Raw genomic sequence first — 144,179 nt, 5'->3', positions numbered from 1 at the left:
GAATGATGGACGACAAAGACCTCATCAAGAAAATGAAGAGGAATCTTCGGAGAGGTCTGGAAAGAAAGGAAGTCATTAATCCTCTTTTTATTGTTGCGAACAGAATCGCCTTTTACTTAGAAGGTAGCGCTATGAATAAACATCTTCCATCCAACATTTTTCTTCCAACGGAAGCACAGTCCAAACACGCCGAACATCTTCTTTTGTTTCTTTGGCTCTCTTTCTGCCTGTCGGCCTCCCTCTCTTTTTAGCCATCCTACATCACTCGCACGCTGATCAATACTATCGATTGGTAACGTTTTACCGGGCCACTCTACCATCCTCTTTCAAGGGGAAGATGACGGCAGACAGGCTGTTTTATTTTGAGCTATTGGCAAGAAAACAGATTGCATTGAACGTTTTGGGAAAAGACAATCCAGAACAAGTTGCACAAATATCCAAGACCGCACTCATCTTGCTCAACAGTAGGAGTGAAAATTGCAGAGTAACTTAGATTGCGCTGTTATTGTGATCTTTCAAATACGCACATTTTACAGTGGTCAATATACAGTACATTTACTTACTAACGTGAATTCTTCTTGCACATTGGACACTCTTACTTTTGCACTGTTTTAAAATGTTCATGTGAGCAGATTTTCACAATTCAAAACAGAGATTTTCGCTGAAAATCAAATCCGCAGTATATTCTCCTCAGGTAGTATTATTGACAAATGTAATCGATGGTCAATCTGATGATCCGGTGGATGTGTTATTACTTGAACTCATTCTAAATGGGATCTTGATTGACACTTGTACAGCACTAAACAATTTCACGCACTCACCATTATCCAACCTTTTTTGCTTGGTCCGAGTGTTGTGCCAGTGTAGTAAAATATGCATGACTTGGCCCTGCAACTTGAATTGACATGCGGCTGTTCTGTTTTTGGTTCCTCAAATGCATTAAAAAGTGTCTCCACTTACTTCCTGCAACGCGCTCATAGACTTGTCTCTGCTATTTGGTGCAATGAATGAGTATTTCTATATTTGTGATGTCCTACTATGTGAGTAGTTATTGAATGCACCTCTGATCATCTACTAACCCAAGTGACTACAGTACAGTCATTTTTATTTTTATTTTTTCGGGTCATTCATGCAGCTATTGACTGTTGAGTGCAGGCACTGTTTTAACAGGAATGTGCTTATAAAACTGAAAATCACTTGGCACAACATACCTCTCGCATTGGAAATGTTCCGCCAGAAACGCTCGGGACTCCGGGCACAATGTCGCAGTTTAAAAAAAAAAAAAATGTCTGGTGACCCTACATATTCATTATCCAAGGGTGTCAACACTTAGTTAGACAAAGAAACAGAAAAAGAATGGCAAGGCAAGAAGCGATTAAACAGCTCTTCATTTGCTGTTTAGGTGAGAAGTGTTGACAGTAAGTAGAAGGGAGACAATATAAAGATTATATTAAAATCGTAACTTGTCATCTAGGCTAATGCTTGTATGTTCCCATTGTAGTGTGTAAAATAAGACTTAAACCCTTTAACCAGTTACCGTTTGTTCAGTTCTCGACAGCAAAGCCATAGACTCCAACCAGCCAATGAACGCCCTGATGCGGTTGAACCAGATCCGTCCAGGGCTCCAGTACCGCCTCCTGTCCCAGTCGGGTCCTGTTCACGCCCCTGTCTTCACTATGTCCGTGGACCTGGATGGAACCATTTATGAAGCCTCGGGGTCCTCCAAGAAGACCGCCAAGCTCCATGTTGCTGTTAAGGTAATGTTTTTTTTTTTTTTTGACCGAAAGAGATTTGTAGCACTTAGTAGTCAAAAATACCTTTGATGTTTTCATGTACCTATGCAGATTCTGAATGTGTGTGTGGAGGTGGGCAAATCCATGTAATCCTAAAGTGGTCGTGAACAAAAAGGCTCTCCAGAGCAGAGAGCAGGGATAATCCGCTATTTGCTTCATTCCCATAAAAGGCTTTCTCCCCATCGCCCTGTTTTCTGTTCTCGCCCTCTCTCTCTTTCTTTCCATCATGTTAGACCGCATGATCCCTCCATCAGTAAACACAAACATGTTTGGGTCAGTAAAAAGTCTCATTTGCTTTTTTTTCTCTGCTAAAAGCATGCTGATATGAATGCTTTTTGCCAACTTACACTCTGCTTCAACTGAACCATTTCAAAAAAGAAAATGTAATCACGGTTCCCTCGTCTATGTTTCATTTTCCACCGCCAACACTATCATTTTTCTTAACATTTGCCAAAAACAAAAAAACTCTCGTTACCTCTCCGTTTTTCTTGGATAGCTCTTTAAGCTCCAGTTTGTCTTCCAACCTTCTGCAGGTTCTCCAGGCCATGGGCTACCCTACCGGTTTTGACTCAGACCTGGACCCCATGAGCTCAGACGAAAAGTCTGACGGCGAAGGCAAGAGTGACACGTCCTCGCACACAAGCAATAACGCAACGCACTCCTCAGACAGCTCCAACACGCTGGAGGTGGGCCTCCAAATCGACTAATATTTTTATTTGCAAACGTAACCCAGACAATAGCCAAAGCCCGATTATCTGTGCTTAACCTCCTCAGGTGCGGACTCAGGGCCCCATATTGACAGCGAGTGGGAAGAACCCCGTCATGGAGCTGAACGAGAAAAGACGAGGCCTCAAGTATGAGCTCATCTCGGAAAGCGGAGGCAGCCACGATAAACGCTTTGTCATGGAGGTGGGTGTTTAACGCACTCTAATCAAAGTTCAAAGGCAAAATATGGGGGGTTTGGCTAATTATGAATTGTGGTGCTGCAGATGAAAGTATATAGAGCCAAGATGCGCACCCCACGGAAATTTCATCCATGTGTATGTGGGTACTTGAAATTTTTTAAATGTGAAAAGTATTTATATTTAAAAGATTAAGACAAATACGACTGCAGTACACATATTCTTAAAATTAAAATGATTAAACCTTATACAGTAACTTTGCATCCTTTGAACTTTCACGGAGAGCCGCGGTTCTACAGCATTAGTGGCGCCCGGAAGTCCAGTTGGGGCAGGAGTAGATAACTCCTGGCCTGCCCTTCTGCCATCGACCAATGAGGGTGTGCTCATGAGCAGTGCTCACCAAAGTCACACACACAGCTGACAGAGACGCGAATGGAGCCGCAACTGTGAAGGGCTTTGATCGAGATTTATTAGTAATAAATTGGAATTTCAAGGATAAGATCTAATTGTTATCATGTTTGGTCAGCTTAAAGGCGTCACTCTAATTAGACTTCCAGGCGCCGCTAATATAACCACGGATCTCTGCGAGACTTCAAAGGATGGAAAAGTGTAATTGTACAGTTATTGTATAAGGTTTAATAATCTATAGTTAACTCGTCTGTCTGTCATGCAGGAAACCTTCACTGTATAAGGCACATTGAAAAGTCTATAAATGTTGTTATGGGACTGTTGAGCGCTCCGGGTACTTTTTGGCGACACGCTGCTTATATAGAGGAACAGCGAACGTGACTGCGGATGTTATAGGGAGAAGATTGAACGCTTTAGGTAGAGTCTTCTTTTTAAAGAAAAATTGGGGTGACATTAAAAAAACATAAAAATAAATTAATAACAATAATCATGTCCCGTCCTGCTGACCCCCATTCCATCCTCTTCCCATATCACTATCGTTTTATGTGTTATTTTGGCTGCTCCCATCAACTTTATATGCAGTACTGACCCAATTCTGTGACTAAAGGTAAAAATAACTCCCATTCTAGTGAATTCTTCTGATTTCCTCCCAAAATGTCAACCTCTACTTCAGCTCAGTGCTTCTTAACTTTTTTTCCAGTGAAGTGCCCCCTTTGATTTATTTATTTATTTATTTATTTCCCCCCACACTAAAATTCCCTAAACACACCACAAAGCATTTTTGGTGAGGAAGTGTTGTGCCATTGTTGTCTGATGTATTAAATATTGGAACTCCATTTATAGCAAAGTCTCTCCAACTCATTCGAAATAAAATAAAATGATAAAGTAATTCAATTCAAGATTTATACACATAAAAATGATCAACATAAAGTATCCTCCTTTAGATCATACCAAAGCATTTATCAAAAAAGAAGTGACTAAAAGGGGGCATGGACCAGTACTTGACAGTTTGGGGCTGAACCAAGTATAGGAGACAATATTTGGGGGTTAGTGAAATTTACTAGCGCACTAAATATATAAAATTCTGTTTATTAACTTAATTTATTTTTATATTATATGTGCATTATTTTTTTTTTTTAAAAGATGTTTAAATATAGTTAAACCTTGCCTACCCCCCCGGAATGCCTTTACAGACACCCATTTGCGAACCACTGCTTTAGTTCATTTTTTCAGATGTGATATTCAAAGAGGCAATGCAAGCCATTGTAATTAATTACAGATTTGATTGACATTGTTTGTGATATTTGACACCATATCTTGCTCATACACTCCTCTTGGAATGCACAAAATAAAATGATTTTTCTATATTTCTTTCATTTTGCACACAATCCTGCATGGATCTGGTCATATGAGCACTCAAATATGCAAATTTTAATGAACCAGGCATATCCTATAACCACTTGAGGACTTTATAAAACAAATGGCCTGAGATGGGGGAAGAAGTCAAAGACCAGTGTCAAAGACTCACTTGTACTCAGGCTGGATTGGCTAATGAAGTGCTATGACACACACACGCACACACACACACACACAGTCAGCACAACCAACTGTTCTCCAGTGCGGTCAATCAGTCAAGTTTGTTCATGGAGTGAGCCTGCTGTCGGTGAGGCGTGCTGTTTTCTGCCATGCCTGGACGCTCCGTTGCTCTGCTGATTGATTAGCAAGCCTGTTCTGACAGCAGGGCATCACTAAGCGAGCAAACCCATTTTAACGGACTTTGCTTGGGCTGTTGATTGCTGCTAAACAGGTGGTTTTTAGACAGCATTGTTGAATGATAATTGGTTTGGACCAAAAAAAAAATTGTGACACCACTAATGATATTCTGTGCATGTGGCAGGTGGAAGTGGATGGACAGAAGTTCCGTGGGGCGGGCCCCAACAAAAAGGTAGCAAAAGCCAGCGCTGCTTTGGCCGCACTAGAAAAACTTTTCTCCGGTCCCAATGCTGCTGCAAACAAGAAAAAGAAGCTGCTGCCTCAGGTCAGTCAGTAATACACATCACAACATCGCGCCAGCCAAATTGGTTTATGAAAATATAACATATAATAATCCAATTAGAGACATGCCTATTCCTTTTTTTTTTTTTTTAGGTGACAGCCAAACATTTGTGATCTTGCCCAAGTAGAACTTATTGATGTTAACACTTGAAACTTATTGATGTTAACACTTGAAATGTTTTTGTTTCAATAAAATAGTTTCCAAAAACCAAGCATTGTTTATATATAACACTTTTTATTAGGAATGATCGATACCAATTTCTTTTGTCAGACAGATACCAGTACAGAACTCACCAATACCGATACCAAGTACCGATTGGGGTGGTTATTTGTGATACTTCAAATTTCCCCAAAACCATGACAGATAATTTTAAAGAATGATCTATACATTCCATTATAGCATTTTCCACAGGAGGGATGATACTAGGCTCAAATACCGATACCTTGAAATAAAACCTGCTGTTTTTCACCCATTCCTACTTTTTATAATATAATTTGCCATTATTGATATTTTAAAGGGGTACTTTTTTTCCGCAATAACTGTCTTTATTTTCACAAAATGATGACGGTTTATGTACAATTAACACTTTTAAACACACATTTTGTTGAAGGCTTGGATCACAGCTAACTTGTAAATGTCACATGACTAACAGGTGAGTTGTGATTAGTCAGTACTACTATTTTAATCTTTTTTCCATAACTGAATTGTTCATGCACAATGACTATCCTATTTGCTGTTGATGTCATGTGCACAAGTCTTTGGTGATGATCAATCATGGCACACCTGCTTAGGTCATGTGTTCAAGCCTCAGGTAACGACCAATCACGGCGCACCTGCTTTCCGGGTTTGCTCATGTGACGTTCCCCAAGATGAGCAGTGGCGGCATTTTAATTTGACAGCAATTAGCAAAGTGTGTTTTTAAAGGCATTAATTGCACGTTAAAAAATAATTCTGTTATCAAAGAAACTATGGACATTAGTAGTATAGTCAACACATTTAGCCCAGTTTGAGCCATGCCCTTAACTGGCAATTTCTGGTGGCACACACGCATTAGATGTGCACAGTTGTGCCGCTTTCAGCCGCCGCGCTGTCTAATTAGCAAACACACAGCGCCCTTTGTTTATGTGAAAGCTAATTCTCCATGAAATCTTCATTGTGCGCTGCCATTCAGACAAAAGGAGCTTTGGCCGCGGCGGCTGCAGCCTCAGCAGTGGCAGCTCAGGTAGCCCGAGGAAGAGGGCGAGCCACGCTCGCGCGGGGAGCCTTCGTCAGCGCCGCCGCGCCGGGATACGTCACGCCAGGTGAGCGCTCTTTGTCATTTATTACTATCAGTTTGGGAGTTGCACCAAATGTGCAATTTGATGCTTTTCATGGCCTCGTCAACAGGCTTCGGAACGCCATACGCCTACAGCCCCGCCGCCGCCGCAGCTGCTCCTGCTTACGGTAGGTGCCACGTGCTGTTTTCCGGCGCCCACTTCCTGTCTGTCGTCCGCCCGCCGCTTTTTATCCCGTTCCGTTTTTAAACATGCAGTTAGGGATGGGACAAGATCTCGCAAGATAAGAACGCCACGAGATGTCTCGATCTATTTGAGAATGAATGTGCCTGTTAATGCAAAGTAAAACACCTCCAAACGTGGTGAGGAAAAATAGCTTCCGCCTTCCAGTTGTCCATTCCGTTGCAAGAGAATTTTTTACCTTTCAGAGACATTTTAATTGACTCAAATTACTCGCGTTTCTGGGATATTTGCCGTTAGTACTGATCATTTTTGAACAAACCAGGCTGACTCCAATGCGTTCTGTGCTCATCACTGTTTCATTGACCGTTAGCTATAGCAATGTTTTATAAACTATAGATTTCCCTTTTTTTTCCTACATTTTTGAAAACATAATGTGCCGTTGTCAGCTTCGGGAGCAGTGTGTTGCAGAGTAATCATGTAATAAATACTCTTCACCAATAGGCGGCAGCACATTACTTAGAGATCAGTTCTCAAGGGGTGTTAAATAGTTTTTATTTGATTCCTGTTGATGAAACTTTGATTAGAGTGTCTTTGTATTGTCAATTTAGGCTACAGTGTTTTACGTTTTAAACATACCAGATGGTTATGTGCCTCGAGATTATTCCAAATAAGACAGTGCTCATAACAGGTTCACAAACATATGGTGAAAAACTTCTCAGTGTAGATAAACATTAAATACATCTTGATTGTCAAAAATGTATTTAAAAATGCACAAGTGTAAATATTTTCTTTTATTTATATCCAATAGCCAAATACTCAATAGCTGCCGCTTTACAGGAAAAAATACTCTGATTATTTTCAAATTATCTGTGTGGTTTTGCAGTTGAAGAAAAGGATGTCAAAATTTTGATAGCAGATAGAACAAAGACACTTTAGTTTCTATGTTTGCATTTGAGCGCTAGATAATGTTTACATTTGCACGCTAGCTTATTAATTTTCTTGGCTCGATTAAACCGGAACATTTATATTAGGAATTATTTCACAGAATAATACATATTTTGCAAAAATTCCGTCTCGTCTCGTACTCAAGAACTCTATCTCGTGAGACATCTTGTCTCATGGAATTTGTGTCTTGTCCCATCCCTACATGCGGTCCTTTCTCAGGAGCGATCGCAATCATCCTAATAGTTCAAAGGCTTTCTCTTCTGGCTTTGCCTCTAACATCTCATCTTTCCTTGAAGTTTTTCAACTTTGACCAATTGATTAAATGCTGATCAGGGCTGGGGGCTTTCTGTCCAATGCGTGTGTATTTGGTGTGTGAGCTTCAAAGAAATGTGCTCTTTGGCTAAGTGTCTGCTCGCCACTTGATATTCAGCCAAGCGCTCCTGTCGGACTTTTCCGGTCCCAAGCTAAGATCAAATGAGATGGTATTAATCCCAAAGGGAAATTAGAGTGCTGCAGCAGTTTACAGGACAAGCCACAAGAAAAGGTATAAGAAGTACTGTAGGGATGGTCGTGATCATTTATTAAATCGGTGGAATCAAATGTATGGCCCGCGGGCCAAAATCCAGCCCGCGTGTGGTTTAATTTTGTGAAGCAATTTAAAAAAAATAAATACAGTAAATAATAGGACTGCTTGCATTAGTCCACTGTCCATAAACAATATATGAAAATTCTCACTTTTCCAAGCAATGAGCATTGCAACTAAACAGTTGCCAAGCTTGCGCGAAAAAGCTTGCTGATTGCCTCAGTGACAGAAAGTGTCAGATGACACCAGAGTTCTTGTTAGCATTAGCATTTTTCTTTGTTGTGCTACTGCTCAGTGTAGGTAAATTTCCTTCAATCCCCTCAGAGAGATTGACAATGTGCGGGGGTCGCCATCTGGCCCATTACAAGACGTTCGCCTTTGGTCCCGGTTGTTTCATAATCAAGCAGTCTTGTATGTCATTTGAAGTTTACTTTATTTACAGCTCAGCCGTTAACCCACAGCGCTTCTGTATTCATTGAAAATCATGACGTCTTTATGAATTTTCTTCTGCCATTTACCATTACACATGGGTGTTACCCAGTTTCCACTATTCTAATTGTCCTTGCACTTCACTGTACTCCCTGAAAAGTTGGACAATCACATAATTTTCTTCAACTGGATTTTTGCGTTTGATTGTATTTATGTAGCGACACAGTGACAGTGAGTGGTTAACACATCCGCCTCATAGTTCAGAGTCCCGAGTTTAAGTCCAGCTTGCCTCCGGCCTTCCTTTGTGGAGTTTTGTATGTATCCATTCATTTTGGACTTAATTTGATTTCTTAAAATTGATGGCCTAGATGTGTAATACTTAACTAACATAGTCACTTGAGTGTGAGGGTATATTTGTGTAAAAAAAAAAAAGAACATTTAATACACCTAGATGCAGCATTATGCCTTCGGTATATATCAGACAAGTGGGAGAAGTAAACGACATCACAAAGCGAGCAAAGCGAGTTTGCAGCTATTTGGGGTCTTGTAATTAAGTGCAGAATTGCAGTCTGTACTGCTGTCATCCATTTAAATTAGTAGAGTGTGAGCCGCTCACTTTAGCCACTGCATTACACAGGCCATCACGTTAGAGCTGCTAATTATTTCCATGGCCCCCACTGCTAAGCGTGGTTTGTTTCACTCAAACACAGAAATGTTATGCTTGTAGGACAACATGCCGTATTTTGGACCACCTTCTTCCTGATCTGATGCATTACAATGTTAAATAAATGCTTTTAAAAAATGATTGAAATATCTGCACAGGTCCTCCTAATATATTTCATTTTTTTTATTTTTAAATAAAATTTCTCAGGGCACACTGTGACACATAGTATCAACACACACCAGTGCAAAGTGCTCTCTTGCATAAAAACTGGTGGTTTTACAACTTAACGCTATAGTTCAGAGGTCCCCAACTGCCGGTCCGCGGCCCTGTACCGGCCCTTGCATCAATTGGTACCAGGTCACATTTCCCTTGAATATACTGAAGGCTATTTTATTTTGATAAACTTTTTATTTTGAAAACTGGCCGAATTCTCTTGGATTCGTTTCGGTCGCTTTATATTTGCCTTTCGACCCCTGTCGACATTTGGATTTTGTAAAAAAAACAAAGTGATCACCAGAGACTTAATATTTATTAATTTATTGTTTTTTAACTCAAGGGAGCAGTCAAGTCGGGCATACATACATCAGCCGCCAGTCGCCTGCCAGTGACTGGGATTGTAAAACCCAAACTGACTTTCCATTGATATGGAATTGAGTTAGCCTTTTTTTCCAGTGAAGTTGTCACACCCAAGAATGAATTTGGTAGAGTCCTGCCAACTTAAATCTAATGTCACCCTCCGTGTAGTAGTAACCTGTAAAGTAACCTGCCGCCTGTTGCTCCAAAGTTACCCTGAGTCAGGGGTGGCAAACTTATTTTTATTGTGGGCCACATTGTAGTTATAGTTTCTGTCAGACTTTGAAGTCAATTTTTTTTTTAACTGTGTTCGTCACACACTTCCCTAGTTTTGAAATCAGAGAGCAGGACACACTGTTCAAACAGTTTTAAACAGAGAGGTTAATGTTAGAATAATTGTATATTTCATCCCATATTTGTTTCTCCAACATATATATTTTTTTGGTAGAGTTGTTTGTTAAAAGTGTGAGGAGATGGCATGTTTGCTGCAGCTGTAATAAATCACAGGCATGATGACCTAATGACCAAATCACAGGCACAATGACCAGGATGGAACAGGATGGAACGAGGTCTGTCGGCATGTTCCAGATAACAGTAATTGCATGAAATTTTAGTATATGGCCTACCATCTACATCCCCCACTATCAGAAACTTATTGGTACCTTCCTGCCATAATGTCTCCCCTAACCTTTCAGGGCAGCAGCAAGTGCTTTGATAACTAGGGCCAACCCTCATGAATAAAAGAGGGGCGAACGAAAGCTGTAAGGATACACACCTCTGTCCGCCCTCCTCGCGAGTAAAATGCCATTGTCTTCCTTCTTGTTTGTTGTTTATTGTATGTTTAGGTTGACAATTGGGAATAAAAAACAATGATTATTTTATTCCCCCAATTTTTTTAAGTTGAATACATCTGCCACGTTTGGTATTTTAGCCAGAAACTTGAAGTCAAATCAACATTCTCGGGGCACATAAAATGATGTGGCGGGCCGGATCTGGCCCTCGGGCCTTGCGTTTGACACCCGTGCTCTCAGTGGTTGAAGTTGGGGCAGAGGTAAAATTCCTAGCTTGTGGGTTTTATGAAGGCCATTCATTGCTAGTTTTCTCACAAATACAGAAGATCTTTTTTCACAGTATGACATAGCAGCCCGACCTTGGTAGATATATTTGCTCAGACTTCTTCACTTGTTTCGTTTTGGATGTCCAGAAATATATTTAGGAGCTTGCACCGAATTGCCATATGCATTTTGAGCCTTGTGGGCCCTATTGGATGACCATCAGAGCTTGGGTTGAGAGCTCCCACTAGCTGGACGATGGTCAATTCACTACATGCTGTTTGAGAAAATTTGACTGAGGTGAAAATTAGGATGGTAGTCCCAGTCCTTCGCCACATGCTAGTCGGTCAGCTGCTGCGTTTCACAATTCTTGCTCCGGAGGATTGATTGTGAGGCGCGAAGGACCACTTTGATCTTTCTGATTCCCGACTTAAATCCCCGTCCTGCTTTCTAACCGCGCACTAGCTCCTTCTGCTGCATAAGGTCGACTTAACAACTAACCCCTGCCGCCGCCGGCAACGCCCACTCATCAAACCTCCTGACGAGTGTTCTGGACATCGTTTACAAACGCTCGTTGGCCTCGGCACTCACTCACGTAGAGCTGTGCTCTTCTCGTGTCTCCCCTCTAGGTTTGCCCAAGAGAATGCTTCTGTTGCCTGTCATGAAAGTACCCGCCTACCCCGTCCCCCACTACCACTTCTTTTAGAACGACAGAAATGTAAACCAAACTCTTTCCGCAAGGGACTTTTTTTTTCGTCTTTTTTCGCTACACTCTCAGTGATTGGAACAGGGTTACAGACTTAAGTTTTTCAATATGCAGAAGTGCTTTTTTTTTTTTTTTTTAAGTCCACCAAACCACGAAAGGGTGGAGCTGCCAATGTTGACTCAACATTTTTGATCAACGTCGTTCAAACATATTTACAAGTATGCTTGAACATTTTGAAATACTTTCATGCATTCATAAGTGGGTTTTAATGTACTTGCAAATACGTTGGAACTTATTTGCGAAACACGTTTTTGCAAATGCGTATGAACGTACTTGTAAGCTAAATGCTAAATACTGTACAGCTTTTTTTTTTTTCCTCATAGATTGTGACATGCTTGTGAACACATTGGCCTTATGGGAACAAAAAGCTACTTATTAATCATTTAACTTAAAAATATGTTTGAGTGTGGAAATATGTTCAAACATATGAAAATACACTTGCATGTACTTGTAAATGTATTTGAACATTTTTGAACAAAATGTTCAGGTATTTGAACATATATTCAAACATAATTGCAAGATAAATGCTAAAAACCTGTATTTTTTCCCCATAACGCTAATTTATGAGTATGATCATCGATAAGTATGTTGGAACGTATTTGAAAATATGTTCAACTATTCTTGAAATCACATACTTCCAAATATATTAAATTGTATTTCCAAATGTGTATGAAAATGCTTCTAAGCTAAATGCTAAAACCAGCTTTTTTTTCAATAATAATGCTAGCTGGGTATGTTGTGGCATCATGACTACGAAGGCTACGTTTTGGGCATTTAGCCTACAAGTATGTTTGAGCACATTTGAATACATCTATGTGCATTCAAACGTATTTGCAAATGCTCATAAGATATATGCTAAAATATAGCATTTTTCCACTAATGCTAACAAGGTAAGCTGGTCAAAAAAGTGTGGCATAGTAGGAAAAATGCTACGTTTGTAGCATTTAGCCTACAAGTCTGTTGAGTGTATTTAAAAATATGATCAAACATTTGAAAATACGCTCAAACGTACTTTGTAAATACATATTAACACGTTAGAATTCCTCCACGTTGGCTGCTCCACGCTTCCATACAAAACATACTGCAGGTCGTAAACTTGAAGGATTTGTACTGTGAATTTTTACTTTATTCCTCCATCCTAAATTATTTTTGTTGTTACTTTTTGTTCTTTGCTTGAAAGCGGGGTACTTTTGCAAGACGCCACACACATTCTGTGTAAAATATGAAACTAATATGAGTTGTGTGAAGGGATGTATAGGAATAAATTAATCATGTTGAATAAAGTTTATTTCCTAAAAAAAGTGGTGTAATTGATTTCTTCAAAAGCTTGTCTTTGCTCAGCTTCCAATGCTAAGAAATCTTCAACTCTTCTTTTTGCCAAGGAGGTCTAAATGAAGATGCACTTAATGAGCCAACAATTAATTGCTAATCATTGCTACTCCAGCCTCGCGTATGCGCACGGGATTTCAATCTTTTCTGTTAATCCCGTGTCATCCCTTATGGGGAGCCGAAAGCAAGAAGAGTCTTTGTAAAGCTTTTAGTCAGATCCCGCCTTCTGCATTCAACTGCACGATCCCATTACCTCCCGCCGATTAATACTTGCCAGGTGTCCCGCAGCACATCACTGACGGCGCGAGCTAGCATCAGGATGAGTTTTTTTTTTTTTTTTTTTTTTTTTCTGAGCAGCAGCAGCAGCAGGGGCTCAAAATCTTGTGTCAGATGTATTCGGTAGCAGAAAAACAATGAGAAATGACAGACGGAACAGAATATTTGATTGATTGTTTTTCTTTCATTATTTTACATAACAAAAATCCCTACTTGGTAAACTGATCCATATTTTGATCCACTTGACTCTCCGTTGTATTGGTGTTATGAAGAGTTTGGAAACTTTAGTAGTTTTCCATGATTTCGATATTTACTGAATTGTAGTCAAATACTTAACATTATAAAACTATATTGATGGGATTTTTTTAGTAAACAAAAAAAAAACTTATTTTTTTCAACTCTACGATGACAACAACCTGTAATGAGCTACACTTCACAGCTGTGCATTTTTTAAGAGTTAATAGCTGGAGTTTCTTGACCTTTTAATACGTTTGAGACCATTTCTATTTCAAGGTGATTCCAAACTTTTTACCACATAACAGCTTTGTACATCTTGCTATTTTCTCAGTCACTTTTATGGTGTGGATGATGCTTTACAAGCTAGAATTACTTCAAAGAAGTAGTCTGCCATTAGCAACGGTGAAACGTTAATTCATTTGATGACATCGAGTTGATGTTTTTAACCTTTCTAATTGTAAAATGATTTACCTTAATTCCCCAAATATAATAGGCAACCTTAATTTTGGGGTCAAATTTTGGTATTTGCTATGTTACGCACCAACACTTTGGCAACAATGTAAAAACTATAGCAAATTGGAATAAATCCCATCTTCCTAAACTCTTCATATTTTCTTGTGGTCACATCTGTAAATTATGTATTTGTTGTTTCAAATTTCCCACATTGTGAGCGGTCAGTGAATGCCTCACCAACTTAACTTTTATGTGCTCATCTCGGTTTTAGTAATATTCCTGTGTGAACGAGGATGGACTCAGACGGTGGTTCGGTCAGCTCGCTTCTTTTATTGAAAATAATGCCGTAACTACCTCAGCTAACATTGTTAGCTGCATAAGGCAATTGCAGCTAACAGCCAACTGACATCCGCCCTCTAGCTCTTCCCATTACGGTAAATATTGTATGTAAGATACGGCTGATATAAAACTGTACATCTGTACGTCAAAGCTTATGTGGCTTACAGGTCAATCTTCCATGAATGGTGTTGAACAATAAAAAATGTAAGTTACCGTCAATAAGATGCACCCATATTTTTGGCCTTCATTTTTTGGGGGGAAAAAGTGTCTTATATTTGGGGTATTATAGTAGTTACCAAATTAATCAGACAAAATCTGAACTTTTTACTGCTCAAAATAATAAGTGGGCTATCCCTTTCACTTCAGTTGTGCATTGTCAAGCATTAGGATGGGGAATTTATGAATTTGTTTTTACTTTTTGTGTACCTTCAGATGGAATCTTCAAGTCGCACGCCACATGCAGCAGACAGCTCCCAATGATCATTTAACCGAGGAATGAACTACAATGTCTTTCTTTGTGACTATGAAATATCAGAGGAATTGTTTGAGACTACAACCCAATCGTCACACTTGATTGAATGTATTTTAAATGACAACTTCCAATCGAGCGTTTTTCAAAATGTCACACGAGCCCTTAATAATCCGTGACTCTATGAATCTTCCGTCCATATGTCAACGTAATTTAAATGTCCTAAATGCCACCCTGCCAATAACCTCATTTGTTTGGTGGATCGGTTCCAAAAACGGTTCCGGTCCTTGAAGTGCAAATGCCACCTTAACCTTCCCCAGTGCTTAGAGTCGACATTAGCATGCAAGACGTGTCACTATGGTGTCTTTATGTGTGTCGTTCCAGGGGGTCTTTTCATAGACAATCCCTTCTACCAGCCGCGGACCCTCGCGCCCTTCATCATCCACCTGGGCCCCCAGGATCTCTTCTCCGACTTCTAGAGGAGGGGACAGGTTTTGGGACCTCCCCCCACCTCGTCACACGTTACACTTCCTGCCTGTTTTTTTTTTTTTTTTGCCTTTCTATTCTTGCTGCTGCACTCAGATTTCAAAACAGGCAGCAAAACGTGACGGAACTCTTCTTCGCTATGAAGCAGACACATCACGGTGGAAGGACGGTGGTCGGGGCGGGGGCTTTTTCACCCTAAAGCAATACTCGTATTTCACGAGAATAGTGTGAACGGGCTGGTCTTTATAGCAATAGCAATACACATGAACTCCTTTCTTCAAGAAGAATGTCCGGCGACTTAACGTGGCGTTGCAATAGCTCGTCTTGATTGTATATCCAAATTATGTGTGTAACTGCGTGCACATGTATGTGTGTGTGTACTCATATATGTATATGTGTGTATATATATATATATATATATATATATATACATATATATATATATATATATATATATATATATATATATATATATATATATATATATATATATGTTCACATGCGCGCACACAATATGTGTCAACTATAATATTATGATGTATGTATGTAAATACATTTTAAAGGATAACTTATTGTTATAAATTATTTTAGAATGATGCAGTGAAATGTACCTGTAATAACACACTATAGCTTTCTTCCAGTTTTCTATACACAAGCTAATAGTAGAAGAACCAATATTATCTTTGCTATTACTCCTATTAATCGTCGCTCTTAGAATATAATGACGCGCCCTTCCTTCCTTGATGTCGTTCTGAGCCTAAAGCCAAGAGGTGCTCGCTTCTTCGTATCAGCTAATCACACACACGTTCTGTGAGAAAGCACATGTAAAGCCTCGCTGCTGGCAGGGAATGCTCTGTGTGTTTGTTTGTGGTGCATACACGTGTGCGTTGGGAGTGTGTGCTCATCTATGAAAGATGTCCGGTCAGCTCTGAGGGGAATTTGCTCGTTCACCTGAAGCAAAAGCACACACGGTAGATGCGAAACGGCTTGATGTTGGACAATAACGTGGACTTAGCGGCTAACTTATTGCACATTTTTACGATTCAGAGGAACTAATTATGAGTTTGCGTTGCATCATTAGGGTGCAAACTGGCCTCTCAACATGGAAATGTTATCCCGATGGACGGCGGGAGTGGAAACGCTTCATTTTCAGTGGCTGCACTTTGACACCTTTGCTATATTTTTACTTCTTCTCGTCTGCCGTTGCACACATTGAATTGGAATTGGATTTTTAATGCCTGCAGTACTTCTTATGTTGGTTCTTTTGCTGCACTTTCACGTGTATTGGGGAATCTTAGTGAAAGACAGTTGTGCCGATTTCAATTTTAAAGCTAACTTTTAAATGGCTTTACTAGACTTATTTCTGTTTAACAACTTAAAAATGACTCAGGTCTTTGGAAGTGTAATGCTGCCATATATCACAAAATTTACATTAGTACAGAATCCTCCCAGGATCCTAATTTGGACTAAAGTATTATTGAAGTTACTATTAAAGTAGTACATATTGTTTATTTGTTTGTTTATTTGTGGCACACGTCCAGCCTTGATTTTTTTTTTTGTCTTCAAATCAATGAGCAGGTTCAGGTTTCTGTCATCTGCATGAAGAAGCTGAGCTTGAGGACAATTTGCAACATTATTGAGTGGAACCTGACCTTCTCTCCCATTTGAGACTTTCCCCTCCTGCCTGCTCTCTGTGCATGCCCCCCTGCCCTCTCTCCAGATGGCCCACATTAATGAGGCAGACACTGAGCAACCTCCTCATTTCCCTCCAGGCTCCACTGCCACATGCTAGAACACACACACACCACACACATATATATATATATATATATATATATATATATATATATATATATATGTGTGTGTGTATATATATGTATATATATGTGTATGTATATGTATATATATATATATATATATATATTTATATATATATATATATATATGTATATGTATATGTATGTATAAAATCACTTCCATAATCCCTGCTTCAAAAAACTGTAAAATACTGTCTACTTGACGGCAGTCTTCTCGTATGTGCAAATGCAGCCACTGAGTGAAAAGCGACGCGCGGGCTTGGCGTTTTGCGAGCGTATTCCGACTCCCGCAGAAATAGATCACAAATAGATCGGGCATCACGTTTCACCTGCACACTTGACCAGAATAACTGCGGATCCGATGGTTTTTCCCGCGTGTCGGCGGGGGATGGGCCGAGTATCCACACACTCATGTAGCCACACATTTGCACACGTCAAGCATGTTGTTGCATACAGTACATACATACCTGCTGGTCAAGGATGGAACATTTAGTTTGGGAATGTACACAATGTTGTTCTCGTGATTGTAGAGTAGAATGTATTTACTCTTAGAGTAAACAAACATATTTATACGGTCTATATATGGACACATGCATATAAACGCTGTATATGGATATACATTTTCAAGATGAAATGTTTTCGGCGCATCGCTCCTCTTCTTTGAATCATTATTTCAAATATTTTTGACAAATAGTGTCTTATCATCTTGTAAATATTTTTTTTTAACCTTTTGACAAAAATAACCATTTTCTGATGCTGCCTATGAAACTACAAAGTGATGTTTATTCCTCACAGTCTGCTTAATTCAATGAAGTGTAAGGAAAGAGGAAAAACGACAAACAAAACGGAGATGATGGGAATGTGCTGCGTTCACTGTTTGGTAGCAAAATGTTCACGGCAGTGCTGCTTTGCACTTCTTCACTTCATTTATGCTTGTGGGAGTGAATAATTAAAGAGAGAAAGTGCTGAATCGTTATGTGGCGGCTGGTGTATTAATCGTGCACTGAGTGGATTCAAAAAGGTTGCTTTTATCTCGCCCAGAAAAACGAACGAGCCGGTTCGTACTTCCGATCGCTCAATCGCATTGAAGGCGGGCGGCCGAACCAAGCGGGGCTTTGGAGCGTGTCTGTTCCAAAAATATCACATGATCGATGTCCGAGGAACCCTTTGGTTGTGTCAGAGGTAATTGCTTCATTTTAGTGTCATTACTTTATAAAAACGCTCTCGACCATAAACGTTTATGTATTCATTTGGCATGGTTAATAGAGCGGTGCTCTCTTAATTAGTCGCTCCCTGCAAGATAATTGACAATTCTAAACTCTTCCTTACTTAGACGCCAAAATATTATACTTTATTTCTTACTTAACTCATTCAAAGCCAGTGACATACACATATATATATATATATATATATATATATATATATATATATATATATATATATATATATATATATATATAAATAAACTATGTCCTATAGTATTTCACAATAATAATGTCAATTTGTCAAGAAAATATGTCACTTTGTCAACAAAATATTATTTATCTGTCTTATGAATGAGCAGTTTGTTCAAAATGTAGAACAACTTGTTTATCCAGTAGGGTCAAGGCTTAATGCCAACGGGTTTGTGGCTTGCAAAAAAAAAAAAAAAAAATCTCATTGAAGTTTGAGCTACAGGTAACCACCTACAAACATTTTGTTTTGACAAATCAGCACGGGTTGTAAAACCTAGGTTGAAAAGAAAAATTCCAACCGTTAAAAAGGGCAATGAAATGTCTCTGGTGGTAAAGAGGGCCATCTTTACGAAACACAATGATCTTTATGAAATTATTTCACTCACATCTAATGGCAGTTTGCTGCTGTTTTTGTTAGCAACAGAATCAAAACACGCTCTATCAAATTAGTGTTATTTTTGCATCTGCTGATATATTAGGAAGCCACCATGGAAACTCACAACAGCTTGCCAGCTATTAGCTACATATAGAACAAATACATCGCATACTATAAATGTGTTTTTAGCATCACGTGTCAAATATCATTTGACAAACTTGATGAGCTTCAAAAGGAAAACGATATGATGTGTGAGTGGAGAGATGTTTTATGATGATTTGCTCTCATCACAGAGCTAAAGTTGTAGCGCATAACTGGCACGCGTGGCCATAATAGCGTACAAGGGTACAGCTGTCAATCATCTGCAACCTTCCTGTTGCACCCACCGAGTGGGACTCTGTAACATGAACACCACCGCACTGCTCATCTTGCCGAGATTAGTCTCAATCTTGCTTTCATGGGGAAAGTTTCGTCTTAAACTTATTCACAAAATGATATCCATAATTTTCATGTGTTTTTCAGACACAAATATATTTGTGCAAAGTGAAAAAACCGCAAAGGAGCGTCAGCCCCCTCTGGAATTTTCATCCACGTGTATGTGGGTACCTGAATACTTTAATTGTGAAAAGTATTTATACTTTACATATTTAAGACAAATATTACTGCAGTACATGTATTAAGGCTTTGACAACTGTTTTTTTTTTTTTTTTTTGAAAAATAAAATTTATGGCATATATTTTTTTATAGGTCTAGAACAGTTAGAAATTAGTTAAAAAAAAATCTCACTTCCATAGTGCAGGTAGTTTGGGATTTTTTTTTGTATTTTATAATAGTATAAACGTGCCAGGGAAGTGAAACTGATCACTAATTGCCTATAATACGTAGTAATCAGTGCTTTTAAAAGCGCATCATCCTTCTCAGTATGTAATAGCAACAGCGGCCAGAGGCGGCGCCAAAAACAAGCCAAAAAAAGCACTAATGAATCAACTGTTGAACTAAATCGGTTCCAAAACATTATTTCGGGTGCGGCCCACGCGAAGCGGTGGTTGGGGACCACTGATTTATTGTAACACACATATTAGCAACTTATTTCCGCAGTACTAGATGGTTAATTGACGAAATATTGTGCAATGCAACCTACCTTCTTGACAGTATAGGCCCCAGCATTGGCTTGTTGTGTATGAGAAAGTTGCTGAATGGCACTAGAATCTGTAGATAGGTGTGTAATGAAGCAAAGGATGCCATTTCATTTTATTGCTACCATTCCAATTCCCACTGCAATTTTTGGAAAAACTGTGGAACACATTGCCCAACAGGCGTGAAACCTCTGGAAATTCTCACATTACGCTGAAATTTATCGAATGTATTCATTTTTGCGTTTCAATCTAAAAATTCTATCATTGTGCACGCACGCATACATTACACGCACTTGTACGGCTATACGTGTGAGGACACCCATTGATAAAATGCATTTCCTAGCCCCTAACCCAATTCAAAACTTGAAATTCTCGAAGTTCTCACAAGTATCGCTGTACACACACACACAAAGACTGCAACAAAGACAAAGCGGTGTGTTCATATCTTTATATTGAAGTTTGTAAAGTGACCACAATGCGTCCTACACTATTACAATTTCCACACATGGTTAGCAATGTTTGTTGTTGAACGCTAAAACTATGTTTTGGCATTGTCGTCATGTCAATAAAACAGCAGTCAAAACACAAAAGTGGATTATTCAACGGCAGCAGGTAGGCAACGTTAGGTCCACTTACAAAGTAGAAAACCAGAAGGAAAAACATCATTTATATTTATATATATTTATAGTATGCACAAGCTAGTGTCAGCCCGCTGAAAGGCTGCTTTTGTCTTCTGTCTCCAAATGCAAACGGACCTTCAGCATTCTCTTCACCTTCTACTCAAGATGCAATTGACACTTGCAATGCAGTCAACATTAAAAGACAAGAACCTTCTTTTGGACCTTTTGGTATCTCCCACACACACACATTTTTCAATGACACTTGTAAAGACCACCTGTTGTACAGTTAGCACACTTGTTTTCATGTTTCATGAGCCCATTTTTGCAACGATACCGTTCTTCAGCATACAGTTTTTGAATGACACTTGCGTTGCGGGGACTAACACACACAAAGAGTTTATCTTGACACTTATGGACCACCCTGTTTAAAGAAGACTTTGTCTACACATAGAAGGACTGTAGAAGTCATTACCGTGTGCAGGTTTTCATGCCTCATGAAGATGAACTTCTGAATGACATCAATGAGGAGCATCTTGCATAAACATTACATTTAAACTTGTTTTCAAGATGCGTGAGGACTTCCCGTTCAAAATATGACACGCATGTCTCATTAAAGAGGGGAAACCTACTGAATGACACTTGTGGGACCACCTTTTATAAAGGTAAACACACACACACACAAACATGTTTCCATGATGCTTGGGGATGACCCTTTCGAAAGGACACTGGGAAGACATACGTTCAACAAATATAAGCCTGTTTTCACAAACATGTTTTGTTCATACATTTCATGCACCTTTCAGATGTTTCTCATGCTAACACCCTGATTTAAATGATCAGGAGCATTATCAACCTCTTTCAGAGTTTGCTGATGAAATGATCATTTGGATCGAGTGTGTTGGAGTTTGAACCATCTAAAACTTGCAGGATACCGACCCTTGAGGACCGCACTTTTACACCTGTGCTCCTAGGCTGCGTAGAAGTAATTAACCTTCGGGTTTTTCAAGACTGATAAGGACTAAGCTTATGAAAGCCATTTGTGAGGCTCGTCCTATGTAAACATTCCATATAAACTTGTTTTCATGATGAGTGGGGACCACAAATGACAATGGTTGGAACCAGCATTTCAGAAGGTAAGACACACACTCAGTTTTTAGGCATAAGGCCAAAATATTTAAATGCAATAAGAGAGTACTGGCAACAGCAGAGAAAAACGAGAAGACAACAACGGAGCAAAAAGGAGCTTATTGCGGGATGAAAAAAAAAAAGGTGGGACATGCATTGCTGTCCTTGCCTGTCAAGTGCCATAAAAAATAATCCAATACTATGTTTGAATATTAAGAGTGTCGGACTAATTTTTTTTCAAATGCAATAATCACTTAAGAAGATTAAATTGAACCTGGAATGGATGAGTTCTATTCTATGAGAAAAATAAAACATTTAACCGTGCAGTGCTCTCTGTGAGACTGAGCCCTGCAAAATATGCGAAAATCTAATAATCTTGCATGTATGTTAGCGCATGCCATGGTTTAATCAGACAACCCCGTTCAGAAAGTGTCGCATTCCTGCATGTTTTTAATGCCTCTCGCCAACATCACACCTGATTCAAATAGTCGGCTCGTCAGCAAACTCTGCCGAAGCCTGATAACAATCCAAATCATTTCAATAAGGTGTATTAGAGAACGTGAAACATGGAATACATGCAGGATAGCGGCTCTCTAGGACTGGAGTTGCCTAGCCCTGGTTTAATCACTAACCTACTCCAGCAAAGTAGTCATAATTACAGCAAATTTGCATGAAAAGAACACGTTCAGCCCATAAATATAATAAAAAAAACAACAAAGAAAAAACAGTAAGCAAGCACGGTGATAATTGAGCATCCCGTCTGGTGACGCTTGACCACGTATTTGCCACTGTGCAAACTAGTTCATTGTCCACCTTTTGGAACCTCGAAGGCTATTACATCAGTATCGTCATAGACTGAGGACTCCCTGTATTTTTACTAGTAATATTTTGCTCCATTTCTAAACCTCATAGCATTTGTAATGTGTTGCTGTGTGCTACCAACAAGCATTTTCCCTGTTTGAATGTGTGCAGCCCCCACTGTGTGTGTGTGTGTCGCTGTCAAGAAAGCAAAGAGTCAGCACACCCGTATGGACTTCAAAGTATCTGCTAAGATCAAGGGTCAAAGAGCGGGTGAAGCTAGGAAGGAAAAGGGACTTCAAAAAGCACATGCACACAGAGGAGGAATTCAGAGCCCACAAGGACCCAAAACAAACATTCACCAATTTTCACTTTCATGAAGGTTAGATGCATGACATTTGCAGTGATCCTTGGAAATGTTCTGCTAAAAAAAGGTTACGAGTAGAGGGGCATTCAATATACATATTTAATATTTATTTTATAATTGTCTTTCTAAATATACAATTTGTCAAAAGAGAAAGCAAGTACAGTGGTACCTCTTCCTACGAACGCCTTGTTACGAAAAAGTCAGCTTACGCCTCGACGGGAAAACATCGTCTCCAATAACGAGAGAAAATTCAAGATACGAAAGACGACGTTGTCATATGAGACGAGACACCAGCGCTGGAATGTAATACGTTATCATAACCCGTGACATCTACTGTATTTGTTAGTTTGCGATGCATTTTTATAGTTTATCCATACGCCGACTTGCCCACAAACGTGACTATAGTTTGTTTTTTTTTCCACCGATGTTTACTGTGGTCTTCCGCTTTTCATCTTTACTTATTTTACCAACACTTTTCCCAATTTACACCGTAGGACTAACAAACATAAAATTGACATTAGCTATGGCTAACATTGTACATACTCACATAAAATTGTACATACTCCCATAAAAACACATATGTAACATACTACTTTGGGCTGCCGCGTCTGACGTTAGCGTTGTTAGCACATTATTAGCACTTTAGCAATGACCTCACACAGGAAGCACTTCGCATGACCGCAAACAAAACTTAAGTAAACATACATGCTCAATATAATTCAAAAAATAAATGTTATTGCTCCGATTCATGGATCACTGAAGATAAAATGCAAAGAAAAACGTAAACAATTAAACGTCCTAAAAGCTGTCGCTCTCTGCGCTCATCACCAACACACCAGCACTATCTCAAGGCAAACAAGTGAATTGCATTCATATTGTTGACTGCTACAATTAATATGATTAATTTAACGGGTTTAGGAACATTTTTTTACATACATATTTTGATTATTATGCAGCAATGTAATTCTAATATGCATTTGTTACCATTTTTGATGCATTTTTATAATTTAAAATATTATTTCAAAGGGTTAAGATTTTGTAGGGCTTGGAACGGATTACTCTATTTACAGTACATATAAAAAGCGTCTCTACTTAAGATTCATGTTGCGAAATTACTTCCGGAGTGAATTCATTTCGTAAGTCGAAGTACCACTGTACAAGTTAAAAGGAGCAGAGATTCAGGATCATATTCTTATAATATTGTGTCCCTGTAAATGGAATTCATTCATGAAACAATCTGGCCAAAGAAACCGAAGAATCCGCATCAGATAGATGATGCATTTAAACAAACAATAAAAGCTGGTATGTTGAAGAAGCAAAAAAAAAAGCTGGTTATCATACCTTTTGACCTTTGCTGTTGTTGTTTTTTGCTTCAACATAAAATATGACTTTTCTTCTTACTACTTACTACTTACTTACTACTACGAAATAAACTTCCGGCGCCGTCGCGAGTGGTAGCCTTTCCAGCAGCTCCGTGTTACTTTGTGTTACTTTTCGTTCTTTTTCTATGGATATGGACTTTAATTCTATGGATATGGACTTTAACGCACAGAAACGCGTTTACACGAGAAAGCAACTCCTTGCCCTGAAAAAGTCCCGTGCCGGTGAGATCCCACATTTACCTGACGAGGTAAGGAGACCTTATCGTGGCTGCAGAGCTGGAGCCAAGCTAAAGGCTAAGCGGCTAGCGGCGAAGTGGCGATACAAGCCTTCTGTCCCGTCTGTGATCATGGGAAATGTGAACTCACTACCAAACAAGACCGACGAACTGGCTGCGCTGGTGAAAAATATCAGAGCCTACAGGGAGTGCAGTTTGCTGTGCTTTACTGAAACGTGGCTCACGGCTAGCATCCCGGACGCCAACGTGGAGCTACCCGGCTTCAGCACAGTTAGGGCAGACAGAGACACAAAAGCCTGCGGGAAACGGAAAGGAGGCGGACTCGCTATGTACGTGAATACAAGATGGTGTAATCCCGGACATATAAATACAAAGATTTCCACCTGCTGCAGGGACATCGAACTTTTGGCCGTAAGTTTGCGTCCCTATTACTTGCCTAGAGAGTTCGGAACCGCCATTGTGGTCATTGTTTACATCCCACCGCGCGCCAACGCGGACGTAGCGTGTGACGTCATCCATTCCGCTGTGGCCAAACTACAAACACAGCACCCCGAGGCCATTCTGTTAATCACTGGGGACTTCAATCATGTGACTCTGGACAAAACATTACCTGCTTTCTTCCAGTATGTGGACTGTAACACCAGGGGAAATAGGACCATTGACCTGCTGTATGCAAACATTAAGGATGCATACAGTGCTACTCCACTGCCTGCACTGGGGAAAGCAGACCATAACCTCATTCTGCTTCAGCCCCACTACAAACCAAAAGTGAGGAGGCTACCAGCAACCACACGCTCATTCAGGAAGTGGTCTACTGAGGCAGAGCAGGCTCTGAGAGACTGCTTTGAATCTACAGACTGGGATGTACTGCAGGGGTCACATGGGGGAGACATTGAGGAGGTGGCAAACTGCACTACAGACTACATCAACTTCTGCATGGACACTGTTGTTCCTGTAAGAACTGTTCGCTGCTATGCTAACAATAAGCCCTGGATCACTAGCGACATCAAAGGCCTTCTGAACCAGAAGAAGAGGGCCTTTAAAGACGGTGATCAGCAGGAGCTAAAGCGGGTGCAGAGGGAGCTCAGAGTCCAGCTCCGGGAGGCGAAGGAGCAGTACAGGAGGAAATTGGAGCGGAAGCTGCAGAACAACAGCATAAAGGAGGTGTGGGATGGAATGAAGACTATCACCGGCTGCAGCACAAAGCGGGGTGCTGCCATGGAAGGAGATAGGGGGAGAGTCAACCAGCTGAATAACTTTTTCAACAGGTTTGACCACCCCCACTCGTTCCCACCCCGGAGTACTGCAGCTTCCCTCCTAGCTCACCCTCCCCCCCTAGACACCAGCACAGAGGAGGACATCTCCCCCCCACCCAAGATCACTGCAGCCCAGGTGTGTGGAGAGCTGAGGAGGCTGCGACCCAACAAGGCAGCAGGTCCAGATGGAGTATCCCCGCGACTGCTGAAGGCTTGTGCGTTGGAGCTGGGAGACCCTCTACAGCGCATCTTCAACCTGAGCCTGCAACGGGGGAGGGTCCCCCAGCTGTGGAAGACATCCTGCATTATCCCAGTCCCAAAGAAACCACGACCGGAGGAGCTCAACGACTTCAGGCCGGTCGCCCTGACATCACACGTGATGAAGACCATGGAGCGGTTGCTGCTACACCACCTGAGGCCACAGGTCCGCCATGCCACTGACCCCCTGCAGTTTGCCTACCAGGAGAAGGTAGGAGTGGAGGACGCTATAATCTATATGCTACACCGATCCCTCTCTCACCTGGACAGTGGCAGTGGTGCAGTGAGGATTACTTTTTTGGACTTCTCCAGCGCCTTCAACACCATACAGCCTCTGCTGCTCAGTGGTAAACTGACAGAGATGGGAGTAGGCTCACACCTTGTGGCATGGATTACGGACTACCTGACAGGCAGACCCCAGTACGTGAGACTGGGGGGCTGTACGTCCGACACTGTTGTCAGCAGCACAGGAGCGCCACAGGGGACCGTGCTGTCTCCTGTCCTGTTCACCCTGTATACGTCAGACTTCCAGTACAACTCTGAGTCCTGCCACGTGCAGAAGTTTGCAGACGACACTGCTATCGTGGGATGTATCAGGAGTGGGCAGGAGGGGGAGTACAGGAAACTGATCCAGGACTTTGTCTCATGGAGCGACGCTAACCATCTGCACCTGAACACCACCAAGACCAGGGAGATGGTGGTGGACTTCAGGAGGCCTAAACCCCATCCGGAACCAGTAACCATCAAAGGAGAATGTGTAGAGTTTGTCCAGACCTACAAATACCTGGGTGTGCAGCTGGACAATAAACTGGATTGGACTACCAACACAGAAGCTCTGTGCAGGAAAGGACAGAGCCGACTGTACTTCCTCAGAAGGCTGGCGTCCTTCAACATCTGCAAAAAGCTCCTGCAGATGTTCTACCAGACTGTTGTGGCGAGCGCCCTCCTCTATGCAGTAGTGTGCTGGGGAGGCAGCACCAAGAAGAAGGACGCCTCGCGTCTGGATAAACTGGTGAGGAAGGCGGGCTCGGTTGTGGGCACAGAGCTGGACAGTCTGACAACTGTGGCTGAGCGACGAGCGCTAAACAAGCTGCTATCAATCATGGACAATCCAACACATCCACTACACAGCATCATCCACAGACAGAGGAGCTGCTTCAGTGACAGATTGCTGTCACTGTCCTGCTCCACGGACAGGCTGAGGAGATCATTCCTCCCCCATGCCATGAGGCTCTTCAACTCCACCCGGGGCAGTAAAAGCTCACATTAAACTCAAAACCTCATACTCTGCACTGCACTATTCACTTTATACAAGCACCTTAATTATACTTGCACTAGACTCCAACGATTCACACTATTCTGTTTACACTGTTAACAAGCACCTTAAGTATACTTCTGTACTGGACTTATGTGTAACTTGTGTATTTTATTTCTCATATTTTATATCTCGACTTGAGGATACTGCTGGAAATGTGAATTTCCCTACGGGGATGAATAAAGTATCTATCTATCTATCTATCTATCTATCTACTTCATTTCTGACTTGGCCTACACTTGTATTTGCTTTTTATTTTTTTCTAATAACTTATTGAACTAAAGAAATCAATGAAATGAAAATAACTAATTTTTGCCTATACATGGAAGATTCATTGATTCACTGACTATTAGGTCATTAATAGAACAGATTATGAAGTCCGTTAGCACCGAAACATTCAGTGCCAAGTCTGAGATATGTGGTTTTATATGTTTCTTTCATTTGGAGGGAGTGCTTTGCGCATTGATACTTTGGCCCTTTAAACGGCAAGCAGTCTGGTAATGAGCCAAACTATAAGCAGAGGGAAGCGGTGCGACATTTTAGATTAAAACACCTGTTTTGGAAAAGGGGGAGGGAGCAGTAAACAGACTTTTAATTCCAAACAATCTGAAGAATACATTCTAACAGGGAACATATTTACGTATGTATAGTTCAGTATGTGCTATGATGTTAGAATTATGTGTGCCATAAACGGAAAAAAGTAGAACAATCTTTGAATTATGACAAGGATGATGAGGTTGTCATGTGAACAGCCAGGAACGGTTGACAGTGGCGTCCAGGTGAGTCGGCCTCACTCCAGTGCTTGTATTTCACTGAATTCATTATATGAATAAATAAATTATTTTGCAATCAAAAGCCATTCCTAAATGTGGAATTGACATTAGATCCGTCACTTAAGCAAAAACAAAAGTCATGTTTGATTACATTAAACGCCTTTTTTTTTTTTTTTTTTTACTATTTTGGGCTAAGCGAGCTAATTTCCTAAAGCCTAACTATAGAACGGGGGAAAAAAGCTAGGAAATAACTCTTGCGTTATCATTGGTAGAGGTGGGGAAAATGAAGCTTCATGAAGCACTTGAATTATTTTATTGAATGCCTTAGAGAAGCTCTTGGTTGAATGATAAACACTAGTACATGTGGAAATGTATTACATTTCCTCTACATCTCTGAACTTAGTGCCATCTAAAGAACTAAAAAAAATATCACAAGTGCTTCATGAAGCTTCATTAGTCCATCACTAGTTATTAGAGCAAAAGGCTGGCAATTTAGCTAACGTCAGACATTTTGAAAAATGCTCAATAGGAGGCTCACAGAAGTTGAGTCATATATTAAAAAAATATAGTACGGTAAATAAAATATGACAATGGGTTTGCAGTCTTCACTCACCCATTCATTTTTCATGCATCTTGTCATTATTGCGATGGCGGGTGAGCTGGAGCCTATCCCAGCTGACTTTAAACGAGAGGCCTGGGTCAGCAGTCAATAGCAGGGCCCAGATGGTCAAACAAGCATTCACGTCACCATAGTAACCAGATGTGAGCAAATGAAAGTGGGTGCAATACGTTTGTGTGAATCAATGGCGTACGCTATATTTTCATCTTCCATCTTCACGGCAAAAAATCGGCGGTTTCTCTGCGGCGGCATTCACACGTATATGTTAGAACATTAAACATTGAATATGTCTTATCATCCATGCATGCATTAGTGCTTTTTCCTCTCTGTATTTCCAACACAACATACTTTGAGTCAGTCCATTATTTAAACATTCGCGCACACACACACACACTTATATAAGCACATTCATGAACAGACATAGAAAAAGGAAATCGTATGTTACAAAACGAAAATGTCTCGTACCGAAAAACTTACCCTCTTTTAGGTTGTGCCAGTATTTTTTTTTCTCAATGGAGAGGGGGAGGAAGGAGGGAGTGTGTGCATCTGTCACGTTACCATGTTTACAGATAGAGTCTACCTTCCTCCTCTTCTTAGTTGGTATCAGCAGTAACAAGGACACAGACCAAACAGTGCATGTAAGTGAGACCACTGCATGGAAGAGTGGCGACAAAGTTATTTTGAAATCCCCTCGCCTCAGTGCACTTGGCCGTAGTCATGTTGGGGGAGAAAAAAGGGGAGACCTGGCCTAAAGCGGTCCGTAGTGGTCGCTCACCCTGGGATGGAAGCGAGAAGTGTTCAAGTTCTGGGTGATGTAAATGAGAACCGAGCAGGTTAAGTGGTCTCTTTGCCCTGGGTGCCGGTGACCGTTTTGATGGAGCTAAGTGTTCGGTTGAACCAGGTCTTCTTAGCTGCCTGGACCTCGTTGAGGGCCAGGCCCAGATGGTGCTCCAGGTCCTGAGGAATGACAGGGAAGTCTTACTTACAGAACATTTAAGGATGTCCACGAGTTCATATTTTACTAAGGCTGTTGACCAAGTCGGGTCAGTCAACTAATGACAGCAAGAGAGAAAGACTCCCCCCTGAAAAAAAAAAAAAAACTGAGGATGTGAGAAGATTGGGATTATTTTCAATTGAAAAAAATAAAGATTTTTTCTGAAGTCAAACTGCACTTAGCCTACATGTATGCAACGACAGTCTTGAACTGTCTTGTGTCTGTGCACCACCTAGTGGCCGAATGGCTAATATGATCTTATCTTATGAAAGATTGATTCCTATTCCTTACTTTGACTTGCATGTAGGTAATATCTGTGTGATAACATCCAATGGTCACAGTTATCACTACAGTGTTCAATTGGGTTATGGCTTACGTAAGCATTAATCAAGGGTGTCAGCTACCCTCCATAAATTATATATATATATATATATATATATATATATATATATTATATATATATATATGCCCTAAAGCCTCTGATATTGTTATTTCAATGAGTGTAAACTAAGTGTGCTGCAATTCTTTTTTGCATAAATAAGGAATAGTAAACAGAGCGCAGGGAAATCTTTAAACTTGTCAAGATGCATAATGCAAAGCAAAAAAAAAGGAGAAAAAAATCGCCTCAATAGCACACAAGTTTAATGACCCACTGTATATATTTTGAAGTGCCTAAAGGGAGCGTTTGGGTACCTGGATCTTGCACTCGGCCTCCACCAGCTGCAGTTTTGTCTGCGCCAGTTCCAGCTCCATCTCTCTCAGCTGGTTCTTCAAAGCCTCCTTTTCCTCATCAGTCTCCTCGCTGCCTCCGGGCGGCGGTGGAGCCACGGGTCCCCGAACACGACCTTCCTTGTTGAAAAGGCTGCTGCATTTGTCACAGCCTTCCACTTTGGACTGGAATTGAGAGGGAACCGTCATATAACCAAAAGTCCTTGAGTGAACAAAAAGCTGCAGTATGAATGAAGGAACTTGAAATCTTTTCTTCCTCATATGTTTAAAAAAGGAGGAAATTGTAAGTAAAATAACAATGCATCCTTCTATCTTTGCAAAAAAGTATCTTTGCATGAGAGAAGTACCTTTTTTCCTCATAAGGCTCACCAAAGGCATTGATTAACCCCATCTGCCTGAGAACTCGGTATCAAAAAGGAATAACTTAACATGCAATGCGGGAGCAGACTGGAGTGCCCAGAGAGGACCCACACAAGCATGGGGAGAACATGCAAACTTCACACAAGAAGGCCGGGGCAAGCTGGAATTGAACCCGGGACCTCAAGATTTACATTCGGATAGCTCTTTTCTAATTGAGCAAAATGCAACAGTTACTCAAAGAGATCTGATCAAAATCTGAAAATGAACAAAATCCCTTCAATAAATGTATTTCTAATGGAAGGACAGAGCTGCCAATGTGGAGTAAATATTTTCGACTGGCAAACTTGTTCAACTTTTCTTTGCACGTATCTTCAAATGTTCGGATGTACTAATACTAAAAACAGAACTTTTGTTCCCCACAATGCCAAAGTGCTTTGACTTGCACATGCCCAATTAAAGCCTGAATATTTACTCCACTTCCATTAGATATGCAGTTATTGAAAGGATTTTCTTCCTTTTCAAATTTTCATCAGAACTATTTGAGGAACCGTTGAATTTTGCTCAATCAGAAAAGAGCTTCTGAATGCTTTCAAATGAGCACTTTATCCGAATGTGAATCTTTCTGAAACCTCATACATAGAACCCCAAAATTTCATCAACCATCAACGTTTTCAAGTACCTACAAAACTCGTCTGTGATCATCTCTGTCACTATTAGTGGTGTCTTAATGATCCACTGAGCCATAACGTGATTCAACTATTTCTCATTTACACTATTGTAACTTTCCATTACGCATAATTCACTGCATGTGCCATTATTCTCCTGAATTGGTTATAATGGCTGACAGCTTAACTGCTTTTGCCGTAGGACACGCGTATACCAAAAAGCAGATGGCGTGTCCTTGTTGTAATAACTAGTGTTTGCCCTTGTGCAGCCATGAAAGAAGCTTTGCTAAAATGACATTTTCTTCAAAACAAACTCGCCAAAAGTGTGTGTACCACTCAGATCCGCACGCTCAGTATGCAAGGACTTGGTTTGAGAACTGCAAAGTGACCCTGTTAAACCCACCACGGAACGTACACATACTAAAGAAATATTACAAAAAATATATATCTATTGTGGGTTGAGCAGCACAATAGACCTTTTCGCTAAAATTGGCCATATGATGATTCATACAGAATGTGTACATTGACGTTACACAAAAGAGCTTTTGCTCTGTTTACTTCTCGTGGCTGAGGTATTCCACAGGGCACGATGCAGGGTTCATGTAATTTTCAAAGGTCACGTTCAAGAGTGTGCGTCTGTGTGCATGTCTGAAGGGAAACTCACTCTGATCTTCTCCAGCTCTCCTCGATTGGCCGCTTGCTGCTTCTCCAGCCGCTCACTCAGCTGGGAGCAGATCTGGAAGAGCAGGAGTTGTACTCAGGAAATGTTCATGTTCAGTGAAGGTAAACAGTAAACGTAATGCGTTTGCAAAAATATAAAACCATATTTATAATTTCATATGTACTGTGATAAAAAATATATATAAGAAGAGGTGAGAAGGGGCTCCTGAGTAGTAGCAGTGGAGACGCAATGTCTTGGGTGTAGAGTAGCATGATGCAGTCGTGGAAACATGTCTAAATGTGCTGTTTTAGAAGACATCTCTGACACCAAAATGTATGGGAGAGAATTGCATAAAATCTACTCTGAGCTTTCAAGGACAGTTTGAGTAAAACTAAATTGTTTGTCATCAAAAATGTATAAAAGTTGATCATTCATAATTCAGTAGAAATGTTTGTTAGTTTTCACCAAGCAAAGTACGCATATTATAGGTTTTATTTTTGTCCGACTGTGCAACATTTGATTCAAACTTTCTGTAGGATGTCCGAAAACCGAAAATGATATTTGCAGCCCTAATTCAAATAAACGGGAGACTGTCCCGCATTTTAAAATATACCCAATTTTTTTGTTTTTATTCTTACCCTAAATCCTTTTTCTGCAGCAACTGGTGTCACTTGACTAACACCAACTCTTTAAGGATTAATAAACAGTAATACAGTACAAAATATTGTATGTGGAGCTCACATTCAAATGGTAAACATCAAAGATTACACTAACTGGAATTAGAATCTCTATTGTTATCATTTCAACTCAATAAACAAGGCTCAAGTACAAAGGGTGAGTGGGAAAAAAAAAAAAACAGCTGCTAGGGTTTGGGTTTATTTGACCACAACATCCCCTATGAGATAGGAGTCGACAATGGTGCCTAAGATCAAGGGATTTTTGATCAACAACATTCCTTTGTAGTCTGCACTCGAATCTCATGCTGGAAGCATGACAACAGAAACAACACAGTACAAATACAGAGCTCAACGGAACACGAGATATCCCAACACATGAGGTTTTTCAGCCTCTGGTCGACAGCATTCTTCTCCTTCGCAGCATCTCTTCTGATCCTCCCCACAGTAGATAGCCATCATGGTCCTCCTACAGGCTTTTTATCTCTTCCTGTTGTCATCTCTTTCCTTTCAGCTGCCTGTACACTTGCCATCGACCTCCCACATCACTACAGGCTTTTCCTCCCCTCCTTCCAGCTGCCCACTTCCCTTTTCATGTATCTAAACATTTATATTTAGGTTTGTAAACATTCTACCTGAGCTGCTAGAGAATAACAAGCCACATTACACACAGGCGATTATGTGATGTAAAGGCATCCAAATGAAAATAAACTGGCACAAGTTGAAAGCAATATCTGGGAACGCATGCTTAATATGCAAAACTTAAAATCATTTGGATGCTTCACTGGTTTGTAATAATGACATACGTAATTTGGCAGTCACCATGGCAACCCTGGAACGCCTGCCTGCTCTATATCAGTGGGCAAGCCAGGACACCTCAGACTTTTCTGTTAGCATGAGCAGTAGAACGACATGAATGTGCACTGTACTGGACTTACAAAGTTTGCAGAATATTACAATTCCGTGCATTATTTCAAAACACATTTTCCATCTATCGTTAGTATTTAAAAACTAGTGTAATGCATGTTTACTACTATTTGTTTTCATTGCAGTTAGCTGGAAGTAAATTGCACTTAGCTCTACAACAACGACAACAAAGGCTACAATAAGGCTAAGTGAAACGCAGAAAGCCAACAGAGATGAACTTCAAGAAATAAATATATTATAAATAATATGGATATCCCAATCTGGATCAGGTGATCGGAAATGGGGGGCTGATCACTTCACTTTGGAATATAGAGCAAATGATTGGATGTTAACATTTTTCAAATCTTATCCATGTATTTTATTTTTAAGGGCTACATGGCAACAAAATTATGAGAAACTTTGAGTCTAGTCCATTTCACACTGTGACTCAAATGGCAGCACAATACTGTGTAAGTACTTTGCCTCACTACTAACCAGCAATAAAATCATATGAAAATAGGATCACTGCTATTTAACTTGTTCATTGCCACATGTACAGTATACACTCTAATCCGTTTACCTAATATGGAAGCTGGGTAATGTACTGCATACTATACTTGTTGTGTGGTCAATGGTGTGAAATATTCTTTTGACTTTTTATATTGCCGTCGTTTAGTTTCACATCCTCTGCTCCAGTTGACCGGACAAACAATTAGCGCATCTGAAAGATTTGAGGTCCAAGAGAAAAAGCCAGCTTTTTAACCGGCTCTGGAGTTTAAAAGAAAAGGAGTGAGTGAATCCTAGTGAAGCTATCATGGTTGGAAAACTGCTGCACAAACAGCTTTTGAGCCTGCCAGAGGAATCAAAGGATAGAACCCAATTTTCCTCTCTCAATTCTCGCCATAGCACTCTCTCTTCCCATCTCTGGCTGCCATCTTCCCTATCACAAAAAAAAAAAAGAGACATTTCCACTTTCACTTCAGCGCATGTAATGAAGTCTGCTTTCAGTTATCCATAAAACACAAACAGCAGGACCAAAAATACTGTGGTATGCCATTGTATCTGCAGTTACAAATACTAAGGGTATATTTGCCATTAATTAAGGGTCCCATTTACCAACAATTTTTTTTGGATAACATACCCACAAAAATTTGCAATCAAAGGTTTTTTATCTGTAATATTTTAAATTGTTGAACAAATTCAAGCACTGTTTAGCTTATTATATAGATGCAAAAAATTCCTAATTCTGAAAAATTCCAAATTCTAACCACAAAAATTCACAAGTTAAGATTTTACCTGTTTTTCTTTTATAATTTCTACATATGTTGACCCATTCAAGCCATTCCAACTTTAAAATGTTAACCGTATTTCTACCAATTAAAAAAAAATCCCACTTAACAATTCTAGTTTTATTAAAAATAAATCAAAAGTGGAATAAAAATAATTCTTAAATCGTAGTACTGTATCTTTCTGTTTTCGTTCTTTCATTTTCACAGTTTTTGACGACTCTAAATCGTTCCAACTTTAATCTGTTTGGCCAACGCCTATTTCGTGAACAGATATTATTCCAAACATTTCCTCACATCAAAAATGAAAAAAATCTTTGAACACACCCCAAATCCTACACTAGTCAACAATTTTCCCTCATCGTTTAATATTCAATTGATTCAAATGCCAAATATTCTTTTTTTTTTAATTACATTTTCACATTGTCCCAATTTTTTTTTTTTTTTTACCTCTTGAAACCATTCCAACTACAAGAAGTCAAATTATATTCAAAGTGATTCCCAATCACTCTCCACCTTTGAATTCAGCCTATACAACAGAGGTCCCCAAGCATCGGTCCGCAGCCCGGTACCAGTAGGGTACCAGGCTGCACAGACCTCACCTGAAATAATGAAAAAGAAATTGCATTTAAGCTAAAACTGCACTTATATTGTAAAATGAGCTGAAGTTTGCTTCTAAATATGTCCTCCTTTTGCTATTTTTGTCTGCGCTCACACGAAGAGTGACAGACGTGTTGCATAACACCTCTGCAATGATAATAAGAGAGCAAAAGGGATCCGTGAAGGGTTTGCATTTCAACATCAAGTGACAGGATGACATCTAAAAAGGATGAAACAGCGTTAGAGTCAGAATCTGTTCACAGTCAGAGTTCAGTTGAAGGACAAGGCGTCTTGATGTAGATATTTTTGCAGCACACACATATGCACAAGTCCGCATTTGAGCCACTTTAAAACGTTGCTCCACATTAGTGTTGAATTGAGTTCATCTTCAATGTTAACAGCTATATTTTCCTTTTTTTTTTTCTCTGCACTTTTTCTGCACAGTCCTCGGTTTAAAAACCCGACAAAAAAATCTTGCGGCGTTAGGAATGTTTCTTGGCTGGGGTAAAGTGACTTTGAGATTGAGTTGGCAAAGTCACAGTGACATGTACTATACTAAAAAAAAAAAAAATTAAATATGCATGTTTGTACAGCTTTGATTAACAAGCTGCTGGTTGTGTCACTACCTGCTCTGCATATGCTTCCATCGTGGCTAAGCAAAGGCATGCTGTGTTCAGTGTGCTGATTAATGAGCGCCACACCGGTACGCCTCAACTCATTTCCAGCTCAGTTACTAATCACATCAAAGCCACAGGGTACAGAGCGGCATCAAATAAATGTGGCATTTTTGTAATGATTATGTCATGTTGGCAAAGCCTCAAGTTGGGCGCGAGATTGATTTGAGTATTTATTGATTATCTTTAAATGACCTGGCTGGTTGCAATATTTAACACCTCAGAGCTCCTCGGGAGACTAGCAATACACTTCATATCTAAAAATCAAGGTCTTTAGAAAAAGTATCACACAAAATTGGGATTAGTTAAATGTGTTCGACCCTCTACAGTCCCTGGTTTAGTGTGTTTGTTAGTTACTCCGAGCTTTCGAGGACATAACAAAGAGGATACAGTTAGAGGTGGGAAGTCCGTTGTCACAGAGGCATGAGGACTGACACAAGCCGACCGTCACTTTACACACATTTTCTAAATTAAAACACAACTCCTACCAGTTAAGAAGAATGCAAGACGATCCAGGCACATAAGGATCAACAACACACACAGGGGGCTGTCCGCAAAACAAGGAAGCCACAGGGTAAGGTGAACTGTTGTATCACTGTTGTATCAACTGTTGTCTTTGTTGGCGTTTTCTTGGGTGGGTAAACTCAAATTCGTAGTATAACTAGTCATCCTAATTCCCAAACCCATTGTTGCGCACCGTCGTGAAACTTGTGCTGCGTGGAGCGGAGCGTAAAATAAACCCATGCAACCTTCTATTTCCAGTTTTTTCGTTTTTATTTGTGATTGGCATACAACCCAGAAACTTTCTCGGCTCCACACAAGACAATACTGACATCCAAAACATGATTTGAATTATGTTGGCGAAAGATTTCCTCTTTCGTTTTCCGTAGCTTCAGAATGTAGTATGTTGTATAAATACCGATTACTAGACCTACAATTTTATTTAAACAAAAAATGTTGATAGGACAGAAGACATTTACCAACACCTTATTGAAATTTATAGTGGGCTTTCAAAATAAATGTCTAAATATTATACATTGTCACTTTATGGGATAGAAATTCTAACACTTTAAAAAAAATAGAATTAATTCAACAAAATAATTGAATGATTATTGAAAAAATAATTGAATGCAGCCCTAATATACAAGACTATTTAGGTCCCAAAATTGCAGTGGTACTAAATAATTTCACATGCAGTCTTTTAAACCTTCGCCCACAACAACAAAATTATGCCAAAGGAGTGTGCCGTATGTAACTACACATGGCAAATCAAGTAATAAATCAAGTAAAGTGTAGATTACAACTATAATGAAAAAAAGAAAATAAAAACTGTGGTTTCACTACCTCACCCTTATCCAAATGTTTATGTATCGAGATTATGTGGCTTGCACGTGACTTGACTGTCTATAAATAATCATCACACTTGCTAAAGTGGAGAAAAGTATGATTATACCAGTTTATAGAAAAAACAAATAAGAACCAGCTGCCAATACATGATGCTGGTGCAGCGACAGCTGATAGCAATGCCTCATAAATAAAATAAATGACATCATTTCATCTGTCTTCAGTTCAAACACAGAAATCGAATGATGAAATCCAACCAAACAAAAACACACAAACAAATTCATCCTCTTAACATGTGACAAATTTAGCAAGAGGGGGTTCCTTTTTGATTTTTAACCTTTTGAGGTAAAAAAGATCAAACAAGTTAGATCCTCACCTAAGGGTCTCATGAGATGGAAACTCACAAAATTACACTGCACGGAGTGCAGCAGGCTTTTGTTACAGGGATGATGTGTCTTCCTTGCCTGAACCTTTCGCTTCACTCCCAATGAGTCAAATCACAGCCTTTGGATTCACAATTCAGGGCTGCAGGTATCGGGCACTTTTTGTATTCGAATAAAATTACAAAAATTATATAGATTTTTTACTTGTTGAAAAACAGTTACAAATAACTATTTTCCACTTATGAATGACCATGTTTTATGAATATTTGATGCTCAACATTGTTTATAACTTAAATTTAAACTTTGTTAAAATGTGATCAGTAGGAAGGGCAACATTCATTACCCCAGACTACACGGACTACTCAAGTACTGCTAGCTACCGGCTAATTTATACTCAACCCAGCTTTAACGGCACCCGAGCTACTGATAAACAGTGACAACAGGTGCCAAACTTCAATGTTAACTTTAGCATAAAAAAGTGTTTAATAGCGGCCTGAAGTGGCGGTTCAACGCGATTTCAGAGCAATGTTGTGTTCTTTGTAACGGGAGTCAGAATGAACAACCGCACGAGTAAAGACGGGTCACGTTTTTATACAATGTTGCCAAAAGAAAAGTGTACTGAGGCTTTCATGTGGATACATTAAAGTAAACAGGTGTATTCTGGAGTTGGCCTACTCACCACGTTTCTAGCATGTTTTAATGACATACAGAGGATTAACATTTGTTGCTGCCCGTGGCTTTACGTTTTTTTCGAGCAGGAATTCTTGGCAAGAAAAAAAAAATGCCTCAGGCATTTGCTTGAACTGAGGTACCCCGATTACTTGAGGACTCATTTCAACTGCATTCATCATTTAGTCCAGGTTTCTGCTACAGAAATTGAACTAATCAATTCCCATTTATCGCTCATAAGAGTCCCGTTGTTCAATCATTCAATCCAGCTCTTTTTAGAACCTTTAACCAAAAATGTCGGGGAAAAAAAAAAAGTCAGGGGACTCTGGGCTCTTAAAATCTGGACTCTTAAAAAAAAATTAAATAAAAAAATGTGTGTTTGGGACTGAATAAGTGTAAAAGCGTGAGAAAGTTAATGATGGTTGGAAAAAGAACAGTTAAGTGTTAGAAAGATTGGCCAAAAATGTTTCCTCAATGTTTTATATGTCATGACAATAGTTGCCTAATAGTTTCAATGTCATTCAAAAGCCAAAATATTAGCTTTCTTTTAGCTAACTTAAAAAAAAAGATTAAAAAAAAAAAAAACTGTCAGTGAGTGAGGACGTGCTGTGTTGCCATTCAAGTGTTTTCATCCAGTGTGGCCATACCTGCTTGTATTCCCCAATAATGGAGCCGTTCTTCTTTATCTCCGATTCAGACTTGTCGAGCTCTCGCCTGCACATTTCTTTCAACTGCGGACACACATGCCAGGCTGTCAGAGGTCAGTGACAAAGGACAGATGCGGTTGTCCTGGCCTCCAGAGGCTGCGTTTCTTTGTTACCGCCATGACATGTAAAGGGGACAGAAAACTATTGGCAGGCTTGACGCTGAGGGCAAAGTCACATCCTCTATGCGAACGCATTAATCTTTCTCTTCTGCAAGCGCCCCCCTTGAGAACGGAAATGAGGAAACACAATGCCAGCGACAAGCGGCTGTCTTTTGACACTGAAGGCTTGACTGCAGCAGAGGGCGCGTGGCTACAACAACGCACAGCTGAGAAGCTGTGATTATTTTTGACAGGTTCATTCTATCATCCATCACCCAACTGTGTTTCTAAACTGTAACTGCCGTGCACTCTGACCTGCGCCGACTCCTCCTCCAGTCGTCTTTTCTCGTCCTCGGAGTCGACTAGTTTCTGTTTGGTCAGCAGCAGCTCCTTGTTTAGGGCGTCGGCCTTCTCCTCAGCCTGACACATAAAGGTGATTCAAGGGTGACAAGGGTGTGATGTTAATGTCACAGGAGACGCAAATTTTCATGGATGCCAGGATTACTTTATTGGCGGCAGAGAGACTTCACAAAATGACTGGAAGGTTAGATTGATTTTCACATTCTGCACCATAAAACTCGATAAATGGATCAACCGTTAGTCCAGTCTTGTTATAAATAAAAATGAAAATGTGAGACATATTAGTAAATAATAAAAAAAAAGCAGAAAATGTCAGCTTTTCTGTCCAACTTACATTGTCAAGGTCTTTACGCAGAGCGATCTTGCTGCTGACCAACTCGTGTGCCAGGTCGTCGTTCTCCTGCTCCAAGCGCATGTTGGCCTCCTGCAAACGACGGTTCTCCCTCTGCGGGTCAGCGTACAGACAAAAATTAAAACAAGGAAGTTCAGGGGAGGAAAACAGGGGTGTGGCAATGTACCCTGTATATGGAGAAGTGAAAGTTACAAATGAAAAGAATAACCTGAAGGGGGGAAAAATGAGCTTCTACACTCAGAGAGCGAAAAATCTGAGGTGAGAGCGTGTAATGTTTAACGGGACATGAACTTTGTGTGCATGGCACAAATAACACAAAGCCAACTAGGAGAATAGAGTTGGACAAGAAATGTTTAACTGATGTGCCAAAAGAATTTATGGGGGAAAAAAAGCACAGTACATTTGTCAAGCTGACTCCATCTGATATTCTACAGTATATATAATGTATGGGCTGTAATTATGCATCCCATCTTACTTTTAGTATCACCTTAATCACAACTGGTGGCAAATTAAAGATTAAAGTATCAGCCGGCAGCAGCAGATGACAAATACGAACAAATTACTTACCTAAACATTAGTTTTATATTCTAATTTGATGGACTATATTTTAAAACTGTACATTTTGATCATCCTCCGTGGAATGTAACTTATATTTTAATTAAAGTGTGACTTTTTTTTTTCCTGTGAATAATTCCAGAAGATGAACTGTCAACTTGAAACTATTAAAAGAGTAGCATATAGTAACCTCATATCTCTCAATGGGTGCTTCCTGCTGCTCTTGCTGCTCTCGAATGGTGTGGTACTCCTTCTCAAACTTCTTCAGCTTCTTCTGGCTGATCTAAAATATGACAGCAACAGTTATGTTTTTTTTTTTTACCATATTTTATTTATTAATATCACATGTATGAAAAAACACACAAATTATTCAGATTTAGGCTGGATTTAGCCTCACTCACTCATTCAAACAACAAAATGAATGTGAGATGAATTAAGCAGCAAAATCCACCCATTTCATACACCGCAGTATCATCATCTCAGTATCACAAAAATTTACCTTGACTTAAAGATATTATATACCCAAATAAAACAATTACCAGGGACTGACTGATTAACTGACTGGCTAACTAAATCAGTATCGTTAAAAAATAACTGGCTAAATGCCTAATATAGTGCTCCCTCACCAATTCGCACTTTACATTTTGCAGGTTCAGTGCTTTGTGTTTTTTTTTCTTTTTTCAAAATTTTATGTCGGCCATCATATATTGATAATACATCACTGTTTTACAGAAGTAGTACCGAGGTACAGTAATAACATTCCCACGCTCTAACATGGAGTCTGAACCAGGCTAACAGCCTGTTAGTATTCAGCTCACAATATAGGTAGTTTTGCTAAATAACTAAACCACTGATCTACATTCTACATGGAGGAGTCATACCATTATATATAGGCATTTTGACCCCAAAGAACCAAGACACCCCCCCCCCCCACACACACACACACACACACACACACACAAAAAGGGGGAAGGGCATGCAAGAGACGCGCGGACGGAGTATAAAGAGAAGTAAGTGGTGTGCGTATGTGGAAGCGGGGCATAAAATAAAACAAAATGAATTGCAATAAAACAACCGCTGCAGAAGGAAGTCTACCTCCTCGTCATTGCGGGTTCCAGTTTGGTCAAAATGTGACAGCCGCTATCCTAACGGCAACTTCACTTAAGCCAGGGGACGGCAACAGGAATGAACAGCAGGGGCTAGGCCTGGCCCTTTATGATTTAGAGCAGTTGTAAACATGTAACAATGCTGCAATTATTTGTTACACAACACTATACTATAACTTTGTATGTATAATAATAGATCAGGAGGTTTGTTAACTAGGTCATTCTGCGGACCTGTAATTCAAAATAAAGCAAATTTGATTTTTTAGAAGCTCTTACTAGGTGGACAATACTAGGGAGTTGTGCTCGGAATAGACTTAGATATCCCTACTTTACACACTGTGGTCAGTTTAATTTAAATTTAGTGCAACTTAAATGATGTATACATGTGTTAAACATAACAGCAATTCAACTACTGGTAACACATAAGTAAATGACATGAATGAATTTCCTTATAACTTCATTAATTGCACTACACAGTGCATTCTACAAAACGAAATTAAAGTATTTTTAAACAATATAGTTACTGTTGACAGGGAATCGGTTCTAGATCGATCCGTGAATAGAGAAAATATGCATTTAACTGAAACCAATTGAAATGCATTGGAAGACAACAAATATTTCACTCATTATAATTTTTCAAATTGTGGTTTATAGTGACGTTTATTTTTTTCTGCCAAAAATCGGCATTGGCCAATAAATGAAAAAAAAAAAAAATCCCATATCGGGGCAACCCTAATTTTACAGCCAGCCGCTTGGAATTTGTCAATATGATGACAAGTGCTTCATTAAGACCTTTTTCACCTTACAAAGTCCTCAAAGCACTTTACGTATGGTTACTCATTCTGATGCAGCATCAGGAGTAACTAGGAGATCAATGGTAGCTCAAGGAGACTGGTTACATGGTCACAATGGCCGGGGATCAAACCCACCACCCATCACTTGACCACACCATGCATTGCATACATCTTCACAAAAGTCTTTTCAAAGTCAACACGCCCCTTAACTGACATGGTTGAACATATACCAGATAAAGTTACCTTGAACGTCTTAAACTGGGCCATGTTGTCCAAAATATATTCAAACCTGGGTTTGCTGTGTTCATGTGTCAGTTGTGGTCAACTACTGTACATCTAAAGTAGCACAACGGTGACCCCTTGTGGTATTGAAGCAGCAGTGCAAGTTTTCGGAGTGAAATGTATTTATGAAGGGAAAAAAAAACAAGACATCGCTTGTTCCCATTAATTGACAAGTTTAAATAAGTTTAAGTGAGCTGCTGTGCTTCCTCCTACACAAACTTACACAAAACGTTCATTAAAAAAAAAGAATCCCACCTGTCTTTTTTAATTTTTTAAATTGCAATTCATGAAAAAAAAAAAAAAACTTCCATCTTAAACGTCAGCACATAAGCAACAGACCTGTTCTAAAAATACTTTACGTGTTAGAACATTGTGATTTTCTAGGAATTTTACTAACAATCGTGCAAATATGACATATATGATATGATATTACTTGATTTACATATTTACTACAGCGGTTTCTTCATTATTGTGAGAAATCAATAACATGAGCATAAACTAGTAGCCCTTCATATTACTCAGTATCAAAGAAGCAGCTCTCGGTTTCAAAAATGTTGGTGATTGGTGACCCCTGCAGTTACAGACCTTAACGGTTTATAATTAGCCTTTTGCTTGCTACTTTTGTGTATTTATTTATTCTATGAAGAGTTTTACATGTCGTATGTTGTGAGGTGTATTGGTATTGTGTACCATTGCGATATAGCACTTAGCATAAATTTATTGGCTGACTAAATTATATGAGTACAGCATTTCAGTGTAGTTGGTTTGGACTTTATCTTGACACTTGTGAAAAAACAAACAGTTTAACCTCTGCTGAACTCTCTGTGTCACTATCTTTTGGTCCGTCTGGGTAAAATGTCACTTATTATCCTCAACAAGGCACAGGGTATGACACTCACCTTCATGCTACAAGCCAGCTCCATCAGTTTCTTGGCATTTTCCTCTGAGCGGTACCTTTTAGGAACTGGAACGCGAAAAAATTTGAGGGCGCCCTCAAAGTCTGTTTGGATCAGATCATCTTTTGATGTCTAAGAAAAAGAATAAAAAATGAATGTTTCATTTTCATTTTCTAGGAAGACCAGCACCAACTACTTAGCAGTCTTGTGTGATTAGCAAATTAATGCAAATATATATAAAGACTGAATAAGACAATAAAAAAGCATTTCACATACAAAGTTTAAAAAAGACATTGATATAGCAATTTAAAAATAAATATGCTACAAGCATTACCTTGAGAAGTGCCAGAGCCACATTGAAGATCACACTGATACCCTGAGGAAGAGATTGGATTAAATACACAATAACGCTAAAACAATAAAATATGTAATTACAACCAGTTTTTTTTGCGGGAGTCACCAAACCTAATTTGAGAGTATCATCTTTTTGTGTGAAATACAGTCATACTTCAGAGTACTTCTGCCTTGGTGACATGTTGGACAAGTTCTGAACCAAAATACCCTTCTTGCATCTGAGTTCGCCTGTTTGTGGCAGGAATCGATACGCGGAATCCTCAGGAAAGGAAACAAATTACTCCTAGAAAATAGATTACTTGCAATCGGCTCTCAAAAAAAGATTCCCATCCATACTATTAATGCTCAGGGTAGAGGGCGTTATTATTTGGTTTATTAATATTTGGGCATGGGCCAATAGAATGAGACCGCAATTTTCATTTGTACTTCTTTTTGTTTGCTGTACATAGACAAACAATGTGCTGAATCCAACGGTTAAAATTTCATTTAGTTTTTTTTCTCCACACATTTTTTTATCTCTACAGCTACGACAACCCCCCATTTGAATAAAAATGCAAAAGAAACAAAAATAATTCTGCATTTCACACTTCAAAACACAGAATTTCATGAAAAAAAGATAGAAAAATGAACCGACATCTTTTTTGGTGGGTCCTCTTGGCCGTGACCTTCTCTCGCTCCCCTGTAAAATTTGCATTTTCACCAAGTGATCCCCTCCTATTGGCCCGTTCCCATATAAGATTAAATACTACAATTTATTATATAATTGTATGAATTTGTATTTCATTGATGTTGTGTATTTTCATCTTTGCAATACTGATTTTAATTATGAATTTTAATTATTTTTGGTAGACCGAGAAATTTCAATCACAGACAGAATGTTTTTCACGTGTTTCATTGTTCACGTATACACTTGTCCACCAAATGTTTCAGACCCTTGTGAATTTTAAGTTGTTTTGTGTGTGTCTGTGACAAACTGATTTTTTTTTGGTTTCTTTGTGAGTCATATCTGACCAACAAACAAATGAATGAAAACAATACATTATTCAAGAGATTTTTAATTTCAATGTGATAATATATGTGATATATTTCCATAAAGTGTTATGTTCAAAATTATTATCTTAACAAAAATGTCACAAATACGTACATTTTGATGCTACATGCTATTTCAAGATGTCACCAGGTGAATAAACGCATGTTTTAAAACAAATGTTGAAAAAAAAGAACAAATAATTTTTTAGAGGAGTATAAATGAAAAGCCTCAGTGGGTGTGGCTAGAATTGTAAGGTGTCACTCATACCATCCAGGACAGTATGCTGAGAAGTTAACATCAACCCTCAGACCCCAACTATCAGTCTAATAGAAACACTTGTGCAGGCAGGGACAATTGTCTCAAGGTCTAGTATTGAGTGGCCTAGGAAGACAACCCTGCTCAAGAAAAACCACGATGAGGCTTGCCTGGCTTTTGCCAGAGGTCACCTGCAGCACGACTCTAGATTTTGGTCAGCCATCTTGTCTGATGAAGCAAAGTTATTAGAGTTATTAAAGCCTATGAATGCTTAGTAAGTCGGGAGGAAAAAAAAAGGAGACGCTTATGATTCAAAGACGTTTATGATTCATCCCTACTACCAGGCATGGTAATGACAACATACTGTAGTTTTATGGGAACGCTTCTCCTCCAGTGGCACAGGGAACCTTGTCAAGGTTGAGGAAATTATAAGGAAGTAGGATTACATCGGAATCCTTCACAAAAACCTGAAGGAGTCTGCTCAGAAACGCCAGCTCAGTCACAACTGGGTGGCAAGAATTAAGTGCCAATACAACTAAGTTCAGCATGAATTATCGTTTTAGAATGAAGATATGTGGTGTAGACAGATGATTTTTGAAAAGTAACACGTTTTGTGTCCTTACCTCACACAGAAGCAAGTCAATGATATGGAAGACCATGTAGAGAGGGAATTTGGCTGTAAAGAGGGTGAGGAACCACTGGGAGGCGTACATGTGAGCTTCTAGGCCTACGTTCAGGAAATGGTTGTACAAATCGGGAATATATTCCTGATAAAGACACAGGGTCAACAGGTAAAGACAAACATTTTTAGTGCCTTAATTATGTCAGAATCCGGGATACAGATTAAGTTGGGTTTGTGATTTTAAGTTACCCAAAAGAACCAAACCTGCATAAGTCTCTCAAGCTGGAAGAACTTGCAATGCAGATCTTCAAAGTTTTGCTTGAACAGGTCCCTGAGGCCATAGTCAAACATTATCTTGACAAGCACACTGAAGGCTTGCTCCTCCGGCATCTGGGACACATTTTAAGGACACATCTTGTTTATACTTTGACTGTATCTTACAAGCACACTGAAGGCATGCTCCTCCGGCATCTGGGACATATTTTAAGGACAAATCTTGTTTATACTTTATTTGACTGCATCTTATAAAAAAATAATGAAAGTGCCTCACCAATCGATTGTTCAACATTGTGCAACCCTTCACCATGTGGTGTAGAAAACGCTCAAGAAGTCAACTACAGTACTTTTTATCATTTCACTTGACAGTCATGAAGATCACCTCTAGGTGGGAGTGTTGGTCAGGAAAACGTTCCATTCTGGCGTTGCATTGGAATGTTCAATAAAGCCTCGCCGCCGAAAAGACATGCATTAATTTCTTGAGACGTTCCTATTCAGATATGGATTTTGCCCCACTTTGTAGCATCTCAAGGGATCAGCATAAAAAACTCATAGATGTAGTTTTTAACCTACCACAGATGATGCCTTTTAAAATAATGGTGAATTCACAACTAGTTTAGATTTACCTCTAACACAAAGGGTATTTGTTATTAGTATGCATTCATTAATCCGCCATTTTGTACAACTAAATACTGTAATTTAATGTATCTCCCCAAGTTAGCCCCTTTTAAATGCGCTTAAAATTTAGACTGTGATTGCTTCATAAAACATGATCATTTCATCTTGTTACAATAAAAACAATCGGAGGTAGTACGTTGTAGAGGTACTACAGTATTGCTAATGCAACATTTGAAAAAAAAAAAAAATCCCCATTACAATTCAATGATGTAACAGTCAATGGAAACAAAACAAAACAAAAAAATGCACAAAAGGCTGGTTGCACAAGTGGAAACACCCTAAAGTTAATACATTGATGCTTCTTTGGAAGGAAAAGAGGCAAAATATTTCCTCCAAGGCAAGATGGCACAGCTGATAGACTTCTATGGACAAATAACTTTTTTCACTGTAATTGTATGTTATACAACAGATGAAAGCAAACTTTTAAAAACTTTGTGATGTATATCACCAGTAAATGTAACAAAATAAATCCCTTTAAACAGTTTCAGATGTGTGCATCTTGGTTTAAATTCCTACCATCAAAATAGCAAACTTTTTTTTTTAATCCTTGTCATCAATTTGACCTCAGCAACTAATTATTTTATACTGCAGGTCTTTTTCTTTTTTTTTTTTAAACTAACCTGCAGGAGGTCACATTGAATCATGAAAGCGGGCCAAAAATGGTTGACTAGAACTATTACCCATGTTTGTAGCACCGGATTGTTTATCAATTACAAAAATGCAACCCTAAACCCTATATGCAACCCTATACAGTATGTCCTATATGTTTTATACAGTTACAGCCTGTAGTCAAATATACACCAAATGGTACACTGTACATCCATAACGAACAAGGCGCTGAAAATATACAGTACCATGTTAATGATACGAGAAAATAAAATCAATCTGGATAAAATTGTGACAAATGTTTGCGTCCTCTTATTTATACATAAAATGACTGTACCGCACAGACCACCCTGCAGTAAATTTTACCAGGAGTTAATATGTTTCACCAAAATATCATGAGAGTCGATATCTGAAACTGATGTCCAAGAAGAACACTAAACAGTTGTTCTCTGGGCTTAAAATTGTTGGACAGGATGACCAAACATTTTTTTTTTTTTCATTTTACTGGAACCAAGCTGATAAGAGTACTTCAGGCAGGTAATAATAAAAACAGTACAGGACAAAAAACAGAACCCCTCGGCACTTGAGTTTGTTTGATTGGAAAAAAATGTGTCTTTGCTGTACTGCTATGTAAACTCACGTGCAACAGTAGCACAGCAGCCAAGAAGGATTGTCCCTGGCAGTAGCCAATCTCCTCATCATACACAGAGTATGCCTAGAAGGAGGAGACAAACACGTGTACAGAAGGTCATTAAATAGAATTGACAGTTTGTGCATATGTTGAAAAATGAAATGAGCAATTAACAGCAAAAAAAAAAAAAAAGAAAAACAACTCATGAGCGGAGTTGGTCTGGTGACTGTGCTGAAAAAAAAATGGGGCTTAGTCTCTTGCCCATAGGCTGTACATAAGACTGTGTACCAGCAGGTGATCTTAACAATTCTGACATCACCCTAAGAAAACAACTATTCTATGAATTAGAGTGATCCTTCCATCGATTGTCCAACACAAGTATGTAACTGCACAAATGCGCTTCTGGAAGAAGGGTCAAAATGTCCATAAACACATTCCTGAAATTTGTAAAAACCTGAGTTGAAGATGTTATGGATACAAAGGGTAATCATCGTCATATAATGAAACCTTATGCATTATAGATTAAAGGGGGAATGCTCCACAATTTTTGAGTCCCTTAGGCATGTGGGAGTGGCCGAAAGGGTGGACCCGGTCTGTCACTGACCAAGACCTGCTTTGCCGACAGACCGGCAAGTGACGGGAACCCTATAAAGAAAAGTAGAACAAGAATGTCAGAATGGATGTGTTTTGCCCGTTGTTGTAATCACCCACTTTTACCAATGGAAATACAAAAGCCAACTGGTTTGCCTCTTTGTGGTGTTGCTTGCTTCCATTGACGCTAATATGGACTCGCTAAACAGCGAACTGTGCAGTTAAATGTTTGACAAATCGCATGTCAGTACCTTTGCATTAAGAAGCCCGCCGGTCTCCTGTGGCTTAAAATTCAATCAATACACTAACACAACTGAATGCAGTGCAAGTTGCTAATTAGAACAAGCCAAGGGATTTATGTTACCTCCCTCTTCAATTCTCCATACACGGCGTCATAAACACCATTATGAAACTGAAATGAGGATATTTGAATAATGCCAAGCATTTTAATGCAACTCATCTTTCCAGCCTCCTAAATTTCCAAAATGTCAATAGCCATCAATAATGGTCCAATTACATCTAAAATGTCCAGTAAAGTATTCCAGTAAAAAAGTTAATCCACAGCAAGCATTATATCCATATAGCCACTTCCTTTGCTGCTGAAAACCTTTTTGAAAATTCAGATAGGTGTTTATGTGTATATGTGTGTATGTGTACATTTTTCATTGTTGTTCGGGAGCATGCAAGAATTAGGCGACTTGAATACTATTTAGCATGGGCCCTTTAAGGACACAGAAGAAGGAGGAGGAGAAGAAGAAGATGGACATACTACGTTTATTACTTCGTTTGCGCAAGCACAGTCATGAAGTCTGAAATCAGAGAAACTGTGTTTTTCATTTATACAATACAATGTGGACTTTGGTGGAGTATCAATAGATTATTTGCAGATTTTCTGGGTGTGTAAGCAGTGTTTTCAGTCTAAAATATGGTTTGCTATTTTAAATAATCATTTTTATACAGTTTAGATGTGTTTTTACTGTGTTTTCACCATCGTTTTTGTATGGTTGTATGTTGCTTTCTACTGTAACTGCTGGCCCCATTACAAACAGTACTGTGTTGTTCTAAAATCACGTTCAAACACCAATTTAGGGTGCTAGCAAGAGACTTAATTACACGGCAATTGGCATGAACATACGACACGTATTGGCAGTACTGTATTTATCTGTGACTCTGGCTTTGTTATATCTGTGTCTAGCAAAAATTAGCCGTTATCCTGCAGCACTCGAATGCTCCATATAGGCTGGCGTGGTAGATGTAAATGACTCTCTACACTTTGATGCTGTCAGCCTGACACGGTTGCCATTCCTCATCATATTTTCACAAACCATTGGACTATGATGTGCTTTTTCAGGAAATTCGTCTAATAGACCATTTCATGGGAAGAGATTTGGATGATCATCAAAAATTTATAAAACTTGCACATTCATAATAAACCCTCTAAGTGCCGATGTAGCAAAATTGCACCAAGCAACATTTACAGTAAACAATATGTCCTTATCTTTAACCATTATCAAGCTAAAACCTTTCAAATAATGATATAAAAATATGTTGGGGAAAAAAAAACACTGGCATCAAAAGGGTTTTTTCCCCCCAAAATAATCTATTCAATTTGCTTTTTCTGTTAGCTATCCAAATACCAGCAATTCTGGATAGCTGCATTGCTCACACTGTGAGTATTGAATTGACAAGTTTTAATTTTTGAACTGAATGAAGGAAATTCATTAAATTTACCCCCAAGTTGTAACTGATTAAGCTGTACCAGTCATTGAGTCGCATTACATATATGCATTTTTATTTTTTGAACTTACTTCACTAACAAGTGTAATAGTAAAATTTAACAGATTTGTGAAGCACAGAAAACCAACAAAAACCAATGGAAAAACTACAGACACCAATAAAAATCTACCTCCTCTTAGATAACAGGATTAAGTGCTCACAAAAAGCAGTTGGTTCAAACGAAGTTTGGGCGACTTTTCAGTCCCGTTTTCATAAATATTCAGATTAAACCCTAACATAAACTTTCTCAAAACGTGTGTAAATACCAAGTATGCTCAAGTTGCAGTGGCTACTAAGAAAACAGGTGGGAGAGGGTGGATTGAAATAACTAACACCCACATAAAAGCCAATTATTGAAATCATATCACTCAGATAAATCTTGTTTAAATACTGAATCCAGGGAAGACGGATATCCCCTTTTAGAAAAGCACATCAACCAAACATGTGTCACTGTAAGAAAAGGAACTCAGGGATAGTTTATGATGCCATAAAGACAGTGTAAATCTGAGGAGAAGCAAAACAGGACAGCTCATCCAAAATGGTTGAAGTGGCCCACTGAGCTAAAAAAGCGAGTAATGAGTCAAGTCGAACGGACAAAGCGTGGATCAATCCATGAGTTGAGCAAAGGAGGGAGGGAGGGGTGACTGAATTATTTAAACACACCTGAGGAGGTGCTTAACTGCGTGCAGATGGATGCCCTCGCTCAACTTATACATACTTAATGAATGAAAGGAAAAAAATCTGGGCACAGCAGTTGAAGCGAGTGTATCAATACTATGCATGTGCAAGAAATGCTTATTTGATGGTATAAAGTAGAAACTTGCTTTAGATTTGTCTTTAGATCGACAGCTTTATAACTCAGCCAACTGGTTAGATTGTAAAATATCAAGCTATTTACACCACTGTTACGTTGTAGTCTGAGGAAATGTGATCTCCGTTATTTTTGAGCCGTTGGGGCGGGGGACTTAACACAGAGATCATCATTGTTTTAAACCAACGAAGCCATGTGTGCATCCACATCAATTCCTCCTGGAAACAACAAAAGGGCTGATATTTAATTATGTAGAGAACATATTCTATTAATTGTGTTTTGAACACAACATTCACATGACTGGGTAATGGAACATCCAAAGTGACATTGGATGACTTTTAATTAAAAAAAAAAAAAAAAATCTTGCTTTTAGAAACAAGTGAACTAATTTGCACTGATTCGTCACAGTAAAAATGCCTAACTCTGAAAACAAACACGAGTTTTGCGAGTCATGGTAGCTTTTGTTTTATAAAATTAACAAAGTCGAACTCTTAACTCAGACGTACCCAATAGGTTGATTTCAACACTCAGTGTGTTGAGTTCAATGTTTTAATCAGTTGGTCAGCTTTAAGTGAAGGTATTTCTTCATGATAGCATTTGCATTTTCTTCTGTATCTATCAGTATTATGCCTCTGTGTTTTTGATATACTGGAACTACTACAACTTCCTGCTTTCGTGCCTCAGATTAATGGTAAATATAATACATAAAAAATCCTACAGTCGACTTGTGAGTCAGACCATACACAAGCTGAATTTTGCTGGTGGCAGGTAAACGGCACAGCACGCTTACAATAGTTGCAGAGACCAAGCAATGATTGGATAACAATGAGTGCATTAACGAGTATTAACTAACTAACTAGTAGTGAGTGTATTAACTGATGAACTGTCAACTGAAATAGCATTTAATAATAGCCAAAATAATACAACAATCACTAGTCATTTGACTAGGATTATTCAATCTGTTTTTCATCTGATCAAGTTTGCCCTCCTCTGCTCGAAGCAATGCCCATGCACTTTTACTTGCATAAAGAAAAAAAAAGAGGCACTACCCAATATTTCCTGGCCTGTCTGAACCAGGCATAATAGTTCTAGATATACATATCCAACAAACATATGGTAAAGTTGTATTTAAAAAAATAAATAAATAAACTATCATACAATGCTTCAAAAAAATAATGCACCTTCTAAGCCATAACGGGTTAGGTACGAAGGACATTATTTTAAAACAGGCCAGTGGTTGTGCGGAACGAGACACTAATTCCCATGAGGCTAGATGTCTCACATGATTGAGTCCACAGTAAAGAGATGACATATTTGTAAAATTTGTAACATAAAATATTACATAATAAATTTTCCAGTTTTCAAAATGTTTTCGTTTTATTGAGCAGACAGCAAGAAAATTTAGCATGCAAATGTAAACAAAAGAAAAGAAATTGTCTCTGAAAATCACATTTTCCTCTTCTTTTCATCAACCGCAAAACCAAACCATCACCATATCAGTGATGTGAAAGTAACCCTGTATTCTTTTTCTCAAGAACTACAGCGAATGAGTATGGCAAGGCCCCCAGTATAGGAGTGTAGGGGACACCCTTAATTTTAGGGTCGAATTCTGGTATTTTAAATGTTGTCATGTCCAGGATACACCAGCTGTTTGGCGACAATGTCAGTACTTGAGCATCATAAAATAAATCTTACCTTTGTAATTTCATCATATTTTCTTGTCATACTTTTTGGTATATTTGTAAGTCATATATTTATGGTGGGTTTGGTGCTCGCTGTGACAGCAGTATGTGGCTTGCAGGTGAGTGAGGGAGGGAGTGAGCGAGAGAGGGAGTGCGGAGGCCCGTGCGCTGCGGGAGGAGCATTTGAGAGTGCAAGGAAGTATTGGGGAGATTTTCATGAGATCTGTTAAAATAAATGTGACCATTTAGTGTAAACTCTACTTTCCTCGTTATCCTGTTTAATCAACTAAAGGTGCCACTCTAGGTCAATGTGCGACTTTCTTCTTGAAAGCTACTGTAATTTTTCTTTGCATGAATAGACTAAGGATGGCCTTGGATGCTGGTTCAGGCTGCTCACTGTTTTTATTGAAAAATTAAGTTATAACAACCTCAGGTAACACGAGTTGCGTGTTAGCGGCAACTAACGCACTGGCTACTAATAACCAATAGACTGCCTCTAGCTCATCCTATTACCGTAATTACCATAAGTAATAAAATGTCTGGTAAACAAATGGTATCTTCCTCAAATATCGCTGTAAAAACATTATAATCTTTTAAGTTACCATTTATAGGTCATACCAATAGTTTTGGTCTTCATTTTTGGGGAAAAAAGTACTTATGGGAAGGAATTATGGTATTTTGATCAAAATAAAAGAAAAATATACATATAATTGTTTTTGGTTTGTTGAAAAAAACAAACACAGAAGACCAAATAACACATTTCCAACTAATAATAAATGACCAATCAACATTTAAGCTTAGATTTTAGAAACACTTTCACAACTCTTTCACCAGAGAACAATTTATTTGAGTCAGCCTGGTTTGTTCAAGTGAGCCGTGTGAGGCAGTCGGTCATTAAGTTTGCAGTCACATACATCTATTCAACTGCCTTTGAAAAGTAATCCAAATGCCCTCTCAAAATGATATGGAGCACTCAAGTGCCACTAGTTAGTGGCTAATTCATGCCACTGGCGCCGTACAATTCATTGTCAGCATCATTATCGTGTTTATCCAAGTATCCGAATCATGTTTTTTTTCCCTCATTTTCAACCCCCATATTGGGGGGAGGAGGGGGAGGGGGGGGTTTAACATAGTAACCACATAAATCAAAACAGACCAATTTTTTCCACATCTGTGTTTGGATTACATTAATGTGAAATAAGTAATATCATGTCATTTACAAGGCTTAAGATGATTATATACAGTATACCTCAAATTTGACATTGTATGCATCTGTTTTAGTGCGTTTGCACAGAGCATCACAAAAATGCATTTTTCTCACGCGTCCCCTAATTGCCTCTTTGTTGTCAACAATGAGGCTGTGTGAATGTTTCCGGACTTTGACACATTATGACACATTATGAAAAGGAAAAGACGGCTTGACTTGAGCCCTTAGACGTGTGAACAATTAAAGAGGAGATAGGAGAGGACGTCTGGGTGTTAAAAGGGAGGAGCTATTTGGCATGTAAGATAGTGATGATGACTTTTAACATCCGACAAGTTAATATTCAGCTGTGTCAAAAAAATAAAGCATTGAAACTTCAAACCGTTTTATTGTTGCAACATCAGTTTCAGCATTTGCGTCTAGGCCTTGCACATTGCCTCGAATCTGCCCCCCCCCCCCAACGGTATGTTACAATAAAGAAATGCATCTAAAAGTACCGTAAAGGCAGGGGTAGACCGTTAATCAGGTTTTGGAAAATTCACCCAAATTGAAGTAAAACAGAGGGGGAGATCAATTTATAAGCGAGGTCAATTTGTACTCAACTTGTATTGAGAAATATGGTAACTCCTTTTTTTTTTTTTTTTTTTTAAAGTGCCCTGAATTGGTGATTGGATGTGATTTCAGAACAATGCTGTGTTGTTTATATCGGGAGTAGTGACTCACTCCTGGAGCAGCAAGTCAGCTGTTGTCCAACACACTTCGGGGAAAAATAAATAAAAATCAAAATAAATACATTCCAAGGTGTTCATGTTGTTCTCTTTTTTGTTGCGCTATGGTTTATTTTGAAGTTCTCACCATGTTTGGTGGTTTATTTCACTGTCACGCAGAGCATTAAAAAGCAACAAAGAACATTAACAGGCAGCGCATTCTTTTGTATACCCCATTTCAAAAATAACAGTCAAAAGAAAATAGAGCTCCTGCTGTGCAGGGACAAGAAATCTCGTGGCATTCCAATCTTACGGGATCTTGTCTTACATGATATCTTCCCATCCCTATTTGCTGCTGATTAAACTGATGAAATTAAGACGAAGTAGTTGAAATTAAGGCCCCAACTAGAGCATAAAGAAAGGCTTATCTAATCTATCATCACTCATATTACGATAAAGAATATTTAAAAATCTTCATATAATTGATTATTAGACAAGAATAAAATTGGTCAAGAAGCCCGTAAAGAGGCCTGCAGCATTATTAGGGAGCAGCTGGAAATTTTGGGTAAGAACTGGTTATCTGCTTCATGTGACAACAATCGTTTTGCATGCTTCATTAGTCAGGGGAGAACACTCCAAAAGGATAAAGAGAAGCTTGGAAAAGCTTCACTTGGTTTACGACGGTCCTGACATATGAACGACGCATAACAAAATGCACTGTCACATGGTATGAAAAGACTCATTGAATTTTGTTTTAGGTTTCCTATAAATAATATTTACTATAATTGACTTTACAATAACCACTTTGTTGATTAGGTTATTGAAGCATATAGCACATTCTAATTTAGGTACACATTTCGAACGTACAAACAAAAATCAAACTGAGGCTCCCCTGTATGGAGTCCTTCAAAAATGTGAAACTTTATCTGAGTGAAATGATCATAATTATAATGTAATTATGATAATAATTCTTAACCAAAACACCAAACCACATCAACATTCGGTGATGGGAGTTTGATAATTAAGAGGGAAGAAAACTAATTTACGTTGTGATGCACAAGCTGGGCTAGAGAGCAAAAGGTAAATAAATAAATAAAATAGCCAGCACAGCTGCAACTGCCACAACCAGATTTGTCCTTGGGCATCATTGAAGCAATTCTGGTTCTTCCTTTGTACTTAGCTGATTCATTCATATGACTGACCTTGCAGATCTTATATAGGGAGTCTTGCCCATCTCCTCCGGTGTCTTTGAAGTAGTCATGAGCTGGGAACGTCCTGTTAATGTCTCGAGTGATGGCACTGTCCTGCGGGGATTCCTAGGAGTGAGATAAGGAGGAGAAATGGTAAATGGACTTTCACTTATATAGCGCTTTTCTACCTTAGGTACTCAAAGCGCTTTACACTAACTAGTCATTTACCTACTGATGACGCAGCATCAGGAGCAACTAGGGGTTCAGTTTCTTGCTCAAGGATACTTCGATGGTCGGGGGATCGAACCCACAGCCTCTCAGCTGGGAGACGACCACTCTACTACCGAAACATGCCACCCCCAAAACATGGAAATAACTCGCTACAAAATCTTTAAATGAACTATTTGTGAGAAAATAATGTTGGTTAAAAGGAGAAGAGAGCCAACAATGCAGTCATATGGAGGACATATTGGAAAAGCGTTAGAATTAGCCATATGGCAAACATATTCAATACATTTTTACACTATGACTATGACCAACAGAATATTTGCAGCTGCAGTAAGCGACACGTTTAACAGTAATAATAACAAAAATAGCTCAGGGAAGGTGTCCTTGGGTTGACATATTGAGCAATTATGTGCTAGATGAATGCAGTAGTACAGTACGTGACCTTTTTCTCAAGTGTGTACCCCATGTCAAATACTTTTAACCAATTTCTACCCACTGACCTACATTTGTAGAGGTATCTCTGGACAAATCTTATTCAGTCGTTGGTAGGTTGTGTAACATCATTTCTTTTGTTTCTGGCTCGTTAATGACAATGTGCATCTAGATATTGCAAAGGAATCACTGTAACACCATTTGGCAAAAGGTTGCTTCATGTTCCAAAAAATTCTTCTCAATTTGAAAAGAAAATGTACTGTTCCTGTCACAGCATTAAAAATAATTAAATTCAATGATGATACCTGCATAAACTGTTAAAATCTCACATACCCCCTTAAGTGACTTCGAATAACGGGTTGGTACTCGTACCAACTTTTTGAAAACTGCTGAATTAATTGATTGTTAAAATGACAAACATCCATCCATCAATCCATTTTCTAATCCCTTTTCCACTTACCTAAAATATTGCCTGTACAGTTAATATGGTTTAATGATGGTGAAAGTAGGACATACTAATATGTCCTTGCATGTGATTGGGTGTTGATTGTTTGTCTCTGTGTGCCCTGCAGCTGCTTGGCAACCAGTTCAGGGGGTCCCCACCTACTGCCTAAAATCAGCTGGGATAGACACCAGCAAGCCTGCAACCCTTGTAAGGAATCTAGAAAATCTAGCGAATCTAGAAAATGGATGGATGGTGAAAGTATGCCAGTGCAACAAATTAATGGACATTTCCTTAGGGAGAATTGTTTGGAATTTAGAAATAGCATCACAGAATATATTGAAATATTGATTTTAGATGGTAGCTTTATTGCATAGCACTGCACATAAAACTGGGGGCTTGGATGATGTAAGACACTCGATTAGTTCATTCATTTTAGCCCACTGTGCCAGAACACATATGAGCTTTCATTGAAGGTTTTTGTACCCTCCTCTCACATTAGTCGGTAATGAGAGCAGGGACAAATAAGAATAAGAATCAATTCAGAAGATAATTAACTGGGGAGTTATAAGATTGTAATAAGAATGCAGTGTGTTAATTGGAAGATGAATATAAGCTATCTTGCCTTTTTGTAACACTACAAATGAACATTAAAAGGATACTACAAAGAAAGATTTGTTTATCAAACACTGTTCATAGCTGTCGACCAAGCGAGATGGCCAGATTAGTGAATATTCATTAGCCAGAATGAACTAAAAATAAAACTATGAAACTGTAATGCTAAAATATGGCCATGATACCAATAGAGTACATTTTCCGGGGATATATGCAGCTAATTCACTGAGTTTTCTACTAACGTCACCAAAGGTTCAACACACACATCTTGAAAGGAAGAACTGCCGGATGAAAATGAAGTGTGTACAAAAAGTAACACAGGAAGGAAGAAATAGTAAACCTAAAGAGAGCTAATGGCCAGCATGAACCGGCATCCGTGTTGCTAAATGTGTTCAACAACCTCCAACACGCCCTGCAAATACCAGATAGATTACAGTACTCTATGTTTGTTGTTTACTGTGTATGGAAGACTGTGTACTGTATGTCCTGTCTTAAAATGTTGACATTCTGTCATTCCTGTCCTGCTAACATCTCCATTATGACAACAAAAACACATAGTGCAGTAACCATCTGTACAGTTTAAGCCCAAGGGTATCAATATCCCTCTATTTGCTCATTCAGAAGCCAATATCTGATAATTGTACATTTTACAACCAGGACGTCAGTGGTGTGTGCGTCCATAATACTGATCCAAAGCATCCGAATGAATGATAAGCTTCCATGTTTATACAAGCACCACTTAGCTGTTCTTATCTCAAGTGCTGAGAGCTAAGACAAAGACCTCTGACATAATGGACAATTAGCTTCTTTTCTGTCTTTCTGTATTCATTTGAAAGAGAGCCTCGGTATGAAGCTAGTGTGAGAGGGCAGTGAAAACATAACCCATGTCTCATAGCGGACAAAAGTGCAGGTAACCGCAAAATTGTAGCGGTGAGCCATAGGAAAAAAAAAGATAATTCACAAAAGAATCAAGATTATCTACTGCATTCAAAATCACAAAACAAAAAAAACAAACAAAAAAACAACAACAAAAAAGTGCTTCTTCGTTAACTTAGTTGATGCACATAGCCAAGTAAGAGTTAATAAACACCACATAAAAAAAAAAAAAAAAAAAAAAAAACATTCTCAATTGTTGATTCAAGACTGAATGTTAATTACCCTGTCACTGGCCAATACAGCACAGGTCTTGGTTAATGATGGCCGCTAACTGTGAGGTGTCTTCAAATGCAGCCCCAAATTGCAAACCCAGGCAGAGACACGGGTCTGTCTATGCAATAAATATTAACAACTACAAATATCTATCCAATCAATCTCCAAAAGCTGAAACATAGCAAGGAGAACAATGGGGTTTATATTTCTTTGATATTTTACCTAATTACTATAAATGGTGCTTCAATTCACTAAGGATTACAATATCTAATCAAATAAAAAGGCTTCTGTTCTATTCCAGTGGTTAGTATGCCGATGAATTTTTCTCAATCAAAACACTTTGAAAAGCAATAAAAAAAAAATCATTCTAAATCAAATCATAGACCCGAAAATGTACGTTATTGTTCATGATTAATGATAAACACATACATACAAACCGCTAAACCTCACAAGGGTCACAAGCTTGCTGGTGCCTAACCCAGCTGACTTTGGGCAGTAGGTGGGGGACACCCTGAAGTGGTTGCCAGACAATTTCAGGGCACAAAGAACAACCATTCATGCGCCCAATAAGACTAAAGACAATTTAGAATGCCCATGCATGTTTTTCGAGTGTGGAAGGAAGCCGGAGTGCCAGGAGAGAACCCACGCGGGCTCGGGGAGAACATGCAAACTCCACAAGGAAGGCCAGAGCAAGTTGGGTTTGAATTTGGGTCCCTGAACTGTGAGGTGGACATGCTCACCACCGCTCCACCCGGAAGAAAATACCAATTTTATTATTTAAAAACAAAATCCGTAACAAAAAAAATTAAAATAATTGAAAATAATAATAGTAATACCATATCGCCCAGGCCTAATCCTGATACAGCCATTTTCCTCAAAACTGACCCTGTACCCTGCAAAATAAATTCAAAGAGACAGGTGAAGCAAAGCCACCCAACAATATAAAAAAACCTCATCGCTGTCTCACAGTAGAAAGAGTGCTTTTTTTCTGCATGTTTTTTTTTTTTTTGTGCCGATGCACTTTTCCAAAAAGTTCACAATTTGTTTCATCCGTTCATATATTCTTTTGGGAACTGCACCTTGTCAACATTTAGTTTGGCAAATTGCACTAACCCTTTAATAATACATTTTCAACAATAGTGTTCTAATTGATTGTCCCAATTCCACTTTGGGTCAAAAAGTAACAGCTTTTTGATACCGATCTTTCTTGACCTTGGAGTTCATCTATAATTTTTTGAGGTGGTTTTTCTGGCCTCTTCTTACCATTCATATCAGTCTTTTCAATTTGTCCAAAATGTTCTTCCTCCAGCCGAGTTTAGGAAGGTTGGCTGAAGTGTTTGGGATCTTAAATTTTTGGATAGTATGTGTAATTGTCGTCATTGAAACATCAAGATGCTTGTAAAATGTCTTAACAGCCTTTGTGTCTAACATGCTTATCTATTGTTTTCATTCTAATTTCCTGAATCATCTCTCTTCTAGGGGTACCATCACACTTGGACATGCAGGTTTGCACATTCATTTGAACATTTGCTTTGAAGGGAGACTCACAGTCTCCAGAGATCTACAATAACACTTCAAAAAAAAGTCACAAGATTTGTTGTTTTTTTTTCCTTAAACTTTTACACTTGCAAAGTTTTGAATTAAAAATATGGCATTAAATTGCATTTTTTCGGGCAAGTCAAAGTCTAGAAAAAGAAACAAAAAACTGAATTCTGATTCGGTTCAGCTCATAACATTTGATGGAAAAAACTATATGAGTACTTAGCTTTCTTTAGTCATCCAAATGGCTTAAAATAAATGCAATTAAATCAATCCTACAGTGGGGTGCACTGGTGGGGAATCAATAATATAAATTTAATAAATGGTGAATTTTTATAGTGAAAAGAAACTGTAACCTCAGGCACAAATATGTTTGCATCTTAAAATGCGGAATTAGTCACGGGAACTATGTTCAATCCATTTTCCTGAAGATTTGAGGGAGTCAGCAAGCTGAACTAATTTATAGAGCAAAGCCTCTGGTTGACAACACACAAGTGCTCAGTTGTTCTCAAAGCCGTTTCAGTCTCAAGAAAATAATTATCTGATGATGAGACTATGGATTAATATATTGCTTTTCAGCACACAAGACATAAATTTTAAGACGCCACATTATAATGTTTTCACACAAATAAAATGCTGCAAATCCATTTCTTACAAAAAGAGTGAAGTAATCCTATCATTAAAATCATTGAATGGTGAGTCATGTGTCATTTGGTATGACCAAATTCTTGTTTCTTCCTAGGAATGGAGTGACTTTTTGGGCGAAATACAACAAAAGTTGAAACAATATGTGGAAAAACGGATGTTGTGATGACAACAAGAACAAAAAAAACAGCAAGTGTCTGTCAAGGTTTCACATAAGCACACACAGCAGAGGAGCCTGGATTTGTTAGCAACTACAATAATGTATTTCAACGCGTCAAACACCAACGATGTGTTGCAAAGGCCTGCTTCAAATTAAACACATCAAATAATACACTAATGGCACTGCAATAGCTGTAGTAGACATTTATTTTGAAGTTGGTTTTCATTACTGCATTGGAAGAATAGTTAGAAAACATTAAATCGCTTATAATGGACGATAAGAAACTGATAATAAATTACACTGTCACTGTATTATACAGTTCGAGGCTCTAGCATTAGTGCCAGACACTAACTATGGATGAACTGCATGTGGTGCATTCAAACACAGACAGACACAGAAATTTAAAATTAAGAGTGGAAAATCGACTGCCAGTGCGATAACTGCAAATGTCTAAATAATGTGTGCTTCCTATCAATTCATAAAATGACATATCAAGACGATACTGCTTGTGACGTTACAAAATGTTTGCAAATGGATTGCCAGTCATGAGGGAATGTGTGTGGAAAAAAAAGTTTCATTTTAATATTTTTACAGTAATTTGGTCAAGCGTTCCTCAGTTTTGGTGTAGATCAAGCTTTTTTATTGCATTGCATACACCATCAAGACCCAAAGGATCTGGACATAATAATCAGTCATTCGTATCATAAATGCAAGCAAAGGGACAAAACGTACCCTGCTTGAAGACAAATTAAAAACATTACTGGGATTGAGCCAAATATGGCAGAGCTACAATGTGTGCAAGTGAGTGTACTATATGACTACAGAAATGCTGGGAATAGCGAATTGGAGTTGCACTTCCGTGGGAAGGTTGACCATTTAGCCCTCTATTGTTTATGTCCCTGATTTTGTTTGAGTTAACACAATGGATGGCTTGTCATTCTGTTTTTCTTTCTCTGCTCACTGTTGAAATGCCAAAAGAACATACGACAGGATATTATTTAAACCTGATAAATCCTCCTGCTTGCATTCTTCCACTTTCCAAACTCACAACCAGCTCACCTTTGCATACCCAATCAAGAAATTTTAATTATATTCCTCACACCCTTCTACTACTGTTCTGCTTTAGCTCCAACAACCAACGAAAGCATCGTCACAAACACAAGGATACAAGCCAAAGGGAAGGCTAACAACGCAACAAAAAATCAGGTATACTGCCACAATAACGTCCTCTACAATCTTATAGCGTCAATTTGCCAACATTCGGTCATCCACTTTAAACGCGAGCTGCCTCATTACCAGAATGCTCACTCAGCGCTCAGCATTCTGTTGGTGGTGTGTTACAGTCCATTTATATCATGTTAGCATTTTCTCTGCGACAATGTAAACTGGCACATTTTCAATTCAGCAAATGGTTACGTTCTGCATGATTGAAAGCTATTGCTTCGCTTGAATTCCATAGACCATATTTGTTAGTTGGAAAAAAAATATATGGTGCAATGCACGGCATGTATTTTCTGAACATGTGATTTTAGAAAAGATGCACAAAGATACAGATAGTACACAGAGATAAAATTACATTTATTTTCTCAGTACAGATGCACAACATGTACAAAGTTACAATACAATATACAGTACATATAGCTTTGCCGCCTGCAGAGATTCTCCATAAAGTCTTCTGGTATTCGTCACAGGGTCTCATTTCAAAGTGACAGCAAAAATAAACAAATTTGATTCATTATATTTCAACATTCTCAGTCTATTAATTCAATTTACACAACTCTTCCTGGACATGACAATGACTTGCATTGGAAAGGCTGGACAATATTTCAGTACGTTTTCAAACTAAAAAGTCAGCTGCTCTCAAAAGCTGGGTCATGAGTGTACAATTAGCTTGGTACTGGTGTGTCCTATTTAGATCCTAAAATAAGCACAAAGAAAACCTAATACAGATTGGAAGACAGATAAGGAAATGTCTATCTCCGGCTCTACATGTGCGTTAAAGCACTGTCATTGTGTTAAGTACTTTTAGTACTTAGATTTTAGTGAGTTTTGCCATAACATCTAATAATTTAATGATACTGTCTCACAAAATATTTGTATTTACAAGGAGTCATGCTGTATGTCCAGACTGACAATATATTAACAAAACAATGACTGTTTGCTCATTGACCAACAAACAATCCAGAAAGTAGTGCACATAAATTTGTTGGCAGCAGCAACGCCAGTCATCTGAACTTGAATTATCTAATGAAAAAAAAATCTGATCACTTCAGTAGATTACAATCCAGCAATCTTTTCTCTTCAAGCTTAAAACACGTAACAGTAGAATCGCCTCGATAAAATCTGCAAAGGGAAAAACGCACTTTCATAATAAATACATTTGCAGTTATGTTCTGCCTCAATTATGTCTTCACAATGGAATAGACACACATTCAATATGCCATTTCTTTACACTGACAATAAGGCGACACCACAACGATTATATTTGGCACTGCTCACAAACAACAGCATTTTGTAAGACAAACCGTGAATGTATCATGATTGTGCATCATAATTACAAAACTATACACCCACAAAACACTGAAAATATCCTCGAGTGGGAGTAAGTGGAGAAATGGAAGGTGATAACCACGTTAGCACCCTTACTTTAATTAACAGTCTTCTTCAGCCATTGGTCACGTTCTACCTGAACTGAGTCACTGACCCTTGAGCAGGTATGCGAGAAAAATCAATGAAATGAAAACAAGTATGACAAGTCTAGTGTTATAAGTCCAAAAAGTCATTTAGAAAATGACTTTTAAACACACACGTAAAATTGACGGCCCCTGTCAAATTGGTCTAACAGTCACATGTTTACATCATGAAGACCTACCTCTACATGTAAGGGTAACGCATTCCCCACTTTAATTTTTAGTTCAAGGCAACAATGAATTACTTCAGGCTGCTCTTCACAGTCTTGTCCTTTTGGTGTAGTCTACACCAAAAGTGCAGAACTCACATATTACCAAGTACCCATTCTGGATACCAATTTGAAAAATTAATAAGGAAAAAAAAACCTCAAGCTTTCTTTGGTATTCAACACAAGGTATTGTACATAAAGCTGTGTTATATCTTTCTATGCTTTGTACTCATACAAAGTATCTATTCACCTTGCTGAATGTGAGGTTTCAGCAAGCTCCAAAAAGTACAGATGAAGAGATGATGGAAACATACAATACAAGCATGCACGCAGACACATGCAAGTCTCAGGGGTCAATCTCCTTTCAGAAGAACTTTGTAAGCTGTAGAGAATGGCCTCTCTGTTTTGTTTTTGTGTCTTTTCCTGTGATGGTCAAGCGGTTTTCTTGCAAATGCACAGGTGCATTACAGTGATCACAATACTGCATCTAACTACTACTGTGGTTCATGGAAAAAGGCAGTTCATCATAATAGGGATTTGAAGTTTCAGCTACCACAAAACACACAGCGTGTCATCAGACCAATGTCCTCAGGCAACAGATGTACCAGATTATTAAATGATGTACCAGTTAACAGCGTACAGTTAGTGTGAAAACATAGTTCTCTTGCTTTTGCTTGACAGTTTACACATTTAGTTCCACAATGGCTATGCTATGACAGACAGCAGAGAAAATCGGGGTGACAACTGCATTACATGCAACAACAAAGAGACAGGAATTTTTTAAAAACAGCTGTTTGAATAACAGTCAAAGCCCCTTATAATCATTTATTATAAACTCATTGAAATGATCAAGATTGACTACCATGTCCCAACGAATAGAAGACCTGTTTTCGATTGTTTTTGTTTTTAACTGATGAAACACAATCAGACATATCATTTGTTGAACAAATGCAATGATTGTTCGATTCACCTACAAGTAATTGATTACCGAACTCATTGATCATTAATTTTGATTATCAATACATCGTTCTGCGACCCGAAATTGTCCAAATGCTCATATGTAACAACAAGAAGGTAAACATTCTCTGATTTTTTTCGTCTTGTATGAAAGCAAGCTGACTATCATTGTGTTGCCTCAAAATAAGACATTTGCAAATATTTGCTTTTAGTTTGGAAAACATTTTTGCCTACTCTAGACAAAACCAGAAAACAAAATATTAAAAAATGTTTTCTGAAATGTCAATTAGAAAAATGTGCTGCAATAAATAGAAGGAAATTTAAACGTTTTAAAAATCATATTCATTGAGTAATTAACAAAATGACCGACAATCAGTTTTTTAAAGCAGCCCTAATTTTGACAAATGCAATGTACAGATAACAGTACATCCGCGTGTTCTGCTTAAGTGCAGTTAGAGACAAGAACTCCTCAGAATACTTCATATTAAAAGTTCAGCTCACCACTATTTAATGTGTTGCATCGCTTGCATCCTGTTGCATCCTTCTATTGTGTTGAGTTTACAAAACCAATACATTTCCAAACACTTGACAGAATATTTCATTCATACATACATATATCCTCTAAAATCCAATGCCTCTTTCACCACTATCCCTCCCAGGAATGAATGACACCTTGTAGGGATCTTGAGGACAGTTTATCTTTCAGTGCTTCATTCCAGACTCCTCCCACTGCCAGCTGTGGCGCGAGCAGAGAGGACATCTGTGTTACCTCAAAATAAGATGGAAACAGCAATGGCACAATGATGCCTCCTTCAATCTCTTTGTGGAAACATTTCAGCTTGCAGAAGATGCTCTTCTGAGCAGTTTCGATTCCAGTTTTGGCAGATGGCTGTTACTAAAGTGGGCGCTACACATGACATGTTGTTCCAATTCCTGTGTCTCTATGGCCAGATCCATACCCCGTCCCAGCGCATCCTTGTTCAACGGAACCAATGAATGCCTTTTTGGCTTTCCTTACACCGAAGCCGCTGCCACTGCGCTGTAAACAGTACGAGCAGAGACGCTTGAGGCCCTTCCTGAAGGCGGAGTTGGAGAGGCTGTAGATGAGACAGTTACAGAAGCTGTTGCTGATGGCCAGCCAAGTGGTGAGGAAAGATGCTGCAGGGTGATGGTAGATTCCACCGCTCTCCAAAAGAAAGTAAAGAATGTAGGGCAGCCAGAGGATGTAGAAAACGCTCGTGATGCGGAACAGGACCATGGCATACCGTTTGTCTGGGTATGTTGAGGATGGGTGCTGATACTGTGACTGTTTCTGTGGTTTGAGTAAAACGGGCGAGTGTCTTTGGTCCAGCTCATCGTTGTCCTTGACCAACGACCCGGATGTCAAACCTGGGTCTTGGTGCGGTTGGGGCCGGTAACGTGCATGACGTTCGCTGATCTCCCGCGTGTGCTGTCGACAGATCTTGAAGATGTTGGCATAAGTGAAGCAGACGGTGAGGGCAGCGGGGGCATAAAGAAGCACGACAATGAAGGTTGTGAAGGCTGGCTGGGTTTTCCATTTGACAGCACACCACTCCACCACATCGCCATGGTAACCAGGCTTTCCCCACCCAAGGAAGGATGGCAGAAACACCAGTGCGGAGTACAACCATATTAAGATGATGCAGCAGCGGACTCGACATGGTGTTACCAGGGCTGCGTAGGTCAGGGGTTGTGTGATGGCGATGTAGCGATCCACACTCACGCATGCTAACGAAGCCATTGAGACCGACTTCAACACGGACACCATGTATCCAAACACCTGGCATGTGAGTTTGGGGTCGAGTCCTTGGAGATGATGAAGTAAGGACAAGGAGGGGAAGAGGCAGCTCACACCAACTAGCAAATCAGCATACGCCATCGTTTGGATGAAAGCGCTGGTAGTGTGCTGGCTCAGCAAAGGGGCACAGTGAAAAACAAAAATCACCACCAGGTTGCCTGAAATAATCAGGACAGTGAGGAGAAGGATTATGGAGACTTCAAGCAGGCAGGTGGTGATGATTTTGGAATAGCTGATCTCAAGCAGGCAAAATGGAGCAGAGAAGTTTGATAGGTCAGCAAAGCTCTGATTCAGTGGATCCGGGGAAGAATTCATCATCTCAGGCAGGAGGACGTCTCGCGGGGCCCTTCAAAGGTAAGGTGAACCCAAGGACTATTTTTGCAGGTAGTTTCCTGGCTGTGAAACTAAGTGCACAGTTTCAATCCAAACCAAATGGTCCATGTTTCAAATTTGTAGGTTATCTCCCACTTCATTTCAAATGGTGATGAAGTCCTCTGATTCCACTGTGTAGCAGACAAGTGATCACAAAATGCACCTACTGGTTTTCACTTTTGCCGAGCATACGGCTTAAACAAGTCTTTGTTGGGGGAAAACAAAAAAAAAATCCAGTAAGGTTTATTCTTGAAAAGCTTTTGGTGCTCGTGAACCCAGAGATGGCTTCAACATATTCCTCTTATGTCCGTGTAATCCACATAATCCAAAACATAGATTCCAGTAAAAATAAATTGCTTGCGTGACATGCTAAAAAAAAACAGGTATCAACAATACTTAGTCCTTCGTTTCTTGATTCTCCTTCTTTTTCCCTTTACCTTACACACTTGTGTGCGTGCCGGCTCTTTCCCACCAAGTTTCCGTCTAGTCCTTTGCAAAAGTATCACAGCCAACTGCTGGAAGGAAAGCAGTGTATGAGAAGACTGATGTTGAAAATGCCTGAACGCACAGGCAAACAAACACACCTCCGCACTTTAGCTGTAATTTCTGTGAGTATCAGGAACAATGTCTGAAGTGGAAATGGTAAGCAGGCATACCGATGCTGGAAGAGCCCACTGCCTCCTCCTCCTCCTCTTGGTGATGATTTATCCTCCTTTCCTAGCAGTCTCTTTCTCTTACTTACTCCCGGTCTCCCTCCCAACGTTTCTCTCTTTCTCTCTCTCTTGCTGAAGAAACAGTGGCAGAAGTCCCTCCCTTCAATGTGGCTAGACCAATCATGAAGAGTAAAGACCTGCGGCTGGCTCTGTCACCCACCCACCCCCCCACCACCACCACACACACGCACACCATTTTTCTTCTGCCACTTTGCTCCCATGTGCAGGCAAATTAGTACTGAGATAATTAAACACTGACAAAAAAAAATTGGGTTTAACAGTGGTATTATCCTTGAACTGCAAAATAATTATTTTTAAATTCGCTAAGTTCTTTTCAAGCAATGACTGGATTCTTTAGTAAAATTTACAGAAAGCATTGTGGTGATTATTATAAATAGTAACCGTAAAGGTTCACTTATATAGATAGCACTGTTCTATAAAAGTGTTTTTACACTGACTTCGTTCACTGACTGATGAGGCAGTATTAGGAGCAACTGAGCATTCCGTGTCTTGCTCAAGGACACTTTGACATGGTAACAATGGTGGGGGATCAAACCTCCTGCCTCTGGGCTGGGGTACGATCTCTTTATCTTTGAGCCAAGCCGTCCAATAATAGTGGAGTCTACGCTTTCATTTGATAAATTCAATGTATATATGGTCATTGAACACGATAGATATAGTGTGAATATTGAAAATGTCAAAATTCTCTAAAATGCCTGGCAGTGAATGTGTTAAACACTTTCATCTGTGCAATTATATTTGTCCAAAGTAATGTATATTTCGTTGCACCAGGCTTTATTAAAAAAAAAAACAAAAAAAAACAAACAAGGATGGTCTGATTCCTCAAGACCTGTAGACTATAACCTTTTTTGACAAAAAGAACAGGTTTGATTTGTCATATATCGATTAAAGTTGAAAAAATACCATGATGAGAATGCAAATATACTACAATGAACAAAGACATGATGTAAATGAAACTCACACGTGTTCACTTTTTCATTGCATAGCACCAGCATAGAGCCATTCTCAGCTAAATTGAGCAGTATTCACTTCACAGTGAAATTTCTAATTCAAAATGGTACTACAAAAAAAAAAAAAATGCAAAAACGATTCCACATCGAACGCACTAGACACGAGACACTGACAAACAACAGTACAGATGAACAAGCGGTTACAGTTACTTATTTTCAATCATGTGGCCATTGACCACAGTCAGGAGACTAAGGGCAACAAGGAGATACACCGCTGTAGCAAAGTGGAAACTATGGTGTACAATTTTGCATTGTCCAGATCTACGACATGGTAAACATGGTAAGATAACTTCAGCGTGTGTTAGTTTTTGTCACTTAGCCATGTTTTCCTCAAATGTTAAAGTGATGCCACAATGACAAAATCGCTGATTTAACAAACAACCCAGTGGTTGACAAGCGATTTTCAATCACAAAGCAAACCACTTTATATACAATGGGAAAATATCCAGTTTCACTTAACACTGGCTCCACTAATCCAGCAAGTGGTTTGGTAGAAACGTATCTGTATGCATCTGACAAGCCTGCCGTGTGTGTTTTTTTTTGTTTTGTTTTTTATTCTTAGCGAAGAAGCCCGCATTGTTCTTCTCACACAGCTGAACACTTTCTCCTCATGGTCTCTCATTTGAGATTTGTTTGACTATGACGCCATAGAAATGGGTCCAAAACGTCCCACATCTTCTAATTCATCTAGTGAAACTTAAAGAAAGAGGATGATAATGACTGTGAATCAAAATTTAAATTATTCAACAGGTTAAAAAAAAAGGAGTAAACTATGTGTCTGTGGTACATCTTTACGGAGTGAATGAATCACCTTTGCATTACATTAACGACAAAGCGAAAATTCTCAAAACAGCTTTGATTTCTTTTATAGTGCATTGTGACATATCGTAATAGGACAATCCTCTGAAAAGACAGCACCAGAGAACATGCAACCAACCGACACGATGGAGTAAGAGTCTAATTTTTGACCCAACACCATATCTCTCATCCAGCTGAAAACAAAGCACTCTACATCCGCTCGATGATGGAGAGCCTCAACTCCGCAATATTCTAAATGCTCTGAATGAGATGAAACAATATATGCTGAAATCGAGTTGGAAAAAACTGTCTAAAGCCATGCTAGACAATGAAGACCTCATGCCCAACCAAGTCGACCACTTGGCTGTGGATAATGCTGTGGTGCTAGTGCGGCTGCGAGCCTGCTACCTCGGGCTCAAGAGATTGCCAATAACATGGTCAGAGCCGTCAAATTCAGGAACCGCGTGGATGGTGGTATAGCATTATATTAAGGCACTAGGGCCTAAATGAACAGGCAGCGGTAAAAAAAAACTCCCCATCCTGACATTCCTCGTCCATCAGCAACGACCATACCAGCCTCAAGCTGAAAACTAGTCATGCAGAGCAGGGGTCACCACTGCAGTGCCCACGGGCACCACGAAGCCCCCAAGGATCAGATGAGTAGCCCGTAGGTTTGTTCTGCAAATACCTTACAAGTGATAGAACATTGTGATTTACATTTACATTACATATTACACTTGATTTTAATATTTACAACAGTTTTTCTGAATTATTGTAAGAAATCATTAACATAATAGATGTCTTCACCTAAAAGGATATAACATCAATTAAACAAAAACACTAACATTATGACAAATGAGTAAATTAATCATTTTACAAGTGTCTATCAAACTCATAGGCATTTGTATTACACAGTACCAAAGAAGTAGCACTCAGTTTCAAAAAGGTTGGTGATCCATGCTGTAGGGTTTTTGTACCTGTGCAGGCATTGCATGAGCGAGAGTGTACAAGTGAGTGAATTTATCATTGAAAGATGTTATTAAATGCATTTCATGCATTTTATTTATGAACATACAATGTCCTTTAGAGGGCAAATCCTACTTGGTGGGAATTGACCTATCACAGGGATTTTCTGGTCTCCATTCACCTCAAAAAACAAGGGAACACATATCTAAAATGATTCTATACTGTATATACTACAAAACCATGTCTTTCGTTATCTATGTTTGCCATTAATTTACAACCAAGCCAAACTGAAATTACACGTAGATGATTATTTCAGATGGAGATTTCTTTTTTTTTTTTTTTTTTAAATGTACTGAGATTTGTCTTAAGTAAAATATGTGCCTCACCTAATTGGGGGTTTGGAGAACACTGTCTTAGACACCCATTTAGCTTGCATGCAGCCACAGCTGCCATTATCAAGAATCAATTAAAGGGCTTTGAGGGTCAAATGGGTCCTTTTACAGTTGTATCCCCATGTAACCTTAAATGTTATAAAGTTGCAGCAATGACAAATATCAATGAGAGACTAGCATTTGTAACCAAAATGTATTTGCTCCATGTGCTTAAAACCATAGAAAAATAGCATTTGAGCTACTAATAATCCATTTGAGAAATGATGAAGATTCCCTGAACTTGAACCTAAATTGCATTTTTCATGCTGTGGTATTTCCTGCACCACTCATGCAAATTTCTATGATCATGATTGTTTTCTAAATGAAACCACTGAGGTAATCCTTGTTTCCCAAACATACAGAAATAAATGCACAGCAAGAGCATAACCTGAGCAAAAGAATTTTGTAGGTCATGAAAATGCAGCAGAAATAATTACATTTCACAGCCGCAAATTGTGTTAATTAGCACCCGAATAGCTCAACAGCTTATTCTTCAGTTGTGACATTTCTGTGTTGTTGAGGCAGTTAAAAAAACGACAAAACAGTTCAGGTACAAGTTCATCAAGTTCAGACACAAGGAATTGAATATTCAGAAAACCCACTGCTGCCTGCTAAATTACTCTACACTCAGTCCATCGATCAGGTAGACCTAACACTACTTCGCAGGTAGTGAATGCAGCCACAATGTGATAGCAATGTAGCAATACAAAATGAGGCGAAAAAACAAGCAGTAGGGCCGTGTTATTGATGGCTGTCTTGTGATTTACGAGGATGAGTGTCACATAACTGTACAGCTGCAATGATTACATCAAACAAATCATTTTGAAACAAAGATTCATTTAAAATTGCCCAATTCCTTTGACTTCCAGCCTCTCAAGAGGAAATGTTACCCAGTTTCTGTATTCCTCCACGTAAGCAGATTTATTATAGTCATAATTAACCAAAATGATATGTTTTCAAACTTTTGCTTTTACTTTGGAGTGAAAGTCGATATGTTTGGCTTTTTTCAGACATTAGGCACCAAGCCACCAACTAAAATCATTTTTTTCTTTTCATTTTATACACTGCCACTTTTGGCTAGTGTTAATATGTAAGCCATGTAAATAAACGAACTGAGGACCATATGTACTGACCCCCCATTAGCTCCATTCGTATACTTATTTATTTATTCATTTATTTTTTTAAGCTTTGTTTCAGAAGGTACATGTCAAAAATACAGGAGCAAATGTCAAATTTGGTGACTCGTCATATTGGCGATGGCTTGCCCAGCTCTTATCAAAAGTTGAGACTCATACTAGTATCGGTCTGAAAAAAAGTGGGATCAACATGGCTACCTGTAATGGTATTATAAATATCATAAATGAGGAGATTAGCATACTATGATGTGATAGATGATAAGAGCTCCAGAGCAAATTACTACAGTTGTTGATTTTGTTAACTCAAATAACACCAGAATATGAGAAAGTCTAAAAGGAAGTTCGAGTTGGACAGGAAGTTGTGTGTATTAAACGGTAAAATGCTTTCTGTGTACTTTATGCATGCTGACATAATTCCTTTAGGTCTAACAGATTTGCAGATGCTGCATAAGACTAGACTGAAAGCGTCAGCGATAGTGAGTCGGCACAACCGAACCTGACATCTTAATCTCCCTCCTAGCAGACAGTTGTTCATTATAAACTCTAAAGAAGTGGCCCGGGCAGCATTTAAAGCTATTTGATTGCATCTTCTTAAACAACTTAGCCGTGACAGGCTTCCCCATCAGTCTTAATGAACCTGCGCTATAACTTTCGAGGTTAGGGGCTGTTATGATTACATCTAATTACACAGGATCCTGCACTAAAATTAGAAGCCTCATTGGATATTAATAGCCAAATGCTAGATGATCCACATCCTCATTCTAATGACTTTTTCAAGGCTGCAGAGTTTGTCTCGTGCAGAGCAATTTGCTGTCGCGTGATCGAGACCCAAACACGCACACACGCCAGCCAGCACCTTTCTCTCCCCACCCCATCCAGCAAATCCAGACACACTCCTTTGCATTCACGCACCCCCTCTGCCCATCGCACGAGGAGCTAAAAATAAATGACAGTAAGGAGAAAAGGGTTGGATGGGGAAGAATGGGATAAAGGATAGCAGCAGAGAAGCAAGGGAATAGAGCTCATCAAAGAAGAGGGGAAGGTGTGAAAGAAGTCAGAGACAACAAAACAACAATAAGAATAGGTAGCGGACATAAAGAGGAGGCAGCGAGTCATCCTGACTTGTTGAGCTGAGCACATCATAGGCCTTCGCTTTATACTCTTGGGATAGTCCGTTTGTTGGCAGTTGGGCATTTTGATGAATATTGACATCAACCTTTTTTGGAAAATCTGATTTTAAAGGGCTAGGAACTTTAGGAAGCAATTGATTTAAAATTTCAGTTAAACTTAGAGAAGTTTCTGCTGACCCTATGAATACGAATTTGTTGTGGTTTAAAAGTAGTTTAACTTGAAATGTTTACATTTCAGTTGTTTTGAAATGTTGAAAAATTTGAAGATGTTGATATTGATAAGAGATAATAAAACTACAGGGAGAAATTAAGACATGCTGAGGACCCTGGGAGCTCCCCTCAACTCTTTGTCATAATTTTACAAAAATGCATGTTTTTTAATAAACATATTCTTAATACACTTCAACAAAATTAAGAATTGGAGAGTGGGCTACTACACCCCAAAAACATGCATGGCAGGTGTATTGGACATACTAAATTGTCTTTAAGTGTGATTGGGTGTGTGGATGCTTGTGTGTGCCCTGCAATTGGCTGGCAACCAGTTCAGGGTGTCCCCTGCCTCATGTCCCAAGCTAGCTGGGATAGGCACCAGCAAGTCTTCCTCATCCCTGGTGAGGATAAGTGGCTATAGACGATGGATGGATCATTTGGTTTTTCAGACATAGGTGCTCTGCCTCATACACAGCTCCTTAGCAAGTTGGGAGTTTCCATGTAACTGCTGCTGTCATTTGGTTGTTTTTTGTATAAACCAAGCCAGAAATAGAATAGAATGCCTTTCGTATTGTCATTGTATAGCTGGTATGCATAGAAATTGAGAGTGCTGCTCCAATTGTTGAAATAGATATGAACAATAAATATAATAAACATTCCATCCATTATACCCCAAAAAAGATTTCACAGAGTTGGGTCAAAGAGATACAAATATTAGGTCTGTCCTTTTTTGACCCATAATTGGGTTACATTTGACCCAACTGTTTTTAGAGTATAGCTATATTTAATGAAGTACCCCACATTTGTTTCTCTTTAATGATCCAGTCCAATTTTGGCGTCATGTCCAACAATGACACCAAAATAATGTTCTGTAATTTTGTTTGATCACATCAAAATCTTGATTCACAGTGGGATGTTGGGAAGGGTAGCAAGGACCTCCATGCTCTTTTGGGTATCTCTATTCTGCCTCGAGTTCAATCAAGATCTTGTGTGCCAAAGTAGTTTTGAAGGCTTTATTGCCACATTAGGAAAAGATGAGTAGCGATACGAGTGTTCTGAAGTATGAGCGTGATCACGGAACAAATTAGTATCTCAAAGCAGCACTTTATTTTTCTGTGCTGCAAACAATAAAGAGTTTAAAAAATACGCTTTCAAGCTGTTGCTTTGGCAAACATTGCTTTTAAACGAAAAACCAAAGAAATTTACCAACAATATACATTTGAACTTTATTACCTGAATAATTCTTGATATGTATGCATTAGGTTGACATTTACTTTTTGCCTTTTACAAAAGGCCCCAGGTTCTTTTAACATTTATCTAACTTGGGTTTTCACAAAACCTTGGATACATTGTGGAAAAGGCTTTCCCGTGGCTAACACATGGCAAAAAAAATAAAAAATACACACAGGCAGACTCAAACTAGCCTTAGGTATTGTCGACTTAAATTTCACAATGAATTTTTTGTCTTGCTGACAGCACTTGCAGCAGTCATGCTGTATGAGGACTAAAGCATTGGAACACATTGGTTGTGCATTAAGTGACCCTATTTGATCCAAACATTGGACTTGAAGTCACAGTTCAAAAACAGTGTCCAATACCAAAGACAAAAAAAAAAAAAACAGAAAAAAAAAACATGAATCTATCCACGAAGAGAAAGACAAATGTTAGATGGAACTATTGCCTGGTTTCCAGTGGACTGCAGTCTAAATGATAACAACTTGACACCCGATAAGCCCTGTTTAGAGAGTTGATACCATGAGTGACATCAACAACTGAAGATTTGAGAATGAAATGAATAGAAATGCCAAAAAATTAAGACATATGCTAATGCTAGCTTAGTACCACAGCCTCCACTTACTGTAGCACCTGGTGTCCTTTTACTCAACATGGCCATACACCAAAAAGTGTATATAGAACACTCTCCTCCAATGTTGTTGTTTTCTGTTTTTTTTTTTTTTTTTTACTGATGTAGTGATGTATATGGTACAATGTAAGAGCATCACAACATGCCAACCGCGATGTTAGCATTGTCACACATCAAACAGATATAGCCTTTCTTTTTTTGTCCAACTTTATCACAGTCAGCTTCCACTGGGCTACTTTGGACTAGTGTATTACCAAAATCACACATAGTAGCTCTGTCAGTCAGTGGCTCCTGTCTGCTTTAATTTATGGTAATAATTAAAAATGTGGGCCATGTCTACAAAAGCCTAATGGGTTTTGCTTTTTTTGGTTAGTGGTTGGAATGTTAATTAGTCAGCATTCAAATATAATATCTGGTACTTCCAGTCCTCTGAAGTAGGGAGCCTTGTGTCTGGGTGCTACTGGGGGAAGAAAAGGTTACATTTCTAATTGCGGCCACTTTTTCAATGGCCTCATCAAAAATGGCTATGAACAGCATGTTCAGACACGCTGAGACCAGGTCAAGGGATCAAAGGCGCTGCTAGCTAGGACATAATGTGCATGGAGCATAAAGGGAGATAGACACACATGGGCTGACAACACACTATGCAAAGAGCACAAAACTCATTAGACGCTGGCACAATGCACAAACTGAAAAAAAAAAATGGAGCCTAGTAATAAATAATTAGTACATGAGGTAATAAATGATTCAGTCGTTTTGAGGTGGCTTCTTTTTTTGGAATAAGTATGGTACAATGGCTAAAAATAAATAAAAAATCAAAAACTGACATTTGTTGCCACCACTCCCCCATCTACTGTAATTTCTTTATTGCTTGCCCTCATCAGGTTGACGGTGAGTTGGAGTGCCAACTGATTTTGGTCAAAGCGCATGGTCCGCACTGAACTAGTAGCCAGTTAATTTACTAAAACACTTATTTGACTCTCAATTGTATGAACCTCAGGGGTTTACATTTTTAAGTCATCCGAACTCAAATACATACAGCATTCTTTATGTTTTTACGAGTCCAGGCATTCATTTCCAGGTATTCAAGTACTTTAGCACTTGATTCTTAGTATTAGCCATTTTGGACATTCTTTCAGCCAAATACTCAAAAAAAAAAAAAAAAAGGTCAAAAATACAAACATGTAAGTACCTGGGATTAAATTTCTGAACTTTAAAAAAGAAGCCTTAAGGTACAGCTTTGGGATTGAATGAGTTAAAGCTTTTACTATTGTTGAACATATTTTATATACTATTCCAGACACTCATGACCAGACTCGTTCTGGGTAGACTAAATAAATCGAGAAGTGTCTGTTGGACAGGCTGCACATGTTTTCCAATCTTGGAATGTTTAAAAAAAAAAAAAAAAAAAAAAAAATCAACTTTCTGTCCAGTTCCTATCAAATCAGTAGCACTGCACATCATTGTTATGATATTGTGAGTGGAAGATAACATTCCAGTCATACCATTTAAGTTAACAGAAATGACTACATAGACTGATTTTACAGAAACTGTGAAACGCTAAAGAGAAGACTAAAATAAAAAAGACTATGGTAGACAATAAGAAGAGGGCAAAGGGTAAAGTCGAGGAAAAGGCGAGACCGACATCTTTTCACCATCTGGGAACCAGGCTTGTGCCCCCGAGATGTTGCCTTTACATAAGCAGTCTACAGACTTGCAGCCAAAAACTGATTGGGGGATGGGGTGGTCCACTCAAATACAATTAGAGCTGTCAGTATTGACTCTTTTAAATTTAATTTTTTTAAATTTAAATTGACTATTTTAAATCAACATACTTGATTACTCCATTGAATAATCAAGTAATCAAATGTCCAGCGGAACCCCAAAAATATAATATTTCATTTGTTTTTATTTTAAAATAATTTACAAAAGTTGAACTTGAGTTGGAGTGGTTATAATTACTCATTGTGTATTATCTTCTACAGATATGAATTTTCCATTTTTTTTGTTTTTGTTTTTCTAGCATGCATCTATCTACAAGAAAGATTTGCGTAGAAAATGCTGGCACAGACATGGTTATGATGGCATCATTTTATTTGACCTGAAGCCGACTTATCAGACTTGATCTTTTTTTTTTTTTTTTTTTTTTTTTAATCCCAGCCTTAAATACAACAGGGCTGATTCACTTCTAATACACATAACCCTCATGGCCAGTTTTTACAAAAAATGAACGTGTACTTACAATTTATGAAGAAACGTGATTATCATACGTACTTACATAAGATCAACATGAAACATTATAACTAAAATCGCACACTATCAATATACTGTAATAAAACTAAAGGCAAGTTAAAAAAACTTTTAATTGTGACACAGTCGTTTATAAAGTACTTTTTGTTTGCTTTATTTTTGGGTGATGGGAGTGGGGTGGTGGGCATACAGTACATCTCATATCACAATTTAAAAATGTCCAATTAAGGGCTTTTGCATCGCAGGAACTTTACAGCGGAACTGGGAACTTTTGGACAAAGTTTGCATTTTTGGACTGTGGGAGACATTCCCAAAATAATAGGTCCTGGGATATTTTTCGGAACGCTGTAAGGGGGTTGCAACTCTCAAGAGACAAAGGGGCCTTTTTTTGTTCAATGGTCAGTTCAGTGGTAAATAACATTTCTGGGGTGGACTACTCGCTGCATTTATTCAAATTGTAAAATACAATTAATTCATTTTTTATGTGCCTAGTTTTGTTCCCCCTCTCTGCTAATATGTAGTGCAGTTACTTCTGTTGTGACAACATATTGATTTATATAAATGTTCCAAGGTCCTAGGGCTGCTGAGCAAATGCAACACAGCAGTGGACCAAAGGCAGTTTTTGTTCCAGGAAATCGTGTACAAGAACCTAGAGTCCCTTGTAACTGATGCAAAAGCACCACAAAATTCTATTGAGTCTGCAAAGAGTGCTCAACTATTTTTCAAAAGAGTTACAAAATAAAATACAATATTAAATATGAATAAATATTAAATATTAAATTTATTGCAAAAAGACCTGTCATAGCTCAGCAGCGCTTTGACTGTTGTCACACTTAAAACAGAAAACACCCATATGCAAGGACTAGCTCCATTTGTTGTATTGGTTCACCTCTTAGTGGCCTAATGTCTTATACGACTTTTGTACCACATGAAACACGCGAAGCATCGTATGCAAGTGACTTTAAAGAAGGTATTATGTGAACTAAATGGTAGTTTATGGAGTTTGTTCATCTTAAACCCTAATCGCTAGCATGCTAATGATAGTCACAGTTCCTAGCAGTTTAGGACATGGAAAATGTTGTGTGTCGAATCACTCATGAGTAGAAGATAAAACAATGAGTATTTACATCATTTCAACTCACATTCAACCTTAGTAAATTATTTTAAAAACAATAATTATTTGGAAGCCTAATGTTTCCCTTTATTTGGGTCATATTTTTAAGTAAATAACTCTGTGTGAACAAAATCTTTGGCCACTCTACCCCCATCCACCTTTTTGTACTCAAATTCAGCCTTAAGACTGAAAACAAGATTCATGACTTCTGAAAAATCAGCAAGTTTAAGGACACGCATCATGTACTGACAGTTTAGCATGACCAGCGCTTGTTCAGTCCTACCTTGGTGATAAGGGTGCGGTACTCCTCAACCTGGTGGTCATTGTTATGGCAGCCAGACAAGAGCTGCCATACCTCTCCACGGAGCGCCTCAGGAACGCCACTCCGCACCAGAGCTGGAAGCTGCTTTGGACGCACTGACAAATTCATATGCCTAGAAAAGACCGTGGAAGAACAGTTGTCAGGAATACGGATGGCCGACCAGATTTCATTTTTTGATTACAATAGTTGAACTGAAAGCCTGGTTAATGGCAGACCAACATCCTGGCATTTTACAAGTGTTTATGTAAGCAAACATCTGTATTCACCATGTTCACCATACAGTTCAAAAATATGACCGACCATTTAGGCCATATGTGACTTAGTACAACAATTTTACATGTATTACTCCAACACCCAGGAGCATGCATGCATGCTTTCTACCAGCAGTGCCACTGCCAGGTTTTCTGTGTGGATGTAAGCATTAAACAAGCAGCTAATCGCATGCCTTTGATTTTTTTTTTTTTTTGAACAGCAGTAATTGGATGAGAAAGGTACACCAATAAGGTAAATATTTATTTCTCTCTAATAAATGAAATTGTGTGAGCATTGGTTTCATAGTAAACACTAACACTTGGGTAGTGTAATCGTAAACAAAACCCTTACCACTTGGATAACAAATCTCCCCAAGTCTCCAGAATCTTCTCAGCACACTCTTTGGAAACATCACCAGAACCACTGAGTAATGGCTCATCATTGTCTACACAAGAACACATAATTGTTATACATAGAATTTTATTTTAATGATTTAACAATTATTGAAAGCCAGTGTTATCTTTTAAGTCAAATGAGAATGTATATATGTATACATACATACTTGTACTTTCACATCATCACAAGCTTGTGAGACTTCAGCTGAGTCAACAGTTAAATGAGTACAAGTGTTTTCTTCCTTTGGATTTTTTTGTATATTACAACAGATTATTTGTGGTTAGGCATTGAATTAATCAGATTGGCAGAATAATCATGGTTTTAGAAGTCAAGGTTATTTAAAACTGTACAAGTCTGTCAAAACCAGTAAGTTTTTTTTTCCCCTCCCGCATTGTCTGCCTTAACGGGCAGCTGCAGTGAAGCGCTTATTGTGTATCACACCTGATTGCACCTCTACTGCAGCAGCCAATCACACTGTCTTTTTATTGTTTTGTCAGCTTCAGTACCATTGTAAGTAAGCTACTGCAGCTAACTACCGCACGTAAAGTGGCTAACATGTTATCATGTGCTACTTTCAGGGAGCGTTTTATGAGATATCGCATTAGGTAGGATGCGAGCAGTCTATCTAAAGTATGGATGAAGAAGGTGAACAAATCGAACTTTGTACCAAGCAAACTAAGTTGGCCGTCTGGAATGAACATGAACTGTCTGGGTTCACCCAGCCGTATGTTCACCGTATATTCCCCCTTATAAACTTTTTATAATGTAGGAAAATGGATATTTAGCAACAAAGAAAATGGCAATATACCAAAAAAGATTTTAGAATGATATGTTTTGGAGCTGTAATTTCAATACTGTGATACTGCGATAGCGTCACGTTTTTGCTCAAGGTTATCATACGATCAGAATCGGATATCATCCCATGCCTATTTGCGGTTGTTATATGTTACAATGTTCATAAAACCAATTAGCAACATGACAAGTGGTCACAATTACTCAAATAGTTATTCTCCTTAAAAATATTCTACTTGCAGTATTTGCACTTTAAGTTGTTTTATTAGGGCAAGTGATGCCAAAACATGAAGGACTTGTGAACCCCAGTCACTCAAATCATGGAAAACTTCATATATTTCAGTAGTTATATTGAGAAAAGTTAATCTTATATATAGATTCACTACAAATAAAGTGAAATGTCATGATTTCAATTCCATTATAATTTAGAAGAGTATGGCTCAGACCAAACAAAAACTGCCACATTAATTTTTAAGGCCTTTTATCAATGTTTATTCAATCATTTCACTTTTTGAAATAAAACTAATGGAATATATTTAAAGTTTCTACCATATTCTAATTTATTGCAATGCAACTGTCAATAATAAAAGAATTGCATGTGCAACACAGACAGATGTGTAATCAATGTTGACACGTAATCATCATTAAAAAAAAAAAAAAAAGAAAGAATCAATGGCTCCACTGTATTTACAGAGGTACTTGTATGCCCTTCTTAGAATTTGTGAAAATTGCCAAAAGCAGGATATGTTTCACCTGAGGGGTGCAAAAAAATGTTTTCTCTCTGAAGAGCTGTTGTAAGATGTGTTGTTGCATAATGCAACAAACTCTAGCTCGATCATGCTCCACAGTTTTGATTCTGGACACATGAGAGGGGGAATGAACAACAACTAGGAAAACAAGTAGTTCCTTTTCATGGCAGACAGGCACCAGCGCATTGACGTCATACTGTTATCTAGCTGAACTAGTGACGAGAGCTGCATGTGGTTAGCCCCACAGGCAGAGATACCCTGTTCGAATCTCAGTCCATGTTCCAATCTCAGTTGGGTCCTTTCTGTGAGGAGTTTATATGTTCTTTCTCTGCTTGTGTCGCTTTTCTCAGAATACTTCCTCCCATGTAATAAACAAAAAGAAACATTTAGGTAGGGGCTGGGGGGAAAAAATTCTACCAAGTTGTAAAGGTCGACTAAAAATATTCGCCTCAAAGCTAAGTTGGAACCATGTTTCCAACACCGTGTTCTCCATGTACCTTTCCTGCTGACGTACGCAGAGTGGCAAGGACAACAAAAGGTGAAAGCCTAAGCCCCAAAATTAAAAGATATCACAAGATTGGGATGATTTTCAATTTTTTAAAAAAGTTACGAAATAATGTTCCATAATTGCAAAGTGGCACACCACAACAGCCCAAAAAAAAAAAACCAATATGAAATAACCACTGAAAACAAATATGCAAAGACTGTCAGCTTTGCTTGTATTGCACCACCTATTGACCAAATGGCTGAGGCCTTTTGTGTGCTTAAAAAAAACTCAATGAGTTAGTAGTTACTTGGATTTCCATTTAAAAAAATATTCGAACTTGAAGCTTCGCCAAATAAAGCAAAGAACTTCCCAAAAAGCACTAGGGCTGTATTATCAGAGAATACTGTATATCTAGTCACTACAAACAATCTATGGCTCGGTTTTAGGTGTTCAAATTTTAACCATTAGGGCGTAGTCAAGCACAAAAAGTGCCCAGTCTGTTAGTTAAGAAGGCAACCAACCGGAAGTTATTTATTATGTTGACGCATCCTCTGTAAACGACTTTAAGGAAACTATTACTTGTATAATTCACAAAATTATGCATGTGTGAACTAAATGGTGGTTAGTGTTGGTTGACCTTAAATGGTAAATAGCTAGCATGCTAATATTGCAATTGGTAAACAGCTGGAGTAAATCTTGTTCGTATCCAAAAATGTATATGTATAAACGATAATAATGAGAAGCTTCATACACTCAACTCAACTTGCGTTCAACCTTAGTAGATTAACATGTCCAAGTGGAATAGTTTATTTTAAAAATGGAATAAAATCACCAGGATAATTGATTGTGAAAAGATTTGATAAGTAAAGGTTTTGATGGAATAATGGCTAAGATAATCAATTTGAAGATTTGATAGTGACAGCCCTGAAACACTTTAACTGCAGGTGTAAAAGAGAGTGTGAATTTTAGCTCGTCTACTTGTGCCCAATGATTGATACGTGAGACAATAAACAAAATAGGTGCTAGAAAATGGCTGAATGAATTATTGGTGTGCAGAATATTTGCATACATGTGGCGGTGTCCTAAAATAAAACAAACACACACATACTGACATTTCAAGCACAGGACAAGAAGTTCTCCCACACTGCATGTGAGCTTTAACATGGCCTTGGGTGAAAAACACATTTATATCCAGTACAGCCCTCAAGGAAAGAGTTTTTATTTCCTGCTTAGGCGGTGTATAAAAGTTATGAGTGACTGATCCAGAAGTTTGTGCATGATCAGTGAGATGAATGGCGTCAACTGGTCTCTTCTTGCTGGTGAAAGATATTTCACCTTTATTTAAAGGAAACATGTTACTTTATTCATTATCATTTAAATAAAATATTTGGGCAATTATAAGGTAATATCTCTTATTTTTTTTCCGGCGAAAATCTGAATTGGCCCACAAAAATCTATACAGTATATCGGTCAAGCCCTACTATTTTTTGTGTGGGTACTTGCTATATACTATATCAATACAGTCACAATAGTTCCTGAAGTTGTCCTGTATAGCTGATGTTTTGAAATAAAAAATTCTGTGGGATGCAGGGCATGAGACAGTCTTGATGAAATACATTTGATTTATAGCCCAGAATCAAAGACTGCAATCTAAGAGATAGTAAACATATTATTAAAAAGCAGTCAGAAAATCATTGTTTTATTTTCACACTTTTCTTTCTATTATATCTACTGGATATTCCATTCATTTGTAATAGCATTTGAATAAAGTTTACAATGGTAATCAAATCCCACGTTTTTGGGGAGCCACTACAGAAACAACACAAAGATTAAGATGCAAATGTGGTTGCAAAAATGTTGAGAAACAGACAAAAAAAAATTACCTTCCTCTTCATCATCTTCGGGCGGAGAAGGTACCAAAGAACCAGGCCCACCAGGAAGGATGTCAGGACTAGCAGTGGTCTTCCTTTTCTCTCTTTCCGTCTCACTTTCCAAACTGACCACCTCGTAAAGCGTATCCGAGGAGGGACTCTTGCGTTCCTTGCGTTCCATCTGGGAAAAAGTACATGTAAGAATAAAACGTGACTGGAAAATGAAAACAAATGTATTTTCACTTTTGATTTCAAGCTTGACTTGCATTTGTTTGGCTAAAAACGGAAGTGCCCACCCTAAACGGATATACCTGTCGCAGTTTCAGGTAGAAGGTTTCAGTGTGGCTGCGCTTGCTAAAGGGCCAGAAGAGACGATCGTTGGGGGAGCACACTCTGACCCGCGTCTCCAAAAGGAAACGCACGGGCTCTTCTACTTCTGTAATGACGAGGTCCACCGCTGTCGTCATGTACATGAATTTATCTAGAAAAGGAATAAAACAGTTTAAAGATGCATAACCAATAAAACAATACTAATAAATGTTTTATAGTGTGTCATAATAGAAATTGTCAGTGGTCATTCTTCTTTTCAGACATGTTGGTGCTGTTACTGATTTTCTACTGCCTCTTTTGTTTCGTTGGCAACTGGAGTAAATATTAACCAACTTTTTGATTTGGATGTCTGCCAACTGGTTCATTAGAGACCATGTTTGTGCTGTTTGACTAAATGAAAGATGACAGCTAGTGGTAAATTAGCTGTTATTTTATTTTTTTGAATGAGAATACTTGACTGGTTGAAATCATGTGAGTCTTGTAATAGCTGTAACCCTCATAGTGTTGTATCTCATCAAAAGATTTTTTTTCCCTCAAAATTCTCTGTGTAACACCCTAACATGACAACACAATATTTCTTTTGAAGTTTTGCAAATTTCCTAAAAGTAAAAACATATTATAACAGAATCACACAGCCGAGACTTATATGTAGGTTTTTTTTCCTTCATGTTGCCATTTTTTCGATTGATGTGATCTATGTTCCAAAGAGATTTATAAATCCGAAAAATATCATACACTGTATAGTAAAACGGACATTTTGAGGTTAAAAAATAGTTCAATTTTGTTCAATGTGGGGAAAATACTTTTCAGATGCACTATATGTGATATCTTTAGCTGCTACGTGTTGTCTGGCATTTATGTCAAATGCTAATTCATTTAGTGCAACAATAAACCAATTTTCATGTGGCAATTATAACAGGTGAAAAGAGAACCAACTTGCTTTTCTTTCTTTTTAAAGTAATAAAAAGTACAGTAGCTGGTGTTTTGTTACCTTTGGGTGTTTCCTCGTTCACAGTCTGGAATTGGGGCGTGCTGGGGTTCCAACTTCCTGTGATGATGTAAGACTTCCCGTCTGAGCTTTTTCCCATTGACTCCTAACGGGGCACAAGACAAGTTGGAGGAAATTAGCTAATGCCCACACATAAATAATGACACACAAACAGTTAAATGCAGAATTATACTCAGTCAAATGTTTTGGATGATTTTTACTACCGTATTTTTCTGACTGTAAACCATACCGGATTAAAAAAAACACACCAACAAAAATTTAAAAGAAAACCTATTTAATGTCAATTATAGGCCGCACAGGACTATATGCTGCAGAGTTGAGGCATCCAATATAAAAAGCAGAAAAACACATGGTAACTGGAAGGGTTTGTTTTTTGTTTTGCAGTACCAACATACTTTCAACATAACACAGACACACTAGGATTGTAAGAATACTGCAACTACACAACAATAACATGCCTAGTTCCGTTTACTGTACAAGTGGAAAGTGTCCCCTGATGAGGAGTGAAACTGCAGTTCAAACTCAAAATCAATATTTCGATATTGATTTTTGATATGTTAAGTTATTATTACAACATTGTATGTATTAAAGTAACTTAAGTAACTTTTTGTTGTCTTGTGTGATTTAAAGTCAGAAGACCCCCCCATATATATTATATATATATATATATATATATATATATATATATATATATATATATATATATACACACACACACACACACATACATACACACATACATACATGCTCCCCAATAAACAAGTGCAATGTAAATTCATTTTAAAATCTGCCCAGAGAATGATTTAATTTCACAAATAACCCACCAGGTCTAGAAGGTGCATGTCACTATTCTTGACGTTCTTTCCAGGGCTAAGGAGAAGACCAAAACACCTAGAGAAGTTGCCAACACAAAAAATAACAATTATTAGAGTGGAATTTACAGTGATTTAAAAAAAAAAAAAAAACAGTTGCATAATAGGGTCAGCATGGAAATGGTGACAACCCGTATGTAATTGACACCTATTGAAATGGGATTGGGATTTTTGTTTCATACATTCACCACAAAAAAGATGAAAGAATAGGATAAAAATATTGTATAACGTGTTTCAAGGAAAGTAAGATTTAGCGACTTCTCGTGGCAGACAAGAAAAAAGCTTCATAATATACAAAAAAAGTTCAATCACATTAATGTTATCATTTGTGTTGTGTTGTAATAAGACAAAACAAACAAAGAAAACAAACAAAAAAAAACAAAAATATCAACCAAGTCTGTAAAAAGGTCAACTAAAAATATCCGCCTCAAAGGCGCACTAGAACCATGTGTCGCCACTGTTTTATACACAGACCTGTCAGGTGCTATCACAAGACTCAAGACAGAAATTGTTTCTTATTAGAAAAAAAAGTGACAAAAATGCACATGTATAACAGATAATAATGAGCAGTTATATGCACTCTGTTGAACTCAAATTCAACCGAAGTAGATTATTAAAAATAATAATAAATAAAAAAAAAGCTTACTCAATTATACCACTGAATATTCGAGTTAGGATAGTAGATAGCGACATTAATTACAACTCTACTGTAATTGTTTTACATAGATGGCATCTGACAGGCAACTGGTGCTTCGCTACCATCTTGATACCTTCACGAACATAGTATAGTGATAGTAGGCTTTCAAAGTGTGGTCTGTGAGAAACCGCAGTATGTGTGCTTCAAATTGTTCAACATTAGATGCCACTAAATTCACTTAAAAAACATCGAAAAACTAATATGAATTTATGGATGCTGCTTATGCAAGGGTTTGTTGGGGGCGCAATAAACTAATAAAACAAAATAAAATTGAAAAGAAAAAGGAGGCGGCAATAACATTGCATAATTCCAGTCAGTTACAACAACCGGCTTCTTGAATAGGCCTTCTTATAACAGGCAGAACATGGATATTTAACATCGCCATCCTCCCTGGTACGTCGCACAATAACAGATTTATGACACTATGGAAAAAGGAGGGCCCATCAATTACCCACTTAAAACTGTGCTGCAGCACATTAAGTAGAACACATGGCCAGTGTTCACTTGTGTGTGTTCATCAGTGAGAGGCAGGAAGCTTTAGATTTAAAAGACTGGTCATGTTTTAGACAACCAGATCTAAGAAAAACAGATAAAACCAAAAAGGTCATGACAATAAACTCCTAATATCGTTCATATCCAAGACGTCAGGGATGATTAGTTCTCCAAGGTTTACTTTGCATCTGTTCTTTGTGTGTGCCTGTGCATGAATGTGTGTGTGTGTTTTCTTTTACCGTTCAATAGCCAGTTCCTTATTGGATGTCTGTTGGACATAAATGACAATTTTTTTGTCCATTCCGGCACGCAGTTTGAAGCTTTGTTTGTCCTTGTCTTTTGCTACAGCACTGGAAAATACGTAAATAAAAAAAAAAAAAAAAATTAATAGTCAGTGAGAAATATTTTTTAAAAACAAGTATTACTGCACATCTATTCTAAGCAAATTCAGTTCATAGTTATACTTAAAAAAATACAGTAAGAAAATCCAACCAGCAGATTATCCAGCATGCTAGTACTTTGTGTGACTGTTTATCACTCACAATTCATATGTGCTGGCTGAAAAGAATCCATTTGAATACCTAAGGTGAGCACATGAAAGTGAATGGGGAAGAAAACAACAGGCTAAAAAAAAAAAAATTATATAAGAGTAGTAACCACAGGAGCTTTGGAGCCTCTTAAGCATCGCATGTTGGTAGTATCAAGGATATCTTGTTATTTCTGGTCTTAATTGCATAACCCCAAACAAGATAGCAAGTAACAGAGAAAGAGGAAACTAATTGTGTTAGAGAAAATAAATACCGACATGGAAATAATTAATTTGATCCATTCCATTTTAAGCTCACCTTGTTTAGCTGTTGATTTTACATGCATCTAATATAAATACAAAGAGTAGGGATGTTTGTCTTCATTGGTGTAGGTACAATTAGGGATGTTTGCCTTTACTTAATTGTATTCACTAACATTATTTGATTGAAGGCTTAGAATACAATGTTATTGAATTCCATTACCAATAACATAGTTTTCTACCAAACAAACTGGTATATGTGGCTGCAATTGATTATTGATTAATCATATCTTAAAGCAATTAAGGGAACGTAAGGTTTGTTCTTTAATAGTTCATTTTTCTTTTTGTTTTGTTTTATCAGTTTCCACGACACTGTTTATATGCTGTGGCTATCGGGGAGATCATTTCTAAAATAAAAATCTTCGTCATTTTAAAAAGTTGTCAATTTGCAAATTAGCTAAGTCATTTTGCGCAAAATGCTGGCTGGGTGGTTTACTTGACAAAATTACAATTGTTACTAACTATTGTCAGGCATTCAAGCAAAATACTGTATGCACAAACAATGAAAAATTATTTTTCTCCCCACAAGCTATGAAAGTTACACTATATTAATACGATCTTAAAATCAGTATACATTATTGTTGTGTGAACATTTTGTATAGGATACATTTTTGAATATACCTCACTTGAATAGATGTTTCTTGGGTTTATTGCTTTTATTAAAAAGTTAATGAAATATAAAGAATTACTTTAAAAAAAACTAGTTTTTATCTTTTGACCGCATCGCCCAACATTTCTTTAATTCTTGTTAAACAGACTACATGAGCATAAGTTACTTTCACAGTAATCATTCAAGTATGAAAAACTTAAAATGTGGATTTCTTATGGATTGTGTTCATGGAAAAGGGAACACTTATTCAAAGAGTAGGCATTTATTTTTTATACATAAATAAAAGGTATAAACAGTAGTTCTGCTATTTTTGCATACATTAATGCAAGCTAATGGTGGGGGAAATATTCTTATTAGAAATAATAAATCCCAGAGGGCCAACGAAACATATTGGCAAATCTGCTTTTGGAAAATGCCGTTCATTTAATCTATAAGCAAATGAGGGGAGAAGGTTCTAAAATCTGAAACTGAATTTTTATTTTTTAGAAAAATGTGGCATTTTATTCAAAGGCCACCACTGCCTCTACGCTGTTTTCAATGCCAGAGGAGGACTCCAACACTGTAATCTTTGTAAAAGGAAATTGCATGCTAAATGAAACACTTGAAATCAATGATGAGACATGGTTATGTTTTCTTCCATCCATACAGTGTACATTATCAGTCAGTATCGGCTTTCTTGGACATTACTTTAGTGTTCATACCTGAAAGTGCCTTTGCCATCATCCTCCTTGATTTCTAGGCTGACAGTGAAGGTAAACAAGTCGCTATCTGGTGTGAGTGGAGCGAGCTGTTGAGACGCCAGCGTTGTCTTCTTAGCTGACCGTCGGAATGCCGTGGCAAAACTGTACAGAATCCTACTCACCTGCAGGAAAGACAAGCAGAATACTGTTTGGCACGCAATGCAACCACAGTATTTACATTGTCCCATATTGATAAGAGGGAAAAATACCGATTTGAGTGTGTAATCTAATCCAATTTAGTGCGTGTTGGTCTTGAATGAAATGATTTGTAGGATGATTTTTAAACTCTGTGTCTGGTTCTAGTACATGCTAATACAAAAAATGGTGTGAGTATTTATCTTCAAGTCCACTGTATCAATAACACATTATTTAAGAGATAAAAGAGTCAACCACTAAAAACGTATGGTAATTTTATATTAATCAGAAACATGGATTAAAAATGACACAGCTTGTAAACATGGGGTTTCGATTCGAGCTGGGGGAAAAATGACAAACAAGTTGAGTCATAAATATTATGAATAATTATAAATAATATAAATATTTTGTCTTTGTGTTGTATTCAATTGACTATGGGTCTTCCAAATCATTTTTCTGCTACTTGCATTCTACACAACGTGCCAACTACATTGGAATTGGGAGTTTAACTTAATAATTATGTAACACAAATGTGTAAAAGATTACTGTCAAAAAAATTTGATTTAAGATCATTGAAAATGACAAAAAGGCAGACCCAATTTGTTGAAAGGCAACAATATGATGAGGTGCGTTTTTAAGGGCATATTGCAGGGATATGTGGAGAAGCTACAAGGAAATATAAGGTAGAACGTAAAGAAAATAAATCAAATAATCAGAGGGGATTGCGTTGCCCCTATAGACATTCGTATTGTAGGAGCACTGTGAAGGTTTAGGGGGCGAATGAAATGGCCAAGTTTGAGCTGAAGACCATTAAACACTGCATGGTGGTCTCAGGCACGCTCCAATGTTGAAAAATAGCAAAGTCATCCGACGAAATGAGCAGAAATGCAGCAAGGATAACACACACTCACATGCACACGAACAGGCACGCGACACACACAGACAGGCACGCACAAGCACACACACACACTGCCAGCCAAATGTTGGGCACATCCAGACAATCAATCATTAACATTTTCTTCACATCTATGAACAATTTGAAGGGTTCCATGAACCTAACACATTGTAAATGTTTACTACAAAAAGCTGAAGAAACAAACACCCACACAAGCTCTTAAGAGAAAATGAAAACTCCACTCAGGACATGCTCAGTTGAATTTCTTTAGCATCCTCTTACCTCCTATACACCGAAATGCCAAGTTGACATTTTTAAGGTTCATGTGAGTTTTAGCGTGACAAAAATTTTGTTTCAATATGGACTGGGGGCTCTAGAGTCTTAAAGCTGCCCCCCCACCACCACCACCACCACCACCACTTGTGAACAATACAAGCAGTGACACATCCTCTCCCGAACACCTCCTTCCTTTACTTGGTGTTTTGTGTGGGGGTTATATGGGCAGTGCAACACAGCCCGAAGTGCATGACAGAGCGCCTTTGCACGGGGAAAATTCCTAACACTGACGTGGTCCCTGCGGTACATGCTACTGGTGTGTGTGTGTGTGTGTGTGTGTGTGTGTGTGGGGGGGGGGGGGGGGGGGGGGCGCTACACAAAGTCAACAGAACTACCACCAACATTAACTGTGTTTACATGCATAGACAGCAAAGTGAGAGAACCCCAGAAAATGTTTGGTATTCTTACTCAGTCTGACCCAGTTAGAATATTTATTACTCGGTCTTACCCCTTTAGAAAGCTTAACATTGTGCAATACATAAATAATTGTAAACGAGAAAGTACTTACTGCCTCTTGGATTTGGCAGCGGAACACATGAATTCGGAAGATCTCCGCATTGTAGTGGCTCTCAGTGAATGCAAAACAGTCACTCTCCAGCGTGCCGTCATGACCGCGCACGCAGAACAGAATTTTATAGATGGGGTAGTTGGCAATCTCTGTACTGTTGTTGGGGTCCAAAAGCCTGTAAAAATAAATGGAAAGAATGCTCAACGTGGGGTATTACTTACTCTTACTGTTCATAGTAAGGATGCTCTGAATTTTCAGCTTCTGAAATTTTTTCAACAGAAAATGATAAAAAATGTATTTTCAATTTTGGCCAAAAGGCAATTAAAACGAAAGCAAAATACCCGAAAACGTATTATGTGTTGACGCAAAAAGCAGCAAGCGTCCATCCAAATTTCACATGAGCACACAAGCGAAGGAAAGGGACGTCGCTTGGTATGCAATGACGAGAAAAGCATTTCATTGGTTCAAGAAAGGAGCATGGCTGAACTTCCATTTATTTTTGAGCGAGCCAAAAAAAAAGCTGACCTACCAAGGAGGACAGGACGTCACAAGTGAATGCCATATTGCAAAGGCTAACTTAAAACTGAATACACCAAACAATACACGGAGAGCAACCGCAATAGCAATAATATGCTTTTATTTTGAAGTTATCTGTTGTAGCTGTGATACCAATACAGTTCGCTTGAGTCCCTGGGACATCTACACACTGTCATTAAAAGTCATGTTCAATCACTGATTAAGGACGCTAAAAAACGCAATCAATTACACTGTCATTTGTATGATAGCCCCTAACTATGTGTGAAGTGCATGTGGTCCATTCTAAAGCAGTCAGACATTTCAATTCCAGAAAGAAAAATAGTCAGTTGATGCATTAAACGTTAATGCAAATGTCTCCAAAATATGGGCTTCCTATCAATCTATATAAGATGAGATACTGTATATCAGGAATGATGGTGAAATTACTTTGATATTTTAACCAACTACAACAAGTTTACAATACCTAATCAAATAACTAGGCTTCCCTCTTCCACTCTAGGGTAGTATGTTATGTCATTGAATACAAATAAAAAGTAAACCCAAGTTATAACAGTTACCATGGAAAAAAATGGAGCACAAACAAATTAGTCCCCTTTCAAGAAACATAACAACTCTGAACAAGAATAGCATTATTTCATTTTCATGAATCAGTTACAGACCTGTGCAGAACACTGCTTGTGACGTTACGGTCTGTTTCCGAAGTCAATTGACTAACGTGAGGCGATTGTCGAACAATTTTTTCACCCAAGCACTTCTCATTTTCATTTTAGCCGAACATTTTGATTTTGTTGCATCGCTTTGTTCATAATCATATCGGGTAGAACACGGATTTTCAAATTACCTGACAGTGCCTTCAGATACTCCTGGAACCGACAACGTGACATCCAAGGGGAGCTGGCACTGATCCCTGAGGATGGCCATCATACGGAGGGCCTCCACCTCACTTCGGGGGGCGTTGACCGAGGCACACCCAAGATACGTCAACTGGCTGAAAACTATGCTGTCCTCATCTGTGATGGGACTACCGGGAGTGCCATCTGATGACGATTCATCTCCTGTTTAGGAGAAAGTATGCATATAATTTAATTTAACCATGAGTTCTACCGTGATGTTTTAATTGCAGAGCTATAAAAACAGCTCTGGGAATATAAAATAACTTCCCCGTGTGTGGGAAAAAAAGGTAATCTTAATATTTAATACAGCTGAGAAGGTAAACTGAAATAATCTTACTTCCATGAATCTAAAGCATTACACAGCGTTCCACATGCTTCTATAATATTTCATTCAACTTTCAACAGTCACATGAACTTCCTCCAGAAATTGCTTCATCTCATCACTAATATTTTAGTTTAACACAAAAATATGTCCTTTTGGTGAAATAAAACAGAGTGGAACTGGTCAAAATGATTTGTTATTAATCACCTCGGTAGGACCGCTCATTCAGCTCACTCTCCTGAATGGTCTGTACAGGAAGTACCATCTCCACCTTGGGTGAAGGCGCACTCAGGGGGTCAGCCCCTGGTGCTACGGATGATGCTGTGGTGGGCAGAAGGCCTTGGTTCCCGGCGCCCGCCAGTGGCCCTGGCCTGGCGTCGGCCACCGATGGCTCCATGAGAACATCCTCTAGTTCCCTTTGCAGTTGCTGCTCACTGCCATTTCCCACAATCTGACACACAAATAGACATAAAGTAGATACACACTGTGGACACAAAACTAAAATGGATACATTTAGAACAACACAATTGTAACTAAACATTCAAACAAACTGATAAAAATCAGTGAAACAATGCCTGCAAAACAATATGTTTCTATTATGTGATTGAGCAGAGTAGTACTGATGAGGGATCAATGTAAGTGCTTTAAAACTCTTCCGTATGTAATCCTGCCCCTGGCGTTACCTTCACCATATTCTTGGAAGACATAATGTGCATCAAGTGATTGCAATCTAGACAAAAAAGCTTTTTGACTACGTACAGCAAGTAGTCTCTTCATTAAATTCCGTACTATTTTAATGATTAGTAGGTCAGCAAGTGTGTATGTGATGTAACATTAAGTTATAGCAAGTGTGTATGTTGTGTAAAATGAATGTTATGCCAACTTTAACTGCACATGAAACTAGCAACAGCACAGTAATTCTAATCTGAAAATTAAAAAAAGAAAAATTAAACTGAAGAGGGCACTGTTGCACTGAGCAAACTACAGAAATTCCTAGCTGGGGAGGGAGGGGAGGGAGGGGAGGGAGGCTCCTGTCCACACTATATTGGCACAAGATATACAGTATGATGTTGTGAACAGTCTGTTTAATTATTTTGCTCTCTGCCTATATAAGAAAAATCACAATCAATTCATAACCATCAGTGTTATCACTTCCAACAAAAAAATTATCGATCTGCTTCATTATTGGTGGTGGTGTAATTTGGAAAATGTGCAAACCATTATACGGATTAATAAAAGTCTTTACATTGGTCATTAAAATGTGCAGTTTTCACTGTCATAAATTTAGATTCATATAATATTCAAAAATAAAAGTTATGTGTACATAGGACTGTCATAAATTTAGATTCATATAATATTCAAAAATAAAAGTTATGTGTACATAGGATTGGAAAGTAGTGGTATCTTCGAGTCAGAGATAACTTTAATGGATTGCAATATCATGAATATTTAATGCCTTGCACTTGTTTTTGGTAACAACACAACAGTTCTGGGGAGAAAAAGAGAAAATCATCATTATAATATCATGTCAAAGGTTTAGGACAGTATCTTCAAGATTGCTTGGCTAAACTGTGAAAAAAATAACCAATATACACATCAATCTCATATTTAGTTATCAAGAGTCTAGAATTGATTTTATACATTTACTGCTATTGTGACTATAGCAATGTATTGATAAGATAAATGGATAGACTACATCAAATGTTGTCTTTCATTTTCAAAACAAAACTACTGAGGTCTGTGGTGTTTTGAGGGATCATAATCGACTGTACATTTTGGACCCCCCCCTCGTGCGGATGTTCATGCAACACCACTTATGCATATGTCTAATGCTATCACCATGATAGCTAAATAGATGCAGTGACCAACTACAAATGTCACTCAACAGCCAGCAAATAAACAAGAGAGCGCATGTCACAGACAGTCACCACGGGATCACATTGCAGCAAGAGAAAAAAAAGAGAAAGAGAGAGGGAGAGAGCAAGAGAGAGATTCAACGTAATATGAAGAAGATGAGAAAGGTGAAGAACAAAGAGACTGACCTTAAAGCTGACCCCTTCCTCTGAAATCACCTGCATAACAAACAACAAGTTTAGACACACCGAATCCTCTCTGACATGATGGGCAGGCAAGGGATTGTGCTGGTGAAACCCAAAAAGTGATGTCGCAATGAACAAGTGAATGGAGTGCTTTCGGCCTTGCTGTCGTAAACAATGTGCAGTCAAACCACCACCATAAGCCGCTTTACCACCACAATAGCTCTTGGCTTAAAAAAATAAATGATTTCTTCCACATTAGCATCGTATTAGTTTTTATTGTTCATTTTGTTCAGTAAAACATTAACACTATCCAATTTGAGCATTTTCCTTACTGATCAAAGACAATGAAGAAAGATTTTTCATGTTTCTGAAATGTTTCTGTATAGGAAGTAACCTATGGTCTGGGTTGCGTTAAAACAGGCATATACCGATACTGAGGGCTGACACCAATTATTAATGGTCAAAGAGGCCAATGATCAAAATTTGGAGGTGATATACATTTTCTATAATAGCAAAGATAATAATGTTAAAAAAATAAATAAATAAAAAAAACACCAACTCCTAAATATTGAAATGGCTTTAATCATGTTTATGAAAACATATTTTTTTTTTATATTAGAGGAATAGACATCTTTGTTTACAAATTCTTACAAAATGTTCTGGGAGCTCCATGTGTCACAGAGCTATAGCTATATTGTATTTTTGCTATTCAAATATCGTTCAGAAAATCTGAATTACATAGCAGGTATTCAGATGAAAGTGCATGAGTATTTTCTTACCTAAATTGAAACTGTTTTCTTTTCAGCAGACTCCTGTCTAGAAATATTAATTTGAGAAAACTCTTTCCGCAGAATATTTTGGTCTATGGGACAAATTCAGCATAGTTTGCTAAAAAGTGATCAATGGGAACAGCAACTGTGTCAGGCTGTCTATCACACCTACCTAGACGGACCACTCGAGAACAGCTAGATAGTGGCTAATTTATACTAGACGCAGCTATAACTGAGACCGAACCACTGGTAAACACAGGCGATAGGTGTTGTATGTCAATGTTAAGGTCAGCCTAATTAACACACTTATCAGTACCTTAAATTAGCGATTGAATGTGATTTTAGAGCAATGTAGTGTTGCTTGTATTGGGAGTCGGGACCAACAGTTCCGGTAGAAAGACCCGTCAATTGTTATGCCACAACACATTGCTCGAAACAACTTAAAAATTAACGCATATATAGGCATGGATGCCCATGTATTATTTGGTAACCTAAAGTTTATTTTGAAGTTGGCCTTCTCACAAAGCTTTTAACATGTTTTACAATCATGCAGCACACTGACAATTTTTGCTGCAATTGGCTTGACATATTTATTTTGTAGACTATTTACTGGTTATTGCTGCGATTGGATTGACATACTTAGTATGCTATTTCCTGGTTTGCAACTGCAAGATTAAATTATTTTTGATTAAGGGGTGGGTGAAAATGCGAAAAGATACAGTATAAGATTATTCAAAATTACGTGCGTTGTTTCAGCAATTTTAATGACGATCACATAAAGTAACTATAATGTCAATCAAAACACAGACCTGTGGCAAGGCTGATCACTTGAAAAAGGAGACCAAACATCATACCTTTGTTAGCTATTAGAGTAGCAAGCTTATGGACTAGTGATGGGTCTGGCAGCACCGATGCGACAATGTGTGCACTGAACTCAGAAATCAATCGTGCTCATACTGCTTTGAAACAAGCACGTGATCAACACATGAACTGCGTCGACACAGCAAAAACGCGCCAAACTTTGTTTATCAGGAAGTGCATCTGTCAACACGATACAACCGCTGAAACGATCCAAATCACACGGTTGCTTCACTGCCGTGTGAGCATGTCCTCTATGACTGGAGAAATCGTAAGACTTCATTTGAAAACATTGGAAAAATTCAATTTTTGAATAAAAATGTGTAAAGGTAATAACTGAAGTATCCTCATTCATTTCTTTTTTTTTTAATTTTCATATAGATGGAAAAATACCTTATGAATGCAATGAATTGAACTTAGATTGTCGAAACGACACGTTTACATTTAAAGATATGGAAAAATACCTTATGAATGCAATGACTTAGTGACTAGGTCAACGAATCAGTGTCAGTTCAGTTTGTCAAGTGGGTTGTCTGCAGGGATTTTTAACCAACATGTGTCAGTATTTGATGACACAATATCAACACAGTATCAACACAATATGACGTGTGGAGACACGCTTCATGACCTCATCACACCTCAACAATGCATCACGAGTGAATATCTATCTATCTATCTATCTATCTATCTATCTACAGTACACACACACACACACACACACACACACGCATCTGTAATAGTGGTCTATAATATAGACTATTGCTAAATTGAAAGAAAACAAATATATTCCAATGCCTCGCAAAATGATTTAAGCACAAGGTACCACATTCATGGCAATCCTTAATGCTTCTGCACTAAGTCTGTCCCTTTTTTAAATTTTTATTCATCTCAAAATGACTTGTGAAAAACACGAAGCACAAAATGGCATAAACATTTTGAGTGAATTTCTCCCCAAGATATTTGTGTTGTGCTCAATGTGTTTTACGGTAGTTATCCCGCAAATTCCTGTTTCAAATGACAATTTGTGAGACTAGCATAAGACATTAAACAAATGTTGTTTAATGTGTTGTTAAAGTGAACTAGAATGTCACCCAAGAGGTTTCTTATGTTTTCTTATGTTTTGTCCTCTTCATGAAGGTATACCAAGGGATCAAAAATGCCAGTATAATACAGACGGTTCTACAAAACTATCAGCACAAGAATAAACACTGTTAAATGAACAGGTGTCAAAAAGAATGACAACTATGTCCTTTATGTGTTTCATGCATTGGCGCTCACTGGCTTGTTCAGTCTGCACAATGTTCATGCTCTGGTGGCACCACCTTCTGGTATCTTGCCATAAACATTTGCAGAGGTTGAAAAGTGGCCACAGGCAGGAAATGGTGACCAAGGGGTAATGTAATTTGGTAAATTAAATTGTAGTCAATGCCATTTAAGTCAGAAATGCTTTCACTGTTGAGGAAGGGGCGGGACAGGAGATTAAGTGGTAACCTGAACCCCTGCGGGACATGCACAAGATGGCGCCTGCCTGCTGCAGTTCCTCCCTCTCTTTGTGACACGACACTCCCTTGTCACAAAATAACCCAGAAAATAAGTTGAAAGCATCAGCAGTTGGACTCACACACTGGTGACTGAACCGCACACAGCCACTTTGTGCTATGAGGCGTACAACATAGATTACCGCTGTAGCAAATGATAATGTGATTATTACAGAGATTCAAAAAATGAGAGTAATCTTCACTACATCCTCTACACATTGTCTCCCATTTTATGGGAAGTGTCAATCACGCAAGTCTATAAAATCACAGCTTTTAATAGAAATAGGAGGACTAGCACCAAGATGCAACTGCGAGGAGCATTCTAGGTGTGGGACATACACTTTCACATTAAGCTTTTCACTTATTAAAATTAAAGCACAAACTAAGAAATTGGGGAGAATAAGCTTCTAATAATGCCTGCAATCTTAAAAAATAAATACATAAATAAAATCTTCCTTGGTGTTCTATTGAGTCCCGAGTGAAAAAAACAATTAGAGTTTATGTTAATTTATAATAAGACAAAAATTTGGCTTTCCAGTCAAATTCTGCAATGGCACCATTATTCTGACGACCGAGTTTAAGGACAGGTGAGTGACGGGGGGATAACAGCCACTAGGATAATGTGCAGGATAAAAATTAATCAAGCCAAAGAGCATTTTACAAGCAGCTTTTGAAAGATTGGTAATACTGTGTAAAAGTTGACTTCCGAAGCTGCAAAGATTAAATTTTAATGCATGTGTCAAATTGATTTAAGAAAAACATTCCTCAATAACGTACAGAATCAATAGCAAAAGTCATAATTGTCTTGACAAGCTAATATGGTTTGATCTCTTGGCTTGTTGCGCTTTCCAGAAATTATATTCCTAAATAAAGTAATATGTCTTATATGAATGATGCACCTTGCCTGAAATGTCATTACCATATAGTGTGAACCCAAGACAGTCTGCAAATGACTTCTGCGAAATCCTTTAGACTTACAACCTGATACTCTGCTGTTAGGCAGGATTTAGCTAACCGTTACTACCAATTCCAGCTGTAATTAAGACTTACGTTTTTGAAAAATGCCCATCCTTCAAGTTCTTTTTCTCTTTACTGCTTTAAACCACGTTCTTTGGTGACCAGGCAAGTAATAGAGTTGTGACCGGACTAACAATGCTGTTAGTGCTTCCTCGTTTTGGAGAAAGTGTAGCCACTGACATCCATTTTACATTGCTAATGTCTGTGCATGTCAGGTCACAGGGAAATCATGGAGTGGACTTACTATAAACAAAGGTGTTCTCTATTCGGTTATATGGAAGGGTTTTTTTACCGATGTGGAGCAAGAGGAGTCATATTCAAGATTAAAAAAAAATTTTAAAAATGAGGTGTATGTTTACTTAAGGGAGTCGCCCTTTGGGAGTTCAGCATTTTGGAGATTTTAACACTAGTGCGGTATTTTGTCCAATTCTTCAAAATTTACATCAAAGGCATATCATATTAAAGGCATTGAAAGAAGACACTAGGGTGCTGACATTCCAGCCAGATGGTGATAACTTGCCAAAGTTCAACATGGTACAACCACTTATTTATTACACTACCCGGAGTGTGCCATCCCTTGGCTAAAACAGTTTGAGAATGATGTGGAAGTAAATTACGCAAAAATAGTTAAAATACTGCACAAGGGTTAACCATGTTACAATGTTGATTTCTCAAGCTAAACACCCCCAAAGTGTTTCCCTTCATCGATGCATTTCGGAGCATTCCTTGCTTATTGTGCGTTTTCAGCCCGGGCCCCGCCCAAGACGATAAACATGACTTGAGAGACACCTGATGATGATACCAAGCCCTCGCACTACCCGTGCAAGGTGTTTAAGGAGATGAAATCAGTCAATGGTCGAAATGGCATCACCATTACTTTGAATTGGAAGCAAGCATTCTACAAACAATTTATTAAAAACACACACACAAACACACATTTGAGAAAATGTGTTAAAGGTTGATTGGTAGCAAATGTATCACAATGTCAGCATGTAATTTACTTGTGCGGATTCATTTTCTCTTATATCACTGCCGTCAAAAAGTAGTCTCGATACTGCTGGGAGCCAATCTTTGCTCACCAATCAAGTTGTAGTGCTCTTCGGCGGTGAACTACCAAAAAATCCAGTGAATCAAAACAATTCTCAATAATAATCAATGAATCTAAATATGCACTAAATATGCCTATACCTACTATCACTGGTGCAAACAATTTTGGACTTCCACATTGTTGGGAACCAGATGACTACATTTAAAAAAAAAAAAAAAAAAGTACCAAACTTGTATACGAGGTTCAAAATTTTACAAAGCATGTGTTTTTTATATGGACAGGTGAATAAGCATAAGAAAGGAAAAATAAAACACCAGATTATCGCTTGAGAGTTAGTGAGTAAAAAACAGTGAAAAAGGAGTGAGAAATGAAAACAAATTATTTGCAAATCCTGACATGACTTTTGTCAAATGTGGTGAAAAGGCAATGAGTATGAAAATTTGGTGGAAGATAAGTGAGCATGAAGATGCTTTGGCAAGTTCTTAGCTAGACTTTGGCATGTGCTATCACTTAAAAGTGACATGATGCAGATATTCTTTTCTCTGAAGTCATTAATATTGTTTCTGTGACAAATTTTCTTCAAACTATATAATTAACAGTAACATAGAGTATACAGCATAATTTTTGTGCTGTTAAAAATTAGCCTGATTTTGTGCTGTGTCTAACCAGAAGCTTATGGTATTTGTGATGTGTTTCAACAAAACCAGGCGTATGTTGGTAAAAATGAATTGACTTATTGATACATTTTGATTGTACACAAAATTCCCTTTAAGATGATATATAATACATGCAGGCCAAATAAAGAAAATAAAATGCTGATTAAATTGTATTTTTTTTTATTTTATTTTATTTTTTGTACACAGGTACATGCACAGGGAGACTGCATTTGGAATAAAACATACGATATTGGTTTCATCTTCAGGTTTCATACTTCATTCCTCATATTTGATTTACATTAAATCTCAAATAATCGAGCACAAAAGTGGAAATGTGTGATGGTAGCGCTATCATGTCAAACACCTATTGTTCACAAACCTGCCCGAGACATGTCATCAATAGTAGATAAATGTCAGTTATTTAATTGATTTAATCAAAGTAATTTGTGTACGCTTTTGTACGGTAGCCTCAAAAGTATTTGAGACGTAAGCAATCTGAGAGCTCCTATTCATTTGTTGTCAATGGTGAGTTCATATTGTATATGTACTTTATATTCTTTAGACTATGTACAGCATGGTATTGCTACTGTTGATGCTAACGTTTGTCAATCTCATTTTTGTTTCTATGCTGTGCTAAAGGTACACATTATTGGTATTTTTGACTGTTATTGGTGGTTTTGTCCATTCATGTAACTCATTCGGAAAATGAAGTGGAGATGAGGAGTTCAGGGGCAGTTTCACAAGGACACGTTTTCTAGTTTGTCAGATTGAAAAATTCCTGAACAACCGTGCACATTGCCTACTAATATATTACTTTCATACAATTTGATGACAATGTGAACTTTTTGGCAGCTAAAAAATGAAACTTGTGACCATAAAGACCTTGTTTTAGTATGAACCCAAAAATGTACATTTATAAAGAAAATGTATACTTTGGTCAAAAACTCAAAACTAATATGCCGGACATATGCCTGGTTTTGTCAAAAAACGTCATATATATAGAGCAAAAACTCAGTTCAGTAAATTTTTCAAAATAGGCAGATCGGTTATTTCATTCCTTATCGATATGTGGGTAAGGACTCCAGAGAACCAACTACGAAATATTTGTATAAAAGCGAGCAAAAACTGACTTTTATATAATATATCGCCTTCAAATGAAACACAATATAAAACTTGTTCCCTGGTGCAGCCATACCTGAAGGTCACCATCCTTACCTTTAATCCTGTCTTTTCGTCATCACTACCATTATTAGTGGACGAAGGTGTCTCGTCCCCCAGTCGGGACACGAGGACAAAGTCCTCACTGTTAAGAGTGGACACCGAGTCTGAGGACAGGCTAATCTTCCCCACAAAGCCCTTGTCATCCATGGCAGTTGCTCTTACACTCAGCCACTCTGCTCATGAATGGAAGACGCGAGGAAGAAGAAGCGGTGAGATGAAAAATCACCTGGAAAAAGAAAAAAAAAAGTGATAAAAAAAGAAGCAGGATCTATTCATGCGATGATGAAAATGAGCAGTGTCTTGAAATGAAATTTTGATTCCTGCAGGTTTACAACTTTCTAGTTATTTTGTGGCCCCTCATACTCCAAAATTTGAAAAACAAATTTGACAGAAATGCAAAGCCATGGCAATGCAAGCAAGGAAACATATGTATGTGAAAACAGAATGATTCAGTTTTTTACATTTTTTGTAAGGTGTTTTTTTTTTGGACAGAATATATCGCTCAAAATCTAGATCAAATGATGCCTTTTGTGATGCTTTTATCTGATCATGCTTTGTAAAACAATAAACACTGATTTTACACTTCTTTGTTCACGCTATCCATGAGTGCTTTTTTTCTTGCTATTTGCTACAATAGGTTCAATTAGTCTGCATTTCATGAATAGCGAGTCAATTTGTTAAAAAAACTGTAATATTTTGGGAAAATTAGTTCAAAAAACAGAAAGAGGGCAGTTGACATTATAATGAACCGCATGGCAACACAGACAAACAAAAAATGCTTTTTCAATTTAACAAAGTGATATTGTGACAGTAAGTTTGACATGACTTTGAAAGACTGGGGTGGTGGTCCCCCTTTTTAAGAAGGGGAACCGGAGGGTGTGGTTCATCTATGGAGATATCACACCCCCCAGCCTCCCTGGGAATGTCTATTCAGGATTGCTGAAGAGTCAGGAAGTTGAACACTGGATTCCGGATGAGCTGTGTGTTTTTTATCCCGGCCGCGGAACAGCGGACCAGCTCTTCACCTTTGGCAGGATCCTTGAAAGGCATGGGAGTTCGCCCAACCAGTCTACAGTACATGTGTTTTGTGAACTTGGAGAAGGCGTTCGACCGTGTCCCTCAGGAAGTTCTGGGCGGGTAACAAACACCCAAATATGAGCATTTCAGTCCCTGTACCACCGATGTCAGAGTTTGGTCCGCATTGCCAGCAGTAAGTCAAATACGTATTCAATGATGGTTGGATTCGACCAACGCTGCAATTTGTCACAGATTCTGTTCATTATCCTTCATGGACAGAATTTCTAGGTGCAGCCAAAGAATTGAGAGGGTCCGGGTTGGTGGTCTCAGCATTGCATCTCTGCTTTTTGCAGATGACTTGGGGCTGTTATCTTCTTCAGACATGATCTCAAACTCTCACCAAGTGTGAAGCTGTCGGGTTGAACATTATCACCTCCAAATATGAAACCATTGTCCTCAGTCATAAAAGGGTGGAGTACCCTCTCCGGGTCAGGGTTGAGGTCCTGTCCCAGCTGGAGGAGTTCAAGTATCTTGGGTTCTTGTATATCAGTGCAGCCTCCACTGTGGTGCGGACTCTGTACCGGTCTGTCATGGTAAAGAAGGAGCTGAGGCCAAAGGTGAAGCTCTTGATTTACTGGTAAATCAATGTTTTTACTCTCACTAATGGTCAAGAGCTGAGGTTTGTGACCTAAACAATGAGACCCTAGATACAAGCGGACAAAATGGGTTTCTTTTCCAGGGAGTCGGGGCACTCTCTTAGAGATGGGTTGAGGAACTCTGTTATCCAAGAGGGGCTCAGTGTCGAGCCGCTGCACCTCCGTGGAGGAGGAGGAGGAGGAGGAGCCAGTTGAGGTGGCTGAGGCCTCTGGTTAGGATGCCTCCTGGATGCTTCCCTGATGAGTTGTTCCAGGCATGTCCCACAGGGAGGAGGCCCTGGGGTCAACTCAGGAAACGCTGGAGAGACTGTCTCTTAGCTGGCCTGGGAATGCCTGGGGATTCTTTGCTGAAGATGCTGCCTCTGTGACCTGACCTCAGATGAGCGGTAAAAAAATAGATGGATGGATGGATGGATAATAATTATAACATAATAGAATAATAATGATAATGTATAAATGTTTTACTGCTGAAAATGGCTAATTAAGGGAAGGATTTTGTTTAATGAAGGTGGAGTAAAGCACTGACAGTTCTTGTTGCAATTATAATGCAATTTAAGATGGCTTCAAAATTACAGTGGAAAATGTATTGCATGTAACTGTAAACAGATTAAACTTCAGAACTGATAATGAACCGAATGTTTTTTTTTGTTTGTTTGTTTTTTTCAAATGGGCAGTGCATCAGCAAACGGGCAGTGTATAAGCAAAGGATAAGCTGATTTATAAAGACAAGAGGAACACCACTAAGCACAACAGAAATTCTACTGGACTTTAACTGGCAGCTCTGACACTGCTTCAAAGAAGGCCTTGTTACACTGCGGGCCTGCCTAGCATTAACATCAAGATCATTTGTCGCTCCTGCCAAATTGCAAAACACTTGTAGCTATATGTACACAAACCTTTGTGAGCACAAACCTACATTTACTACATGTAACATTTTCAGCATTTAAAGTTAGAAATAAAACACAAATAACAATGACGTTTATAATCCTACTTCAGTAATTATATCCATTTCAAACTGACCACTACAACTTTCTTTCTCCTTTCTTGTGTGCTTTTTAGTATTTATATCTTAAAGCTGGAAGGGTGCTGTAAAACAGCTGTTTCACAGAACATTATTAAATGTGCCATTTTCTAACAAATTCATTCAGATGATAATCTTACAGTTGATTACACAACCTTTGCCAGGAGTTGTACTTGGGCTTCTTCCCAATTGCCAAAACTGTGCATGATAGACTAACTAAAAATACCTATTCTTGATATATGTGTCAATTTTCCGTATTTTTGTAGATGTTTATCCTGTTCATCATCTGAATATGTCCCAGACTCAATACCAAAGGGTAAAAATCAGCAATATAAAAAAAACAAAAAAAAATAACTAATTTTACACTTACCACGTATATTCCAAAATAGACCTTGTTAAAACACACATTTTAGAAATATTCCTCAGCACCTGTTCTCCCTTTCTTGTTCACACAGTTCTACAAGTAACAGGAAAAGCATTCTTGAGTCAAGCTGCCTATTACCCTAGTCTTTCCAAGTTGAAGTTTACTGTAAAACTGACAACACTCAACAGAAGAGAATCAAACTGTTAATGTTGCAGTCTAATGAGAGATTTGGACCTCAATAGGCTAAGGGAAATGAGCATAGATGGTACAATAATTTAAAAACCTGAAACATAACTTATAATTAAACACTAATGAAGCAGCACCACATAGAAACAGAATTCAACAATACTCATACAGGAAAAACTATTACTGGAGTTTATTCCTTTCCTTGCTCTTAATATGCTGCATCTTTTTCAAAAGAGCTCTGCGCTTCTACCCAATATTTGTGGCACAATGTGTGTTGCCTGTATACAGTACAAACCTATGAATTAAACAGCTTAAAACAATAAAAATCTGCAATACAGAGAGAAAGAAGAAAAGCTGCTCTCCCAATGTCTGCATACGAGGGCCAAAACGCTAGTATAGAAATCAGTCACGTCACAAGTGGAAACAGCTTTCATTGCTCAATGAAAGTGGGCCTCGTAGACTCGTAAGGAAACGTCCACCTTTTTGTTTTGTGGCTACCACAGCGCAGCTGGACAGGCTGTTCGTGACTGCCAGCTGAGCCCTGCATGCACCACACAAGGGAGAGGAAGAAGCCGACTGAGAGCAATCAGCCTTGAAATACTGCTACTCTCAACTGTGAGATATACACAGACAAGAAATGGATCAAAGAAAACCAAAAAGAAGTGAGGCAGTAGGGTGAAAACAGCAAGCAGCACATTGGCCCATTTACTACGTTTTGTAAATCACAAACTATAAGGACACCGATTGACTATGCAGTAATTTGTATGCATATGAATTATTTTAATGACCAAATTTCAGTATTGCATTTTCGATAAAAAAAAACTGCCATTGTCATTATTTATTTCAATTGTTTCAATTATTAGCCAACAGAAAACTACACGGTTTGCGTGAGCCTCTGTAAACCTGCGACTCAAGAAATAGAGGAGTCGATCACAGAGACAATATTAACGTTACAAAGTGCTGAAAACAGTTCTGAACAATTCCTACATGAGATTGTGTACTACTGATGAGCTGCATTTGACATTTGATTTTAAACATTCAATAGATTTTACACTTAATATATACAACATTCATCTATTAGAAAAACGAATGCTTAATTTTACAAAATAAATTTGTAGTTGGGAGTCAATAGATTATTATAATTATTGCGATTTTAGACATCAACATCGTGAAACTGACCGAGAAAACACTAAGGTGTGCAAAACTCTTATATGGGTAATTCGGAGCGTACTTTGCAGAATGTAAACCAGAGATGTCCAGCAATAAATAATACTTTCTTACGCGATAGTGTTCATCTTTAAAAAATTAAATTTGCAAATCGTTAAATTGTCCCTTGCATCCTTCCATTTTTTTGCAAGCCGCCCTAAAAAAAGGTTGGACCTCATTATGTTCTGTTGTTTGGTTAGGAAAATATACAAAAATAATATAGATGTCTTTATAATGATGACGACTTAAGAATTCATCGATTCAGGGTTTTGGTGTTTTTGTAAAGACGGAGGAATGACTGAGTTTAAGGGTGTTTCCAAACTTTTGACTAGGACTGCATGTAAAAATCTTTCCTCATCATTAATTCTGACAGCCTAACAGAATCATCGCATTGTCCTAAAATTTTAATAAATAAACGCCACACCCCAAATCAACACCATCTTCCTCTTAACTGCCCCTCTGAGAAAATAATCTTGAGCACACCGGCAGTGAATTGAAAATGCATTATGTACGGAGAATAGCATGGATTCGTCCAGCACAACCAGCTCACTCTCATTTATTTGCAAAACAAACAGGAAGGCCATGTGGAGTCATGCACTAGATTTGATAGACGTCACGCCTTGTTAGCACACATTATACTGCTAGCCTATACATTAATTGGCTTTCTAGCTCCAGGCAAACCTGCTGCCCTTAGAGATGCACGCAAACAATGACACGGCCTGAAATGTATTCCAAACTCAACCCGTTCTCGTGTCGAGTCTGTTTTGAGTCATCAGATGATCCAACTCTGAACTTTATAGTTAGTGTCAGCTTCACTGGTGTTAGCCGTCTCAACAGTATGAGCGCATGTCCATTTAAACAGCGTCCAACGTGGTTGAAAGCAAGGCAAACAGTTTGTCAAGATACACCGGATGGTTTATTTTGAGTCCCACGCAAATGTGTTGGAAATGCATTGTCGACTATGCAGACAGGGGAAGAGGAAAAGCCTGGATACAGGCCACTACAGTACAGCCTGGTGTCAAGCTAGCTTGCTACCCTCACACTTCACGCTGACATTTTTTTTCCCCACTGGTGAAGCAGTCAACACTACAGAGTGCCGCAGCGCGTTAAAGTTATCTTACCTTTATATAGCCGCAGCTATGTGCTCTCAAATGACGTTTGGCGCAACATTGTAGTACGTCAATTTCGCCACAAGATCAGCAGCATCCGAGCGAGCTGTAAACACAAGCCCGAAACAAGCCGCTGTCACCGACATTGCGCATGCGCCTCTTGCGGCCTGCGTCGTGATGCTACTTCTCTACCCAGCGCGCATGCGCGCTTTACACGCGCATCAAATACAAGCAAACACATACATGGGCGCGCACAAACGTTAATATATTGTGATTAAATTAGCAAAGCCTATTATCATAAATCAATAGATTTTGATACAAATATTTAATATATATGCCAATAAATATGTTTTCACTGTACTGTGAATATCTTAAATATCTATCTATTATGTTCTGTTTCCTTCAAATATTTCTCTCTCAAAAAATGTGATACTAGATAGATAGATAGATAGATAGATAGATAGATAGATAGATAGATAGATAGATAGATAGATAGATAGATAGATAGATAGATAGATAGATAGATAGATAGAGTTTTGCTGCATTATCCGTTTTGACTCAAGACGGTGTCATTGGAAACACCAGTCTTTTACTTAGCAACTAGGACTTTGTAGGGTAGCTTGAATAAATCAACAGATTTAGACCATAAACAGATGTCCACTACAATGGACACAAATTGGTCTGTTCCCAGGATAAATTATGAAAACAATAGACATCTTGTAATTAAGTTTTTGGCAAGATTTTGAGGGGCCTACACCTCTATTTGCTGAACTAAAACGTGCCAAATGTTAATTATTTTAATACATTCAATCTTTTTGAAAGAATTGTAGAGTAATATTCAAATACACTTAACTTCAGCATTGGATTTGTAGTGTTATTCGGCCACGAAGAAAAACTCAAACACACAGTTTACTGTTGCTTTATTTTTGCATGCATTCAGTCTCATGTCACAGTGCAGCACAGAAGCATTTTGTTCTTTAACATCACTGTGCGATGCAAAAAAAGACAAGAAAACACACACGTATAATATTGCCCGACACTCACATGATATCCATAGTAAATCAACAGTTAAAAGTCCATTTTGATCAAAACAGACTTCAGTGCAGCCAAGCATAAGCCTATGGTAAAAGGGAAACCTTTTGCAAAGTGACATTTCCAAGGAAATAAATGGAATACATAATTGTATTTTTTAACGAGAGGACATGTAACATTATGTTGTCTCTAAAGGATTTTCATTTTTTTTCTCCTTCTGAAACATTACACAACTGTCCCACTGATTCTGCCATTCAACCAAATCTGATCGGATCATATAAAGAAGACTATAAATCCATCTAAAGATGGCGCTGGACTACTATACTGTACAATGACGGATGTGTACCATCTCTTCAATAGTTTCAATCAAACAACAGATTTGCGAATAAAGCGTCTAATACAGACATGAGTAATAGAAAAACGGTTCATCTGTTTACATTTTACATTTAACAAACAGGCTTCCCTCTTATATCACATGTTAAGAAACACAAGTTCTTAGAATCAAAACAAAGAATATAATCACGACAACCAATAATAATAATCATAAACAAAATAATCAGTGTGAATGAGCAAACGAGTATCATGCTGCCAAAAACCTCTACACCTGACGTGGCCACACAGTGGGCATGTGCTTAAAGCGGGTCGTGTGTATATATGTGTATGTGCATGTTGTATCACAACTACATTGATACTCTGTCACAACAAGAGGCACAATACTGTATACTGCATGCTGACAAAGAATAAATGCAGAATGATGCCGGGGGCATTTGAAGCGACGGCGCACTGCAAATGTCCTCTACATCAGTCAGAATCTTTGAGAGGAAATCAAAGCAAGTCCATATTTACATTTTTGCAGTCATGCTTCACAAACAGCAAAGTCAGAAAAGAAATAAGTCAGTAATAATATTGAAAAGTAAAAGATCGGCAAAAACATCTGCGATAGAATAGTTCCTCAAATAGTGTCCTCTGCTCAGATAGTATATAATATATATACTTGAGTAAACAATTTTATACAAGGTAAAGCGATATGTATTTTACTAATATTTATGTTTTATCTTATTTCATTTCAAATAAAAAAATCACTTCATTTAATGATACATCAGTAAAATACATGTTAATTAATAATTTTCAAAAAAAGGAATATTACAATGTAATTGACCATGTGTTGCTCACTCTCGAAAGAATCCATTTAAAATAGTGGACAAAAAAAGGTGGGGCCACAGATTGGAATATGGTCTTTGGGATATGGCACCTGACAAGGTGCAGTTTAAAAGAAGTGCAAAAAAGATTCTAGAAAACATATTATTTCCAAATATTTTAAATAAAATATGAATGTTGTATTTCTATATTTGTTAAAATTTCATTTCATCATCGTTTTTAATCAATTATTGTTGTTCATGGGAGTATTATTCAAAAATATTTCAAAATGCATTGTATAAATAAAAGACTTGGGACTTGGGAAAATAAATGTCCTGGTTCAGTCATTTTAAAACATTTTAAAACAATGCCACCTACAAAAATACTGAGCATCCAAAGTACCACCATCATGGCCAACAAATACATAAGGAACCACAGTACTACTACTGAATATTTTATGTCACGATTATAATAGCAGAAAGAAACAATTATTTCCAGTGGCAAACTAAAACCTCGCAGGACAGCAAGTGTATTTTTCTCACAGTCCTCGCGAATAATTCATTAGAATACTGCTGATATCATTAGCATTGTAAACGTAGCGACGCAACAGTGGCTCACAGAGCTGAACTTTGTTGACATACAAAAACGTACAAAATATTCATTCATTTACCAAGCTGTTCTCATATTCCATAACAAAATATGAGTTGGATATGCATATATGGGCCGGTTGTAAGCATATTGGAGGGTTGCAGCATCTTACTGACAAAAAAGATCTGATAGCTGGCAAATATTTAAGACACTAGCTATTAAATAGAACATAGTGGCTGCTTTCCTGATACAAAATACTCAAGACAGACAACTTCACAGAAGTTAGCAGTGCACAAAATGTACACAAAAACAAAAAAAAAAAAACAAAAGACAGACCGGGTAACAAAAGGATCTATGCAAGTGTAGTTCCAGTCGAAAGTTCGGAGAAGCCGTCAACGGTCAAACGGTCTCAAACACATTAACCCTTTCAGTGCCAAGCATTTTGGGAAAAGGAAACCTCTGGAGGGCCAGTATATTCAGCATTTTTACTCATCTTTCAAGGCCAACAGAATATTGTGTAATATATCCATATAAATATGGGTGATATTATATTAAAGATTGATTTCTATTCCTCATTTTAAATTGCATTTAGGTAATACTTATGTTGTATGTGTGGAAACACTGCCATCCAATGGTCACAGTTGTCACTACAGTGCTCAATTGGCTTATATTAGGTAAGCATTAGTCAAGGGTGTCAGCTACCCTCCATAAAAATGGATTTGACAAGAATTTTATTTTTATTGTTATCACTATTTTCAAAGAGGAGAATTCTTGTCCATGACACTGAAAGAGTTAAGAGGTCAAGAAATTAAAAACATTTGATAATGCACAGCTATGAACTGACAGTTATGCAAGGTCTTAAAGAATATTCTAGAGCAGCAACAATCGATTTTTTTTGGTCTTGAAAATTTAAATCTAATTTAGCCTATTTGGAAAAAAAAATTCAAACTAGCACTCGAGCATTGCTAGCTCGTGTCTAATTTATGCTAGACAAAGCTAGAACAAAGCCGGTAAATGCTGATGAGAGGTGACGATTGTCAATGTCAGTGTAATGAAGTTATTTGTTAGCACCCTAAATTGCTGATTGAACATGAGTTTAGAACAACGTCATTTTGTTTTTATTGGGAGTTGAGAGCAACAGTTGCAGGAGAACGACTAGTCAAGATGATCACGATGAACAATTTTAAAATAAAAATGTAACAAAGCATTTGTTCATATATTATTTGAGAAAGGTTCTTTTTTTGTCATCTAATGACATTCATTGATAACATTTGAATAACATATTTTTGGTGACACCTGCAGAAATGATTAACCACGCAAAAGTACGTCATGAGACCTCATGATCGCGCCGTTGGCCATTCAATAGTGGCTCAGAGTTCAAAGCATCATATGACATAGAGGAGTTATCATAGACTCTTGTTTTGAGTAATAGCAAAGAGAAGACATTTGTTGTTCGCTGCTGCAAGGGATGAGATTCCAATGCTAACCACCAAAAGTGTTGTATCATGTTTGCTTGATTCATCGACCCAAAAGGCATGGTCATATGACCAGAATCTAACTCAATTTTTCTGCGTTTCAATAGATAATCAGCTAAAAGCACAGCAATCGAATGACTTGTCACTCGAGGGAATTACAATTGGTCAAAATGCAAATTTGTAGGCCTGTGTTTAGACTTTTTTCCCCTTATATACAGTTCATTTTCGATGCACACGTAATATGTTCCGGGTCATTTTAAAAGAGGCAAAAATGTAATCGTCATTGCCCATATGAAAATTTGAACTACAAATAATCTTTTCAAAATGTACTACTAAGAACCTATTTCACAATGCGGAAACAGTATTTTTTCCAAATACTGTACATGTTTTTTTCATCTTGAATACCCTTACCACTGTTAATTCATGTCATGTACAGTTACATTTATTCAAGATTTCCCACCATTACCAGCATCGTCCATGTTTCAGCATTTCCCATGTTTCAACACCTCTGAATTCCATTTTATTAGATACGTGACAAATCTAACCTGGAACAGACCTTGTGGACAGATACATTGTAGCATCTGTTTTAATTCCGATAATTTTTGTGTATTTTGTGTCAATTTCATATCGGTGCTGAAACATTGCAGATTTTCCTATGGTGGGACTAGTGAAGGTTATCCAATGCATACCATGGAAGGATTGTATTAATGCCTCAGTGTGTATCGAGAGGTGTGTAAAGACAGATGGTGGAAGGCTTTGGGGATACAATGTTCGTCCAAGGCACGGGCAATACAAAAGATATGCACAGGAATTTGAAATTCAAAGCACATGTATAAATTAGTCGTACTTGCCTAAACAAAGGGGGCAGCTGTGTTAAACCACAACAGAAGTAATTGTGTGTAAACTATCACAACATATGAAAAGTGTGTGTGACGGGGGATGATGTCATTTGAACTATCGCTTAGCTTCCACTGAGCAGCATCTCTGCCCCGGGCGTTTCGGGACAAGAGCGTGGCGAGGGGGACGTTCCGGTCCGCAGCACCAGCTTGCCCACAGCCAGACCACCTGACACCAAGCCTGCAGGAGACAGCGACTTTCTGGGAGTAAATATCAAAGAGAGAAAGGGTAGGATTAAAAAGAACCTCACACCAGTGAAAGTTCATCAGAGAGTCTATGACAGTGACATTGATATACTGTATTGAGAGTCTTGCGGTGGATGGCATAGGGTACAATTATTTTTAAACCTCATTTGCAGTACTGTATTTATTTAGTGTTGTAGAGTAATTTAATTGCTATAAAGGAACTTCATTACAGTAAGTTGTTGTATCCACTATTTCTGTCTCAAGCTGTTTTTGTTTGACCTGACTGAACATTCGCTTTATGTCTGGCCACTTCTTCACTGCCTTCTCACCCCTTATTGTTGATTGTCACAAATTTGCATCAAACCCCTTCGCTCCAAATTCAGCCAAAAAGGCATCTGTGCTCCATCTTGTGATGGGATTCATAATCTGCTATTTTTAAAATTGTTGAGGGGCCCAAAAAATCCTGGGCGGGTAAAGTCTAATATACCTGTTGGCAATCAGATCAGAGAAGAATTTCTTTGTGTTCATCTTAACAGGTCCATATTACACTCTAGCAAATTTTTAATAGTATCATTATAATTATAATTTATTTATTTTAGTTAAGGTGTGCACGCCCAAATGAAGGTGAATAGAATAGACCAGCCTTATTTTGCAGTATTTACAAACCAAAGCGCTAATCTAGAGGACATCTGGGCTCTCGTCATATTAATCCTAAAAAATTAAAGTAATTAAATTTCTGAAAAAACACTATTAAACACTACTCCCTACAGCTTGGCCTAAGACAAAAAGCAAAAGCTTAACAGCTTACTTCAATAGTTCAATAATAAAAAGTAGACTAGTTTAAAACAATATAATCTCATCATATGCTGCAATCTCTAGTATGTGTTTTCTTGAAATGAGACAAAAATAAGCAATCATGTCCACTAGGGAGTATGCTAATCAAACAGCATGTGTGCCACGGAGACTAGACTGCAATTAGCAAATAAAAAGCAAGGTTTTGCTTAGCTTGATTTACGAGATAATGCATGTCTTTTTACATTTCTTACCATCTAACTTGGATTTCAGGGCTGAGAACATACAGAGTGAGATTGTCACTTTGCGATTTGCCCATTGGTTACAGGAATGACAGTCACATCTTTGCCTGTGGAAAAGCATTCCACAATGCTTTGCTCAACAACGTGCAAGCGATTTCTTCATTTAAATCATGTTCATACCTGATTCTAAAGATTGCTTTTTACTTTATGTATGTACAGTGAATAGACTGAGCAAGATGTGTGTGCAATATGTATTTCAGCTCATGAAACCATGACTCTGAAACACAGCACGAACATTGAAATCTCAGCCATGCTGGCAACCATCAGTTAGGCAAAAGTGTTACTTACAGTGCTATGCATTAAAGAAACTTTTTCTCTTAAAAGCAGCTGTTGCATACTAATTCTCGTTACTCCTGGATGCTTGCAGCATTTTAACCTGGTGTTTTCATGCCTTGATGCTTCCATATATATGGCAGCTTAAAAATTTCTCAGAAATTTTGAAGTTTAAATTGGGCGAGGTAATGAACTGTTACCCGCAGTTACACAGGTGGTATGATTCTCATGGCGGAATAAAATGACAGATGAAATCTACTGTTCTGTCAGTCTTGGTCTGTCATTTTTAAAAGACAGACAGTCCGTCGGTACAGACGAACTGCCCACCTCTGAAAGTCACCTGAAGGCCATCTTTTTCAGCAGGTAAGTGTCCATCTTGTCCGTTGAAGGGTCCCCGGCATGGTGTTGTTCATCCAACGGAGTTGACAGGAGCGGAGAGGAGCAGGTTGGTGGCAGGAGGTGAGAAGCATCCTCAGAATACGGCGTGCCCAGGTTCAAAGAATCCTTGAAGGCAGAAAGGACAAGACTTTTTTAAATTTTTCAATTTTTTTAAATTATAAACTGTTGCAAAGCAGTAACAAATGTTGACTTCATCTTATTTTTAATAAAAACAAACTCTATTCTTAAAAGTCGCTGTTAAAAATATTCTTCTAAAGAAGTGGCAAACAGGTTTGTTGGATTATTGCAAATAAATGTGTTCTTAATGACCAACAGTACTCTATGTTTTAAATATTATGGTAGGTCTAGTTATAATTAAATTATGTTACATGGGGGGTGGCACTCCTCCAGAGTCCGCTATGTCTGTTAGCTACAGACAGCCGGAGGAGGAGTGTGTATTGCTGAATTTACCGTAATGCCCCTAAAGCTCTCACAGGCGCATGAAAAAAAGTTACAGGTACTCCCTTTAAGGTAACCATTAACAATATTTATGACACCTTTAGGCAGATAAATGACATTTATTTCAATTATCTGCAATGATAGATAATGTTCAAATAAATGTGGGACCAAAAAGCTTCTACAATTTTCAAATGAGCAACAACTTTTTTTTTTTTTTTCCTCAGATCGGGCTCTACCTGAGACTTGATGTCCTGTGACTCAGAGTCCATGTCCAGAGCAGACAGCTCAAGCTCAATGTCTCGTTCTGGGCCCGGCTCACACTCGTCATGGTCTCGTTCCAAGCCAAAGGATGTCTGGTGGCTTTGCAGATCACATGTGATTTTTTCACTTGACGAATGTCCACAAAGCTGCTCACTAAAATAATAAATGTATGGAAGAAGGCACAGGTGACAATAAAACTGTTAGCGATTCAAGTTAAAGGCTTTTGTTGCTGTTGTTTTTTTTTTCCACATCCTCTAAAGTAGAATGCAATGATGGATAAATGAAGCTTTGTGACGCACTTGTAATATTTTTGGACGGTCCAAAGATATACTGTGGATTTAATACATACAGTATCAACTGCACTAATGTTCAGCTTCATCTAACCCGAACAAGAGCACCATCTAGAGGAATCATAAAATATCAGAATCGTTTTTGCATCTCTAGTAGAATAATTTCCCATTACAGTGTAAGAATCAGTCAAGATGAACACAAAATGTGTAATTGGTGGACATTTTTTTTGCCATTTTCACATGATGCAGTAGTTTTAAACTTTATACTCTGCCTTTGGTTATTTATAGTGACAATAAATGAAAATAATGAACTTGTAAAATAATCTATAGTCGATGTCAATCAAAATCATTGCTTAAAACAATAACAGGCAAAAAATGCAAATGACGTATCACACCACCTTTCAGTGAAGTGTTTTTGTTATCCTAGCCACCCCAATGAAAGATTTCTGTCTGCACCCCTGAAATAGTCTGTTATACCTCTCTAGAAAACTCGAATGGCTGGAAGAGTCCGATCCTCTTGAGTTCCACCTGTACTCATTGCGTTCCAAGTGGCGGTTGTAATCTGGAAAATATAATGATAAAAATTGACTAAAATGTCAAGGACCAAATTAGGTGCAGACATATTTGGACAACACACTTTGATTATTTTACCTTTATACACTAGCACAGTGGATTTTGAAAACAATCAAGATGCAATTAAAAAGGAGACTTTGAAGCTCACCTTAAAATGAATAACACATTTACTTTACCATTCAAGAATAATAGTATTTTAAACAGCAACATGCTCATTGTAAGAGGCTAAAATGTGTCTGTTGGAAGCTTGTGTGCGTCACCAAATTGTTGCTTTATTTTCTTTTGAATCCACAAGCGCCAAAACTATTTTAACAATTTCTGGGCTGCTCAGACAAAAAAAAAAAAAAAAATGTGACGGTTTCTTTGAATTAGCTCCAGTTGTTGTAGTATTGATATTTTTGATAATTAACTGATTATTAATTAATTCGAGGATAACAAAAATGGCCATTGTTTATTTTCTAATAAGAGTGAAATAATCCCTATAAATACACACACTTGAAAGACAAGGTTTGTTGCATAAATAGAAAACTAATTTCAAAACACTTATTAGCACTTAAAAACAAAATCCTAAAACCGTTCAAACATTCTGGGCACCCAAGTGTGTGTTGACTCGAGTTAATGTTCTGAAGCAGCTAAAGCAAAATGAAGTGCACTGCTTGGCTGCAACCACCAGAGTGAGTCAATCTCAAATAATATGCTTCCACTGAAAACATACTCAGCTGTTCTTGATGAGGACTTTACATTTACACATCATTATTCTGTCCCATATGGCACTCATGCTATATATACACATATACACACACACACACACACACACACACACACACACACACACACACACACACACACACACACACACACATTATATATATATATATATATATATATATATATATATATATATATATATATATATATATATATATATATATATATATATATATATATATATATATATATATATATATATATATATATATATATATATATATACATACATACATACATACATACATACTGTATATTATACACATACACATATATTATACACATACACAAAAAAATCCAAACTTTCAGAACTTGTCCCAGCTCACCTCTAAAGTTGATGGGCGTGGTGCTGGCGCTACCCTGGCAAGCAGTGGCTTGCACAGGATCAGTGGTGTGGTAGCCCGAGCGTGCCGCCCTGGATATGGCTCCCCACTTAGAGATGATGGGGCCCTCGCTGAAGGGAATAATGGGGTCCTCTTCTTTCAGTCGCCTGTAGTGATCTAACGAGTGCAGCCAGCGCTTTGCGGCGCCACCACTGCTAACACTTCCGCCACTGCTGCTGCTGCTAACACCGCTGCCACTGCTGCAGCTGTCCAATTCCTGTGAAAAAAAAGTGTGCAATTGAGGAAAGCGTATGATAGATTGTTTCAATCATTTTGGATGAGAATTTTGGACTTTTATCTGAAGAAGCCCCATACCAAATAAGATTTTTTTAACTAAATAAACTGATTTATGGATGGAAGGATGGATGGAAAATGGTGACAGTCATGTTCATAAATGTACAAACCTTAGGAGTATTTAATTTTAATATTTTTACTTAATTTTACTCCCTTTGCCCCACACTAAACTGTGTACAGTATGTACAGTTGTGCATACCCCCTTAGGTGTGTAAACGTACAACTGTTTGTCTGACAAGTATAGGTGAATGGTGATAAACTGTTTACAGTTGTGTGGATTAGTTTACATCCCCAAGGTATTTAATTTAATATAATAATTGAATTTAATATTTAATTGATTGTTTTTACTTAATTTTACTCTCTTTGGCTTACACGATACTGTATCTGAACTTGTGAACACAGCTGTACATATATATACAGTATAGTATGGGGTCAGTATAGTCTGCCAACATGAGGTGAAGAGAGATATATACAGTTGTGCTCATAAATTCACATACCCCGAGGTTATGTGAAATTATGAGCACAATTGTACTTAAATACAGTATCGTGTTGGGCAAAGTTAGTAAAATAAAGTAAAAAAATCTTCAAATTGATTGCTATTTTCTTACATTCACAAGTTGACATCAGTTCATCTATTCTTTTGATCAAAACAAGGTGGTGACTATTTATTTTTGACAATATATTATATTGTTATAATTAGGGGCAAGTATTGATGACAAATATTGGTATTTGGCTGATATCTGGCCTTATTTCACGGTATCGCTAATTGTGATAGCAGCCGATTAATATAATCACAAATTGTCATTTAACTTATTAAATGTTAAGATAAGTGCTATATTGGAATAGTTCGGTCCTTCTGCAAAATGATATGTCATTGTTTTTTGGGGGGGAAGTTGTGTACCAAAAGCACCATTTGTATCAGATTTGGTATCGGTATCCGTGACGATTCGAGAGTTGGTGCACTCTGGCAGTCTGACAAAGCGGTATTGAATGTTCCTAATTAATAGTGATGGGAAAATGAAGCTTCATGAAGCATTTGTAGTATATTTTGATTCCTCTAGGTGGTGGTCTTGGTTGAAACATAAACAGTAGAGCAGTGGAAATGCACCTATACATTTTCCTACTGCATCTTTAAACTTAGAATCCCATTTAGTGAAGATCAGAAATATCACATGAAGCTTCATGAACCTTTATTTGGACACCGCTAATAATTAGGTTGATTCAATATCACAGTATGACATCTATTAAATATCACGGCTTTCGGCTACTTGCAGACTGATCAACTTTTTTCTCTGCAATTGTTCAAGGAAGCTACTTTTTCATCTTCCTTTCCCTTTCAAGAATGTAGCAGTGGTGTAAGAATAAGCTCACCGACTGCTCCAGAGAAGAGTGAGCCGCTGGTGCCGTGAGAGCCTCGGGCTCAAAGGGGCTGAGACAGGAGCCGACGGTGGAGCCGCAGGACCACGGCGAATAGTGTGCCAAGCTCTCCTCGCCTCTCAAGCGGCAGCTCATACACTGACCTGCGGTGCTCTCCACATGCTGAAACACACACAAAATCTTGCTGTGATTGTCAGCAACCCTTTTCTATACCATTCATCCTGGTCAAGGTCCGACACGGTCTCCTTTGTTGTCAGATACAATGGATGAATTGATTCATTAGTGACTATGTCTATAAATTGTACAATTGAATTTTTAACATTTGGATTTAAACAGGAGCCCAGAAGATTCAGATATGCCCTGATCCCATTAAAATAACATATTACAAAGATGATTCAATGAGTAATTACTAGCTAATTTTCTTCCAGTTGAGTAAAGAAATTTAAGTCAAATCACAGCTCAACATTTGGATAATCTATCAATTATTATTTTAGTCTCAAAATGATTAACTCCTTTCATTTGAAGTCACTGATGGTGAAACAGTTTGGATTTGGGAGTGTGAGTTCAATTCCCACAGGGATGTTGTCAATGTTGGGTTGAATGTTTGTATTTATCATAAGACATGTGACTGACAGGTAACATGTCTTGGCCTTCTGATTTTGCCTTCAATAAGATGCACTGCAAAACGGTACATTTTGATTTTAAAAAAGGTACATGTTAAATAACCTCAAACTGTAAAATTTTGACTCAGTAATGCATCTCTGCAACCCTTTTACTCATATAATCAGAAAAAGGCATGGATATCAAAGTTTTACTTTTGAATTTTTGGCTGCTTTTTTTCTCAACAATTAGCTTAGCAACTAATCAGCTAGCTAGCATTTAGGCTGTAACACAGCATACTTTATTAGCAGAGTTTCACAAAAAATATGCATGGATAAAATACTACTTGCATTTATTGTAAAACATTTCTATTTTTGAACATGGATGCTTTTCAGGGGTCAAAATATGTGTAACGGGGTTGTGTCAAACATAGCAAAATATAAATAGAATAAAATAAATATAAATAATGAGTTAATGAGTGTAACAATTTAGGCTTCTGACATGTATTTCTTGAAAATCTTCGGTGGACGCAATCTATTATTGAAAATTGTTGACTGAGTGCTGGAATATTTGTAAAAAGTTGACTTCTGTTGAGTGTTCTTTTGTAGTTTCCTCATGAAAAGAAAAAAAAAAAGCTTTCAAGGATCTTCAGTCTTTGTACATTACGGACAATTTTAGCAAAACTTTTGTCAGCAGAATGCAATCGTTGCTTGTTAAAAGTCTTGAGTGATGCTTTTTCTCTCACACATGCACCCACGCACCCCGCAGTCGAGCCACGATTTCATCGTCCACAGTTGCTAAGCAACTATCTCACACTTGCATAGTCGCGGGCCTGGCGGAAGCTTAGAGCGGGAATTCAATTAAGCATAGCGGTTAAGTCATCGGGTACCTCTGCTTCATGTAATAACTAGTAATTGCGATCCGCGCCGTCACTAATTTGTTGCATACCTCAGGTCCAAAATCAATGTGGAAAATTGCAGAGGGCTGAGAGGGCCTGCTGGTGCTGTGATGATGATGATGGTGGTGGTGATGGGCCCACTGCTCTTGCTTACGTCGGAACAGGTCGTCATAGACAAGAGGAACACGGCCGTACTCCTGGAAAAAAATAAAAGAACGGATACAAGTGAGAAAGAAGGTAAATGATGAGACTTACATGGATTATTAACAGGTTTTGGGGGGGGGGGGGAAACAAGAGGCATGAAGCTGATAAAGAGCTAAAAATATCCATCCAACAACAGCTTTGATTAATGTTTGATTGTCCATATTTTCAATAATACACTGCAATCACAATAAATGTAAAGTGATGTAATAAGACGATGAGACAACGCAGTGGGGGAGGCAGAGACATTTTTGGTAGGTGCAAGTAGGAGGCTGGACTACATACAGAGGGCTCCAAGACTGGCAGCGAAGGGAGAGGTGACATGTGGGCGTAGGAAGACAAACTCAGGGAAAATATGGCTTTTGCAGTTTGAAACCAAAGAATAAAAATTCCATACTGATTCAGGTTGGCTGGACCATGCATTTTAATAAGCATAAATAGAGAGCGGTCTCATTACGCAGACATAATGCAAACCTTGCACTTGTAATTTACCTTTGAAATGTATTTATGTACTGTATGTTGTTGTTTTAAGATATCATCTTTTCAATTAAAACTACAAAGAACAGTACCTTAGGGAATGAAACGTAATAATGATTTTACAAAATATCAGATCAAAATTAAGATTATACATCACACTACAGTACGTATTAGAATCTTATGTTTTCCGCAGTCTTCATGCTTTTTACTCACTGTTGAAAAGTTCAGCAACTTTTGTTCTGAATGTTTCCACAATCATAAGCACTTTCAGACCTTCAGCTTTACAGATACTTTACAGATATGTCTACATCTATCATGACAGTGGTATCAGTCGTAAAAAAATTGCTGCCTAGTTAGAGAAGAGAAATAAAAATTCATTACGTCGTTTATTAAAGTGTAGCCACTATTTTCACTGGTGTAGTTTGGAGTGCATTTTAAAGCGGCGCCGGCAACAAATGTTGCAAACAGATGACAAAAACGCAGAAGAAAGATCCAATCACAGAAATTAAATGGAAGCAAACGTACAACACCACAAGTGGGTAGGGCGATGATGATGGGAGTGAGCGATAGACTGGCAATTGGATGATGAGAGTGAGAGATTCACCTACCATTTTCAGTTTGAAAAAATGTCAGACCGATGATGACGTAAAAAAACTAAATTATTGGAACTACACACAAAAAGTAAATAGCAAAAGTGACATGGAGGCAAACATAAAACAAATGCAGAAAAAAAAAGTCAAAAACAGCTGCAACGACAAAACATGCTGCAAATTGATACCACAAAACAGAAGTGACACCGCGAGGGGGCATGACCAAAATGCTTTGACCAGCTTCCATTTTGTTTTTGTGATTTTGTTTTTTGTTGTTGCAGTTTTGCCTTATTTTGTTTTCAATTAGTTTCCTTATTTGTTTGCATTTGTTGTTTTGTTTGTTTGTTTGCCTCATTCTTGTAGCTCTGCCGTTTGCAGCTAGATTACTTCGTGGCCACCATATGGAGATCAATATTTAAATGAGTCTCCAAGCAACAAACCGTCGAACACTTTTAAATTGAAGCAGCGCAAGTTCAACATACCTCTAAAAGCAAACACATTTTTTCGATAGTATCGCTATAACTGTATCCACATAGCGTGTAGTGTATCGCAATAAAGATGAATGTTAATCAAAAAAGTTCAATCAATTCAAAATATAAATTGAAAAAGTGACATTTGCAAAATCACCAATTTGCTCCGCTTACTTTCATGATTTTTTCGTTTATCATTTGAACAATTAATAGGGAACGAAAACATATTCAATTCATCTCAAGAAATTCACATTTTTTGTAAGAAACAGCCCACATAATTTATAATTACAGAAAAAAGGCAGTAAAAAAAAACACTTCCTGAAAAGTACTTGCTGTGTTTAGTGAGTCAGCATAATTTGACTATTTCAACATTTTGTATTTAAATCCTGAATGAAATGAACATTTGTGATATTCTCATTGTTATACACTTGAGTGTAATTTATTTGCACCTACCCTGTGCAGCGCTGCACGTTGATCAGATCCAGAGTAGAAGTTGCTGTCTAGCGAGTTGAATCTCTCCCTGAGTGGAGGCTGGTAGACGGACGAATGCAGGACCTCCGGAGGCAACGAATTACTTCTGGCATCTTCTCGATGGTACAGCTGCATTGGAATTAGACAAATACCGTCTGTGAATAAGAGAAAAGTCTGTACATTTTCAATATGATGAACACAAGGCTCAACCTGAGGTCGCCACACTCTTCTGCTGTCATAGAGAGGTGCATAAACCCCGTGGGTAGAAGACAGAGGCCCATACTGAGGCTGCCCTGGATGGTGGTGGAAGACAGGCGGTCCCATGCGATCCCTCGGCGGATGCGGTGCGTATTCCGCAGAAAAAGAGGAGACGGGTTGATGGGATATTTGAGGCTCACCGGGAAAGGTGGACGGCGGCAGAGAAGATTCAGGGACATTGGAAGATCTGAGGAAGCGAGCCATGCATGGTTTGTGTGGAGGATGGATTGTAGATGGGTAGTAGGAACCTGCTGAGGGACAAGCACAAAAATATATTTTATTTTGTTCTCTATAAATATGGTGTACCAGCACTGCCCAATTTTTGCCTCGAGCGTACCAGTACGTTACGTAAGCCCACTTAAAAACGTCTCTTGTTACATTTCTCTCTTTTACTTTGTGATACTCATACAGCTCCTTCAGTAATTCCGGTCCCCAACATTAAAATAAATAAATAAAAAAAGAGAGTCATTTAGTGCAAAAGTAATCAGCTACTTTAGATACATAATTACTAAGGTAATCAGTTACTTTAGGTAATGAAGTATTTCAGTAATTTAGCAATCAATGTTTCTTTATTTTTGTGTGTTGAAATACATTTCAAATGTCAAATGAGTTTTGGTAATCCATTAATCCTCATTTTACATAAAATACCAGAAAATATTTCGTAATCAAAATAGCCAAAAACAAGGCAGGGTTTTTATTCGTATTGTGTGCTTATTTTCATTCCTATTTGATATTTAATAATACTGAATGCCACATTACGCAAAGTTTGAACCTCACTTAAATAGAGCAAAACAAACAGACCATTTCTTCTATGGACAATTTATCCTCAAATAGGAGTTGCGGGCTGGCTTTATATGAGAGGTAAGTCACACTGCTAACTGGTCGGCAGTGAATCGTAGGACAAAAACAGATAGATAATCATTCAGACTTAAGGACAATTTAGCCTCTTAAATTAATTAAACTTACGAATAGAAAGAATAAACAATAATACAATGAAAACTTATTGCATATAAAAGATAAAGATCTACCTGCATATTTATACCTGCATTAAAAAAAAAAACAGTTCTCACATGTTGAATGTACATATTTAGGTCTTAAAAGTTAAATAAAATGGAAGTCTTAGTAGCAAATGTTGAGTACAGAATTTAGAAAAAAAAAAAAAAGCCCAAGTCAGGGATTCTTCCCTTACCACTAATGGAAGCCTACATTGCACTTCGCAAGTCACAAGTTGAGAATCTCTGTCTTAAAAATATTTTTAAACTTCCTCTGCCCCTAATATCCCTTTTAGTTTAATTAACGGCCACTATTTGAAGAAAAATCGTATTCAAAGTAACACTCACAGTTTGGCTGGTAATGGGCCGTGTCGTACGTGGATTGTCGCTCCTGGTAGAAGACCTCCGAGGCCTGAGAGGGATGAGGCACTCGCAGCATGACGGGACCACCATGTTTGGAAACTGGAGCCCTTACAACATCAGTTTCTCGTCCCACGGCGGTCAAAGGAGATGACGCTGCCGAGTGACTGATGGGAGTTTTGGTCGGGGACACAGGCTTCCTCAAATAGAAAGTAATTACGGTTTGGAATATTGTAACTTCTTAAGATTGTGATTTCTTTGTTTCATTATCGTACCGTTTGCGGGAATAGAGTTTGCGCACAAGCTCATCCTACTAGATAGGAAATACACTTACTGTTCGGATGAGCTCAATAAGGTCATACTGGCGCCACCCAGCCCATTGGATCCACATGCCCCAATGGATTCACTGGACACCATTTTCTTAATGCCCTCCATGGTGTCAGCTCCTCTGGAGATAAGTTGTGGGTGAGGGCCTCCCTGTGTCAAGGTGTCCTCTCCAACTCCTGCAGACTCATCAGTGTGGACGCTTCCCTCCACCGTGAAGGTCTTACCCCCAGATGGAAGGAATGCACGGCTAACACTTCCACTCTTCTTGTTCCTCAGACGAAATCTGGATAAATTTAACACTTTTAATTTCTAAAAACCATGACCAGGAGGTCTCTCGATGCCAATGACCAAAAGGGACTATTGCGTAAGGGTGAAGACGCCTGCTTAAATGGAATATTTGCAGATGAATTTACAACCCTTGTTAAGTGTGATAATCTGCCCAGCGTTTTTTTTCCATCTCCAGTATATAATTGGAGTTCTGATAATAGGTATTCTGCTTTTTGCTTGGCAGTTTCTTGATTTATTGCAGTTTGGATGGATGGATAGATAGATAGATAGATAGATAGATAGATAGATAGATAGATAGATAGATAGATAGATAGATAGATAGATAGATAGATAGATAGATAGATAGATAGATAGATAGATAGATAGATAGATAGATAGATAGATAGATAGATAGATAGATAGATAGACAGTCATTCACTCACTTCTCCAGTTCATCCTGTGTATGTGCAAATGTGCAGTTACTTCCTCTTGGACAACCTCCCTGATGACGAAGATCTCTGCACATGCTGGTCTTATACTTGCTGTTCACCTGAGGCTGCAGACACAAAAAAAGTGTCCATTCGTTTTAACCATTCAAAGATGAAAAACTGCATGTTGCATAGTAAAGTGACTACCTGTGGGTTCTCGTGGCTCTTCTTGCTGAAGTTTTGGATGAATTCCACCAGGCCATGAACCACCGACTTTACAGCCAACATCACATTTTCCAGCTCCTCCCAGGATGGTGCTGCATCATCTACGCATACAAATAACATCACTTTGCAAAAACATTTTCGTATTGAGGTGTTCTCAGCATTCCAGGTTATAGTATTTGACTCTAAGGCACAGTGATGATGCCTACAGAGATTTCTTTGAGCAATGTTTTTTTTTGTACAGCCGCATGAGGCATCTTCAGAAATCTCAACTCAAAATCAGATCAGCAAAAGGGAGTATCCCTTTCTCAAAATCTGCCCTATGAGTACTCATCATCAGAGCCCAGCGCACTAATTAGCTCCTATTCTTAAGTTAATTTTCAAATACCTGTATACCTGTATTGTGGTCTATGTTGGCCAGCAGCTCGAGGTGAGCCCTCAGGCTGGTGAGGTTGGCCGGGTCTCCTGTCCTCTGCAGGACGATGGTCAGCTCCTGGACACTCTTTGCAAACGACTCAGGAGACTGCAACTACACAACAATAAATGGTCATTATTAAGGTCTTTAAATTATATGGTAATGTATATATATTTGTGGGCGGATGCCTTTGGTTTTTGCTAAATGGTATGGACTAAATCCTGGATTTTACTGTCTTTGCAGGGACCATTTCGTTGGACCCCACAAGTCCAAACAGTTTTTGAGGGTCAAGATGTACTTTTTCTTATATGTTCTAACTGAATTTTGGTTGGGTCTCTACAACTTCAGACCACTTTTTGAGGGTCAAAACTTGGTTTTAGAGTATGGATTAGAATTGGATTTTGGTTGCATTTAGGGTAAGGTTTTGCCTTGGGCAATCTGCTGTGATGGTTAAGGTTAGGGTTGAGGCTATGGTAACGCATTATGTCAATGGGATGTACTTTCTCCAATGACATGATTCACCCAATTTAAATTGCATCACATACTGCCGAAATATTGACAAGCACTGTTTGAATGATCAAAAAAGTCTCAAACAACTTAACAAAAATGAACCCATGACACACTTTGGCTGCCAAAATTAAGTTTGAGAAATTCAATCATGGTTGGTTAATCACTTTTGGCTAACAATTCAAGTTTATTCGTCAGGATGCTTGTCAGCATTCAACATGAAATATTTTATGTTTTTGGAAACATGCGTGAATGGTTGTTTGTCGCTGTGTGCCCTGCAATTGGCTGGCAACCAACCGACCCAAGGAACTTTATTGGGTGCTTTGCAGCTATCATGGGCATCTATATATCAGCATAAGTAGCATTTATCTGTAAAGAAAAACATATTTCTCGTATTATTGTGGATATTGTATTGATTATTGTATTGAATATTGTCATTGTCATTTGCATTTTCTATCAATAAAAGAGGATAACTTAAAATATATTTATTTTTGTACACCATAACCGATTCTAGGGAATGAGACCTTGTCAATGATGGACTGCATGTGCGACTTGTGGACCAAGTCCCCGTACAACAGAGAGGACCACTGCTCTGGCGAGATGCGCAGGCCAGCTTCCATAGCGATGTGTACGATCTGAGCATCATGTTCTCTCCTGAGAGCCTCGTATGTGCGGAATTCTTCCTTCAGCTGCATCAAAGAGGAGTCTTCATCGCGCTTTGTCACCTGGAAGATGAATCAGGGGAACAAAAATGTAGCGGTAGGTTCTAATGATGTGAAAACACTTTGCCCTGAAATTTAAACTGTAGTTAAGACGTATTCGTAAAACATTAGCCACTTGTAGCTAACTAGCTAAAAAGACATTTACTTTTCCAGTAAAGCAGTTGTAAAGAACTTTTTGACAGTACTATATGCTGATTTATGCATATACATTGATGCAGTTTTTGCTATATGCAAAGCTGTTTTGATTTCAATATGGTATGACATAGTTCAACATGGTATGAGGCAATGAATCTTTAGTTGATTGGATTAATATATAGACGTATACATGCAAAAAAAAGTCAACAGTGTGATGAATCTTCAGATATGTCAACTCAAATTCAGATCAAGAAAAGGGGAGTGTCCCTTTCTCAGAATCTGCCCTATGAGTAATCATCATTAGACTACATCACACCAATCAGCTTAACTCAGCTCAGCATGAAACTAAGTCGTCCTCATCTCATGTCTTTGCTCTGCCACGACCTACTTCTGTATCTCGCATCCGTCTTGCAAGACAGGGCAGGACGGTGATGCAAATATAGAATGCTGTTACATCACCAGGAAATAGTTGGCATTTGTGCCCTGCCAGCAATGTGCATCATCGGGTAACAGGCACAGAAATACATGTGGATGTCCATGGGTGTCCGCGTATTAGTTACTCGTATTTGACTTTTGCATCTACTGGGGTGCTCGCTTTATGATGTTTCGAGGTTACGAAGGGCGCGTTATCAAAAACGCATTACAGTCTCCTGTTGCTTTGCCTTATTAACCGCAGACGCTTTAGTTGTATGCTCCCCACTGTTCAGTTTGCTCCAGTGGTTTGTTTTCTGGCTGCCCGAGGCTCCATACGAATAAAATTGAACAGCATCAGCCGCATACAGAGATGTACAATCATACTGTACATGTCTCTGGTGTATGATTTGGTGTCCACATTCATTTTATGTGCTTTGTCTTTTGCATTTTCCGACAGGATTATTTCCAAGTGGGAAAAACAACAACCTACAACTGATGCCAAGTTAAGATCAAACTGCGCAGTGGAAAACAAGCATAACAAGACAGCAATGGAAATACGGGGCCAATCCATTCTAACATGATGACACAGGTACAAGGGTCCTTGTTGAATCATTTCATTGTTTTATATATGTTTTTTATTTTCCTCTACTAGTTTTTTGTCTTGTTTTTCATACACCTACTGTAACTTCACAATGTGATAGAATGGGAAACCTGATGCTGGAATAGTTTAAATCTGTCAAAAAATATATGAGGAGGATCTAATGTAAATACACGTGTGATAAATTGTTCCATAGATGCCCTGAACGAGCTTGACAGATGTTAGATTTATTGGAATTAGTCAAGAAATAAGTGAAGAGGTAACTATGCAAAATTTCTTCTGACTTGATAATTCTATTGGTTAGAAGTCAACACATTGGGAGTATGATAACTGATAAAGTGCCTAAAAATTGTCTATATTCCTCAACGCGCTTACAGTACCAGTTTCAAAATTCGAATGGTTTGCCTCAGTCAAGTAATGTGTAAAAAGAATGTAAATATTGACTCCATTGTTAAGGAGAAATAAGGCTATAAAAAAGTGGGAACTTGAAGGAAGTGGTAATTACAAAGAAGTACTGAATGAACCAAAAATGAGTAAGTTGGCATAGTTTGAATTAGGTGAGAAAAAATGAAATAATTATTTAAGTTTGGGAAATTTTTTTCATTCATTTTAATAGGAATAGAAAATGTAGCATTATAAGAAAGTAAAACAGGTCACAGGGTGTTTACAGTGAGGAGAATCTTATCAGTGAATTGGTTGAGAAATGGGTGAGTGATGGAACTTCATTGGAAGAAAAGCAACACATTTTAGTGTAGGATTATGTGTAATGTGTGAATGATACTCAGCAAATTTTGGCCCTTTTAACTGGACTGATTAAAGGTAAATTCAACTTACAAAACCTCAGAGCAACTGCTGTAAAATGTTGATAAATATTTCACCCACAAATGTCCATCTTATGAAATGATAAACCTTTGTTCATCTGTTGGATAATATTTTTTTCAAGTTCAGTAAGGGCCCTTTCCTTGGAGGACATTGAAAAAGTTACACTGTACCTTAAAGCAGGAGGCCCTGTAGAGGAGCTGCACCACATGGCCTATGCTGGTTTTGGAAGCCTGAGGGAAGCGCCCCTCCAACTTTTGCACTACAAACAACACCAGCACTTTCCTGGACAGTGCGGAACCATCCTCCAGAGCCAACAGCACAAGCTTCAGGGCATCCTCCTGCATTGCTGAATGGGAGAAGGATATACTTTAAATATATAGGGGAATGTTTTGACAGAAACCAAGTGTGTCAGGAAATTGGTTTTGAGTTACTGACAAAAATGCACATTGGACAATAAATGTCCATTTTTTGATTTATACAAAAACAAAGTCTTCAAGGCCTGAACAAAATCTATTCAAAGTGGATGAAAATTAGAGCTTGTGGCTTTGGATCATTTTAATCAACAAGATGGCTAGAGCGTCCCTGTGAAGCTGTCAACAAACAAGGCCTCATCTTGAACATCATTTCACCAATGAGTTATATATGTGGATACAATGACCAATAAACACCATGATGTGACCCTTCAGCACAACATCGAACAGAAGCCAGGGAGACTTAAACAGCCGTGTGAGATTTTCCCGAAATTCCTGATGGCCACCATGCTCCTTATTTCATTTTGAAGACACTGATAGTGTTAGTTAAATGTCAAAATGCAAAACCTCCATTTTAAATAGAACTTTAAATTTTGAAATGATCACTTTGACAAATCACATTGGTGAGCTATTTCAAGTACAGGCCTATGAGTTATTTTTGTGGTCCTGCCTAATTTTTGAACTCTGGTTTAAAATATAAACCACAACATTTATGCTAATTTCCATTAGCCTATCTATGAAGATTCTCATTACATGTTAGCATTAAGCTCAAGCATTTCCAGTTTGGCTCAGCATTCAAGAGTTCATCTACACCGTCCAACATTTTGTTCCCGTTTGAAATGATGATGAACACTCACCAGGACCGAGGAATTGACATCCCCGCGCTCTCACCGCAGCCCAGAGGTTGGCGGACAGCTGCTGGGGGTTCTGATGCTGCAGGATGAGCTCTGTGACAGTCCGCTCGCCCAGCGACCGGCCCGCGCGCACGGCACGCACTCGGCCTTCCTCTTCCACCAGCTGGCAGTTGACCAGTGTCACCAGCTTCCTCTGCATGGGTCGGCTGAGTGCGCTCGGACACGGCGGCACCGCACCTGCAGGGCAACAGAACAGATGTGACATCTGTAGAACTCAAGTTTACGTTTGAGTAGACTTTAATGAAGAAGTGATGACAGTTGATAATACATTTTGGACAATTATATAGGTTAAAAAAGTCAAGTCCTGCAGCATAGTGTCAAAAAACAAACAGATATACGTACATACATAATAGATAGATAGATAGATAGATAGATAGATAGATAGATAGATAGATAGATAGATAGATAGATAGATAGATAGATAGATAGATAGATAGATAGATAGATAGATAGATAGATAGATAGATAGTTATCGATGAAGATATATATAATTAAAATATCATATTTATCATGCATGATATGGGCTCTTTAAAAAATATGACTTTCAAATAATTTGATGTCTATAAAATACACAAATTCTTCACAACTTCTGCTCGCAACCCTGCTATAGCTCCTTGCTTAGCTAGTCCCACTGCACAAAGATGTTATTCCACTTAGTGGACATTTAAATATATATAATGTATGTATCAAGTTGGTGAATTTGTGAAAATCTTAAATGTATTATTTGCAATAATATACCCTCAGTCTACATTTACATAAATGGGAAAATCAAATAGAATTGGTGAAACCCTCCCAAACTTCTCTTTATAAAAATATATTCTGTGCCCCAATTAGACTTAATACAGCATTCTAATTAATATTGAGTAGTGGAAAATGAATTAAACAGAAAAATCCACCAGTTTTTCTCCATCTCTGAGAGATTGGCTTGAGAGATTGGAGAGAGTGGCTATTTTGCCACTTGCTTTCGACTACAAATGACATCAGGATTCAGTAACGGCCAATCACGGCTCAGCTCGCGAATACCACGTGACCAAACTCAGAAAAAAGTGAGAGTTGTAATTGGTCATTACCTCCATCATGCAATGTGATTTTTAGGTGACAGCAAGTGACAAAATAGGAACCATTCTAAGATAGCTAAGAACAGATAGATTTTGTGGGTTAATTCAAATTCCACATGCACAATATTAATCGGAATGCTGTTTTTTTTTTTGGCAACCTAGTGAACGCTGTCAGGGACATACTACAAAATGTGTGCTACACCTTGAAAATTCTGCACAGAATGCACTATTTTATTTAACGTAATTTGTTTCCAACGTCAGACAACTTCATTTTTAAACAATATTTTTACCTTTTGTTCCACTTAGTGGTTTCAGGTATAGCGCCAGCTCTTCCACACACACCCTGCAAGCCTCGTAGTGTCCAACATCTGTTGCACTGCTCAGGCTGACTGGCTGCAATTCTGGAACCTAAAAGACCCACCCAAAGAGGCAGTTGTTGTCCATCCATCTACTTTTTAGTGTGCTTATCGTCATTAGTCGCGGCTCAGCAGGAACCTCTTCCAGAAATGGTTGCCAGCCAAGTTCACACTCAGACCTTTGATGACTAAGTAACAAAGTAGATGAGTGGCTAACGCAACACCCCACAGTTTGTGGGTTTGATTCTGGATTTCCTATGTGGAGTTTGTATGTTCTTTCAACTTCTAAGGGTACGCCAATATTCTCCCACATTCCGAAAAAAGTTCCCTGGAGGCTCTATTTTGTTCATAGGTGGTATGATTGTAAAGTGTTATTTAAATAAGTATCATGGTGTTGTTTTGTTGTCCTGGTGAGCATGTTTCTTATTTTTCAATTGTAATGTCTTGTTTTATTGTGAAAAGAAAACCGGATGTTGCTGCACCAGGGATTTCCTTTGGGCGTCTTTCAACCAACCTATGCAAGTGTATCTCCGTGTCCTTAGCCAAGCACAATGTCAAGTCAACATAAATTAATTGGTATTTGTAAACTGTAGAGAGATCCTAGAAGTCTGTGTAATTGTAGCAGTTACGGTAACTAGCAATGAGCAACAAAGTAGCGATTAGTATTTAACCTGATGAGAGCCCACAATATTAACATGTTATCTTTAGTCACATACAGTCACAAACAAATGGGGCACAGAATTTTGTTGTTTGGTATTTTATTTTCCGATAGCATTTCCTGGGGTTTTTCAAATTTTTTTTTTTTTTGGCTTTACATGAAACCAAAAAATCAGTCAGTAGGTGTTTTTTTAGGTCTCTCTGATAGTTTTCCACTGGCCGATTAAGGGCAGTATGATAAAACCTTGTAATGATGCCTTTTAGTTTGCCACCCAATGATTTTAAGAGGCCACCCATATGAAAAATATCTGGAAGGGCCACGGCACGCACATAAATTGTTAAGTTTCCTTTTACCTGAGCTCCGACCAGCTGCAGCAGGGCACAGTTGACGGGCAGCAGGTCGATATCCGTGCTGATGGGCGTCTGGTCGAAGGGGCAGGCTTTGCGGTGCAATTTGTGCAGGCAGGTACGGCACACCGTGTGCGAGCAGCCCAGGCTGACGGGCCGCTGGCCGTTGCCGTTGAACTCGTTGAAGCAGATGGGACAGGACAGAAAGTCCGTCCACTGGGCCGCCTGCACCGGCATCCCGGCTCCCACGAGGAGGCGTCGTCAGGCTCAGGGGGAATACATCTCATCGAGCTGCGGCAGGCCCATGCTGGAAAAGACTTGAGGGACAAAACATGCTGCGTTTAAAGTCCATGCGCAGATGATCTGTGAAGACTTGCAAAGAATACACTCTATAAAGATTATGAAAGGCTTCAAAGATGAACTGATTCTCCAGAGAGCATATGTTTAATGTTCAGGACAAAGGTCTTAGGCCATTAAGGTCTTTGATGTTTTTATCTTTGTCATGTCTAGGTTAAAAAGAAAGTTAAAACTTTTCAGAAATTTGTTGATGACACATTGTTGAAATTGTGTGGGAAATGTGCACTTTAAACAATCAGGATTTTATCTGATCAGCGAGTTAAAAAAAAACAACAACAAAAAAACACCTATTCCATCAGACAATGTATCAGCAGAGCCAACTTTTTTATTTTCGGTACAGATATTTACGGTGGCCGGCAAAGGCAAATGCCCTGCAACAATTTTTGCACCGCTATGGTGGGACTGACTTGGTGGTCAGTGTCCCCCTCCCCCAGTGCCATCACTTCTGTTGTGTGGTGTCAACTTTCAGCATATTTTGTCTTTTTTTTTTTTTGGCATTTGTTGTGTTTTGAGTTTGCCTCCATGTCACTTTTGTGATTGCATATGGTATTTAACTATATTAATCTAATTTTTTGCATCATGAATCGCTCACTCCCTGTCAGCCAATCGGCTGTCCAGCGCTCATTCAATCGTAATTGTCCCCCACCAAAAAAATGTAAACTCTGTCATCCTACTGACAGACAAATATATTTTACCCTCTGAAAAACACTACTAAAAATTGCTCCCTACAACTTGACCTTAAAATAAAGCAAAGGCTAAAATTTTGTCTCCATTTCAACCATCCAAATTAGGTGAACAAGTTGAAATCATTACAATGACTAGCGTGTGCTCCCTTGGCACGCCACTGGAATAGGCAATCGTGTCTACTAAGGAGAATGCGCATTATGCAGTATGTACATTAAATATGTGCCTGATAACAAGACTGCAATCACACCCACAAGGGACACAGGTGGTGATGATTACAAAGTCGGATTAAAATGAGACAAAACTACTGTTCATTTGGTCAGCTACCACAGAAATACGATCAGTCCAGCCCATAAATAGCCAAAGGTTGCATAGAATCATGCCTACTAAAATGCAGAGGAAAAAAGAACCGTTAAACCCTAAAAATTCCCTTTAACACGGATAAAAAAAATTTGCTGCAGGGAAAATGGGGGAGGTGGAACCAGACTCACCAGATCTGTGGAGAGTCATGTTTCAATACTGTGCTTTTAGGCAAATGTTTTTCACATTTTGTGTGTTGCCCTTGAAATGCTTTTGAAGAAAAGAGTTATGAAGATATCCACAAACAACCACTGGACAAAATGTTCATGACTTACTCCATAAGCACTGAGGTAATGGCTTTAATGTCACTGGCAGCTTTCCAAATAATTGATGATCAACAAAGCAACACATTTTAAGGTTTGTGGTTCCAATTTGATCAAAGATTTAAGTTTAAAATTTAATTGAATCATAATTATATTATTTTAAACTCTTGATTCATCGTGGCATTGGTCTAAACAGTCTTTTAATGTAATCAATCATTCTTCAGACAGTTCTTTCCATAAATTATCTTTATTCTTAATTTCTGGTTGTCTTAATCATAATCATAAACATAATGTATTTGACTGAAATATCTGATTGTTTTGTTGACATTCCCTTTAGCGTCGCGTCAGCTAGTGGATGCTTAATGCCACTAATGCCTTGCCACTAATGTAGATTATATTCTATGTGCCTCATAATGTGGGGCACCTTATATATGAAAAACGTTTTAAAATAGTCCGTTCATTGATGGTGCGCCTTATAATCCGGTGTGCCTTATAGTGTGGAAATTACGGTACATAGTCTACATTTTCATTAGAAAAAAATAAAAAAAGTGTGTACTTTGCAGAAGCTGATTTGGTAGTTTTGTTTGAAAGAACAGATGTATTATACAGGAAAAGTTTTGTATTAAAGGATCAAAGCATATTCCAACTGTCTTCTAAAAAATATGATTTTTTTTTTATTTGATTATTTTATTTCCAAGGCTTTATTCGAGTAAATATTTGCAACAAGCTTCATAGGAAATAGTTGTTGAAAAGATTGATCGTGATTAATGATAGAAAATTGTGTGATTAATCCATTTTAAAAATGTAGTTGCTTAACAGCAATAGACGTATTAAAAAATGACATCTTACAGAAGAAAATCACTGTCTAATTTTAAAAAAATGGCGTAAAGTATGTATTTTTTTCAGTTATCGTTATAAAACTAGAAATGAATCAAAGGGGTCATGCAGAACAATTTGACAGCTGTATAAAATATTAATTCAGAATGGAAATAGCAGTAAAGCTTTTTATTTTTACCCTGACTATTAGCACCAAGTTAATGAAAGGAAACAATTTTGTGCGCAGGGACTAGGTTTTTGTTGCTGTGCCAAGTTGACAAAAAGTAGATTTCAGTCTGTATGTTAATTTTAATTGAGTTAAAGAGTTTGACACATTTCACCAGAGACTTTCTTTTTTAAGACGACTGAACTGTCTACTTGAGTATTATTTTTGACACCTAAAAGGCAAAAGGTCACTTTAAATTGCAAGCATGAGGTCCGAGCAAGTACAAAGCATATTACACGTAAATACTCTCTCTAAGAGCCTAAAATCTATAAAAACATATCAAGTTTAGATATTTTTAATATATTTACGCACCTTCCAAGGGTTTTGTGCCGCACTACGCCTGGACACCCTGGAGCCGTGTTCCCGCCTCATGTTTCCCTCAGTGAGGCACCCAAATTTAACCGCCATAACTGCACCCCACCTTCTCCTCAGAAACAGAACCAAGGAAGAGTTTGGTCACGCTCTTGTGGCGAAAGGAGCCCGGGTGCGCGTTTAAGGAGGAGGACGGGGGAGTGGTAGAGTAAAGCCACTGACAAGGAACATAACACTGCAGCCACCTGTTCCTGCTTTGAACAACTGTTATATCCTGTTTTTGTGTCTCGGTTTACACACTTCCCTCATTGCACAATCACTATTGTCCTCATGTACAATCAGTGATGGGTACCTCAGGTATTTGAGACTTTTTGGTTTTACTCCTTACTTTCGGAAACTATTTCTGCTTTCTCATCCTTCTAGAGCTAGCGTTTGAAAAAAAAAAAAAAACAAAGACAACGATGGGCACTTACTTAAAATTGCTTGCATGCTGTGCACTTTGCAACGGCAAGTTCTAACATTTTATTGTACAGTTACCATTACGACTCAAGCAAAACTTTTACGACAGTCTTTTCAACTATTTTTTTTTATTTATAATATGATTGCTTGACAGCACTAAATCTTGCCCAAATAAATTCTCCAGATGTTTGGAAGGGATTTGGCTTAAACAATGCCTACGAATTTCCCCTCCTCATTATAAATTATGATCATATACTATCCAACCAAATAATGGCCAGAAAAGCCATGAAAAAAAAAAAAACTCATTAAATGCATCCATACTGCAAGTCAGTATTTTTTAAACCCATATACATCAAAGAATCTTAATATATACTTTTCCATCATACTCTTCTTAATGCACGTATACAAGAGCCAGCATTCAACAACAAAAGACAATCACACACTTTGATTTTGTTTTAATAGCAAACGCCTCTCAAAATCGCTAAACAGCAAAGGTGCAAGCAAGAACTGTCTTGTGCAACGTAAACAAAACTTTCATATGATTCAGTTAATAAATTATATTATTTGTATTGACTTATTGTTAGCAGTACAAGAGTAGTACAAGAACTTGTTCAAGTGCAACAAAGCAACCATTGCCATCTAGTGGTAAATGGAGACATTACAACTTAATTCACCATATCCTCATGAGACCCAGCCTTTTGAATAAATATAATGGTTCGAGGTGCTCAAAGTGTGCCCGTGAGCCACCAGTTGCCACTCCCATACAGTAAGCCTCTCACAGGCTGCAGCACAGTCACGGTATGAGGAAGTCCAATTGATCTGCCATATAACATATTCTTGACTATGGTCGCATTGTATGCGTGCTGGGTCATAAACCCGAAGTAGTAATGCATTAGTTCAAGCAGCGGAGCAATGCAATGAGCTAAAAAATCTGAACTCAGAACCTCCTATTTTTCACCAATAATGTATGGTTAAAACAACTCATTGGTGTGCCAAAACTTAATCAAAAAGATGCATGTTAAGCTTATCGAACACTATGTTTTCCATAGGTTTTAATGGCTGTTTGTGTAAATACATTGCAGTTGGTGTTCCACTTGTCATGGATTATAGAGAACTGAAATCTGGGTGGAACTAATATGGCACTATGGGACAAATATGGCACAAAATTCCCCTCATCACACACGTTCTATAGGCCCACTCAACACCCCCCCCCCCCCCCCCCCCCCCCCAGCAATGCTCGGCAAGTGCATCGTGTGCTTGCAGCCAACAGTTGGCAAAGTTGTCTGGCTGTGAACGATGTGTCACATGTCTTCGTCTATGTATGGGGGAAGGTGCGGGGGGCTGGCTTTATGGACTTTACTCAGCGAGAGAAGAATAGAGAGCGATTGTTGATTTGTGTAATGTGGTTATCACTTTATGATCATTTTTATCACATGGCACATGGGCTCACGTTGTGATTTGTAGCTTCTCTACTAAAACTTGGCTCTATTTGATTTGTTTCTCACACTCTCATCAAACATGGTTGCCGGTGCCATCAGATGATGAAAACAAGTCTGTTGTAAATCAAGTACAGGGAACCCCCATTTATAGTATCAGGTGGGATAAATTCCAGATCCAACAAAGACAGATGAAAATCTGACATGTGTAAATCTGCATACTTTTTTTTCAGTTTTACCCTACCTACATGCAGTAAACACATTGCAAACAAATTATTAAAGAGAATCAACAAATGTATAATTCAACAATAGATAATGACTAAGGGTGGGACTCTTTCACCGTATCACGATTTAATTCAAATCCAAGTTTCGCCTCTACAATTCGATTCAGAATTGTTCCGTGATTTAAAACGGTTTTGATTCAAAACTACTCCATTAAAAATGACTTCCGCTTCAATCTATAGCTATGCAAAGAATCATCAAGCTACTGCAGTTTGTTTTGCAGGACAGAATAACAAAAGAGACAAAGTGTCTTTTTTTTACATTTATTAAGTTTTGATTTGTAAGGAAATGCTTTTTCCCACAAAATCACATGATGTTGAAGCTAGCTATTGAAACAAAACAGTGCATCTGTATAATTAAAAAAAAGATACATTGTTATTTCATGCTAAATTGCAGTACCAAAACATTATGTGGAAAAATGTTGCCCAAATGAGAAGGATGAATAATTCTCAAAATTTTTATGACAAATTAGACATGAAAATAAACTTTGATTGATTGATTGAAACTTCCCCATGACCTGTGAAACAGTCTATAAATAATAACTTAAAAACTAGGGATGTATCAATATGACAACATGTTTGAAAACAAAAGTAAACAATAAATATATTTATTAAAAACACAAATTTGAAATTACTCAAATAATAAATATCCTCTTTTCAAAAAATATAAACTTAAAAAAAATCATAATTAAAAGAAATCAAACATTTAAGGATATCAGCATTCAAATAATAAAATGAAAAGGTAAATCACAAGAACTCTTGATTATTCAAAGTAAAAAGCATTACGGTGTTTTTTACTTTTATTTGATCTTTTGTCAATTTATGAAACATGTTTGTGAAATGATGTTTGAGACAAGGAACTGTGTCATTCGATAGCAATTGCAAAGGGACGCGCTCGCTAGGTTGTCGGATTAAAAAAAGTCCATGGCAACACTGCTCATCATCTACTAATCTCCTACTTCCATACACTCCGATTATAATTTGAACTTTTTGGCTGAGTTGAGTCGAGACTGTTTTAGTATAAATCCCGAAATGGACATTGGAAACTAATATCCCTGACATACGCTTGGTTTTGTCAAACCATGACCCATATATATATATATATATATATATATATATATATATATATATATATATATATATATATATATATATATATATATATAACCAAGAGCAACTTTGACCCTTTTCATATTTTACTTTTCCTTCCCATTTGATTGTGTTCAAACAGTTTTATGGAGAAACTGTATATTACATGTGTGTAAATTATATATATATATATATATATATATATATATATATATATATATATATATATATATATATATATATATATATATATATATATATATATATATATATATATATATATATATATATATATGTATGCATATTATATACGCGTGTGCGTGTGCATATACACACACAATTAAAATATTAAAAAAAAAAAATCAAAAGAAAGAAAAATAAAATAGAAAAAGTCATCCAGGTCAATTGAGGACACCCTTCTACTTCTCTCTGCCACCGTGAGCTCAACCCAAGAACATTTTGCGTGTGTGTTTTTGTCATAAACTTGTGCAAAGAGTGATGAACAAAAGGTGATGAACCGCACCATAAAGCGGAACAAAACAGCTCCACTGCGGACCAGCAAAACCAGAAAAATAGCTTTTTTAATGTCATGAAGTCAGTACCTTCTTTGTGTGTGTGAGGAAGGGTTCGGCAACGCGCAACCTGCAAACAGTGAAGCATAAGTCAACATTTAACTGGAAGGCGTGATGGTGCTTGTTAGGCACTCCGACAGGATACAAAATGTTAACTCATTAGCGTTCTGTAACGAGGCAACTGGTAATTAATTAACCCGAAGATTTATATTTTTAAGGCTGCTACCGTTGAACAATGTATTGCACCGTTGAGGAGGAGTTTCTGTGTGTGTGTGTTTTTTTTTCATATATATTCCTAATGGCTGTGGTTCCAGTGTGCGGGGGCAGTCTCATGCTAACTGTGAGGCAGCACAAGCGTGCAGCTTGCATGCTGCTGCACTATCCACAAAAACAGCAGCTTTTTTTTTTTTTTATTCAAGTTGCATCTGTGCAAAAAGAGCAAAGAGGAGTTGTGTAATCTTTGAAAAGAAAAACACAAAAGAAAATCTTAGTCATTATGAAATAACTTCGGCAACATTTTTCTGATCAGTGATATATGGTTCGCTTCTCGGTTCTTAGATTCTGGGTTTGCATTTCATTTCGTTTGATTGCTCCTAGCTTTCGAAGATATGCATGTTTGGTTTGCGCAACAATTTTTTGCTAAGTAGATTTCAAAGGGATTCATTGTCACTCCCATGAAGGCTAAAGCAAAAGTGCCCCGGGGCAGTTACGGAAGAGGATTCCGGCCAGCAAACAAAAAAAAAAAAAAAAAGGTTTGCAAGATTCTCACTCATATTTCATAAATTCTGACTTGGAATTCTTACTTAATTTTCAGGATTCTCACAAGTCTGAACTCGGAATTCTGATTTCATTTTGAAACGCTTACTTTATTTTCAGAATTCTCACACATCTGAACTAGGAATTCTGACTTTGTTCTGGGAATTCTGATTTCTGTCTTGGAGTTCTTACTTTTTTTCGGAATTCTCACACGTCTTAACTGGGAATTCTGACTTTGTTCTCGGAATTCTCACTTTACTCAAAATCAGAATGCTGACCTTATTCTCAGATTTCTTAGTCAGAACTTAGAATTCTGACTTTTATCTTGGAATTCTTATTTTATTCTCTGGATTCTCATAATAAAGTCAGAACTTGGAATTCTGACATCATTCTCAGAATTCTACCTTTTTCCTCAGAATTCTGATTTCAAAATTAGAATTCTGATCTTATTCTCAGAATCCTCACTTTAAAGTCAGACCTCAAGATTCAGTCAATCAATCCAATTTTATTTCTATAGCCCTAAATCACCGAAGTCTCAAAAGGCTTCACAGAAAATCCACTTCAAATTTGGGCTGTATTATCTCAACAACAACGGGGGAGAACCTTGCTGTGTCAACGACAGGAAGGAGGCATCAAAACCTTTGCTTTCGTATTTCCTTTGCCACGAAAGATGAAACACCTAATAACTCAGCTACACAAGTTCCAAAAAAACATCTCCAGACATCTACAGTGAAGTGCCAACTTTTTTTTGGTTTTTGTATACTGTGAATGACTCCCCCCCCCCCCCCCCCCCCCCCCCCAATCAGAAAGAATCCCCCAGCACAAGCCAAATGAGGTCAGTTACTATAGAAAAAGATTTGCATGTATATTTCCAGTTTCTGTTTCTCTTCTCCCCTCAAAAGTTAGGCAGTCCTGCTCCATCACAACGCGAGAATCCCATTTAGTGTTTTGCTGAGTGAGTAGATGGAGCCAAACAACATCCACGCACCACCTGCCGCCTCCTTCCCTTTTCTCCCTTCAGCATCAGTTGCAGACGTTTAACGCTGAGCTGGCAGCCAACTCATTTCGCACTAAACAAACAGCGCAATCCAAGCAAGTTGAGTGCGAATGAAGTTGAAGGAGAAATCAAAAAGCACATCTGCACAAGTCACTTACCACGCGCACACCTCCACAGACCAAACGTGCTCGCCTTCGTCCATCGGAATGACAAAAATAAAATAGAATGATCAGTATTTTTTTTTCAGTTCGGTTCAAGCTCCGCTGCCTACACCCGCAGGTCCAGCGCTCCAAGGGGCGGATGTTGGCGTACAGCTACGCCGGCGATGGAACCTCCTGAGCGGCCGAGGTGGCTCGCGGGCGGCCTCGCATGGCGCATCCCCGAGATCCCAGGTTCGGTCCTACAGTCGAGCGTTCAACGTCAAAGCAAGAAACGACTGTGCGAGGCACAGACAGGCGCCCGAGCACTATTTTAATGTGACAAGCGAGCATAAAAAAAAAAAAAAAAGATGCAAGCCGGAACAAGCCGCTTTTTAGAGGCGTGGGCTGGTTGCTTTTAAAGGAACAGGACGTGAATATTACTGGATTATGTTCAATATAATCTTATGTGCGCGTGCGAGTGGCGCAACTGCCAAACGCGCCAACAAGTGGCGGTCAACTTCACCATTGCACTTAACCACAACAGTTCTCAATCTTTTTTCACTGATAAACCCCCTGTGAAATATCTTTTCAGCAAAGTACTCCTTAACCTGTGCAAAACATTTTTGGGTTGGAAAAAAAAAGGCAAAATATGCCATCACTGTCTGATTTGTGTCAAAATGTACACAAATTTACGCAAATAACATTAAGGCGATCATTAAATTGAACTACAAAAGCTATTATTTTCAAGGGATATACCTGGCACAAACGAAAATGCAAACGAGCTAAATTATACGGGGCAGCACTATATAACGTGATGAAGATAAGAACTATTAGCTAGCGGCCACAGTCACAAGTTGTTGGATCAACAAACACACTAATTTTGGCCATATTATCATACAAAGTACAATTTACGGACAGTTGTGGGCTAGATTTCAGAGAAAAAAAACAACATGTGCGTCACTGATTGGGTGCTGGTAAACCCACACCATTCTACTACAAAATGTAATATCAACCGAAGCCAGAGGCGGCGCTAAAAAACAAATATCAAGACCAACAAGGCACATATGAATAAACTGTTAAAATAAACCAGTTCAAAAACAATATTTTGGGTGCGGTCCACGCGGCCGGCCCAGTGCCATTTGATCCACGAACCGCCATCAGGCTGCGGATAGGTGGTTGGGAGACAACTGCTAAAAAAGCAATAATTATTATTATTTGTCCACAGAAAAATATGAAACATAAAGCACCCTGTTTTGGGATTACAGGAGGGATCTCTTCACAAAAATAACTAATTCACTTAATTATTGAAAAATATTTGTCCCGTAATTGAATGACCCACTGAACATAAAATTTGTTTTTTCGTGAAACAATTAAGTCAATAATTATTTTAAAGGATTTTTGCATGGTTGTTATATTTAAATTCTCCAGTACCCCCAGAAGTTCCTTCAAGTACCCCCAGGGGTACCAGTACCCCCATTTCAGAACCACTTAACTACAGTAGACTATATCCTACCAGTCAAAAGTTTGGAAATAACCACTAAATTCCTTAATTGTAGATTAATGCTTCAGTCATCAACATTATGAGGAATTATTTTTTGGTGATTTAAAAAAAATACACAATGCTTTTACATTTTTCAAAGGAGGTACTGTTTTCCTTTACACATTCTTTTTTTAGTTTCTCAGCTTTTGGTAATGACATTTTTAGAATATTTAACTAGGAAAAAAACTGAGCCCCTCTGTAATACTCAACCAGAACAATATTTAGATCCATGGTATGCAGTTTTATTTTATTTTCATCTGTTATCTGAGGTTAAATGAGTTTCTACAGATTCCCTGCAATTTGCTTACGTACCCTAAGTAGGGCAGTGCTTCTCAATGTTATTTTGCAAAGCCCCCCTAGGAAAGAGAAAACATTGTGCGTCCCCCACCCACACACACACACTTGCCACGCCGACCATGAATAAGTTTATGATCTATATATTTTTTGAAGAACCATATACCTAAAACTGGATCCTTTATAAAATTGATAGAAGAAAAAAGCAATATCAACTTTCAACAAGTTACTTTTTAAAAAAAACAAAAAACATTTATACAGTTTAAAGGTTTGTCAAAGTAGGAAAAAAAGCCAAGTGCATCAAAGTACTTGGAAAAAAAACAAAAAACAAAGATGCCAATTCTTATTTTATCACAATTACACTTCGCATGACAAAAAAAAAAATCCTTTTCCCTGGGGTCATCCACACCCCCTGGCATC

At 38.2% G+C, this 144,179-nt stretch overlaps 4 protein-coding genes across 14 annotated transcripts in view; 1 reads left to right on the top strand and 3 right to left on the bottom strand.

Moving 5' to 3' along the window:
• strbp (spermatid perinuclear RNA binding protein) overlaps nt 1-15,646 on the top strand; it is a 94,348-nt gene extending 78,702 nt beyond the window's left edge. For 3 of the 4 annotated variants that reach the window (XM_088434935.1, XM_088434934.1, XM_088434933.1), the window contains 8 exons: nt 1-54; nt 1,549-1,757; nt 2,327-2,479; nt 2,568-2,702; nt 5,001-5,141; nt 6,331-6,460; nt 6,546-6,602; nt 15,116-15,646. The exon at nt 1-54 is cut by the window's left edge and continues 30 nt beyond it. In XM_088434935.1, the coding sequence (XP_088291061.1) occupies nt 1-54; nt 1,549-1,757; nt 2,327-2,479; nt 2,568-2,702; nt 5,001-5,141; nt 6,331-6,460; nt 6,546-6,602; nt 15,116-15,210 (974 nt within the window). In that variant the 3' untranslated portion in view covers nt 15,211-15,646. Of the gene's footprint in view, nt 55-1,548; nt 1,758-2,326; nt 2,480-2,567; nt 2,703-5,000; nt 5,142-6,330; nt 6,461-6,545; nt 6,603-11,491; nt 12,935-15,115 lie in introns of those variants that run through there. The other variant, XM_088434936.1, reaches the window with a different exon arrangement.
• A 12,281-nt stretch (nt 15,647-27,927) lies between these two features.
• rabgap1 (RAB GTPase activating protein 1) lies at nt 27,928-108,088 on the bottom strand. Of its 5 annotated transcripts, none has more exons than XM_088434721.1 (27): nt 107,968-108,088; nt 102,391-102,622; nt 95,292-95,321; nt 93,457-93,700; nt 92,876-93,089; nt 91,498-91,672; nt 89,585-89,745; nt 87,666-87,776; nt 86,190-86,256; nt 85,348-85,450; nt 84,323-84,507; nt 84,039-84,207; nt 80,083-80,176; nt 79,441-79,591; nt 56,270-56,383; nt 48,306-48,380; nt 46,370-46,495; nt 46,107-46,250; nt 44,179-44,220; nt 43,848-43,976; nt 40,957-41,049; nt 40,194-40,304; nt 39,815-39,919; nt 39,342-39,425; nt 32,162-32,233; nt 30,437-30,637; nt 27,928-29,706 (listed from the first exon to the last, which is right to left on the bottom strand). In XM_088434721.1, exons 2-27 carry the CDS (start codon nt 102,541-102,543, stop codon nt 29,584-29,586), a joined length of 3,276 nt encoding a protein of 1,091 aa, XP_088290847.1. In that variant the 5' UTR covers nt 102,544-102,622; nt 107,968-108,088; the 3' UTR covers nt 27,928-29,583. The 5 variants fall into 5 exon arrangements, with proteins under 5 accessions (XP_088290847.1, XP_088290848.1, XP_088290849.1 ...); XM_088434722.1 differs by having other exon boundaries at nt 84,338-84,507; XM_088434723.1 differs by lacking the exon at nt 95,292-95,321.
• LOC148411566 (putative G protein-coupled receptor 21) lies at nt 63,040-68,262 on the bottom strand. Of its 2 annotated transcripts, none has more exons than XM_088434171.1 (2): nt 68,171-68,262; nt 63,040-68,026 (listed from the first exon to the last, which is right to left on the bottom strand). In XM_088434171.1, exon 2 carries the CDS (start codon nt 67,458-67,460, stop codon nt 66,231-66,233), a length of 1,230 nt encoding a protein of 409 aa, XP_088290297.1. In that variant the 5' UTR covers nt 67,461-68,026; nt 68,171-68,262; the 3' UTR covers nt 63,040-66,230. The 2 variants fall into 2 exon arrangements, with proteins under 2 accessions (XP_088290297.1, XP_088290296.1); XM_088434170.1 differs by having other exon boundaries at nt 63,040-68,029; nt 68,171-68,202.
• Nucleotides 108,089-108,858: 770 nt separating the features above from the next.
• rc3h2 (ring finger and CCCH-type domains 2) lies at nt 108,859-142,279 on the bottom strand. 3 transcript variants are annotated; one of them, XM_088435564.1, is made up of 20 exons: nt 141,944-142,279; nt 133,184-133,494; nt 132,107-132,224; nt 130,702-130,935; nt 129,764-129,939; nt 127,427-127,627; nt 126,377-126,509; nt 125,966-126,084; nt 125,774-125,886; nt 125,071-125,346; nt 124,725-124,936; nt 123,337-123,635; nt 123,109-123,255; nt 120,968-121,114; nt 119,414-119,581; nt 117,692-117,965; nt 116,502-116,586; nt 115,710-115,887; nt 114,977-115,140; nt 108,859-113,284 (listed from the first exon to the last, which is right to left on the bottom strand). In XM_088435564.1, the coding sequence occupies exons 2-20, from the start codon at nt 133,412-133,414 to the stop codon at nt 113,149-113,151; spliced, it is 3,411 nt and encodes a 1,136-aa protein (XP_088291690.1). In that variant the 5' UTR covers nt 133,415-133,494; nt 141,944-142,279; the 3' UTR covers nt 108,859-113,148. The 3 variants fall into 3 exon arrangements, with proteins under 3 accessions (XP_088291690.1, XP_088291691.1, XP_088291692.1); XM_088435565.1 differs by having other exon boundaries at nt 123,337-123,632; XM_088435566.1 differs by having other exon boundaries at nt 113,139-113,284; nt 114,964-115,140.
• Nucleotides 142,280-144,179: the final 1,900 nt, after the last annotated feature.

Source organism: Hippichthys cyanospilos, chromosome 15 (genome assembly GCF_059441005.1).
Source record: "Hippichthys cyanospilos isolate Australia breed blue-spotted pipefish chromosome 15, RoL_Hcya_1.0, whole genome shotgun sequence".
In the NCBI taxonomy this organism is placed as follows: Eukaryota; Metazoa; Chordata; class Actinopteri; order Syngnathiformes; family Syngnathidae; genus Hippichthys; species Hippichthys cyanospilos.
The sequence above is the reverse complement of the archived record's forward strand: the minus strand, read 5'-3'. Positions and strand labels throughout refer to the sequence as shown.

Bases quoted from the DNA above. Each gene is read 5' to 3' on its own strand.
- LOC148411566 (XM_088434171.1), bottom strand. From the start codon at position 67,460: ATGATGAATTCTTCCCCGGATCCACTGAATCAGAGCTTTGCTGACCTA.
- rabgap1 (XM_088434721.1), bottom strand. From the start codon at position 102,543: ATGGATGACAAGGGCTTTGTGGGGAAGATTAGCCTGTCCTCAGACTCG. The intron at 84,508-85,347 runs GTAACAAAACAC...TTCCTTTTCTAG, and splicing joins GAACGAGGAAACACCCAAAG to ATAAATTCATGTACATGACG. The intron at 56,384-79,440 runs GTAGGACTGAAC...TCTCACTCCTAG, and splicing joins ACCGCACCCTTATCACCAAG to GAATCCCCGCAGGACAGTGC.
- rc3h2 (XM_088435564.1), bottom strand. From the start codon at position 133,414: ATGCCGGTGCAGGCGGCCCAGTGGACGGACTTTCTGTCCTGTCCCATC. The intron at 126,510-127,426 runs GTCTCATTCCCT...ATTGTTGTGTAG, and splicing joins TGCAGTCCATCATTGACAAG to TTGCAGTCTCCTGAGTCGTT. The intron at 115,141-115,709 runs GTAGAGCCCGAT...TCTGCCTTCAAG, and splicing joins CACAGGACATCAAGTCTCAG to GATTCTTTGAACCTGGGCAC.